This window comes from Corythoichthys intestinalis, chromosome 12, assembly GCF_030265065.1.
Source record: "Corythoichthys intestinalis isolate RoL2023-P3 chromosome 12, ASM3026506v1, whole genome shotgun sequence".
NCBI classification, from domain to species: Eukaryota; Metazoa; Chordata; class Actinopteri; order Syngnathiformes; family Syngnathidae; genus Corythoichthys; species Corythoichthys intestinalis.
This window is the reverse complement of record NC_080406.1, coordinates 18,947,538-19,090,961: the sequence shown is the minus strand read 5'-3', so window position 1 is coordinate 19,090,961 and position 143,424 is coordinate 18,947,538. Positions and strand designations below refer to the sequence as shown.

At 39.6% G+C, this 143,424-nt stretch overlaps 8 protein-coding genes across 13 annotated transcripts; 4 read left to right on the top strand and 4 right to left on the bottom strand.

Annotated features, from left to right (window-relative positions):
- Window positions 1–39,458: 39,458 nt before the first annotated feature.
- wdr3 (WD repeat domain 3) lies at window positions 39,459–56,810 on the bottom strand. The gene is made up of 27 exons (XM_057852446.1): window positions 56,647–56,810; window positions 55,518–55,705; window positions 55,248–55,457; window positions 54,540–54,658; window positions 54,243–54,321; window positions 53,430–53,525; window positions 53,239–53,340; window positions 53,063–53,164; window positions 52,878–52,978; window positions 52,665–52,766; window positions 52,342–52,575; window positions 50,716–50,809; window positions 50,539–50,640; window positions 50,246–50,328; window positions 48,212–48,350; window positions 48,062–48,118; window positions 46,804–46,904; window positions 46,619–46,730; window positions 44,229–44,363; window positions 44,100–44,150; window positions 43,872–43,937; window positions 43,699–43,791; window positions 41,073–41,123; window positions 40,405–40,448; window positions 40,191–40,319; window positions 39,990–40,083; window positions 39,459–39,915 (listed from the first exon to the last, which is right to left on the bottom strand). The coding sequence occupies exons 2-27, from the start codon at window positions 55,689–55,691 to the stop codon at window positions 39,760–39,762; spliced, it is 2,826 nt and encodes a 941-aa protein (XP_057708429.1). The 5' UTR covers window positions 55,692–55,705; window positions 56,647–56,810; the 3' UTR covers window positions 39,459–39,759.
- A 129-nt stretch (window positions 56,811–56,939) lies between these two features.
- On the top strand, window positions 56,940–58,270 carry LOC130927012 (ASNSD1 upstream open reading frame protein-like). Its single transcript, XM_057852454.1, has 4 exons — window positions 56,940–57,138; window positions 57,578–57,631; window positions 57,713–57,788; window positions 58,122–58,270. Exons 1-4 carry the CDS (start codon window positions 57,061–57,063, stop codon window positions 58,160–58,162), a joined length of 249 nt encoding a protein of 82 aa, XP_057708437.1. The 5' UTR covers window positions 56,940–57,060; the 3' UTR covers window positions 58,163–58,270.
- zgc:136439 (uncharacterized protein LOC678627 homolog) lies at window positions 56,957–66,781 on the bottom strand. Of its 4 annotated transcripts, none has more exons than XM_057852450.1 (8): window positions 66,724–66,781; window positions 66,422–66,636; window positions 65,126–65,215; window positions 64,415–64,494; window positions 64,230–64,345; window positions 64,052–64,149; window positions 62,258–62,456; window positions 56,957–62,090 (listed from the first exon to the last, which is right to left on the bottom strand). In XM_057852450.1, exons 2-8 carry the CDS (start codon window positions 66,611–66,613, stop codon window positions 62,026–62,028), a joined length of 840 nt encoding a protein of 279 aa, XP_057708433.1. In that variant the 5' UTR covers window positions 66,614–66,636; window positions 66,724–66,781; the 3' UTR covers window positions 56,957–62,025. The 4 variants fall into 4 exon arrangements, with proteins under 4 accessions (XP_057708433.1, XP_057708434.1, XP_057708432.1 ...); XM_057852451.1 differs by having other exon boundaries at window positions 62,258–62,316; window positions 62,388–62,456; window positions 66,422–66,768; XM_057852449.1 differs by having other exon boundaries at window positions 66,422–66,768.
- Window positions 58,183–63,744, top strand: asnsd1 (asparagine synthetase domain containing 1). The gene is made up of 3 exons (XM_057852447.1): window positions 58,183–59,559; window positions 59,689–59,870; window positions 61,636–63,744. Exons 1-3 carry the CDS (start codon window positions 58,183–58,185, stop codon window positions 61,880–61,882), a joined length of 1,806 nt encoding a protein of 601 aa, XP_057708430.1. The 3' UTR covers window positions 61,883–63,744.
- An 8,549-nt stretch (window positions 66,782–75,330) lies between the features above and the next one.
- sympk (symplekin) lies at window positions 75,331–88,522 on the bottom strand. Of its 2 annotated transcripts, none has more exons than XM_057853173.1 (26): window positions 88,498–88,522; window positions 87,487–87,601; window positions 87,347–87,412; window positions 87,186–87,239; window positions 87,034–87,107; window positions 86,837–86,963; window positions 85,604–85,853; window positions 85,354–85,524; window positions 85,038–85,277; window positions 83,649–83,800; window positions 83,423–83,573; window positions 83,071–83,269; window positions 82,848–82,998; window positions 82,044–82,279; window positions 81,688–81,769; window positions 81,501–81,614; window positions 79,454–79,601; window positions 79,221–79,381; window positions 78,865–78,973; window positions 78,655–78,755; window positions 77,341–77,431; window positions 77,071–77,172; window positions 76,755–76,942; window positions 76,410–76,586; window positions 75,987–76,268; window positions 75,331–75,815 (listed from the first exon to the last, which is right to left on the bottom strand). In XM_057853173.1, the coding sequence occupies exons 2-26, from the start codon at window positions 87,547–87,549 to the stop codon at window positions 75,480–75,482; spliced, it is 3,825 nt and encodes a 1,274-aa protein (XP_057709156.1). In that variant the 5' UTR covers window positions 87,550–87,601; window positions 88,498–88,522; the 3' UTR covers window positions 75,331–75,479. The 2 variants fall into 2 exon arrangements, with proteins under 2 accessions (XP_057709156.1, XP_057709155.1); XM_057853172.1 differs by lacking the exon at window positions 88,498–88,522 and adding an exon at window positions 87,830–87,951.
- Window positions 88,523–88,722: 200 nt separating this feature from the next.
- LOC130927380 (solute carrier family 35 member F5-like) lies at window positions 88,723–106,068 on the top strand. Of its 2 annotated transcripts, none has more exons than XM_057853174.1 (15): window positions 88,723–89,439; window positions 89,723–89,867; window positions 90,103–90,252; window positions 90,401–90,490; window positions 93,983–94,067; window positions 94,152–94,345; window positions 94,433–94,514; window positions 94,593–94,680; window positions 97,203–97,267; window positions 97,349–97,453; window positions 97,521–97,680; window positions 97,763–97,853; window positions 99,571–99,725; window positions 102,073–102,165; window positions 104,247–106,068. In XM_057853174.1, exons 2-14 carry the CDS (start codon window positions 89,730–89,732, stop codon window positions 102,152–102,154), a joined length of 1,485 nt encoding a protein of 494 aa, XP_057709157.1. In that variant the 5' UTR covers window positions 88,723–89,439; window positions 89,723–89,729; the 3' UTR covers window positions 102,155–102,165; window positions 104,247–106,068. The 2 variants fall into 2 exon arrangements, with proteins under 2 accessions (XP_057709157.1, XP_057709158.1); XM_057853175.1 differs by having other exon boundaries at window positions 88,724–89,439; window positions 90,428–90,490.
- A 551-nt stretch (window positions 106,069–106,619) lies between these two features.
- On the top strand, window positions 106,620–111,797 carry gpr39 (G protein-coupled receptor 39). Its single transcript, XM_057853401.1, has 2 exons — window positions 106,620–108,242; window positions 110,735–111,797. Exons 1-2 carry the CDS (start codon window positions 107,462–107,464, stop codon window positions 111,196–111,198), a joined length of 1,245 nt encoding a protein of 414 aa, XP_057709384.1. The 5' UTR covers window positions 106,620–107,461; the 3' UTR covers window positions 111,199–111,797.
- On the bottom strand, window positions 110,549–131,657 carry LOC130927513 (ly6/PLAUR domain-containing protein 1-like). The gene is made up of 3 exons (XM_057853402.1): window positions 131,531–131,657; window positions 128,490–128,621; window positions 110,549–114,735 (listed from the first exon to the last, which is right to left on the bottom strand). The coding sequence occupies exons 1-3, from the start codon at window positions 131,580–131,582 to the stop codon at window positions 114,485–114,487; spliced, it is 435 nt and encodes a 144-aa protein (XP_057709385.1). The 5' UTR covers window positions 131,583–131,657; the 3' UTR covers window positions 110,549–114,484.
- Between the last annotated feature and the right edge of the window lie 11,767 nt (window positions 131,658–143,424).

Genomic DNA, 143,424 nt, shown 5'->3' with positions numbered 1-143,424 from the left:
TTAGTCTTATATTCAGAGTTTATATGGATTGTTACACATATACAGAGTTTTCACTGACTCTCAGCCATGTAGGCAATCTTGAAATGTTTCTCATTTGGAGCGCAGAAAAAAAACAAGCATTCTCAGGCTTATCCCCTCATCCCCTATTTAATTTTTTAATGACTGTTGTCAAGCTCACCTCTTCCCTAAAAGCCGCGTTTAAGCAAGGCGCTAATGCTAATGCACAGCTTCATCGCTAACGTAGTGCCCTGTCTCACTCTTTGCTGACGCAATTGCTGCATGAATTCCGATTCGGGGGACTTGACAGTTCAGACTGCAGTCACATTCTAGAAAATGTGCCCTAGATCGGATTTTAAACCCATACAAAAGTGACCTACAGCAGATCGGATTTAAAACAGTCCATTTTATGCGACCTGTTCCGTTTGGACCGTCGAGTTAATGCCTGACTCGAGTTGGAAAAACATGAAAAAATCGGATTTATGCATTAAGACTAAAAACTGAAGTCGCAAACCAACCAACCAACCAACCAACCAACCAACCAACCAACCAACCAACCAACATAAGACACCTAACAAAACGACACACCAACTAACAAAGTGGTACACCCATTAGAGGTGGGAGTCTTGGGGCACCTAACGATTCGATTACGATTATGATTCAGAGGCTACGATTCGATTATAAATCTATTATTGATGCAACCCCCCGCTTTACCTGGTATAATTAAATAATCAGAATTTGGATGTTTGTGACTCGTTCTCGAATCTTCCTCGGCCGAATCGCGAATAATCTAAGAATCGGAAATTTCTCATGCCTCTAACACCTACTTAACCAAACAACCAATTAGAGTAACACACCTATTGACCAAAGAATAAACTAACAGAGCAACCAAATTTACAAATCAACCAGCCAAAATGTCAAATCCTCCAAAGTAACAGACAAACCATTGAAGCAAAGTATCACACAACCAAAAAATTCAGCCAACCCGTATAACAGACCTAACAACCAAAGTAACACACCAAACAATGAATGTAACATGTTAACCACCATAATACTTAAACAAACCCACCCACCAACCAAAGTAATAAAGCAAGCAATTTAACACATCACCAATGAACGACACGACCAACAAAGGTAAGAAACTAATCAAAATAAGAAACCAGCAAACTAACGTAACAAACCAACCACCCTTGCTACTTCCAGCAGCTGTTCCCATGACGACAGCGACTGATTCATAATCGTTTCCCTGCTCTAAATTATACTGTACAAAAAGGAAACGAGCTGCCAGACGGGAAATGAGGACTGAAAAAATTGTCCAAGGTCAATGACTCACTGGACGCCACTCAGGAGAGCCGGAGGGCCCTCTTTACAGGCCTGACTTGCAGCTTGACACGCGGACCGGGCCCGTTGCCGTTGCCCCCCAACAAAGCCAGATGTCCGGCAAGGGTGACGGGAGCCTTTCCATTTGGGAAAGCCATCAAGAGCACTTTACACATCTGACCTTCACTTGTCCGACTGCAGTAAATAAAAAGTCTTCCTGGTCTCTGGATGAGTATCGGAATGCCGCGGGGACGAGGGTGAGATGGCAAAAGACTCCCAGGGAAGAACATCTGGAGGCCAACACATGCCTAATCTGTAATATTCTTAGTACAGTAGAGATTTACAGAGCTCGCCGGTCAAACAAACATTGTCTGGTAGCCCAATAATAATTCAAAGGGTCTTGACATCATCCATATATTGGTATAAAGCCAATCTCAGGGAAATTGCATGGAGCACTCCCCAATAACCTAACCCGTCAGCAGTGTGAAATTAAAACTAAGTGATGAACCAACCAACCAAAGTAAGAAACCAAAGAACTCTACACAACAAAATGTGCATAATAGCGAGAGAACCAATATAACCAACCAAAGTAACACAATACCAAACCAATTATATATTCACTAACGAAGTAAGGAACTAACAACTCACTGACCAACGAAACAAACACACTAATCATCCAACAACTACTAAGAAACTAATAAGCAAGCTAAAACCAAACAAGGGCCCACCAGCTACAATAGAGTAACACATCAACCAACCCGAAAAATAACAAAGGTAAAAGACCAAAACTGAAGTAACAAACCACTTTAATCAATCAATCTCAGTAATGGTGTATTTAGTCATGTTTCAATTTAATCCTCTCCAGGCTGGTTTTTGTCTGTGCCAAATTTAGTTGGACTATTTCGGGTATTGCCTTCAATCCATTCATTACCTCCCCTAAGCATGTGGAACACACTCAACCCACATCCCAGCCTCTCTGGCCTTGTCTGCCTTTGTCAAGGACGACGTGTTGATCCTCCTGAGCCGTGAACAATGTCGTTAATTTTTCCTAGATTTTTCCTTTATTGTTTTCTGTTAAATACAGAACACTGATTCCAACTAGCAACAATGTGACGTGAACAATCCAGCGGTCCATCTACGTAACAGACCTAAAAATGGTAGATGAGCGAGAATAAGGATGTGCGGTGTAACGGGGGGTCTCATCTTGGAGGTCCCCTTCTGCAAAAGAGAGCAGCTTGTTCTGATCCAGGAGCAGCTGTGGAAACACGGCTGATCAGGATTTCCCTCCAAACAGCTGGACAAACAACACACATGCAAAACTAAAGGCACAGAAGCACACAAGTGACGACATTTGCACAACATGGTACAATAGACACTGTGTATGTGTGTGATATATATGAGTGCATCTGAAGTGTGCCTATGTGACAGATGACCACTCATCAGCTATCATTCACACTCTAAGCAGTTCATCGCCGAGTCCATTTCAACCAACCGAAGGACGAGACCGATCGGCTAACCAAAGGCCAACCAGTATTAAAAACTAAATGACCATTTGAACAAAACCAACAAATTGAAGTAAAATAAATAAACAAACAAACTAAATAAAACATGCAATGGCTTGAAGTAACCCAAAAAAATAATAATAATCAAACCGGTTATTGACATATGGTACATGTTGGTACATCTTATATACAGTGGTATGAAAAAGTATATGAACCTTTTGGAATTTCTCACATTTCTGCATTAAATCATCATCAAATGTGAACTGATCTTTGTCAAAACCACCCAGATGAAAAAACAGTGTCTGCTTTAACTAAAACCACCCAAACATTTATAGGTTTTCATTTTTAATGAGGATAGTATGCAAACAATGACAGAAGGGGGAAAATAGGTAAGTGACCCATCACATTCAATATTTTGTGGGCCCCCCTTTGGCAGATCAGTCTGGCACATCGATCAGGACTAATCTTGGCCCATTCTTCTCGACAAAAGTGCTGTAGTTCAGTCAGATTCCTGGGATGTCTGGAATGAATCGCTCTCTTTAGGTCATGCCACAGCATCTCAATGGGGTTCAAGTCTGGACTTTGAATTGGCCATTCCAGAACGTGTATTTTGTTCTTCTGAAGTTGACTTACTTCTGTGTTATGGATCATTGTCTTGTTGCAGTATCCACCCTCTTTTTAGCTTCAACTGCCTGACAGACAGCATCAGATTTTCCTGCAAATCATCCTGATAAACCTTTGAATTCATTTTTCCATAACTGATTGCAAGTTGTCCAGGATCTGAGGCAGCAAAACAGACCCAAATCATGATGCCCTCTGCGGTTAATGTTCCAATTCGAGTAACAAAGCAATACACTCACCAACCAAAAGTAACAAACCAATCAATTAAAGTATAGTTGAGTTGTAGTAGTCTTTGGTTATAAACAAGGAAACAAACCAGTCCACCAAAGTAACAACCCAAAGTAGAACACCAACCATCCAACCAAATTGACAAACCGACCATGAAAGTTTTACAGCCAAGGGCGTAAGTTTGGTCTCAACATTGGAAGGGATGATATAATAACATAACCGGCATGTACACTTTTTGCTGGGGACGGGACATTAATAAGACCAAACAGATCGGGTGAATGGAGGTCAGGGCTACATTTCTCACAAATATAAAGCTTATTAATTGATAGGCTAAATAATCAATGCAAAATACATCTGTATGGACTTATACTATCTTTCATATGTATTGGTTCAGGTGATACACTGTTTCGTTCAAACCTTTGTTTTCAAAAAGTACTAAAGAAACAGTTTGAAAACTTAGACCAGAATAAATGTATGGATGTAATTAGCAAATTTATATTTCAATATTTGAACATAACTCAATATATATTAAAATACACATAAATAAAAACTTGTTAATAATCTCTTAACTATCCAGGAATGCAAAAAAATAAACATTTGTCTTAAGACCACTCAACATTGTTGAGAAATTAATATAACATATATATAATACTAGAGATGTCCCGATCGATCGGGATGCATCGGGTCTGATCACGTCATTTTCAAAGTATCGGAATCGGCAAAAAAATATCGGACATGCCTTTAAAAAAAATTTTTTTAAATTTTTTTTATTAAATTGTTTTCTAATTGTATTTAATGTTACAGACATAATGTGTTACACTCTTCCAGAGTCATTAGTTTAAGCTTAAGGTAGGGTTATCAAATTTATCGCGTTAACGGCGAGAATTAATATTTTTTACATTTATCACGTCACAATATTTAACGCAATTAACGCATGCGCTGCACGACCCACTCACGCATTGTCGCGTTCAATCTATAATGGCACCGTTTTACCCATACACTATATAGAGCTAAAAGGCAGTGTAAAATGAGTAGAGGGAATTTTGACAGCCATTGGAGCCTTTTTTTAAATGGCTAAGGCCTTACAATCCCTCTCCCAATGATTAGAATAATCGTGGGAAGCAATGTGGGGAAGAAAAGGTAGTAGGTGATCTTTTTCTTAACACCCTATGTTGTTTCCCAACGCAGAGAAGATATATCAATTGGTACCACGACGAACAGTCATGGTTGCACTTCCCATCATGCATTTGGGCAGAAGTTAAATGGCTACAGTATCATTTACTGAAAGCTCAACAAATACACTAGATTGCAATATTTAGTCACAATATACAAAGTCACATTTATCCTTTAAGAATTACAAGTCTTTTTATCCGTGGATCCCTCTCACAGAAAGAATGTTAATAATGTAAATGCCATCTTGAGGATTTACTGTCATAATAAACAAATACAGTACTTATGTACTGTATGTTGAATGTATATATTCGTCCGAGTTTTATTCATTTTTTTCTTAATGCATTGCCAAAATGTATATGATCGGGAAAAATTATCGGGAATGATTGGAATTGAATCGGGAGCAAAAAAAAAGCAATCGGATCGGGAAATATCGGGATCGGCAGACACTCAAACTAAAACGATCGGGATCGGATCAGGAGCAAAAAAACATGATCGGAACAGCCCTATATAACACAAATATATAAATTAAATATAACTGAAAAAAAAAAAACTCTTAGTCCGGGAATAACAAAAATAAATAAAAATTCAGCCATCCATCGGGTAAGACACTACTGCTTTTGTCCACAAACACAGCCAAACTCAACAAAAAAATGAAAGCTTCTTTAGGCTGCTTTAAAACCACATAAATAAAATAAAAATGAAAATTGGGGAGAAAGCGATAAACCTCAGTTCACTACATTTCTCACAGTTTAAGTAACGTTAACAGTAAAAAAAATACATACAGGAGGACACTTCTCTCTAAGCAGTTAAATTTTACTTAAATATTGCAGGTTAGCAAACTCACACAGTTTAATGTTATGCTAACGCTGATACAGGTCAGACTTTCAGTAGCAAAATTAGTGGTGTGGTCCCCATATCCATAAGATTAACGTCTTTTAGATTAAACACAGTGGCTGCAGCTGGCTGAAAAAAAACCTTCTAATATCCCTCCTCTTCGAAGGGGGCGGAGGAGGCGGCATGGGGCTGGGGCTGTGAGTGCGTGTTTGTGTGTGTGTGTGTGTGGGGGGGGGGGGGGGGTCCAAGTCATCACCCAATTAAACGTGCATTTGAGGGGAAAAATGGACTGGCACACTCAGCATTGAAAAAGGATAAATGTAAGTCTGAACATAATGAAAATAATTCACTTAATAATAGTAGGGTCATTTCTATCCTTACAACACATAGGGAGACAATCTAAATTACCTTTATAACTGAAGTCATTATATAATGCAAATAAGGTTGCTCAAAAGTTGCTGGGGACAATTTGAGCATCCTGAAAAGTTGGTTAGGTCATGTCCCTACCCTCCCTATGCAAACCTACGCCCTTGATTACACCGACCAAAATAACACACCAAACAATAAATTAAATTCCCAAATAAGCAAAGTGTGGCAACAGCTACAAGCAATACAGTAGACTGTGACACGTGATTTGCTCCATAATGTTTTGGAAGTCACCAATCACAAATGGGGAGCCAACAGTTTCATTTAAGCCGCCCAGAGTGCGGTATTACAGACAATTGCCAATTAGAAATCCAGTCGATTTTGACACACGGTCTTTCCGCAATGTCGTGTGTGCGCGCGAGACCGCAGATCAGCAAGGTGCTGAAAACTCTCGGCTTCACACACTCGCACCGAAACACAAAGCCTGTTGTAATGAACACATTAGCATGCATCAGCTATGCCTCACTGGCTATTTATAGGCCTCTTTCATGTGTGTGTGTGTCTGTCAGTGTGCGAGTTGCATATTTGGCGTGCATGACCACAACTAAAACCACACGCTCGTCTTACAAGGTACGACAAGGTTGGTGAGCTTTTGGGAAGAATTACGTACTCACTCATCTAAGGGGAAAAAATGTGGGTGTGTGTTTGTGTGGCCTAAATGGTCACCAAGAGAACAGATGCCAGTTCCCCAGCACACAACAATTAATCAATTTCTGACTGATTGCTAAAAAAAAAAAAAAAAAAAAAAAAAAAAAAAAAAAAAAAAAAAAAAAAAAAACATGTATTATTAGATATATATTATTTTAATAATTAATTAAATTCAATAGATAAATGTACAGAAAAATATGTGCATGGATAAAGCAGTAAAATAACTACAATTGAATTTTTATGAAAGAAAATAAAAATAACACATCATCATCACATTACTCAATTTTAAGTGGCGATATAATAGAGGTGCTCATATGTTATGATATTTTAATTCAATATCTACTAAGTATAATTATATACAATAAGAAAAACGATGATTGGGATATTAGTACATTAATGTACAATACGTTAGTACATAAATATACAATACTAGACTCATAACTACAACAGTTTAAAACCAAATCTAATTTTACTAAATCCAATTTATGTAATTGTGCAAAAAAGAATTATTTTAATGCACACAATAATTTAGTTGTAATAATGAAAGGTATTGTCAAAGCACCCCAGTAATTTTGAGTTACTCTAATTATTTTTGTTCATGCTTTATTGTTCAATAGAAATAGTAAACATTAAAGTTAGAATAGTTACTAAATAATGTTTTTTTGCTTTTGGTGCATTTATTAAAAAATAATAATTCATTCATTTTAGCCAGTAGTATGATTTTTATTTTTTCTTTAGATGTGTTTTCTATTAAAATGTTGAAGACCTGTAAGTTTATTAAAATATTTAAAAGTACACCAATATTTAAAGTATTTAAAAAATATTCATTGGTTAAAAAATATTGTCAAGTTAGATTTTTTTTTTTTTTTTTTTTTTTTTAAATAGACATTTTTTTTTCTTTTTTATGATTTTGTCAGCAAGAAACTCCCAGGAGTTGGACACTTAAAATCATGAGAGCAAACATCCGTTCTAACAAATTTTGAACTAACAATCAGAATAGTGGCTTGCTGTCCTAGATTACAGGGAGAGAGAAAAAGTATAATCAGGTCATCTGTCGTCAACATTTGCGGTAATCCTTGGTCTTGTTTCTCTCCGAGTGAGCAACTTTGCGGATTCAAGCTCAGCTGGTCGCTCATGTCTGTCAATGCAGCTTTTACCATCCAACTCCCCCACCAGCCCCCATCCTGCGCGTGTGTATGTGCGCGACCTTGAAACTAATGCTTGAACATTACACCCAACACCTTGCCACATGCACAAACGTTAGCCTGAAGCTAATGACCCTTTTGCGGTTGTACAGCAGGCCTCTGTTGCCATAGCAACATTCTACACAGCACGTATGTAAGTTGTGTATTTTTAAATTGCAATTGCATAGCAAGCCTTGCTAAGTATTTATAGCCCTTGATTTATACAAGGTTATTGCGGTGTATAGCAGTGATTGCCTTAGTGTGGCTCGAGTACCACCAGTGGCTCCCTCTAGTGGTACGTGACAATTCCGGAAATGGACAGTTTTGTGGCTCACATCTTCTCCTTATGCTACTCACTCAAATTGGGCAATTGAAAGAAAGAATGTGTGCATGGAAAAAAGAGAAACTATAAAACTAAACTTTTTGTCTTTGTCTCTTTGTTTTGTACTCTTCTAAATGGTATATTACTTTTAAATGTTAGTGCAATGCAAAATGCAAAATGGCCGTAATAAATGCACATATACTTATGCTTTTGATTTTTGTCCACTCCTCTGTATTGTTGTAAGGTTTTTAGACGACAATAGCTAAGTATATACAGGATGACCCCAAAAAATTTTTAAAATTGAATAAGCGTCATTTTGTTGTTGTTGTTGTTTTAGAAAAAGACTGTAGCTATCACTACTGTATTTTGTTTTCTTTTTCATAACATCAAACATCATATTATAAATATACTAGTTTTAGTTGCAATCAGTTTTTATTCTGGGGGGGGAAAAATAAATCAAGAAATGTTGCCTATCCATATTTCAGTTTTGATATATTTGTGTGTGTTTGTGTTTCATGTATCTGGGCAGCGATGCTATTGCCAAGAGTAGCGCTACTAATTTCACCAATGAGACGTCACAACAATAATCACATGACCCCATTACACCAATTAGTCGCAAGCTTGCTGTTCTATGATCACGCAAGCTTGTTCAATCACGCGTCTTTAATTAAAGCACGGTAACAAATGAAGGATTTGACATAGAGCGCTGCCCTCAATATGAATCAAAAGCGTGGATTTAAAACTCTCCCAGTTTTTGTTTGGTACCGAAGGACCACGGAAAACCAGAGATATGATCCTTTTTAATTTCATAATAGTCACAATGAAGGAACTATTCAAACTAGGTACTATTATATCCACTAGAGGGCAGGACACTCATCCTCTTTGAACGAATAATGCTTCATTACTGTTTTTTCCCCTTACTTAAATGTTTTATTTTGTTGTTTTTTTCCCCTTTGGCTTAATGTAATTATGTAATAGGTTATTGTACAATATTATTATAACAACAGTTCATATAGATAACTTTGTGCTGAGAGGAAAAAAAATACTATTCTTTAAAAAAAAATCAAACAAAAATAAGCAGTTACTCAAAATGTTATTCATTACTCTAGTATTCATTTCATTGGATACTTTTTTACTTGTACAGTGGTACCTCTACATACGATCGCTTCGACACACGAACTTTTCGACATCCGACGTAAAATTTGACTCGCCATTTGTTTCTACATCCGACGACATGCTCGAAATACGACGACAATGGCAGCACCGCAGACGAATGCATGGCGGATTTTCTTGTGTGACAAATCAACACAGGTTTCAGAAAAGGTTGGTACAGGTGGTGAAACAAGGAAAAAGTTGACGCTTACCTTCTAAATGAAGATGCAAATGACAGAAAAATATGAGCGTGGGGTGAAATGGCTCAACAATACATCTCCACGGTCCTCCTCCGACCATCGTTCGCCAGTCTTTATAAGTTAAGCTGACAATTCTTATTGTGGTAACATCTCCAGAGAAATCGCCAGCTTCGCCACGTTTTCATCATTTCTTTCACAACTTATTCAACACAAAACGCCTGCTGTCTGCCGCAATTGACGATGTTCTCAAGAAAGCATTGAAAGCGAAAGTAAACTTTCACCCGCTCCCCTCCCTCTTTGTCACGTCAGCGCCGCGGTGCCTTCAGGTACAGAAAAAAACGTCCGCCTTATTAGAACCCGTTTCGTTACACTATTACAGGAATTATTATTATTATTATATTATTAATCCGATTTTTATTTATTATTTATTTGTTTTGCTATATGTAATTGCCATTTTAATAGTACCAGCAGTATTTTTTAAGGATTTAGTGCAGGTTTTTGGGCTGTGGAACGAATTAATGGAATTATAATGTATTCCTATGGGAAAATCCTGCTCGACATACGACCATTTCGACTTACAAACAAGCTCCTGGAACGGATTAACTTCGTATGTAGAGGTACCACTGTACTTGAGTACATTTTTTGGATGACTACTCTTACTTGAGTAATATTATTTTGAAGTAACGCTACTCTTACGTGAGTAAAATTTTTGGCTACTCTACCAACCTCTGTATCTAGGTCACCATTATTCACAAACTAAATAGACTTAATTTTCCAGTTTTACTAATGGGAAGGTCATGTTTTTTGTTGCATCTTCAAAACCGAATGTTCCCAGTTTTCTCCAGCCCACCGTCATCAAAATTAACGGACAAAGATCCTGAACGGCTTTGTTTTTTTCCTCTAAGCGCAGAGCTGAAGTGTCACAGTGCTAAAGCGGCTAGGACAATGCGCTAATGCTACAATGGCTCGCTAACGAGAGAGAGCGCCGCGCTAATTACCCTCTAGAACAAAAGGGACAGCAGGTGTGTGTGAGACACTTTTACTGAAAAAGAATGCGCTAACTCAAAATGCTACTGTGTGCATAGCTGGCATGTAGCGCTTTGGCGTGTGTAAGTGTTGAAAATGTTGTGTATGACTTTGTGCGGCTGTGTGTTTGTGTTGTAGGATTCACGGTGGGCCCACCCGTTGGGGGGGTCACGGATACGACAGCTTGAGCGACAGGCCGCCCACTGCTCCACCGTCCTGATGAGCTTGAGCTGTCACCGTCAGGTAGGTTGAATGTAGGAAGGTTAATGGGTCAGTAGATTGTCAGAGCATAGGTAGGTAGGACTGTAGAAAGTTGATTAATAGTAGATTGCAGGGAGTTAATAAGGAAAGTAGAATGTGGTACAGTTATTTGTCAGGGAATTTTTGGATTGTAGGTAAATAGTAGTAGGAAGGTTAATGGATAGATAGATTATCGGATGGGTGGAGAGATGGTCAGTTTGTTGTGAGTAAGATTGTGCAACATTAATGACTTTACATGTAGGTAGTTTGATCATATACAGTAGAGGTCAACAGGTTTGTACATTCCAGGTATGTGGGGATTGAAGACCTGTAAAATGGTAAATAGTAGGGGTGTAACGGTACACAAAAATCTCGGTTCGGTACGTACCTCGGTTTTGAGGTCACGGTTCGGTTCATTTTCGGTACAGTAAGAAAACGAAATGCAAAATATAAATGTGTTAGTTTATTACACACTTTTGTGCTTTCAACAATAGGAACAGTAGCCTATACAAAGCTAGAATTCTGCTCGAAAAGTAGCGGGTATTTAAAGATAATAATCCAACAACAATTTACCTTTCAGACCCCGCGTACTGGTCAGCTTTCTTTCTGAAAGAAAGAAGAAAAATGAAGTCCTGTGCTAAAGAGAAAAGCAATCCCAATGACAAAGATTTTAACATGTATTTTACAAATGAAATGCCTCAATGATTTTTTTTTTCTTATGAACGGTTTTCAAAAGCTTTATTGGTGGATTCTCTCAAGTTAAAGCGCCACACAGAAATTAATACATTTAATTGTGTAACCAGGATCTGTGTATTATTCATATTATTTAATTACAGGTGTTTTAGCTCATTTCAATTTATTTTATTTAAATGGGCTATTATTTATTTTATTATGTGTTTGTATTTTACAAATGTGATGTAGTATTCATTTATATTGTATATTTTATGTTGTAAAACTTTAGTTCCTATGTGAAAATTAGTTTCTACTTGTTTTGTTGTGGTAGGAGGGTTTTGTATTGAACACGGGGCCGTGTTGGTTATTATTATAGCAGAGAAGACAACTGTAAATCAACAAAGACAAGTCAACTGTGCCCCGATCTACCACTCAAGAGATCTGATGGACTCAAAAAGTGGGTTACGATTGCATATTAGTTTGAAAATCAACCGGATCCACCGTTTTTTTTACACGAGTGACTTCCGGTGTGCCCGATCCTAGCTCGTAGTATTGACGCAGGAGGGCCGCGTCTCGTGTCAAATAATAAACTCTGCCGTTCTTTTCGCGTGCATCGCGTTGAGCCGCATCTAGGACGTGTCTAACACGCGGCCGCACTGCAACTGGTGTGCATTGGCTGATTGACTTTAATGGCCGCGTTTCACTGCGTTCTCCCGGCGGCCACGTTGTCGCGTCGTTGACGTTTCTTACTGTCCTACCGTGTTTGTCCTCATTATAGTAGAGAAGACTGAGTAAACATAATCTACACAAAGAAACTGTAACCTGATCGACTCATAGCCTCGAAAAGTAAGGGTTACATTACGTCAGAAACTCGTTCGGTACGCGTCCGTTCCGACCGAGCACCAAGTAACGAAACGGTTCAATACGAATACATGTACCGTTACACCCTTAGTAAATAGGTAAATAGGAAATAAGATCGTAGGAAGGCAGATTGCTGGCTTGTAATGCCACAGTTTTACTTTCAGTTTGTAGGGAGATGGCATTATTGGAGGAAGTATAGTAGGTTGGTAGTTGAATCAAAATTTGCCGGATTTGAGGTGCGTTAGTACAAGATAAACTTGTTGGTACTGTCTAAGGAAAGAGTCTTGGTTCTAATACACTCCTCTCAACAGAGGCATCCAGGTTTCAAGTGACTCCTCTAACGTTCCCCGAGACAAATGCTAATGATTGACACCAAGGATCCTTATTCCCTCGGCGAGCGTTTGTAAGAAGGCAAAGGCGGAGGACGCTGACAAGCCTGACAGTTTGGAGCTCATCTCCGGGGGGTAAATTTAAAGTGTGAGGATTGGGCGCGCTGACCTCGGGAGTTTTCCTCGTCCCCCTTGCAGCTGCCATCGGGAAAACCAGGTCGTAGGAGGTTCCTCTACCTGTTAGCCATGAGTACCCCGCCGTGGTTCTGGAATAGCAATCTAATGTAAAGACGCACCCGTGTGATGTTCAGGGTCAACTTCAGAGGGTCACTTGTCACACAAACGCTGATTTCAGAGTTTACTTAGAACTGGTCCCTCTAGGTTTGGGAGTTTCAGCGGTCATTTTTAGGTTGGGGGGGCTTGAGCTGTTTTGCACATTGACATTAAAGGCATTGTTAACCCTCAAGTTCTACTTCATTTTGCAAAACCTTTTGCTCAGGTTCTTCCGCAGACCAAGCTTTGCGTGGAACACAAAATGTATGTATCTAAACAAGGTGTATGTAAGGTTCAACAGCATAGCAGTAAATTTATAGGCAGGTAGGTCTACACTGTATGTAGACGGTAGTTTTATAGGTTGATGGAGTGTAGAAAGATAAATGGATTTATGTCAGTCATCTTGTTTTTCTGTAAATTGAATGATCAGCGCATTAGTCACGTACGTATCTGTGCTGGTTCAAGTGTCCCTGCAACAGTCACATGGTGAGCGGACAGCAAATTGATTTTCAAGTGAAGTTCAAGTGAACGCTATAGTTTTCACACGGCTCGTATCAAGTGACCGTGATGTGCCGAACTCCAGATTATCCCCCAGCTGTCCCTCGCAACTTCGTCTTCTACACGGGGTAACCTTTCCGTCCCAAAGGAGTTAGGGGGGGTCCGGAGGTCCACCCGACACCGGATCAGCCCTCCCTTCGGTGGAATTCCCGAAATGGCGCGGCCTGTCCGACGGGTTGATGTCGTCTTTGAATGGCGTTTATTTGTTGGCACTCGCCGATGAAAAGCTTCCTATCAACTGCATGTTAATCTTGTCTTTTAATTGTTGTCGCTTTCTTTTTTGCCGTCACTACTGCGTAACTCATCTTTTTGTAGCACCCCCAACACATTCCTGCCACTCCACTCTTGGCAGCTGCCACAGGGCCTAAACACACACACATAAACACGTATACCGATGTCCAATCATAGTTTCTAAAAGCTACAACCATTCAATAAACTTACTTGCAACGTATCGACAGGTTCCTACATTGTATATACCATATCATGCATTCCTACATACAAAACCTATGAACCAATAATCCTTCACTGTACATACAGAACATTATTACATTGTTATATTGTAATTAACAACAATTATTCAATCAACATACAGATCTAGCAGTAAGTCAGCAATGTACCCACCTACTTACAGTAGAACATACTTAAATACCTTTCTACCTATAATATAGTTAGCTACCTGAGTTTCTAGCCACCCTTATTAAATTCTGTATCTACCAAACAAAATCATTCCATCTCTCAACAAGCAATTTACCGACAAAATCTGCCTTAGTTGCAGGAATCCATGCCCAAATCTACCAACAATATACCTGACTACCTGAGATTCCCCCTACCTGCTCTAAAATTTAGCCAAAAATCATTCAATCTGTATACATTCCCACTAGTCTCATCTCTTATTATATTATATAACCAGTATTTTATTCCATGATCGAGGAACATACTTCCTACGTAGTCCTTTGCAAATGTGCATTTCCGAAGAAGTCTCCGATGAAATACGCAGTATTTGCATCAACTCGGATGTTTTTTACGACACGCGTGATGAACAGTGGATTTATGCTGCGGTGTAAAATATTTATTTTCTATTTTCGGACACGGTCATTTGAGATTATGACATAAAATGCACTGCCAACGCAGTGAAATTGAGCCGTGGGATTCGGAGAAAGGAGGGGTGGGGGGGTTGAGGCACTAAGATTTATAGCCTGAACATTAGAGTGTTAGCCAGCGAAAACATCATTTGAGAGAAGTCGAGGATACAACAATGTGGCTTACACCAATGGCGTTAGAATTGGGGGGGCGGGGGGGTACCATTAATGGAGGATAAAGAAAATATACCACCAGGGGTAGATGGAAAAAAAAAAAAAAACATATACCATATTGGCCCGAATATAAGACGGCCCTGATTATAAGACGACCCCCTCTTTTTCAAGACTCAAGTTTGAAAAAAGACTTTTTGAACACCAAATTAATTTTTAGACAGAAAATAATTACAGTACATCTGAAACAAATAATTATAACAATTTATATATATATGATGAAACAACAAAATTGCAATAACTGCATTAACTATCAAAGTGAAGTCTAACTGTAACTAGTCTTGAAACAAATCTGAATAAGGAAAAACATTGCAATAAAATAATGCAAACTGGTTAAACTAGTAGCTGACATTATAGACGCCCTCGCATACAATCCATGTTATTTTTCTGTTTGTTTCTCCGGTAATCTTCCAAAAAAGAACATGCTAATCCAACACAGCTGTTATGGAACTTGTAAAAACGACTCTAGACATTACGACATATGTAGGATGTTTTCTTTATACGTTTCCCAAAACCAAAAATGACAATGAATGCCCTGAAAAAAATTAAAATGGTATCTGACTGCCACTGTTACATTTTCTGTTGTAAAAACAACTTTAGTACGGAGGGAAGTGTTAATAAATTATAGAATTAAGATTTGTTATCAATGAAAAAATTAAAAGTGTTCATTAGCTGTCACTGAGTAGCATTTGCGATCGATACACAAAAAAAGCAATGTAAATAGCCCCCAAGAACGGTCAGAGACGTAAGACAACCAGAGGCTATAATATATAAGACAGACAGGGTATCTGGTTTTAAAGGATAGATTGTTGAAGCAGGAGAATGTCATTGTCAGTGGCATAAGTCAATGCACACAAGAAAAAGGTGTCGATAAAAAAGCGAACTCTGGATCAGGTCGGCTCTTTTTCTCGTCTTTTTCAGCCCTCGACACTCAAGCCATCTCTTTGACTGAACATTTGTATGTTCTTCCACATCTTTACCAGTGAATTTGGCACCAGGGACATCATTTTCAGACAGAATTGGTAGGTGTAGCTCAGTAAACATCTCGTTCAGACACCATTTCCATTCATTTACAAATAGGGACAAACAGGAGGCTGACCCGCCTAGCCACAATTGCTAACGTCATGAATATTAATGAGCAAAAGTGACGTGTTGCTTGCGGTATGCCATTGAAAACGCACAATAAACAGTTCGAATAGTGTTATATACAAGTGTTGGCTCTGTGGATACTTCACAAGCAACAAATGTGCACGCAGGCTTGCAGCCCTTTTGTCTCTCACTCAGGTACATGACTTTTTCATGGGAGCAAATGGCTCTTCCTCGTATGTGCATGTGCGCTCGTCTTTGTGTGCGCAAATGAATCTGGCCTGCCAGGTCAACGAGGGGAGAGAAAATCCATATTTTATCGCGCGTTAAAAAAATTAATGGTGTCCAGGGGGGGTTGCGTTAATGCTGTTATTAACGCATTTAACTGACAGCATCAAAAGGTATACAACAGTAATATATATCGACACATAGCACATTTTTAAAAAACCTAAAAACTATGTTCCAATACTTTCATTTTTTTTTTCATTGATTTACATTCCTCAGAGCAATGTATATGGTCCATTCAATTTTTATGAAGATTTATACTTAACTAATTTGCTCCCAAAAACTTATAAATACGTTCTATTTTTAAGTTTCAGTGTCCCAAAAACGTATTTATACGTCTTTTACGTTTTTTTTTTTTTTTTTTTTTTTTTTTTACAAGAGGCATCTCTAGGTTCTGTTGCACCTAAACTGCAATGCACAATGCTCAAAACTCATTTTGAAGCAATAAAACTGGCCACTGGAGGGCAGTAGCGGATTTTGTAAGAACTCATCTCGTGCTAAGAAAGGAAGTGAAGAAAAATAGTCAGGAAACGGAAGTTGGAGGGATCTTGTGAAGAAGCATGAGAATTTGAGAAAAATGTGGAGAACGATCGGCAAAAAAAGGGAAACGACACTGGAGGAGTGTTTTGAAAAGAAAACGAAACCATCGTCAAAGAAAGATAAAAAAAAATCTATCTTGATGAGAAACAAAGTGACGGCCACAACAGCGTCAGGTTCCACACGCGTTCTGTGGAGCTCACGTTGCGTTACTCCTGAGACCGAGGTTGAAACCAACGATGAAGATGATGAAAAAAGTGAGACCGATCTTGATCCGCACTCATCAGATTACTGGGAGCCACCTCATTCAACCGGGAGCAGCCGAGAGCCTTCCCCGTTGTTATGTGCGCAAATAGTTCAACAGTTCAATAGTTTAGTTATGTGTAAATACATTGTTACTTTGCGATCAAAAGCTCTATTTGTCCTGTTGTTTATGTTATTTTGTAGAACGAAAACATTATTCAGATGTTTGCAATGTCACAAAAATGAAAAATAGCTGTGTTAAAGTCAGTTATGTTTGAAATGTATGCTTTTACAAAAAGCTCAATTTCTTTTTTTTTCATTAGAAATTGGAAAATTGCTCAAACTAAGCTATTTTCTAATGCTGAACTTTTTTTTCTGCTGAAAGAAAAAGAGTCTAATCTTTCTTTTGGTGGGTCCCATGATTATAACGCAATAGGACAGAATTTTCTGTGGGCCTTGCAAAATCAGTCAATATCCAGTAAAACGGCCCGGGCGCGAAGGGCCTTGCTCCGGTGAAAATGGCTGGGAGTGAATGAGTTAAGTGGCATTCTTCAGCATATTTGTTTTTAAAAATGTATTAAAATGCATTTATTTTCTTTTAAGATTTAAAAATTCTTGCTGTTAGTCATGGTAATTAAGACCATTTTCTATGATGATTTAACTTGCTGAAATAACCTTGATTCAGACCTTCAACTCAACTCGATTTATAAAGCACTTTGAAAACAACAACAGCCGAACACAAAGTGTTTTACATTCATTCATTCATTCGAGCCAGATTGTTAAAGGCGATTAAAAAAACAACAACCTGATTTTACATGATTATTTTGACAGCAGCGAGGTGGAACTTTATGTCCTCTAGGCAAAAAACCTGAACCAGGAGGTCCGAAAGCAGGTAAAAGGAAAAGAAAACAAAATAGTAGACAAGACTGAGGCAAACCTTGTAGCCCGTGGACTATGAGATGGCAGAAAAAGACTTCAATTGAGTTATTGCACTTGGGAGCTAAGAGAGGTGAACAGAACGCTCCTAACTCGATTAAATCTTAATGGGAAGCAGTCATTCCCTTCGCATTTCTTCACTTCTTCTTCATTGTGTTTTTTTAACGATGTTGTGCTGTCTAGTTGTTTTTTTCTTCAATTGATGACGTTTTTAAAACACAAAATCTACTCAGATTAGTCACATGACCGCAGTGTGGACCAGGTCAGCAGGTCATGTTTGGACTGATGTTGGTTGTACGTGTGTAGCACAGGTTGAAGGCTTATAATGAGGCCCGATCTCAAGACTCTGTGCTGACAGACAACTTTGCCCTGGAGACACACGCTCACACACTTTGTGTTTATGCACGTGTACATGTGTGCGTGTGTTTATGATGGCCACTTGAAAGCACCTCACTAATTGAATTAGCTCACGTTAAAGTGTCTGAGGAGACTAAATTGATGCCATGAGACACACGTGTCTCATCTGTTTGATCAAAACCAAAGAAAAAGATGTGAAAATGATGGTAAATAATTAAAAAAAACATTATATAAAATCAAAATTAGAATTAGCAGTCAAAGGAACGGTTAAAAAAAAGCCTAACGCAAAGTAAAACACGAATGTTTGTTCTCCTGAGTGACATGATTGACAGCTCATGTCCTTCTTGGGTGGTCTGGTGTGTGTTTTTATAATAGCCTTTCAGCTAGTTTTCAACTTCTCAATAACCGTAAAGAAATATACCAGAATATATCGCCGTTGTTAGGTGGGAATCTTCCAAGTCTAAATATGATCACTTTTATATATATATATATATTTTTTTTCATTTTTAACCAATTTAGCTTGAGAACACATCTATAAACACTGTTGAAATGTAGTGTCTTCTTCCCTTGCTCAACGGGAGATGGGCATTATTGTGTCATCTCAAGACTGAACGTCAGTATGTTTGTTTTAGATAAAAAGTAGGGATAATAGGAATAGGGAAAAAAAAACAATTTACACAAGGGCATGTTAAGGTGCCCACGACAGGATAAAAAAAAAGTCTTAAATGTGAAATAGAATCATATTTTGAGACGATTCGACTATATACAACAATTTGGCAAAGCGCAGATGATGAGAAATTAAGTCTTTTAATCTGCCGTTTAGCCACGCCTACCATTATAGTGCTCTAGCGTCCCCAACAGGAGGATGACGTCAGCAGGGTCATGGTATCATCTGATTTAGAATTCAGCCCATTCAGGGGGAATTATTCAGAATGAGGAAAATGCTCAAATCCAATATTTTTACAGGATATTCTTTTTATCTCAGTATTTTTCCCCCAATTGCTAAATAAACGGTATGGTCATGACAAATAACAGTCTTGTGCTAAATGGAATATGAAATATTAAAAATGCATTTATTCAGTACGACATGGCAAAATTATTCCATAATGGTCAAAACTATCCACTTCTTGCACCTCCCAAACTATATTTTATGCCACCGGCGTTAGTCCGGCTTTTGTCATTTCCCTGCCCCGACTTCGCAGAGCGTAAACAAACCAGGAGGCGTGACAGCTAGCAGACATGCTAACTCGAACCGAGTGATGTTTCAAAGTCTATTCTCGGCTTTTGAAGCGAAAAATCACTCAAAACTACCCGGGAATATGTCATACGGCGGCGGGGTTGTTGATTGTCTTTGCCGATTGGCAACCTGCCCATCGGCGAGCAAGTTACAGCTCGTCGGACTCGTTCCCCTGCTGTGGGCAGGAGAGCTTGTTTGCCTGGGAAGCAGCAGGAAAATTACCCCCGGACAAACCGACCGACATCGGAGGAGCACGTAGCTGCCACATGGTCAAGACGAATATGCTGTAAATTAATACTTAAAAACACGGCGAAGACGTAAGGAGTGAGAGAGCGGAGTGCAGTTGTTGTGTGCAGCTAATAAGGCAGGATGTTCCTAAGGAGAACATTTCTACATGTCCATCCATGATCAAACGTGAGTAAATATTACTTTATTTAAAGAAAGTTTGTAGTGTTTACTTTGTAATCGCTGTATTCACGGCCATTTTTAACACAAAGTTACAATTTCTAATGGGGTGGAAAATTTGACAGACCACCGGAAACACGAAGAGGGCAATAAGCCGAGTATAGCACTCTCCCGGCGGGGTGGTGCCAAGCTGCCAGTCGTCGGGCCGAGTGGCATTCTTGGTGGACAAGGAGCATGTCAGCCACAAAATGCAAGCCACCTCCGTATTAAAACGTGTGCCATGATCCCAGTATTTGACGTAATACAAAAAACGGTGTTTACTCACGTTCTCGTAAGTTCAATGGTCCCACAGTTGTCGCACACTTGTTTTGGCCGATCTCGGGGTGAATGGGAACTTTCTGAAACCCAAAAAGGCTCATACCCCTCTCCCTGGTGCAGCTACAAAAGCCTGCAGCCGTTTGGCTGGCGTGATGCGAAAGATAAACAAATTAATCCGCAAAATCGGCTGAATCCGCAGTCTATCTGCATTGTATAAAGCAATGCTGTATTGTGAGATGCTGACCCGGGTGACGTCACATTTGCATTCTTCCTAAACCCGAGACTCAAGCCGGAAGTCATTTTCATGGCGCGGGATTCAAAAATTGAATACATAAAACAATCGCTTCCACACTTTTCCAAGCGGTCCATTACATTCAGGAGCATAAAACACCACGTGAAATATGAAATAAACATGCTTTTTGGTGTCATACGCACTTTAAAACTAATTGAAATGGTATTGTTTCGGCTGCTCGTTGAAGCTGCTCATCAAAGACATTGTTGGGAATTTTGTGGGGTTTGGCAACTACTTTAGACAAAAATGTCTTCAGCTAAAAATCCCTAACACTTTACACTTCAATGGCATTTTGTGAGTAAAACAGGAATTTATTCAATGAGCAGAGATGCATTGGTGTGAAAGAATGAATGCATTTTGTGTGAATCTTTGTTTTTGGCAGCCCTTTCAATTTTCGTCTCAATCTTTTGGACGAAAATACTTATGTTACTAAATGTTTTCGTCTGTTGTAGTCCAAAAATAAATAAACACTTCCAACAATTTTGAATGAACATTCACAGACGAGCACATATTGTAGCTTATACAAGGACAATGCTAACTTCATAATGATAATACAGTATGTTAAAAAAAATTTGCTTGAGAGTTTAAGAGGACGCTCGCCAGGCTAAATGCTAAAGCTAAGGTGAACGCGAATGCTATGCTAATGCTATGAGTTACATTCAGAGTGCGATGACCCTCAGCACAGACCTTCAAAGGCTAATACGTCTTCCCAAGATAAGAAAATGACTCTTACCATGTGTTTCAAAATAAGCAAGATTGAGCGCAGCCTAGCTTGACGCACATCCTAACACCGTTGATGATTCGGGGGGGGGCACATCCCACATGAGTGCATCACATGATGGCTATGATGTAATGATGCAGGCTGACATACTCCACGTACAAGATGAAAATGTCACGTATTTGAACAAATGACAGAAACTGTCACATTTTCTTCTCGTTGTCATCTCATCAGGTGGAAACTGGCATTCATCTCATTATGTTTTCAGTTTCCCAAAACATTTGTAGCTCGTCATTGTCACGTCATCGTCATGAAAAATTTGTCGACTAAATGTTTTCGATATCGTCATTGTTGATGAAACCAAGGCTTTTTATCAGTAAAAGTGGGAAACAATGAATAACAAAATACAATAATAAACCCACTTATGCTGGGAGAAATGGGTCACAGAAGACATTATAAATTTATAGGGGAAAAAATTTAATTAATGGGGGAAAATGGATTAGCAAAGTTGATTTTGTGAGTGAAAACAGTACCCAACGGTAACAATTAACAAGCAGACTTCCTTGTCCCCCCAAAAGGACAAGTGACATGATCCATTGACTTGACACGTGTCAGCGTTCATCCAGAACTTTTTGCAAGTTGACCACTAAAGACACATGACAGGCATTCTTGAGCATGTTTCTCATTATTTGCGATTATTCCCGCTTTCCTGTGCTGACACCTTGATCCAATAGGACAGACTAAACAGTGGTGCTAGTACTCGCACTACTGACTGCATAGCCTGCAGCATGTTTGGCTCTCAACAGGGCCCCTCAATGCCATCATTAGTGCCAAGTTTTGGTTCCTTCTACAGCCCAGGAAGAAGGCTCCTCATACTGTATATATGCGATTTCGACTTTACAACACATGCGTCTCATTGTTTTTTTTTTTTTATGTTGACTTTTGTTTTGTGATGCATGCTTTAATTTTGGCGCAGGAAGCGTAGAGCAGGATGTACTTTCGCACGTGAAAGCATTTACACATCCACCCACCCCATACATGGCAGTGACGGCACACACGCACATGTGAAAGCAACCGAGTGAAGCGGTGACGGCATGCGCGCACTTTTGTTGCTTGTGAAGCATCCAGAGGCGACTGCTGTGTATTGCCCCTTTTGTACGGTTTATTGTGCGTTTTCAATTGCGGTCGAATACCTGGGGCGAGTTGATGTGATTTTGATGAAGTGCGGACGCTAACTGATACATGCTAATCGTTTGTTATTGCTGTATCAGCAGCTACTTGTAAACACTCATTTGAATTGCTGTTATTGAAGATGAGACTGATTTAATTTTAATTTAATTTTATTTCGTTTCATTCTGCAAGTGTTGATGTCATGAGCAGCTGAATAAAGTCAGCAAACCACAGGGACATCTGAAATTGTCATTTTGGAGCTTAGCTAGCTCTAGGTCTAGCTAAGACTTAGCTCCAACATCTTGGCGAGGACAGTACAATGACATATAATACATGTGTTTGGATAGTTTATTTCTTTTTTTTTCTTCTTTTTTTTTTTTTAATTTAGAGGGCGTTTTGAAATATTTCAAGGGTTAATTCCGACTTACGCTGAAATCCGGGTTACATCGCCAGCGCAGGAATGGAACTCGTTCGTAAACTGGTAACAACATGTATTCATTTTACACTTTAATAAGAGTTGCTGGTTAGTTTTAGCCAATAGAACAAACTTAACTTTCAAATGCTGTGATAAAAAAAAAAAAATTTAAAAAGCCATTTTGTTTTCTTCGTTTATACCAAACCACTACCATGACCCTCGTACCGATTTACATACCAAACAGTGACTTGCGTGTTCAGTTGCACCCCTATTTCATACCATTCATTTTTTTCCTCAAATGCTTCTATTACATTCACATATGACAGGGGTCTCAAACTTGTGGCCCAGGAGTCAATTGCGGCCCATGGAACAATATTTGCCATCCAATTGTAGTTTTGGTGTTGCTCGCACATATTTTGCAATGGGCAATAGAAAAAAATATATTTATACACTAGTATATACTATGCATATAGAAATGATTAATAAAATTACTTGACTGAAGGATCCAATCAATCAATCAATTTTATTGAAAATAAATAATAAAAAATTAATTGACTGAAGGATCCAGGCGGCATGGTGGCTGAGTGGTTAGCACGTCTGCCTCACAGTTCTGAGATCAAGGGTTCAATCCTGGGCTTCGGCCTTCCTGTGTGGAGTTTGCATGTTCTCCCCGTGCCTGTGTGGGTTTTCTCCGGGAACTCCGGTTTCCTCCCACATGCCAAAAAAATGCACGGTAGGCTGATTGAACACTCTAAATTGACCGTAGGTATGAGTGTGTGCATGAATGGTTGTATGTCTCCTTGTGCCCTGCGATTGGCTGGCAACCAGTTCAGGGTGTACCCTGCCCACTGCCCGTAGTTAGCTGGGATAGGCTCCAGCACCTCCGTGACCCTCGTGAGGAAAAGCGGCATGGAAAATGAATGAATGACTGAAGGATCCATTTTGGGGGGAAAAAAAAAATTAAATAATAATAAATGTAATGATAAATGAAACATAATAAAAATGCCACTAACAAAAATAGAAATACTTCTAAATTAAAAAATGACTTAAAAAGTGAAAAAAGAAGACTAGAAACATTGAATAAGTGTGGTCTGTATGTATTTTTGCTCTGGAAATTTTATTTATTTTTTGGGTTTTGTTTCATAATCGATTCAAGCCCCTCCCAGTTGAAATGGATTAGCCATCTATTGTTTCAAAATCAATTTCCCTCATTTGCTAACTACCACAACACATACTCTGTGACCTGGGCTGGCAGTGAATGAGTTAAGATAATGCTAAATTTTTTTTTTTAAATAAAAAATGTTTATGCTTTTAGAAACTCAAGGACTCCGCCCAACTTAGGTGATTATGCAATAACTATTTTGACACTCAAATATGGATGAAGCATGACCATGCTGTGCAAATCCTTTACAAGCCCTGAAATTAGGTCGAAATGAATGCTTTTAAACAAACTAGCCAACTTACGATCAACTTTCCAGCATGGCTCCTTCAGAACTTTTTTGTGCATCCTGTCATGATGGATATATCCACCCAATTAAATGTAAATCGGCGGAACTGGTGTGTGGGGCTGATTTGTCTAAATATTTTTTTTTTCATTCAAATTTCCCAATTTTTTTAAGTTCGTGGTCTGGTCACAGCTAACAAACAAGAACAATCATTTGCTTTCTCCTGTGGGAACGAAATCATTAAGTGCAATTTTCATTGCAATTTAAGGTTCATCTATGCGGATTCAGAAATATACCATCTTGTTCTGCTGTTGGATTTGTGTTTAGTTTGAAAATGACTGGCTTGTTCAGGGAGACCATGTGTTTTAAAGTGTGTGTATTATTTATGAGGTGTGCCTCTGTGTACTAGAAAAAAAACAACAGCAAGGTTTTATGGATTTTGCCGGTAAAAAACGGGAAAATTTATATTTTTCGTTTGGGAAAATATCCAGCGAGTGACGTGCGTTGGTCTGACATTTTCTTTCAGTGCTTATGACTTTCATATTTGTACGACTTTTTCTTCTTCCTTTTTTTAGTGTTTCCCGCTTCGTATGGATTGAGTGAGTGCTTTCTCGCACAGGAAATTGCAAGTCTGTCAAGGGGATTGTGGCGCACAGTCGACCTCGTAAATCAAGACTATAACGGCAACCACCTTACAACGAGTGACTCCTCACAGATTCAAACTCAGACATTTTTTAGGGAAGTATTCTCAGAGTGAGAGTTAGCGATTCAGGCTTATTTTAGTGATTGGGGTTTCGAGGTAGGGTTTCTTTTAGAGTGTAGGGTTCATATTCCAAGACACGTTGAGATGTTACCCACCTGAGGAGACTGTCCTCCTATGTTTGAGCAGGCAACTTCTTGTCAATCCAGCAGCTGCTTTTCAGGCTGGGCTACCGCCACCCTCGTAAAAAGTGTTTTTGCAGCAAACGCGGGCCAGAACGCTCCATTTTGCTGTTTATTTTTGTGCTTTTAATGGGCCAAATGAACGGTATTGTGGGCCGGCAGCACATAGTGGCATTATTGTTTGGGGGAGAATAAACACAGAAGGCTTACGGTGTGCGACTATAAAAGCGCAGAATAAACAGCCCAACCTCTGAGGCGAGTATTGAATGTCTGTTTACGACTTGTCATGTGAAGTGCTGGGCTTTAAAAATCACTAATTACATCAGCTATCTGCAACCTAGTGTGCAGGGGTGGCAAGTAACCAAATATAACTACTTTATTACTGTACTTCAGTAGATTTTTTTCAGGTGTCCGTAAAATAACTTGGGTATTAATTTCTTTCTAACTTCATAAAAAAGGAATCAAACCAAAATTGGCACATAGTTGTCCAGTTTCGGTCTCATGGGTCCTTGACTCTTTTTGATGCGTCCCGATATGAGTGACCTGTCTTGACAGTCTACTCAATTTTGTGTCAATTTTTGAAACTGGTGTTCTCAACTGACGTTTCAAATTTCCTAAACAGATTTGTCCTACATGACTGCTTCATTCCAAACTGGCCAATGTATTGATGTTCAGTGTTTTTGGTCTGTCATGTTATGGTACACTTCTACTTTGCGTCAATCCATGAAACTGGTGTCTGCCTCCTTTGAACCAATAATGGCTGACTTTTTGTCGATTTCTGGCTTTTTTTTTTTTTTTTTTTGGGTCGAACCTGGGATAAGAAATTAGTTTACTAAATTTCATGTTGATTAGTGAAACTGGTGCAAAATTTCTGTGGATATAGTTATGACATGTTATGGAAAAAATGTACTCTTCTTATTACTTTTGTATAAAATTACTATAGTTAAATCAGTACTTGTATTTTTGCCACAGCCTTATTCTTTATTGAAGCCAGTAATTTTGTCACCTTTAGTAGAGTACCTGCGTGTGCACGCGCATGTGTTGACCTCATTACAGGCCAGGAATGGGGAAAATGGTTTCCTCCACTGTGATCTGGGTCAACTGTGGTTATTAAAACATGTTTCCCTCTTCCGCTCACATGAGAGGAGGTGTGATCACCCCTAACCCCCTGCCTCGGCACCCCCCCAATCACTTCCCCAAGACCCCAACATGTGTTGTGCACTGACCAGTTTTTCAACAAGACAGTCACTTATTTCTAGACGGGAAAATGTTTTGATTTGGATATCCTTAAACAGGCCTGGATGAAAACAAGTTAAAAATGAACTATGACAGCTTGGCTCAGTCTTTAAACATATCATCAGCCTAGAGACATGAAAAACACAACCGAACAGCGCGAATGTCTTTTACTGGCTAACTCTGAACCTAAAGGCAACAATAAGTATACAGTTAGATCCTAAAACAGGGGTCGGGAACCTTTTTGGCTGAAAGAGCCATGAACACCACATATTTTTTTATATGTAATTCCGTGAGAGCCATACAGTATGTTTAAAACTAAAAATACAAGTAATGTGTGCATTTTGTGTAATTTCAATACTTTTAAAGTACAATAAGTCTTTGAATTATTTTTAACAACATAGTTATGCTGTTGCTAATCAATGATGAGTATTTCTTACCATTAATGTGACTTCTGGTGCTGCATGGTTTTGCTGATGGCTTTGTAGTCTGGTTGACACTTGGTGGGGTTAAGCTTCATGCAGGCGTTGAGAAACTTATGCACGGAGCACCATCAATGCACACCGAAACAAGTTTATCCATCGGTAGATTTTTTTCTTTACCGAACTCAGTGAAAGACTTGAATAAATCCTCCCCTCTTATTGTCCCTTTCATAGTCAAAACCTTGCAATCACGCTGAACTGCAATAAATAGCTTACGTCTGTTGACTCATTCAAAGCAAGAGAAAAAACGGTGCCGCATTTATGTCCTGGTGAAAAGTACGTTACTCGTCTTTTTTTCTTATTGCCATCTTCTCAAAAGGGTTTCTAAAATTAGATGACAACGCGAAAAACAAAACTGCAAACGAGGAAAGTTTATTTCCTGATCTCATGCACACACGCACATTGGCTGCTATTTTCGATAGCAAAGTACGGCAACCCCCCTTGAACGGTGTCTCTGCCTCATCTGCGTTGCCTATGCGATTGATAGATAGATGATAGATAGACAAAAGGACATGTATGTTTGCCACTTTCCCACTAAAATTACTGCGAACCGGCTTTCTAGTCACCGGTTGTAGTATATGGACTACGTGTCCCATGAGCTCACACGGCCAATGACATGGGACTTGGGGGGGATCTAACGTAGCACATCTGGTTGCTATTTGATGATATCTAGTGTGAAGTGCAGGAGTGTTGTCGGGGCATTAAAAAAGTTAACATACACCGCAAAAGTCATGTCGGCTCATTACTGCACAACACCAGCGTGTGACCGTCGCCATTTTGCGCAATTTGCAAAGGCCTATAACAAAACTTTTTTTTTTTTTTAATAATTAAGGATTTGTCTGCGTGCCAGATGCAGCCGTCAAAAGAGCCAGATCTGGCTCGCGAGCCATAGGTTCCTGACCCCTGCCCTAGAATATACCTAGTAAACCGTAGGATATACCTACTAAATTTCCTGGCAGGCAAATCTTAACCTATAGGCAACAATAATTCCACTGATCCATGCTACATAGCTAATTAGTTTCAAGATGATGCTTTTATGATAACGGATGGAGGGAAGAAAGAGGACTCGATGATGGCTTTCCCCACTTTACTGTGGCAGCAATAAAATAAATATCAAAATGATAGCTGGCTGCCGCAGCATGCGACCGCTAACTTTCGGTTTCTCCCATTCTTTCAACTCGCTTTCCGCTACGTCACCGCTCCCCAGTCTGGTTGCCTCTTGAAGGACGCGAGGTTAGTTACGGACATTACAGTATGATCAACATTTGTTGTTCAATGTGTGAGCTGAATATCCACATTCAAGCATTCCATCAACGCTGGCATATTATGTAACCGAAAGAAAACTAAAGGAAGTCGACAAGAGTCCCCCCAAACCGTACAAACACAACGCCACACCCCTTTAGTGGCTTGACGGTGAATTACATAGCAACGCGTTCCCTTCCCGCAGAACTTTTGAATGCTCATTGACGCCGTAGTAGCTTCGCCGTCATTGCAACGCAGAAGCATAACTCAGATTTAATTCCGCACTGCCCTCTACTGGAAAAATCAAAACATACAGAAAGCTGCCTTCTACCGGTCAACAATCATTTTGCAATTAATTAATCAGCCCTCATAAAAAAATAAAATAATTTAATTAAAAATTGGGATCCGAGGATTGATAGATACTGGTAAATGCTACATAGCTACCAAGTTGCAAGATGATCGGTTCATGAATGAAAGCAGTGTAGGATTTCAAAGTTGGTGTCCACAAGAAGAACAACAAACTGAGTGGCGACTTAATATGCCTTCGGCCTGTAAAGTGAAATGAAATAAGAGGAAAAAGCAGAAGAAAGTGAGTGAGAACTCTAGGCCTCCCTCTGGGCGGTCTAATAAAGAATGAATATGAATCTATTTTCAACCTGTCCGATAAAATGTAGATTGTTTTTGCTAAAATCTGGAGAGTATGATGCTCTTCCATGAAGATATGGCGTCAATTTCTCTCTTTGGAAATCCTGCCCGGTGAGAGCATCTCCTTAGGCATAATTGTAAAAATGTGTCTATAGGCCGGCAAATCAACAAGGTGCTAGGTGTGATTGAGGAAAGTCCTGGGTCGTGATCGCGAAAAAAGGAAATGTTAAGGGTTGAGTCGGGTTCACGCGCTCTTGACTAGACGCTTTCTGCCGGCCTGGGCCCCCGTCACCTCATCACTCAAGACGCCGCCATGATGGAATTGGCCGCCGTGCTACAAAATGAGCTGCCACCTCATATCTCAAAACTCTTATAGACGCGTGCAGCACCAGATGTTCTTAAGAGGTATTCTTTCCTCCGACTCGCAAATGTCCTGAGGGTAGGTCAGCAGCAGCGCCATTGACGGCGATGGACGTCCAACCCATTTGAACTGGGAGCGCTAACAGCGATCATTCGGCAATTAGTTAGAAGTCATCGAGTAATAGAAGACTTTCTTTCCTGTCATTGCAACAGGTAAGAAATTGCAGCCTGGAGAAAAGGAGGAGGGAGTCAACAACACAGGCAGCAGTCAGAGGAGGATCGAGGAGGTCAAAGTCCATTTATAGCCGCACGCCGCACTATACATATCGTCGTCACGCGGACGACACCGCTACAAACTTGATCTTAGGAAACAGCACCCGCCGTCAATCAAAATGGCACCCGAGCGCCTGACCGCCGACGGCCAAGACAGAGCGAGAAGGAAAAACACCCTGTGAGTGACAGGTGAAAATTGAATTGAGCCAGAATGCTGCTCTGGCGAAGCGGAACGATCTTATCTTTCCAGCCCACTGAGATATTAAGGAAGAGGTTGGAAAAGTGCCAACAAATGTGATTTATCATTACATCCGGAATTCCACCGAATACTTGTGATAAAATTACAGACCTTTCACATTTTTATTAAAGTTGTGCTAGTAATGAGGCCAAAGAGTACTAGTACATACGTAACTCTTAAGATGACTATCAATGATAAGTTTGAGCATGCCATTTAGTCCATGTCCTTGATTTTCAGTTTAACCCTTCATACGGCACTCAATTGTTACTATGATTGCTGCCAGCTCCTTCCAGTAAGCGCCGTCAATGGGTGGTTTTAATATACATTTAATTCTCATTTTACAAACTACCAAAACACACACGCTGAATATTTTACATGCTGTATTCCTGTGTTGGTAGGGAGTTGATTGTAAATATTCTCTTATTTATGATTATTTTAAAATGTTTTCATTTAATTTAGTTTTGCAAAGTTTGAAAGCATAAAAAATGGAGGAATAATAAGAAACTGTGAATATTCTTTTTAAAATGATTAAATAACAGACAAAAAAGAAAAATCAACAGTACTGTAAATCAGTGGTCCCCAACCTATTTTGCACCGCGGACCGGTGTGATTTGACCTTTTTTTCCACAGACTGGCAATTTGTAACAGAAAATTACGGTAAATCTAACTTAACACGATTAGGCTAAAAATAAACAAGTGCAGGGAAAACGTAACTCATCATACGCTGAATCAACCTTTTTTAACAGCGACCCGTCCTAAAACTTGACGGCAAATATCCTTGGTCGCAGGCATAATGAGTTCTTCTGCAATTGTGAAAGATTTCCTGGCTTGAGCAACACTGTTCGACACGAGGTATGCTTTTTTGTGCCTCGTTTGCCAGCTTTTAGCCAATATTATGGAGATTGACTTGGTTGTAGGCTCCCCTTCTGGCTCAGCAGGTGGCATTTTCCTAGTACAAAAGCCGTCCAACAACGTGACCGCAGCACACAGCCAACAGCAGCTAACATTACTGTTTGCATTGCCTGACGCTGGGCTGCTACAGGTGTGCAAACACCACATTGATGGCAGCCAACCACCAGAAGGCGACGTACACAAATCTCTACTCGGATTAGGCAATAGAGTAGACAGGCATATTGATGTGTCAAGAGGCACAGGCCAGATTGCGGTTGTTAACAAATCATTTATTATTTTATCTGCAGTACTGGTTCCTGGTGGTTGGGGATCACTGCAGTAAATGGCTATGTAATAGCGTAAAAACATGAGCATTCACTGCCATTCACTTAAATTACTATTTCTAAACGAGCTCTGGCCTCCACATGCAGTGTGCAATTAGGGGTGTGACAAAATATCTAAATGGTGACATATCGTGATACTTTGTATCCCAAAAGGTTATCGATATGCTCCTGCCAAGAATCGAGATATCGTTTTAAAAAGGTGTCAATGTCTAAAATAAAAATGAACAAACAAGTTGCTACCAAACCATTCCATAATAGTGTTTCAGTTAACTCTAAGCCTGCATTGACGGTGCTCGACGCCCAATCCATTTAGACAGGGAACGTTCATTCATTCGAAACCAGAGCATTCACAGTCATTCTGTCCGATTTTCAGAGCATTTACAGGTCATTTGCTATTCATTTTAGGGCAATCACAGGTCATTTTCTGTTGAGTTTGAGTCACTACCTTTTCATTTGGGTGATTCCCAGATCACTTCCTGTTCTGTAACTCAAAATAAACTGAAGGAGACCCATAAAATACCCCCAAATCAACAGGAAGTAACTGAAATTCAACAGGAAAATGACCTTAAATGGCCCAAAATGACCTCATTGCTTGGCATTGGCTGCCACTGACAGCCATAGACGTTCAATCCGTTTGAAGTGGGAGGGATGACAGCGAATGATCGCTGCCACCCTCCCAGTTCAAATTGATTTGACGTCTACAAATGATAAACTCATTCCAATTCACAGCAGAAGCTTGTTTTTCTGTTTATTAGTTGTTTGTAGAATATCCTGGAATGATTTCCTGACCAATGTATCAATAATTGTTGTATCGGCATATCGTCAGACCATCGTTATCGTGAGCTTTGCATCGCAAATCGTGTCGTATCGTGAGGTACCAAGAGGTTCCCACTCCTATATGCAATATTAACATTTGGTATACAACTGTGGTCTACATGAGCCAAAATGTGATGCCCATGTACAGTGGTATGAAAAAGTATCTGAACCTTTTGGAATTTCTCAAATTTCTGCATAAAATCAACATCAAATGTGATCTGATTGTTGTCAAAATCACACAGATGAAACTACAGTGTCTGCTTTAAGTAAAAACCACCCAACATTTACAGGTTTTCATATTTTAATGAGGACAGCATGCAAACAATGACAGAAGGGGGGAAATAAGTAAGTAAACCCTCTGCCTAAGCAGACTTAAAGTGCAAATGAAACCAATTTTTACCAAGTCAGGTGTGTGCCTAACAGTGTTGTTAATAACGCCGTTACAATATAACGGCGTTACTAACGGCGTTATTTTTTTCAGTAGTGGGTAATCTAATTAATTACTTTTCTCATCGTGGCAACGCCGTTACCGTTACTGAGGACGGAAAAGCATGCGTTACTATGCGTTACTATATTGGTCGAAAAGTCTGAGGGAGACGGACTCACCGAGACGACAGAGCAGAGCAGGAGTTGGGAGGAGGCAAGAAAGTTGTGACGCCGAGCAAACGCGATGCTAGGTAGCTCCAATAATACATGTTGTAGCCAATAGCCTACAAACTACGCCCGCATGTTATGGTAGATATGGTAGACATGGTAGATATCACATGTACTGTATATAGATATAACTAGATGCAAAATGACAGACATGGCACTAAATGCGTTAGTAGACAGCCGCCATCTTGAAGCAGTAGACGTTTTAGGACGGCTCTGTTGTAGAGAACCTTCCTAGCGAACCTAAGTAACTTTTTATATAAAATACTTCTAAATTGGCAAAATCTTGACTTGAGTCTATCTTTAAATGATGAAACAGTTTTAAAACTTTCATATGTCGAAAGTAGAGAGAAGGGAACTAATGCAATAATGGGAGCAATTCTAACAACTTTTAACAGTTGATTCAGGGTAAAGGGTAAATTAGGGTAAAGAATTGGGCTCGGGCCAATTGTACCAAAAAATTTCACATAGTGTGGCCAATGTTTTTTTTTTTTTTTTTTTTTGAGGGGGAAAAAAAAAAAAAAAAGTTATTATCACCAATTACTTTGCCAAGTAACTAATTACTCTTACATTCAGGTAATTGAGTTACTAACGCAATTACTTTTTGGGAGAAGTAATTTGTAACTATAATTAATTACTTTTTTTCAGTAAGATTAACAACACTGGTGCCTAATCACTGATGAGTGGTTTAAAGCTGTCCTGCCTACTATAAAACACACACCTGGTAAGAAATGTCTTGATGAGAAGCATTCTCTGATGTGCATCATGGCTCGGTCAAAAGAGCTGTCTGAAGACCTGCGATCAAGGATTGTTGATTTGTATAAAGCTGGGAAAGGATACAAAACCATCTCTAAAAGTCTGGATGTTCATCAATCGACAGTCAGAGAAGTTGTCTACAAATGGAGAGTGTTTGGTACTGTTGCTTCTCTCCCAAGGAGTTTCTGTCTACCAAAGATGACGCCAAGTGTTCAGCGCAAAATACTCAGAGAGGTAAAAAAAAAAAAAAAAAAATACCCACGAGTGTCTGCTAAAGACTTACACAAATCACTGGCACAGTCCAATATCTCTGTGCATACATCAACTATCTGTAAAACTATGGCCAAGAACGGTGTTCATGGGAGGACTCCATGGAGGAAGGCACTGCTGTCGGAGAAAGGCACTGCTGTCTAAAAAAAACATTGTTGCTCGTTTAATGTTACCAAAAAGGCAGTTGGACACTCACAGAGGTTTTGGCAAAATAATTTTGTGGACTGATGAGACCAAAGTTGAATTGTTTAGGAGTAACACACAATGTCATGTGTGGAGGAAAAATGGAACAGCTCACCAACATCAACACCTCATTCCCACCGTAAAGCATGTTGGAGGAAGCATAATGATTTGGGGCGGTTTTCCTGCCTCAGGACCTGGACAACTTGCAATCATTAATGGAAGAATGAATTCAAAAGTTTATCAGGACGTTTTGCAGGAAATCCTGAGGCCGTCTGTCAGACAGTTGAAGTTAAAAAGAGGATGGATGCTGCAACAAGGCAATGATCCAAAACACAGAAGTAAATCAACTTCAGAATAGTTTCAGAAGAACAAAATACACGTTCTGGAGTGGCCAAGTCAAAGTCCAGACTTGAACCCCATTGAGATGCTGTGGCATGACCTAAAGACAGCAATTCATGCCAGACATCCCAGGAATCTGACTGAAGTACATCATTTTTGAGGAGAAGAATGGATCAAGATTAGTCCTGATCGAGGTGCCAGACTGATCTGCAGCTACAGAAACCGTCTGGTTGAAGTTATTGCTGTCAAGGGAGGGCCACAAAATATTAAATGTGATGGGTAACTTACTTATTTTTCCCCCTCTCTGACATTGTTTGCATGCTACCCTCATTAAAATATTCATTCATTCATTCATTTTCCATGCCGCTTAAATATGAAACCCGATAAGTGTTTGGGTGGTTTTAGCTAAAGCAGACACTGTTCATATGTGTGATTTTGACAGATCACATTTGATGGTGATTTTATGCAGAAATGCATCAGATACCTTGTCATACAACTGTATGTGTATGCCAGGTGTTTATAGGGTGAGTTTTTTTCTTCTTTTTTTTTTTCTCTTTAAATTACAAAACAGTCACTTCCCCCATAAAGGATTGAGTATGTTATGATATTTCAAAGGTAGGGCACATGTAAAAATGCCATCATTCCTTTGCGTATGAGCTTTGAGGGCAAATGTACAGAACAAGTGAAAGCCTAGACTGACATCTAGTGTTCATGCATGAATTGCATAAAATCCACCAGCTTTGATGGACTGGATGATAAATGGATTGGACGTCCATCGCAGTCTATGGCAGGCAAAGGCAGACAAAATGGTGACTTAAGTAATAGTGCTTAGAAAAAGTACGTACTTGGCGATTGACTTCACCGTCTATTTTCAGTAAGAGCAGATAAAAAAAAAAAAAGCATTGAACCCAATTTGACAAAGAGAAGTTACAGATATCTGGTTTTGTTGGGTTAAAAGTAAAAATATGTCATTACGTATTTTCTTAATTACTTAGGTTGCAATAATATAACACAGTACATTATATTGCAATTGTCTTTAAAGCAAGTGTAAGATTCAGAGGAAACAAGCGTGAGCCTTAATTTTTTTTTTTTTCTAAATAATAATAAAAAAATAAAATTAAAAAATTACGCCCTTATCCTTCAAAATGGGGACACCCTTTTTCCCAACATTTGACGACGTGTGCTGCCCGTTTCAATTCAAGTTGAGCTCATTTTGGCTTTTCTTCAAAAGCGTTTTTTCATCCAGGTAGGTGAGACTTTTACAACCCCCTAGTCCAAATGTCATCTTTAAAAGTGCTGCTTTCCCTGTTTAACTGCTCTATAAATATACTTCATCACATTTTTGGGGTGTTTTAAAGGATCGTTTCAATGCTTGTAATATTCAAGGCAAAGCGAAAACAGGACAAGCTGCAGAACAGTTCCTTCCTTGCAAGTTAAAAGCCTGTAAAATCTCACTTTCACTGCTGGGAGTACATTGGAGGTGTCGAAAGGTAGGCGCTGACCCGGGACCACAAGCTCAAACGGGTCAACATCGCCCCCTTTATGCCGTTTTCTCGTCTGGAATTTTGTCCAACTGGTCCTTGGACCCACAGGTATCCTAATTTTTTAAACGCCAAAATCTGAAAAATGGATGCAAATTTGACATTCATCGAATTAATCAAAGTAAAAATACTAAAACCAATCCATCAGTTTAAAGTTATGCAAAGCCATTACTGTGGACACTTGAGATATGGCCAGTCTTTGATATATAGTCTGAAGTCAGCCCACATGTTGTTGTGGGGGGGGGGTGTACACTATAATTTTTCCTTATTCATTGATAGACCACAATAAAATTTGTTTGGTATATTCTAAGGATATACAGGGTGATTAAAAAGGAGCTGGAACTTTTTAACAATCCAATAAAACCAAGAGTGATGGAAGAAAAAATATTTATTTAGTAATTGAAACCTTAAAACATGTCATTTAAGAAAAAATGATGGATTTTAAAAATTTTTTTTAATGACATTCTTTAAATTACGGGTTACGCCGTACTCGACTTACGCGATTTCGACTTTACGACGTCGGAGTCTTGTCCCATTTTGTCTCCAGTCTTTTTTTTTTTTGTCGCACAAATAGTACCTGCTGGGACCTCATAGTATCTTATTTTTTTACTTTACTTTATTAACACTTGTTCTGTCCTCACTAAACGTGAAGTTGTTCCGCTTGACAGAAAACAGACAAAGCAATTGTGCTTTTTGAAGCTTTTTACTTCCTTCACTTTTGACAATTTGTAACGCTGTAACACATATGTACACGTCTGTTCAAAACGCATTTTAACAATAAAACACTCGACACAAAACGATTGGTGTTCAAACGTTCATCTAGTCTGATCGATATGTAAATTTAGTAGAATAAATTAGCCTAATTAGCCTCACAAAAGTCCGCCATCTTAAATGCTACGAATGCTAACATGTGTGCAGTCCTCATAGCAAATTGCTCACACCACGTAACTCCAAACTTAATTACAAACGTATACACAAACATATATAGCTGAAGCAACATCCAGATCTTCCAGATAGCAGACAGACGTTGAATCAACATTCCGCTGTCAATCATATATCGTTGAATCAACGTTGACACCCGATGTTGATTTGTCATCACTGTCGAAACCCCCCCCCGGCTAAATGTTGTTCCAACGTAGAAAACATAAATGTCATTTCGATTATTAATAATATCGGATCAACGCTAAATCAATGTTATGTTTTCCTTCATTTCATTCAGTAAATCTGAAAAATACAAACAAAACGGCATGCACAGTTAATTCATATCTAGGGTTTCAATTCGAGCAGGTATCATGGGTTAGTTTAACATTCTTCAGTATTTTGTGGTAAAGTGAGTTTCTCAACCAATCCCAAAACAAATTAGGGCTACATATAGGAACGGAGCTAGCTAGTTAACTAGCGACGATGGAAAAATGACCACACTCACTGTCTTGGTGTTAAATAAATTAATTTAGACAAGGCTCGATTGTGTCATACCTAGGGATTTTAGCGCTTTAATTGCAAAAAGAATTACGTTTGCCTGATGTAAGTTCTACTTGGCTAAATTCAGGCTAAGTGGGTCTTCACTTGTAAGCCAATCACAGGAAATGCACTGTTTCTTACAATTTCGGCAACTTTGTCACGTTGTGTCAGGCAAACCGTTTTATATACAACCGTAAGACAACACTGCTGATAAAGGCTCTGAAGAAAAGCAACAGGCTTACCTTTAAATATGGCTATCCTTAAATGAGCCGTTTCCAGTGGAGTTCATTTGCGGTGATACGTTGTCTTCCCGCTCAACCACGAACACAACTATTTTTTGACTGTAACTCCCGCTCATCCATAATTCCATGACTTTTCAATCATATTTCCCGGTCAATCAAAAATAAATTATTTGTCAACATTATTTCATCAACTATAAAACAATGTTATCCCAACCATGGCCTGACACACCATAGAACAATGTTGTTTCACCGTTACTGTCAGATGTCATCGGTTTTCGCAATGTTGATCAACATTGATTATTGTCGAAAATTTCAATGTCAACCATACTTATGATTTTGATGGAAAATCAACGTTTATTCAACGTTGGTCTGCTATCTGGGTTATGTGGGCCAAACCAGAGCGCAGCTATCCCGAGATGTCTGAGTACTCCTGTATGGAAGCATTATTGAACAACAGTCCAGCCAGATCCAATGCTGCCACCAGAGGACAGTGTATTCTCCACATTAAACAAAATGCAATACTTTTTGACTATTTTGATAGTTATTTTGTAACTTTTAAGGGTTCATTGCCTCGAAAAGACGAAATCGCGCAAGTACATCGTAACCACCCAGTCACCGCGCTAAATGCTAATGCTAACGCTATGCTAACACTACAAGTTAGTGTAGTGTGTGATGCAGCACAGACCCTTAAAGGCTAAAGAAACATGGCATATCTTGCCAAGATGAGAAAGTAAAACTTACCAAGCAGCACCCGACACACGTTTCACAAAATGAGCCTGGAATAGGCACAGGCTTACTGACCAGAGCGTGTGTGTGTGTTATTGGGGTGGAGGCGCAGCACGTCACATGAGTGACACGGCCAAACACTACTAAATGCGTTAAAAAACACATATACAATAAGAAAATATCACACATTGTGAATTTATGAAGGAAACAATGGCAAATTTTCATCTCGTTCAAGTGTCGTCAGATGACAACTATGTTATAGTCTACCAAGACACGTTTTCAGGGCGTCATCGTGACGTCATCGTCATGAAGAAATTGTTCGTTGAAGAAATATTTTTGTTATCGTTGACGAAAACAACACTGCTTTGTGTATCTTTAAACTGATGGATTGGTTTTAGTATCTTTAATTAGTTTGAAGCGATGAATGTCAAAGTTGTCATTTTTTGGGGGTCACCCTGTATAGCCTATGCATTGATCCTCGGAGTACGGTTATTGATTTTTTGTATCATGGCTCATCGACTTCATTACCTAGTGATGATGTCTATGCAGGGCTGATTATAGACTTCGTAATGGTATTGACGGGTCAGATCGGTCATGCACTGCACCTCACTTTCAAGTAGGGGGCCGCCCACATCAAGAGGAGCTATTCACAAACACGCACGCAGCGATCTAACGCTGGATTTCTGTTGAAAAAGTGCAAAAGTTGTACCGCATACAAACGGGAAGGATTGTCTCAGGAGTGATTTGTTCGAGGATTCAAGGTAATTATATTTTTCGTACCATGCATGCATTTTGAAACATTGTGAAAAAATTCAATGGGAGAAATTAATCGCTACTGCATTGGCATCATAGTTCGCAATATTTACATAACACAAATGCTAACTGCAAATTTTTTTTTATTTTTTTTTTGCTTTTAACCAAGAATCGAGACTGTTACGTCCATATCTATAAAGAATTCTGGGATTTAGGCATTCATTCACAAGACTTTTCACAGGAAACGCTCTATTTACATAAGGCGGCCGCTAGCTACATTCACAAACAGACTAGCATTATAGACATATTTACGTAAAACAAATGCTAATTTAATGTTTTGTTTTTGCTTTTAACCAAGAATCGAGACTGTTTCACGTCCATATCTATAAACAATTCGGAGATTTAAACATTTACAAGAATTTTCACCAGAAAAGCTCTGTTTACATAAGGCGGCCGCTAGCTACATTCACTAACAGACTAGCATTGTAATTCGACATATTTACGTAAAATAAATGCTAACTGCACCTTTTTTTTTTTTCTTTTAACCAAGAATTGAGACTGTTTTACGTCCATATCTATAAAAAAAATTTGGGGATTTAGGCATTTATAGCCAAGAATTTTCAACTGAAAAGCTCTGTTCACATAATCCGTCCGCTAGCTACATTCACTAAAAGACAAGCATTGTACTTTGACATATTTACGTAAAATAAATGCTAACTGCACCTTTTTTTAAAACCAAGAATCTAGACTGTTTTACTTCCATATCTATAAAGAATTCAGGGATGTAAGCATTTATTCACAAGAATTTTCGTCACAGCCTTCAGCCTGTTGTAGGACACTAGTCATTTTTTTTGCATTGACATATAAGCACAGCCTTGATTACTTAACTTACCTTGACTTAGGAGTATGATTTGTTCTGTTACAATACTTCTTAGGTGTGCAATAAGGCATTTATAAAATACCTGCTTATTTTGGGGGAAAATCCGATTTCAGGAGGAAGTAGTTTCAAAAGGAGACTCATTTGAATTGTGTAAAAATGAATACTATGCTTTATTGTCAATATTCAAAATAAGGGTAGGGGGGAAAAAACAAGTTTCCTTTGCGTGTGGCATTAAGCAATGGTGAGGATGACCCTTTCGCGCTTCCTCCGCCGCTTCTTTTTATCCGCCAGTCGTCCTGTGGCTTCGGCAAAGAACATCACTTCCTCCTTGCTCTCCACCTCGCGCTGGAGGAACTGCAGGGCAGCGCTGTTGAAGCCCATCAGGTCCTGAATAACAGAGGTGGAGGTGAAGGTGATGATAAAAAAAGAGGCGGTTCGAGTCGAGAATAAGGACATCTTACGTGAATGTCCTGCACTTTGGAGAGCGTGTTGGTGCGCAGATCGTCAATAATGGGAAGAAGCTTCTGGCTGCTGGAGATCTGACCAAAATGAATTCTGAAGACAGAAAAATGATGGAAGGATTTATAGATATTAAACTTCACGTAGAACTAGGAGGCACAATGCCGCATTAAAAAAAGAAGTGGCGTAAAGATCAGACTCACTTGAGCAGAAAGAAGAGGCATCGGCACACAAGTTCTACCTCCAGGCCTTGCTGGATGAAGCCGTTGAAAAGTTCCAAGAGGTCCGGAACATACGGGAATGGTAAAACCAGCAGAGACACTTCCAGCTCGCTGACACACCACAACAATAAAATGTAATCTTTCAAAACTGTTTGTTTTCAAACGTTCATTTTTCTTTGTCAGAGTTGCTTCTTACCTGGATCTGACTTTCTTGATGACGTCAAGAATGTAGCGTGACGGCTGGACACACAAGTAAAAATTATACAACGAAATTAAGTAAAGTGGGAAAACAATAAAAATAGAAAGTTTTTAAAAATGTATTTGTTATTCTCTGCCATTTTTTCCGTATTGGAAAAACAGGAAGATGGAATAAAAATAGGATAATAGGTGGGAAGTGGAAAAATGAAGAGGACAAAAAAATTGTAATAAGAAGGGAAAGGTGTGAACAAATGAAGGGAAAAAAAAGGAGTCAACATGGAGAAAACAACAGAAAATGTAATGGATCAAGTAGTGGGGGAAAAAATAAAAGAAAACCATGAAAAATCGAGTGATGGCTATTAACGAAAAAAACAAATTAAATCTCAAAATAAAAACAAGAAAATGGGAATTACAAAGCCAGAAATACAAAAACAAGTTGTTGTTTTTTTTATTAATAATACACTTCTAAATTAATTAATAAAAACATGGGGAAAGGCAGAAAATGGATTTAGAAAGAATAATTAATATTAATTTAGGAATGTTTCCAAAACATTGCCGCAACAATTAATACTAAATATTACGATTCCCACTGTGCAAAACATCCGTAGGCTACATCTCTTTCCATCATTTATTGTTAGTTATAAGTTCTGAATCTTATGTACTCACAGAAATGTTTCCAAAGGCCACAAGAATGGGATTCGGTTTGGGGAGTGCCAACTGTAAGTGAAACAATGAAGTATCAACAATTCTGTCTTAACAAAATAACACTCACTTATGATGAGAGGCATGCGAAATTTCCGATTGTTAGATTATTCGCAATTCAGCCGTGGAAGATTGGAGAACGATTCACAAACATCCAAATTCCGATTATTTAATTATACCAAGTAAAGCGGAACTAAAACACAATCAGTGTGTTTTCGTCTTCGGGACGCAATAAGGAAGAAATATCATGTTCAACTCATGCCGCTAGATAAAAAAAACATAATACCTAACTGCGACCAACAGCATATACAATGCCTTGCAAAAGTATTCGGCCCCCTTGAATCTTGCAACCTTTCACCACATTTCAGGCTTCAAACATAAAGATATGAAATCTAATTTTTTTGTCAAGAATCAACAACAAGTGGGACACAATCGTGAAGTGGAACAACATTTATTGGATAATTTAAACTTTTTTAACAAATAAAAAACTGAAAAGTGGGGCGTGCAATATTATTCGGCCCCTTTACTTTCAGTGCAGCAAACTCACTCCAGAAGTTCAGTGAGGATCTCTGAATGATCCAATGTTGTCCTAAATGACCGATGATGATAAATAGAATCCACCTGTGTGTAATCAAGTCTCCGTATAAATGCACCTGCTCTGTGATAGTCTCAGGGTTCTGTTTAAAGTGCAGAGAGCATTATGAAAACCGTGGAACACACCAGGCAGGTCCGAGATACTGTTGTGGAGAAGTTTAAAGCCGGATTTGGATACAAAAAGATTTCCCAAGCTTTAAACATCTCAAGGAGTACTGTGCAAGCCATCATATTGAAATGGAAGGAGCATCAGACCACTGCAAATCTACCAAGACCCAGCCGTCCTTCCAAACTTTCTTCTCAAACAAGGAGAAAACTGATCAGAGATGCAGCCAAGAGGCCCATGATCACTCCGGATGAACTGCAGAGATCTACAGCTGAGGTGGGAGAGTCTGTCCATAGGACAACAATCAGTCGTACACTGCACAAAGCTGGCCTTTATGGAAGAGTGGCAAGAAGAAAGCCATTTCTCAAAGATATCCATAAAAAGTCTCGTTTAAAGTTTGCCACAAGCCACCTGGGAGACACACCAAACATGTGGAAGAAGGTGCTCTGGTCAGAAGAAAACCAAAATTGAACTTTTTGGCCACAATGCAAAATGATATGTTTGGCGTAAAAGCAACACAGCTCATCACCCTGAACACACCATCCCCACTGTCAAACGTGGTGGCAGCATAATGTTTTGGGCCTGCTTTTCTTCAGCAGGGACAGGGAAGATGGTTATAATTGACGGGAAGATGGATGCAGCCAAATACATTCTGGAAGAAAACCTGTTGGTATCTGCACAAGACCTGAGACTGGGACGGAGATTTATCTTCCAACAGGACAATGATCCAAAACATAAAGCCAAATCTACAATGGAATGGTTAAAAAATAAACATATCCAGGTGTTAGAATGGCCAAGTCAAAGTCCAGACCTGAATCCAATCGAGAATCTGTGGAAAGAGCTGAAGACTGCTGTTCACAAACACTCTCCATCCAACCTCACTGAGCTCGAGCTGTTTTGCAAGGAAGAATGGGCAAGAATGTCAGTCTCTCGATGTGCAAAACTGAAACATACCCCAAGCGACTTGCAGCTGTAATTGGAGCATAAGGTGGCGCTACAAAGTATTAACGCAAAGGGGCCGAATAATATTGCACGCCCCACTTTTCAGTTTTTTATTTGTTAAAAAAGTTTAAATTATCCAATAAATTTTGTTCCACTTCACGATTGTGTCCCACTTGTTGTTGATTCTTGACAAAAAATTGAAATGTTATATCTTTATGTTTGAAGCCTGAAATCTGGCGAAAGGTTGCAAGGTTCAAGGGGGCCGAATACTTTTGCAAGGCACTGTACAAACAACGCCCAGTTGCTAGTTGCTACAAACATACGGCCATATAATGCTACGGTAGATATCACATATATTTAGATCTAGATGCGAAATGACAGACTTACCGGCGTTAGTAAACAGCCGCCATCTTAAAGCAGCAGACTTCTTTGGAAGTCTCTGTTGTCGCGAACCTACGGTAATTAACTTTTTATCTAAAATACTCCTAAATCGGCAAAATCTTGACTTGAATCTATCTTTAAATGATTGAAAAGTTTTTAAACTTTCACAAGTCAAAAGTGGACAAGGGAGATTATGGAATAACGAGAGCAATTTTAACAACTTTAATGATTGATTCACAACATTAAATTAATTGAATGAAGTTTAAAGCTGCTGATCCAGATTGGTGACTTGAGTATTTTATTTACTGTTTTTAAATGTTAACTTGATACTGAAATAGTAGTTTGGTTTAGCCTGAGAGGATTTTTTAACAATTCTGAAACTAATGTACGAAACATTAAAAGCAGGGAGGTGCATCAATAATAGATTCAAAATCGAATCGGAGCCTCTGAACTGTAACCGAATCGTTAGATGCCCCAAGATTCCCACCTCTACTTATGATTGGATCTAACAAGATCTCACTGTGCCTACTCAATATTACAACCCTGAAACGCTCTGAAAATTCTCACCTCTTTTCCTGCTCGCTCACATGCGTATTTATGTTCTTCCATCTTTCTGTTCTCCCCGCGGAGGAGCTCCAAAGCCTCCATGATGCGTTCGGCCTGGTTGCCAAAAGCAAACACGCACTAAAATCAACATTGCTATTCATAAAACCTGTAGCAACAACTCAAAACCAACTCACAGCTTTGACAGTCTCCACCGTTTTCTTGCCGGCTGGCGCGGCTTCGCCTTGTGTCTCTCCGGGCACCTGCCACGGAAATGTGATTGGTTACAGCCTAAGAGGTTGAAGAGTTGATAATAATTTTCTAACATAGTATAGCATAGCATAGCGAAATACAATAATTTACTACAGCAATCACGGAAGTGATGATTTTAAGCCATACTACTCCTTTATTGGATAGCAGCTTACCACGGGAGCGTCACCTTTGCCTAGGCTCTCCTCAAACTCTGCCTCTCTCTCCTGTCAAAAAGCAACAAATTTAATGTCAAGAATAGATGCTTAAAACAGAAATCATTCCTCTTGATTCTTGCTGCTCACCATCTCCCGTTCCTCCTCCAAAATGATGGGTTCCCTGGTCCTCTCCCATAGTCGCAAAGACTTGTCGTGTGATGCCGACACCAGATGGTCGCCGTTGGGGCTGATGCTCAGACACCACACCTCGCGATGGTGGCCCTTGAATAACGATGATCAGTGAACATCAGGAATAATTTTAATTTAGCAAAGCAGAAAAGAAAGCTTGTTTTGAAAAGCTTGCTACTGATCGGGTTTTTGCACTGATTTATAACTGTTATTATCAGGTGTATATTTTGCTCTGCACTTTAGCACTGACATGACTTTATGCTGCTGTTGAATCTTTGTTGTACTTATGTCCAATACTGTCTCAATGTTTACACTTGGTACAAGGGTATTTATTATATGGGTTTTGCACTTTATCAACTTAGCTGTATGGATGCTCCAAACAAAGTTTCGTTTTACTTTTGTAACAATGACAATAAATATTCTGAATATACAATACAGTATATATACTGTATATACATATATATATATATGTATACTGTATATATACTGTATATACATATGTATATATGTATATACAGTATATATATACAGTATATATATACAGTACTGTGCAAAAGGTTTAGGCAGGACACCTGCCTAAAACTTTTGCACAGTACTGTATATACACATATTGTAGCTTCTACAGTACTGTATATACACATATTGTAGCTTCTACAAGGACAACGCCAACTTGGTAATGATAATGCACAGTCAGCAGGAAAACAGTACATTCTTTTCAATTAATTGTACCCACCTGGACGGTTGCCCGAGGGTTTGAGATGATGCGCGCCACACTAAATGCTAATGCTAATGAGATCGCGAATGCAATGCAAACCTTACGAGCCACCTAGCCAATCATCATCGTGTTTTCAATGGCGTCACCACCCCTGGGAAAACTAATTAATAGGGGTGCACGATATCCATTTTTTTGGAACCGATACCGATATCGATAACTTTCTGCTCCTCAAAGCCGATACCGATATCAATAACCGATAATAAATATATATGTATAACCTGAGGTTTTGAACACCTGGAGGTTTCCAAAAAAAAAAAAAAAATAGTGGTGGATTCAATATAGATTTGCCTTTGATCTCAACAGATTTTTCATAATGACATGAACAAAACAGCGCGTTTCACTTCTGCACTGCCCGACAGCCATCTAAAAATGAATGCACTTCCATAAACCCCAAGGCTTGGTCTTTTCTTGCTTTTATGGGAAGACCCTCGTCTTAATATTGTGAAAGTACAACAGAAAAATACACATACTCAATATACAACAAACTGCACAATACACTTATATACACAACTATTATATGTATAGTATAGCACACTAGCTTAAGCTACTAAAGCATTGGCTGGCTTCTATAACACAACAACTTATTAAGTTCTGTACATATGACCCTTCACCACAGAAGTAAACATATGTTGCACATCCATATGTTATAGTAAACATAAAATAATTACAGACTTATATTTCCGAGGCGGAAACGTAACAGAAAGCATTCACGATTGTCAATGCTACTGCTAGACACCGCAATGTGTATGTGAATGAGCTCGTAATGTGAACCAAACTACTGTAACAAAAAATAGATGCAGCCAATTATTCTGACCAGCAGGTGGGAGCAATGCCCCGCAAATGGTCAAATGCTTTCCCATGCTAGTGTGCCAGCACAGTACATATTATTGGTCCTATTAATAATGTTATTGGATTTATCGGGATGCCGTCATAATTCCTATTATCGGACTGTTAATTATCGAACCGATAATTATCGTGCACCAGTACTAATTAATTAAATTACGCACTACTGAAAAAAAACGCCGTTATACTCTCATGCTGTTGTTAACAACACTGGTCACGAGCGAATCAACCAGACACTGCTACGATGAAGGCTAACTATACATAAAATGTCACACATTCTGAACATGTGACGGAAACTATTGTGAATTTTCGTCTCGTCAGACAAAAACTGGCATTAGTCTTGTGATGTTTTAGTCTCCCAAACACATTTTTAGCTTGTTATCGTCTCGTTATTGTCATGAAAAAAAGTGTTCGTTGACGAAATATTTTCGTTGTCGTCATCGTTGACGAAAACAACACTGCTTTTAATGTTATTCTCAAAGAGTTGGAATTCTATACAAATTGCGACTGTTTTGGAATCCTGTTTGTACAAACAGTTTGGGCTGAAGTAACTGACTAAGGCATCAAAATTAAACAAGTGTACAGATTCTGAAGCCTATGTAGTCAACATACAGGTAACGTGTCATATAACTGCTGACCACCACTCATCATTTTCAACAACGACATCAACCATTTAATACCACGTTATCACCACGTGAGAGGAGCAATTCATTTCGGCGAAGAGACTGACCTCCAAAGTCTGGATGTGTTCGAACTTGTCGGCATCCCACTGCTTAATCTTCTTGTCCTTTCCCGCCGTGAAGAACAAATGCGTCTTGGGAACAAACTGCAAAAACATGACGCTACGAGCACAGGAAATGACTTTTTAACGCCCGCGTCAGATTGGAAAGCGTGTAATCTCGGCGTGTTGCCAACCTGTCGTCGTGCGCAAACATTGACCGGTGACAGTCGCCGAAGTCTAGCCCCCATATCTTGACGTTGCGATCTGCAGAGCCTGTGGCGATCAGTGTGCTGTCCTGGGGAATTCAGAAGGAATGTACCGATATCAAAATTCTTAGCCAAAACCGCAAACTGAATATTGGAAACACTTTGCCAAAAAACGAAAACTAAAAGTCTGCACAATACACATGTAAACAATTTAATTAAAAGAATACCATATTTTTCGGACTATAAATCACAGTTTTTTTTTTATAGTTTGGCAGCGGGTGAGTTTTATACGCTGGAGCGACTTATGTGTGATTATTTACGGTCGTGTCGGGCCAACGTCTCTCTCGCTAACTTTTTTAAAAATAAATATATATTCATATATTTATACTAAAATGATGTATGGATGTTAAATAAAATAAATAGTTTGGATAAAACAGAGAAGGCGCTTTGCATGCCTGCGCACGTGAACGCAGTGGCCTCGCTCCTTTTTCAATCTTCCCCTCCCGCGCGCATCCTGGTATTTCCTTTGTGGAGCAGCTATAGGAGTGAAAAAAACTAAAGACAGGGGAATTGAAAAGCAAACATTTCCCCCAAAAAATGTGACTTATACTCCGGTGTGACTTGTATAGGTTTTTTCCTTTTCATTGCGCATTTTTGGGCTGGTGAGACTTATACTCAGGTGCGACGTATAGTCCGAAAAATACGGTACATATTTTATTTCATTATTTCCCAATTAATTCCCTCTGCCGCTCTCAAAAGACTCAGCCACAGGAGTGTGTATGCTGAGAGTAACTTTTTATTTTCTTCATTTCTGTTAACTTTTTGTACTCGTCGTATTGTTCTTTGTGTTTGTAGGATATGTGGCTGATTAAACTAGAGGTGTAAAAATTCTTTCGCATTGAACCTCCCAAAGGACACTTCAGTGAAACAGATTTTACAGACAGCTATTCGTGCATCTTTCTTGATACCTCAAAATAATTCCAAACAGTGGACATGTTGACTGTGAGCCAGGCGCATTTGCAAGACAGCATCAGCCAGCGTTTCGCTTCTCGCTGTGTTTAATTACATTGTAACAAGAGGACTAAGGTTCTTCGTAAAAAGTAAAAGTACTTAGTTACTGTTCTTAAGTGCATTTGTTGTGTATCTGTACTTTGAGTAAAAAAAGTAAGTACTTCATCCAACACTGGGCACGTCAACTGAAACAGCCATATTCGAATGTAAGCATTTCAACATTGCTATTACTCACGTGTGTGATGTCCAGACAAAGAACAGGCAGCTTGTGTCCATACAGCGACAGGAAGAACTGCAGAGAAAAGACGACAGGAAACAAGAATTTCAGTGCAGTGAGTGCTCGGCCAGAATATGTGGGTCATCTCCACATCCAGTGAGCGTTAACCTTGAGCGTGTCTGTGTAGAAGATTTTGACAGTGCAGTCCAGCAGGGAGACAGCCAACAGACGGTGATTGGGAGAGAACTTGACACACAGGACATCTTCCTCAAGCTGTAATGTACGTGTATGCTTTAACGTCAACCTCCTGTAAGACAAATATGGGAAATCTCTTTAAAAGAGGAAAAAAGGAACAAAATGGGCAAAAAAAAAAGTTATCTAAATAAAAGAAAAAGAAACATACTGAGAAAAGGGGATAGAGGGAAAAAAGGAGGAAATTAATAGGACAAAAATTAAAGGGAAAATGCAGTCAAAGAAAAAAATTGAAGGGTCAAAAAAGGAAAAAATACATTGTTTTGTTATGTTCTTTTTTACGATGAGGCATAAAATAAAATATGGTAGTAGGCAAACCTCTTCCAAAATGTTCAACGACCCCAGAGGCTCATTAAATTTAGTTTCAAAGTTGCAGATTCTGAAAGGCCCTGTGGGGGTGCGTTCCGTTGGCAGTGAGCGTTTTGTGGCAAACGCTGAACATGTCCTAGAGTATAGCAGAGGTGCTGGCAGTGGCTTGATTAAAAAAAAAAAAAAAATTAATAACATGGTCACCACCTGACACCTTGCTTACTACCGGGTCACGTTGAATAAGGCGCTATTGGAAAAGTTAGCTGTTTGCATAGGAGGCGTTAACCTGGCGCAAAAACAAATTAGCGATTTTTTTTCTTTACAAAAACAGCTAAATTCTCAAAAACTCCATTCGAGGTTGAAAAAGAAGATGATTATGATAGTTTTATCTACCTTTGGTGTCTTCAAATAGGTAAGACATGCTTGCATTGTAGCCATATTATTGTTTGTTGTTGCTGTTGAGCTGCCGACTTGCAGAGAGCTGTTCGATATTTGTGTGCAATTTAGTGTTGTGAAAAGGGGGTGTTAAACTGAGGCTTATTATACCTTTTAGTTTTCCAATGTGTCATTGCGCCATCTAGTTGCACTGATTTGTGTTATGATAAACGGACACTTTTTATTTCCAATACAAAAAATCCCAACACACACTGTAGGTGAAATAGAATGCCATCTTTGTAGTAGCCTTGTAGTAGCACGTAAACTATCCAGCATGCGTGTGTACTGCCATTGTGCACGCCTTGCACGGAGAAAACGTGCGAGCATAAAAAATTTGGACCGAAACGGCTGTTTTTGGATGGGAAAACTGAAGATCTTCAGCACCCCCTGCTTTGAGTGACTTCCAGCAGCCCTGGGTGCTGGCATAGTGATAGCATGCTGCTCGGTGGATGGAGACAAGTCACGGCTGAGGAAACCTTGGTAAATGCAGTGTGGGACACTCAAAAAATGGTTCTCACACCTCTAATTGCTACGATAAATGGCATCTCAATATTTGTGTGGAACTGTAGTTCACAACAAAACAAAACTTACGTTCTCAACAAAAATAGTAAAGCTCTTTACAAGGCTATTATTACTCTCTCTCCAACTCATTAAAATAAGTATTTTTTTGTGCAACAAGAAGAGTCAATCAGGAGCCAATTGAGTAGGCCGAGCCCTAGTGGCGACGAAGTGGCTCCCATCCGGATTAAATGGCAACTGGCTGAGGAGGTGTGGAGGTCGCCCAAAAGAAGAAAAAAAAGTGAGGAAAAGAGGAATTGGTCGTGCAATAAGAGTATTGTACTAAGTAAGAGTATTGTACTAAACTACAGCAAATGCACGTGTGCATTTAACTACTGCTGTTTTGTATACTGTAGTCTATGTTTGATTAAACTCCAAACTATTCACGCACAGACTCAAATGCACTGTACTCATTGGAGCCACAATGTGACGCGGAACATCAAGGGAAAGCAACTTCAGAACAGGTGTGAAGCACCGATGAAGCAAATTAATTTTATTTTACTTCATCTAGTAATTTATATTTTTTAAACTGGGTGCTTAGAAATAGCGTGTGCCTAACACTTCCAAGCATTTATATGTATCTAGGTCAATTGTTGGTACACAAACAAACTTGCCCACCCACATCTTATCTTAAATTTTGAAACTTACTTATGTCCACTGGCTTCGTCTTTCACCAGCTCAAAGTCCCACAACTTGACCGTCTTGTCTGCACCTCCTGTCACAATCCCCCGCTACACACATCACAAACACAACAACACATTGCTAAATGTCATACACGTCCTTCTTATTTTAACACATAAACAAAGATATTCAGTCACTATTATTACCATACTAGTAGTAGTAGTTGTACTAGTATAGAAACAGTTCACGCATACATTGTGTAAGTAATGGCATGAAAGAAAAAAATGCTGTAAAATGAGTTGTTGGTGTAGCGGGTATACCTGGTCAGGTGCGGGACACATGGACCACAAGGCTCCATCATGGCCATTGAGTGTCTCTAGGAGGCTTCCCGAGGCCAACTCAAAAATCTGCAGATTACCAGACTGCCACAGGCAAGGAAACAAAAATAATTTTCACTAAGATTTAGATCAAGATGGGTACAAAAGTGTGGCAGATACCTTGGTCCCCAGGATGATCTGTCTGTCCCCAGGCACAAAGAGGGAACAGAGGGCATATTCACACGCCATGGTGCGCACAACCTGCAGCGTCGACCTCAAATAGGAATAAACAAAACAAAATTAAGTTTATTTTAGTAGCATAATTTCGGCTTTAAGAAAAACATCTCAGCACAACATCAAATCCCAAACATAGATGTCAAGTGCATCAAAGCATAAGGAAACCAAAGCAATTCATTCACTGCTTCATTCATTCAAAACTGGGGGGGGGGGGGGGGCGTCAGTAACTTTGAATTTCACAGTATTATATGGAATGTCTTCTATTTAAATATTTTTGTATTATTATTCTTGCATTCTTTACTTGGAAATTTAATATTTCCATTATTATTTTTTAATCATTTGATATTATATGAATGATCTATTAATTCTTAAAAATATGTTGTTTATAATATCTTGTTTTGAAATATGTGATGATGTTTTTATGCATTATATATAAAATATATTATTATACTTAAAAACGTTGTTTTGTAATATCAAGCATATATACAAATATGTTTAGTATTCGGAGAGGAAAGCAGTGCACCACTAACACTATGCATAGTGGAGATGGGGTACTGCTGACTTCAGCTCGGGACGTCGTGAGTAGTTGGGGAGAATACTTCGAAGACATCCTCAATTCCACAGATACGCCTTCCTTTAAGGAAGCAGTCCGTGGGCTCCGAGGTGGGCTCTCCTATCTCTGGGGTTGAAGTCACTGAGGTGGTTGGAAAGCTCCTCAGGCTCAGCTCCCCATGACCCACGACATGCTGGAGAGACTATGTCTCTCAGCCGGCTTACGAACGCCTTGGGATCCCGCCAGAAGAGTTGGTTGAAGTGGCTGGGGAGAGGGAAGTCTGGGCTTCCCTGCTAAATCCGCTGCCCCCGCGACCCAACCCAATTAAGCGGTAGATAAAGAATGAATGAATAGGTGGTTGACATCTGTCTCAATATGGGTACTGCTACTGCATTATCTGGGTACTACATATGCAATATTTGCACAGTTACATTATAACATCCTTGCAGTTACATCAATATCTATGCACTAACTGTCATATCAAGTCGGCGACTGTATGCCTCCTAATCTGAGTACTGTAAAGTGTTATATATGCACTGTTATATTACCACCACATCACCACTTGCTGCTAGTCACTTATTCACTTTATTCCCAAACTGTGTACAATGTAACCGGTTTTTTATTAGCTTTATTATACTTTTGCTTGTGTTATGTGGTGCACATTATTGCAAAGCTATAAATGTCTGTACAATGACAATAAAGGTTTTATATTCTATTCTACGTGTTTGGCACTTTACAAAACAACAATTACTTACTTTTCATGTATTAACATTAAAGTATTTGAAAAACTGATTTATTACATTTAATTACTATGATGTGTACATGGTAAATATCCTCCAATAATTAAAAAAATATATATTTGTCAAATTTCAAGTGACTCACACTTTATGAACAATCACATAACAATTGCCAAACAGCACATAAAATAGATGCATTTAAAATCAGACTGTAAACCACAGAAAGAAAATACACAGGAAAAACAAAAATATGAATAAAAATAGTGTTTTTATCCTAACCTGTTCCACACTTTGACGGTGTCCCCGGACGCCGACAGCAGGGCCAGGTTGTCCGAGCTGAAGGCCAGTGTGCGCACATCGCTGCGATGTCCACCCAACGTGAGGCGTGCTGTTTTGTTGGCGGCTGCCGTAGCCTTGTCTCGCGTCTTCAGGCTGTACGTCTCCAACGTGTTGTTCTGCAACAGCAGCGCCACCTTCAGCTCACCGCCAGCGCATGACAGACAGTCGGCCCACCTGAGATGATGAAATGGGCACATTTTGACTCACGCCTGACTGGGGTCAAGTCACGTGACAAAGGTTGCCCGCCTCAACTGAGACGCCACCTGATTTTGGAGGAGGCTTTGATGTTGCTTAGTCGGATGATCTCGTCCTTCAGAGTCTTTTCCACAACCGGCTCCTCTGCCTCATTGTCATCTTCAGTGTTTCTGAAAGAGGAGATCACTCATCGTTATAATCATAAGAAACAAGTCATTACACGACACACATATGCAGTTATGTTCTTGTAATGATCTGAATGGAAAAAGGGAGGTCCTTACTTGGCCGCCTTCTTCTTGGCTTTCTTCAGCTTCTTGGCCATCTTCCTACGCACTTCATCCTCTGACAGCACAGTGAAGACCTCCAGGATCATGCTGTTGCCCTGATGAGTCACATGCAAAATCACATCTTGCATTGTTAAACATGAACCTGTAGTGTATTTTCCTTGAAGCCATGTTGTACTTACATGACATGCCATGATTCTGGCCTTGCTGTCAGTGGTCAAAGACACAACTCTGTCTCTGGCCTCACGGAGGATGGACCCTGCTTTTGTGCACGTCAAAATACGCTAAAAGACCAACAAAATGGTTAAAAGTCAGTGATGTGCTCTGATCGTAAAGACGTTCTTTATGTTCTCTTTACATCTTCAGGACTCTCATCCGCATCTTCTTCTTTCCCGTCACCTTCGTCGTCCTCTAGCACACTTTTGCCCTTCTTTATTTTAGGCTCACCCTCAGCCTGCTCCTAGATGTCATTGCAGACACACTGTCATCAGTCACAAGCTAACGGGAGTCTATACTTCTCATCTACAAACTTTTCGGGTCTCGGCTCACCTCCTGCAGGTAGTTAATGTCCCACGCTCGAAGCTCACTGTCGGCTGAGCCAGTCAGCAGCCGTTGCTCCTCATTGAGAAAAGTCATGGCCCAAACCTGATGATGTCACAAAAATTCCAATAATGTCCTCAATGCTGCAATAATGTGCAATTTAATGATGTATAAAAATTGAATGCATACTTTCTCTTAGCAATTTACTTTATATGTATTATAGTCTTGGGACAACGAAAATACAATGTTTTATAGCCGTAAAAAGTTTTATTTTCGATTTCTGTAAAATAGTTCTGTACATGTCATCACAAAACGTCTTGATTTGATAGCGTGTCTTATAAGCAAAGGCTGCGTACACTAACTTTGACAGCCATTGTATAATGCCTCTCGCTGTTTGTGCCTTGGAAAAGCATTGCTTGTAAGTATATTCTGCCTTTTTTTCATGTAACATGAGTTTTATGTAGCATATTTTTGGTATATTTCGTTTCCATTTATAGTTAAGAGGCATTTAAATTGCAAGTTGTGTTCTGCTCTTCAAATTAACACTTTGTAATTGACATTTGAAATCAGATGAAATCCAAACAACACCCGACCCTAATCATAACGCTTTCAGGAATACAGATCAACAACATTCATTGCTTATTTAAAAAAAAAAAAAAGTAAATATTCTTTGTTACGTGAAGAGGAAGACAGTTGATTCGTGTAGCCATTTTTGTTTCTTTCACATGATTTCAAACTCGGTGTTGGTTTTCTTTGGTACAATGTTCTTCAGCATGAAACTGTCTAAAAATTAAATCAAGCTGTTATCACAAAAACACTCACCTCACTGCGGTGGCCCACCATGGTCTTAAAGCAGTGCTGCGTGTCTAAGTCCCACCACTTGACAAAACTGTCCTTGGAGCTACCAATGACACACATTAAATGAACTACAGTCTCTCACACACTTTTATAAGCACATAGCAAATGTGTGCACAAACTCCGAACTGAATCAAACGTGCAAGTCAAATGGAAGTCAGCACACACACCGGTCACCATTAAAAAAAAAATAAAAATAAATAAATAAAGCTTCTCATTTAAAAGTAAATAAATAAAAGAAGAACAGTTCCTTTGAGACGATACCTGGTCACTAAGAGGTTCTTGTCTTTGAGGAAGAGTGCTTGCGTGACCTCATCTTTGTGTCCTCGCAGTCGGTAAAGGCCACACTCATTGATCACGTCCCACACGATGACGTCTGTGTCCTACAAACAAAAATAACTCGTTTTACTTGTCAGAAAACTCTTAACTGTTACCTTTAAACAAATAACTATTAAATTTTTGTTTTATTATCATGGTGGTATTATTGTGTATTGTTATCTTGCAGTTTTATGTATATTTCATTATGCTAATATAAATAGTATTTTGTATTTGATTACAATTTTTTAAAATATCTTTTTAATACATTTCAGTTGTGATTTTTTTCTACTTTTCTTGTATTTGTATTTCAGGCATCTATTACTTTATTTTTGTGCTATTGTTCATACATATTTGTATCACTATTATTTTGTATTGAATGTTTTAAACATACAGTGTTAAATTTTTTGTACCGAGTATGTTTTTATTTAAAGCATTCATTGTTTAGTTCTGAATGTTTTTGCATGTAGTATATTTCATTTACAATATTTTTTAAATAAAACTATGTTTATGCCTGATTTTATTTTTCCCTATATTTATCATTTAAGTATTCTATTTTCATTCCGTAATTTAAGTTATCGATATATAGAGTTTTTTTATTAATTGGATGTATTGTATTTGTGTGCATGACTTTTGCTAGCAGGTCACAAGACTTACTTTAGAGCCGGTGACGAGTCTGGCTCCCAGTGCATCGTAGCGTATTGACATGACGGCTGACTTGTGACCGTTGAAGCAGACATTGCTCTCCCCGTTGAGTAGGCTGAATATCCGCACAGCGCCATCCTCATATCCCACAGCCAAGTGGATGCTGTCAGGCGATGGCTGCAGGAAGGTCACCTCGTGTTTTTGGCCTGAGAGGATCATCACCTGGAGAAGGAGAAGAAATATCTGAGCAAAAAGTATCAAAAAGCGCACTCTTTTCCTTACCTTCTCAGCTTTACGGGTGTCCCAGATAAAGACATGTTCACACGCCGCCACAGCCACATGGCGGCCCTGCTCACCACCGCGTAGCGTGACGTAGCAAATGTTCGCTCTCTGGCTGCCAATCACACCAAACACGGGGCCGGGCACATAGCGTAGGTATTGTTTGGTCAAGCCCATGATGAGCCAGATCCCTGAGACAGACCACAGGAAAACTATTTGCCGCCAAGTTTTGAAGTTTTATGTAAGCAAATACAACCTTTCGTGGAATGTGGACCAAATGATTTTGTGATTTTGATCTTTTGTGAACACCTTTTCATAGACATTTTTTGGGGTTAACAAATGGTATTTTAATGACTGTATATTGGAATCTTTGTGGGAAATCACCACTTTCCTAGCCAAAATCTGTGACATTTTGCACCCAAAAAAATGTTTCTTTCAGAAAATGGGTTGCTGTTATTACTCCCATTTTTCTATTCCTAATCTTTTCAATGACAAAGACCAAATATCATGTTTTAAGTTCGTTCATCTTCCGTTATATGGCAAATCATGTTTTGTGGTCAACTATTGTAATTTTTGTTAAATTACAACCTTACATTACAACATAAATTACAACCTTATTTTAGTACAACTTGAGTTTGAATTGCTAAGTAATTTCATTTTGAAGGTAGACTACTTCTTACATGGCCAAATATTTTATTTATCGTCAGTTACGAATACAACATCACAGAGTCTCATTGTAAACAATTTATAATTCATAATTAGGTGGAGAACCCTATTGTTACGTATATAATCAACAGGTCATCAGATTAAAAAGTAATTTTCATACTGTATCAACATTTTACAGCACTGAGGTTGCATGGGATAAGCTAGGCTACCTTGGACTCACTGTTTACTTGTACAAGACCTCCCAAGCGGGCGGGGTCAACGTATATAGTAAAAGAAAAGCCCCATTTACGTTTTCAACCCCGTCCGCCCGGCTACCACTGTGCCACAAATCGCTTGACTACGAAATGCCAGAACACACGTGTTCGCACTCACATTGACCATAAATGTTTGTCTGTAACTGTGGAGCAACTTAAGCTCATGTGTTTCAATTGATGCCCAGTAAATGTAGAATATTTTGTTATCTTACCCCTGAAACGCTGTAGCAAGCTTGTTCCTTCCGATGCTCGTGTGTTGGAAATGGAATCGCTACAAACTGGACTACTAAGGTGTACTCAATCGATCACAGATTCACATCGGTAACGCTGCTGAGGCATAAGTTTTTTTGTATAAATATATATATGATGCACAGATATACGTTTATATTTCTCAATGATATTTAACATGAATTTAATTTATTTGAAAAGTTTTTTTTTTTTGTATCTTGTCAATTTCGTTCTTTTGCTTTTGTCTGAAATCCATGAATGATTTTTTTGTCACTAATTACGTCACACAGAATCCGGAAGTAGTTTTTCCCATAGCAACTCGTGGTGTAGCTTCGCGTCGGCTACTTAGAGCTTTCGTTTGTTATTGTTTATAATTTAACTTGTTTTTTTAACCAATTATGTCTTCAAAAGAAAACAATAATGTCCAGGATTTACACAGACATTCTGTTGAACGCAAAGAGGAGCTAAACAAACAGGTATTGTAGCCTGAATGTTAAGCACCAGCTAATATTGACAAAGTAAATAAAACGTATCGAGATTTAATTCCACATTTTTGGCAATGTATTTTATATAATGTACTGCTCTATACGAACACCAACCACAAGATTTATTTCGTGTTAGTTTCTCTCAAATCTAATTTGCAATTTGAAAGTAAGTGAAAGATGGATCACAAAACCTTACCCAAAATATTGCAAAAGATGACATTTAGAAAGTAATAGCAAAGTTGTAGTTTCACACACAAGTACAATTCAGACAAAATAGCAGACTAGATTTGCTCGCAAAATGCTGCATGTGTCCGCATTTGGACTCAAGAAGTTCAAATTGGGCACCACCCTGATTATTTGGCCATTAATATGGTATTTTCACCACATTGTTAAATCACGAAAATGCACCCATGTATATGTTACCATGTAGATCACGGAGCAAAAGGTGGCAGTTGACGAGCTGTCTAATTTGAAGAAGGACAGGGTGAGTCTTACTGGAGGTATTGATTTTTTTTTTTCTCATTTTCAATTTTATATTTTAGTAAATTTGATATTTTGTTTTTAGAAAGTGTATGTCCAACAGAGGAACAGCAACATATTATTCTTGGCTGACAGAGGACAAACCTTGAGTTCATGCAAGAGTAAGTTTATCCTTTGTTATATTTTGCATTTTTGACAATTAAAAACTGATTTCAAGGTCCAGGTCCACAGAAGTTAGACCAGCACGTGCTGGAATGGCCAGGTCCACAGGACTCCAGCATTGGCCAGTCGTACCAATCCAGCTATTTGTAGACCTGCCCAATTTAACAATGGTCAGTCAGTCCAACTTTTGTGGACCTGGTCATTCCAAATCTTTGTCCACAAGCTAGGACTCTATAAGGTCTACTGACTCTGAGTCAAAATATGTCTTATGTAGATGTTTCTTGTCAATTAAGTGTTTGCAATGTACACAGTTTTATCTATTTTCTCCACAGAGAAGCTGGATAGCCTGACAAAGGAGTTACAGGACATGTAAAGCTGAGTCTTCCTGCAACCATGTGTGGCATCTTTTGCATTGTGTGTCCAGAGTTTGGTTCCTTAACGAGGGACAACGCAGTGTGTGAACATTTGAAAAGAAGAGGGCCAGACTCAAGCGTTGATTTAATCCTCTCAGGCTCCAATCGTCCATATTGCTGTTTGTTCTTAGCCCATGTTCTCCACATGAGAGGTCTCCTCACCCCACAGCCAGTCCAAGACCATGCCGGAAACCTCCTGCTCTGGAACGGGGAGGTATTCGGAGGTCTAGAAGTTCGTCCAGCTGAGAATGACACATCCGTTGTCCTGAGGCATTTGTCTTCTTGCAGCGAACAGTCTGACATTTTGTCTGTCCTGTCCACCATAAGAGGTCCCTGGGGTTTTGTGTATTACCAGAAGAGCCAAGACTGCCTCTGGTTTGGTAGAGATTACTTTGGGAGAAGAAGTTTGCTGTGGAAGTATGACCAACAACTAAAGGCCTTGACACTCAGCTCTGTAGGAACCAGCCCTTGTGGACCTGGTCAATTTGACTGTAGTTCTTCTGAACCTGGTTCATGTGCATGGCATGAGGTCCCAGCCATCGGCGTGTACAGAATTGACCTCAAGTCAGTTGTAGAATCCGAATCACCAACAATAGAACTTTATCCATGGTCTCATGTTGGAGATAATATAGTCTCTACCACCGTGGAGACTACCCAGCATACAGGCCCGGGCAGCTGCATCATACTGAAAAAGCCCGTAGACCTGCTCAGATCACCTGTTTGTCCTCTGAATACGACACTGTATGAGCCCCAATCGAATCCAGAATTTGGCATTGATGATCTGGAAGAGCTTCTGGACAAAATGAAAAATGAAGCGGTGAACGGTCTAATCGATGTCCTCAGTGAGGCTGTCAGGAGACGTGTCCAGTCTTTACCTGTTAAACCACAGGCCTGTAATCAATCGAGTGTCGCCATCCTCTTCTCAGGCGGAATTGATTCCATGATTCTGGCTGTATTGGCTCACAGACACATTCCCAGTTGTCAATCGATAGACCTTCTCAATGTGGCTTTTCAATGCAAGGAGACTCTGAAAGAGACATCCAAAAGACAAAAACCCAGTCAGAGTAAGTCTGAACCTGGAACTTATAACAAATTTGATGTGCCAGACAGAATCACCGGCAAATCTGGCCTTAAGGAACTACGAGGCTTAGCTCCAGAGAGGAAATGGAACTTTGTAGAAGTGGATGTAACACGAGAGGAGCTCCAACAAATGAGGCATGAACGCATCAGTCACTTAGTACATCCACTAAACACTGTATTGGACGACAGTATTGGGTGCGCAGTGTGGTTCGCAGCCAGGGCCAAAGGGTTCCTAGCCCAGGACCAGAACCAGAGCAGCTTCACGTCTTCAGCCAAGGTACTGAGTTGTGTCTGACGACACCTCCGCATGCGTCGAGATCATTGGACGAATCCTAATGTTGCTGCTGGTTAATTGAATTGTCAAATTGTGCTATGAAGGAAGCATTCATTTTTACCCTCCTTTCAGGTTATTCTAACTGGTATCGGAGCAGATGAGCAGCTAGCGGGCTACGCAAGACATAGAGTGAGGTTCAAGACATCTGGACATGAGGGACTGGTCCAGGAAATAGCCATGGAGCTTGGCAGGATCTCCTCCAGGAACTTGGGCAGAGATGACAGGGTGATTGCAGACCACGGGAAAGAGGCCAGGTTAGAGGTTTAAGAAAATTGCTGTGTTTTTATTTTTTGTTTGACAATGTAAAACGGTTACTTGTGAAGTTTGTCAAACGCTGAATTGACAAAAAATGCCCACCACCGGTCCATAAGGACTGAACTTTTAAGGAACTGGTCCAAGTGCACTAATAAAAAGGAAAACATCAGATCGGATTCTCACTCGTAAAGGCTGCAATTATTTGCTTTTATTTAACTGGGTCATTCCCACTGAGACACAAGGATCTCTTTTCCAAAGAAAGCTTGGCCAATACAGCAGCTTAAACCACAAAGTTTCAACAAGAGTGACAGTGATTCCAAATAATCTTTTTGGTGCTTAAAAATTACAGATTTTCACCGAACTCAACGTCCAAATCTTAGGCAGAGAAACACATTTTTAAAGGCTAGTAGTAATAAAATTGACATGGAATATTAATTTCACACAAAAGTAAGTGGACAGTAGGGATGTCCCAATCCGATCACGTGATCGGAAATTGGGCCGATCACGCCATTTTTTCCAGAGGATCAGAATCAGGTGAAAAGGCTCGGGTTTTAAATTTTCAAAAATGTTTTTTGCTACATGCTCGTACAGCCTCTCATCTTCCCTCCTGCTGCTTTTCTTGGTCACCAGTGGAGATGGCATTTGGTACTTAAAGTTAACGATGATTGACAGGTTTGTAGCTTTGATCTGGCGAGAGAAAGCTCGGTAGCTCTACGATCAAAGGCAAAAACGTGTTAATCATCGCTTAGTCAATCTCAGTTCTCGAGAGGCTACTCTCGGGAGCGTGACCGTCAAAGCGTGAGTGAATTTGAATGGACTCACTCAATGAAGCATTTAATAAAGACAAGCATTTTTCCACATTATTCTTATTTAAAAATCACATTATGAAGGCGGCATGGTGAGATAGTGGTTAAAACGTCCACATCACAGTTCCGGGATCACAAGTTCAATCCTAGCATGTTCTACCCGTGCCTGCATGGATTTTCTCCAATTCCCTGTCACAACCCGAAAAACCGTGCATGGTATGCTGATTGAGCATTCCAAATTGTTTGTAGGTGTGTGTGCGTGAATGGTTGCGTGTCTGGAGTTAGCTGTGATGGGCTCCGGCACCCCCGCGACCCTCATGAGGATAAGCAGTTCAGAAGATGAATGAATTATATGAATTTTATGTAGAGTGATTAAAAGTATGGCGTTAAAGGTGATATAATGGGAAAATGTGGGTGCGCCTACATTTTGTGCTGGTGCACCTTAAGAAAAAAGTTACGCGGACCTCTGCAACCAATGCTAAGTGTGGAGCTTTGGCGATATGTATCGCAGTGTTAATTTTTTCCCATATCGTTCAGGCCAAAACATTTTTTTTTTTACTTTTTAAGGGCTAAAACGTAGCAAAATAATCCAGAAATACGACGGCATTGCCAAAAGATACAAAAATATGTTTTGTATTCCCCAACACTCCCGGAAAAAGCAGAAAATGAAGTACTGTCAAATGTACTTTATTAGAACATGTTTGGAACTTTTGTTCAAATAAAAACAAAACAAATTTTGGGAGGTATCGGATCGGGACTCTGTATCGGCAGATTCTCAAAATCAAGTGACTCTCATTCAGGTTCTAAAAATGTGATCGGGACATCCCTAGAGTACAGGCAAAATAATCACTTCCCAAGTAGAGTTCAGTTGTATTTGACTTTAGTAATACTAGTTATAAGGGGGTATTTGGTGAAAAAAAATTGGAGAAGCAAACTTTATTAAAATCTCTTTCCTCAGGTTCCCATACTTGGATGAGAGCGTGGTGAGCTACCTGAACTCTTTGCCCATGTGCGACAAGGCTGACCTGACGCTCCCGCGGGGCGTTGGCGAGAAACTGCTGCTGAGGCTGGCCGCCCGCCACCTGGGCCTTGGGGCATCCGCCGTCCTGCCCAAGAGGGCCATGCAGTTTGGTTCGCGCATCGCCAAGATGGAGAATGGCCGCGAGAAGGCGTCGGACCAGTGCGGGAGGCTACTTGGCATGTAGGAGAAAAGAATCCCCGTTTATAATTCTTTAATTGTCTTTTGATTACATTATTCAATTAAATAAAGAATTATGCGCCTTTTGCTTCCTCTACACCATGTACGAGTTCATGTCTTGGAGTTTTTCTTTAAAATACTGGTCACAGTCTATGTAAGACTGCAAGTTTCCCACGTCGAAACGGCCGCCAATCTCGTACACATACACAGGTTGTCTGTAATGAAAATGTCAATATATTGTCAATATCATCTGAAAGCAATATTATTCATCGAAATAAAACATTTAATTTCTATTGTAGGTACCATATTAAATCTACAAAATGCCCCTGTAGAAGGTAGTGTGGAAATCAAAGCAATTGTGTTGATACATTTGTTGTTTTACCGTGGAATGAGCCAAGACACAAAGTTTCCAGGGGCGTCTTTTTCCTGCATAGGAGCATCCTGGCGTGGTTGAAATATTGATTCAAATGATACAGTATTGTTGAAAGAGCAGTGCAGATGATTACCATTACTTTTTTGTCTTGGAGGAAGTTGTCCAATTGAGGGAGACTTTTCTTGGACAACACGTAGAAACAAGGACACTGAAGGGGGGGCAAAAAAAAAAATTCAAAACAAGTGGTGCAATTTACGGAGTCCGTAACCGGACATGGGAAAAAAAGGAAAAAATGGAGAGGGGAAAAAACAAACAAAAAAACAGGTGCCCTGGGGGTTAAGACACGGAAGTAAAAAAAAAAGTTTGCATCAAAGCAAAAAAAGGAACAACATTAGACTAATCAAAGAAGAGATTTGTGTACGACGCCCTCTAGTGGTTGCTCGGATTAGTCCTTTTATAAATCTGAAATTTGGGTGCAAAAACTGAGGCATGGAGTATTTAGAATCCCGCATTTGAGCAGATTTGGACTAACGCAGGTTTGCACCAAAAAAAGAAAATGTTATAATGAAAGCCATATGATGTTCAACATTTTTACTTGAGTGCTAAATGAGGTTGCAGGAATAAAGTCATATAAATGTACTCATGTCGATTTTGATTGTTTTTTTTCTTAAGTGATACTGTATTCAAATATCGCAATAATCGTCTCCAATTGTAGTATTGGGATTAATCGGGATCTAATCACATCGTGACCTGTGAATCGTGATACGACTCGTATCGCCAGATGTGAGGCAATACACACACCTGGTTGCCATTGTTTATTTGAGCTGCAACTACACAAGGCACATTTAATACCGTATTGGCCCGAATATAAGACGGTGTTTTTTTGCATTGAAATAAGACTGAAAAAGTGAGACTCGTCTTATATTCGGGGTCCAGACATTACACCCATTCACGACGCTAGATGGCGCCAGATATCATTGAAGCGAATGCTGAACTTAAGGATTAATGTTCTTGTCATGACAGATCTCAGCTACTCTTAAGTTTAACCAGTTTGCATTATTTTATTGCAATGTTTTTCCTTATTCAGATTTGTTTCAAGACTACAGTTACAGTTAGAGCTCACTTTGATAGTTAATGCAGTTATTGCAATTTTGTTGTTTTATCACAATAGATTGGTTTATTTACATTTCTAAAAACCAGAAGCCATTTATTTACGAATGTGATTGCACTTTAGTTTACGTATTTAAATGTTCAGATATTAAGATTTGAATGAGGCAAAATAACATGCTTTTTCTCTCAAATATATTGTTATAATCATTTGTTTCAGATGTAATTATTTTCTGTATAAAAATTAATTTGGTGTTCAAAAATGTTTTTTTACCAAACTTGAGTTTTGAAAAAGAGGGGGTCGTCTTACAATCAGGGGGGTCTTATATTCGGGCCAATACGGTAATAGTCTGTCTTCTTTTTCTTCTTCCATGTCCCCTTAGGATCCCAGTAAATAAACAACTCTCAACCAATTTTTTAATTGCCATTGTTTTCTTAATCTGCATTTTTAATTGTCCGCTTTTTCTTCTTCCATGTCCCCTTAGGGGCCCAGTAAATTAACAAGTAGCATCAAATTTTTGATTTAAAGATTTTTATCCAGTACGACCAAGATTGAACCATGTTGTGGACTGTTTCCCCCATACATTATTTCACCCCCAATTTAATAATAAAAAAAAACTTGATGTTTTACATTGCCAATTTACATGAGAGCAAGGTTAAAGTCTACAGTTTAAAAATGATTTAGGCAGCACTAACCGCTCTTCTTGACTTGGTCTCAGTGGGCAGCGGTTTCTCCTTCATGTTCAAAGCCCGAAGCTTACCATCAACTTCTACAATTCCGTATTTGTGAGTTTCTGCATAATAATGGAGCCAAAAAAGTTAGGTCTCAAGAAAAGGAGTAGTCAGTTCCCAAAAAAAGCAAAACTCCAGTTACCATCGTCTCTGCACTGGTAGGACAGCAGCACACTGTTGTCCTCACATTCCACTTGGAGCTCAAAAAACCTGGACTGGAGCTTAGCGAGGCTGAAATCCTCTTGGAAGAGCGTATCACTATTTGGGACGGCCAAAAAAATCGAACCCATTAACATTTGTTGTGAGCTTTCAAATTTATGAGCTCACCCTCCAATCACAAAGACATGGTCTTCAATCTGAAAGTGCTTCACAGCCAGCTGGAGACAGGCCACCGCACCAAGACGCGCCTAGAGATTAAAAACAAAACTGAAATATAAGCCCCGGAGAATAAAAGTGGCCTAAATACATTTTTTAATTCATGGGATAATGTAATTTGTTTCTGAACTCAGTATTGTTTCAAGTAAATCATTAATTTAGTTTCCAAAATGTGAGGACAACGACTATTTGTTAAAACAACGACTGGTATACAGTCATTTTTTGTTTCAGATCAAAAATGTAAAGCAACACTAGGTAACTTTTACTTTCGGTCGATTTTAATGATGCCGCTGGACAAAATCGGAAGTGTTTTGCCTTAAGGAAGACTGCATTTCCCATGAGGACCAGCGCACACCCGCACAGTGTCGTAAAATTATGATCTCCCGGTCGCCTGCAGATTGATTAGACGACATTTCTGTTTCCAGTAGCTGTGTGAAGGATACATTTTTTCCCTCCTCGGACAAAACTTTTTGTCTCTTTGTAGTTTTTAGGTAATTAGTGCCAGTGACAGCGATACAGACCCCCTCAAGATATAAAAGAGGCATCATTCAACTAGTTGTAAGTCGAGGTATCATCTCAAATGGTATGGAAATATTTTTGTAAAGGTTGAAAAGTTACCTAGTGTTGCTTTGAAAGTACCTAAAATACTGCTCTCTCACTTACATCATTGCTTCTGGTCTGGTCACTGACAATGCTGACATTTGGAAAGTTTGCAGCCCATTCTTCAAAAGCAGGCAGGTAAAGTGCGTTGGTCTGGGGAAAGAGAGGACAAAGTTCGTCGACTTTTTAGCATCCATTTAAAAAATACATACCTGTCAACCCGAGGCCGTTGGCAATCTTACAAATAGTGACGTATGCCCTTAAAAACTGCTGCCTAATCTTACAATGTTTTAAATAGCGTGCAATTTGAAACAAACTGACTGCATCTGTATGACCAGTGTTGTTAATCTTACTTTAAAAAAGTAATTAATTACAGTTACAAATGACTTCTCCCAAAAAGTAATTGAGTTAGTAACTCGGTTACCTGAATGTAAGAGTAATTAGTTACTTGGCACTGGCATTACCTGTCATGTTTTTGTTGTTGTTTTTTTAAAGAAAAAAAATTTGTAAACTTTGCTATGTTTGGAAGTCATTTAATGTGAATCAACCGTTAAAGTCGTTTTTGCAGTAGTTCCCTTCTGTCTACTTTCGACATGTGAAAGTTTTAAAACTCATCATTTAAAGATAGATTCAAGTCAAGATTTTGCCAATTTAGGAGTATTTTAGATAAAAAGTTTCTTAGGTTCGCTACGAAGGTTCACTACAACATAGCTTTTCTGAGAAGTCTACTGCTTTAAGATGGCGACTGTTTACTAACGCCGCTGAGTCTGTCATTTCGCATCTAGTTCTACATGCATGTGATATCTAGTTTAGCATCAAGTGGGCGTAGATTGTAGGCTGTCGGCTACAGTCAGGAAATATTGGAGCCGCTCTTTTCTCTCCGTGTCTCTGACTTTTCTCGCGTCAGTCAACCAACTTAGTAACGCACATTGTCTCGTTGCCGAAACGGTGACAAAATTCAGACGGAGAAGAAAAAAAAACGTAATGCGCGGAAAACGTACAGATTTTGAACGTACGGCGTCCACATTTAAAAATCTGTGCTCACTTGTACAAATTACGCCGAACCCGTACAACTTGACAAGTTTGAAATATGCATGGAATTCTGTGTAATATAGTAGTAGGAAAAACGTCAGAGGGAACAATTGCCTATAAGTAGACAAAAGCCACCCTTTTCGTTAGAAACAATAACTTTGGGCTCTATTCCAAACTTTTTATAACGAAGAAACAAATCTGAGGCAGACACCAATTTTAGCAAATTACACTAAATTGGCTGGAGAGGGCAAGTCTAACATTTGTGAGAGCGAAGTCCATTCCCTCGCATATAATGAACTAGAACCATATCTCGCACAAACAACTCACCACTACATAAATGCCGTCCACCACGTTCGAGGCAGTCAGTGCTTGGACCCAGTGACTGAGGAGAGCGCGGTTCCCTACCGGCAGAAGCGGCTTGGCGATGCCGACCAGGTGAGCGAAGCGCCCGCTGCGGTCGGCTGCGACGTCCCGCTGGAGCCTGGTTCCGTAGCCAGCAGCAAGAATTACCGCCTTCATGGATACTCAACGAAGCGCGATAACTACTTGTGATTAAAGTAACAGCAATGATGTTATATCGGTTGAAAAGTCATAGAGTTCACCGTTTTAAGGCAAGGAAATGGATCAACCTAGAGTTGACAGCGCTGGACTTGGAACACTTCCGGTATGATTACGTAGAGTTGTGACGTTAACGAACGAACAGAATCTTTTGGGCGCTTTTTTATTCCAGTGCCAGTGTTAGGACAGTGGGGAAAAATTCCACCACGCTAGTTTTTGCACTAGCAAAACCAGTGGGCCAACAAAAAAAAAACAACAAATCCATCAAGGTTCTGCTTGATATGTGTCTTGGTACTGGTTTTGCTGGTATCCAACAAAAAACAGTAAGGATATCAATAATGTAGCGTTTTTTCCATCCAAATTATTGGGATGACAATAGGGGTGTGACAAAATATCGAAATGGTGATATATCGTGATACTTTGTATCCCAAAAGGTTATCGATATGCTCCTGCCAAGAATCGTGATATCGTTTTAAAAAGGTGTCAATGTCTAAAAAAAAATTTTTTTTAAAGGATTCAACAAGTTGCTACCAAAATCTTCCACCATAATAGTGTCTCAGTTAACTCTAAGGCTGCACTGACGGTGCTCGATACCCAATCCGTTTAGACTGAGAACGTTCATTTATTCAAAACCAGAGCATTCACAGTCATTCTGTCCAATTTTCAGGGCATTTACTGGCATAAGCAGAGTTTAGGGGGGGGGCAGCCCCCCCGTCCCCCCGTAGGCCGAAAGGTGTCATTGCATGTAACTGACTTTCCTATAGACCCTACTCACCTACGTCACAAAATGACGTGTCGCCAGGGGCGGACTGGTAATCTGTGGGTTCTGGAGGATCACAGAACGGCCGGTGCCCTGGACGGCCGGCGGCCGCCATTCATTATACATCACTGTTTTTGTCCCCCCTTGCCTCTGATTATCTACAGTTCGCATCCAATCCAACAGGTGGCAGCAATGCGCCTGGCTGTTCATCGCCAGTCTGATAGAAGAACGAAAGAAGCACAAAGTTGCCTTCATTGGTTCCTTGTGGAAGCAAAATGGCGACGAGCGTTAATGCACAATATGGATGGTGGTGGCAAAAAAAGAAAAGAGAAGGGTGGCGCGAAGAAGGTTAGGAAGAAAAAAATTAAAGAAACTGGAGAGCGAAGCATCAAAATGTCATAAGTTGACAAATATTTTCGCAAGCAGCAGTCTGGCTGCAACGGCCACGTCGGGTAACAGCAGCCCACTCCCGGCGTGAGAGGGGGAGCGGCAGCCGCTCTGACGCGCAGCCGGTTCAGGGAGAGAGAAAAAAAGAGGGAGGGGGTAATGATAAACTGGTGGAAGTTCGAGAGGGAAGTTCCCCAGACAAGCGCAGAGCAAGTAAAAATGGATGAAGAGGGTCACTTGTTCGGTATACTGGCAATTGTTATCCACCAGGTAGGTACATTTTAAATGAAATAAATGACAATTAAAGGGTTAGTGCCAGCTAATCGATGTACCCGTTGGCAATCGTGTCAAGTTACAATATGCTAGTCCTACTATCACTCTCCTAAGAAAAAATATTTTAGCTGTAAAACAACGTATGCACACGCAGCAGCAATATTAATTCAGAAGAAATATAACAAAATATTAATAAAATGAATGGTTTTACTTTACAGTTTAGGTAGTTAAATTGATATATATTTTTAATCATTTATATATCGTTTTGTTTTCTGGTTAATACTTTCCAATGAAGGTTATGTATACAGGATTTGTCTTGAAATGCTTATTGTATTTTCATTGAAATTTATTATTTGTATGGCAAGATTAATTATGGCAGGGGTCTCCAAACCGGTCCTCAAGGGCCACTGTGGGGCCTGGTTTTTCTTTCAACCGATCGAGTACCGACAGTTTAACCAATGAAGTTTCTGCTAAAACAAGCAGCACCTGACTGCAATCAACTGATTACACTTGTAAGACACCAGATTGGTGCATAGGTGTTGTCTTGTTTTGTTGGAATGAAATCCTGTGCCCGCTGCGGCCCTATGTGGAATAGTTTGGAGACCACTGAATTATGGCATAAACAATGAAATTGTTTTATAGACAGAGATATATAGAGATATATTATAATCAATCGGATACATGAATGAATGAATTTATTGTCATTGTCATCATCATCATAATCATTGACAGTTTCAGAATGTGGAATTTGCCCGAATACTTAAAACTTGCTTTGAAAAATACATTCTTTCATTTGTTTATTTAGGTCTATTATAGAGCTAGTACAGAAAATGAACCCAACTCCAGTTCAGCCTTGCAGTACTTTGAGCGCCCCAAGTCAGACAGTGACATTCATTCATTCATTTTCCATGCCGCTTTTCCTCACGAGGGTCACGGAGGTGCTGGAGCCTATCCCAGCCAACTACAGGCAGTAGGCAGGGGACACCCTGAACTGGTTGCCAGCCAATCACAGGGCACAAGGAGACATACAACCATTCACGCACACACTCATACCTACGGACAATTTAGAGTGTTCAATCAGCCTACCATGCATGTTTTTGGGATGTGGGAGGAAACCGGAGTTCCCGGAGGAAACCCACGCAGGCACGGGGAGAACATGCAAACTCCACACAGGAAGGCCGAAGCCCGGGATTGAACCCTTGATCTCAGAACTGTGAGGCAGATGTGCTAACCACTAAGCCACCGTGCCACCCAGACAGTGACAGTCTAGACATATTTTCTTCATTTTCTCTTAAAGTGCAAGAAATTGATGCATTTTGCAATAAAATGTAAAAAAAAAAAAAAAAATTCTCCCCGGGGTTGGGGGGTTGGGCGGTATGCCCCCGGACACCCCTAGGGGGTCTGTTTCCCTTCGTAAAGCGATTCTTGTGGGCTGGGCTGAGTCAAAGTCCAGGGCTGCTTTTTAGTCCCAGTCCGCCCCTGCGTGTCGCTGTATCCGGCCGCCATATTGTCCGTATTTTTTAGACCTATTCTCATTGTTTTCAATTAGCCGTGCAAGTTACAGAGCAATTCATGGAAGCCCCGGTGTTATCTGACGCTGTAAACTCATTGGATGCGTTGCATAAAAGGCGTTATGTGGAAAAGGTTCAGTTTATCCATTCGCCAGATCCATATTTGATGCCAAAATCGATGTTTTTCGACCCGCTGTCTTCGCCGTCTCTGCCTGACATCTGCTACCCTGATATTTACAACTATCATGTCCACACAAAATCAGCCTATTCTCACGAAAGTTTGAAAAACTTTAAGAGCTTGGAGGCTTATAAATACTTTAAATACTTCGTTGCTGGTTGGGTGAAACACGTCCTCGTCCACGAAAAGTCGGCAGGAATCTATCTTGTGCTCGGGAAGGTGAGTTATGAAATTTTCAATTCAAAATCTTTTGTTCTTGCTAACATCCACTGTCAAGTTTAATGTATTTCATGTCATTTGTCAATGGAGCTAGGGCTTTTAATGTTTATATGGTTTAGCGATAGCACTCTCACTACATACATTTATAATATGTAGTAAATATTAAGTGCGATAGCACTACTCCAGATTGTCCCTAGTTAAATTTATTTTTTGGCTTTTGACCTCAATAGTGAAATTGTAAATTAATTGTATGACAACTGTCTTATTATCCCCTTATTATTATATATTTTCTGGTAGTTCATTCACAACGTCTGAGTGTATGTTGTCGGCGATTAGCCTAGCAATGATCTTAATTGTGGTTGTCAGCCCAAAACCCTCTAAATATATATTAAATGCATTTTACCAGATATAAAATGACTACTACATAATCTGTGGTAATCGTTTGGAGCCCAGTTTTCTCGTCGAATTGCAGCAGTCCATCTCGCTCTCCTCTCCGGGTCTCTCGGAATATGGTAGAACTTCAAGTCTCTCTGTCTATCTTCTCTGTTATTGCAACCGACCGCCACACACGCCTTCACCATTTTGATCATTAATGTTAACGAGCAGAAAAACACGCCATAATAGGAGGAATTTACGAAGCGGTAATGCGTTAACATGACGAGTAGACGGACAACATGGCGCGGGGGCGTGGCTGTGACGTCACGTGAGTAGGGTCTATATATATATAAAAGTTGTAAAGCAAACAACGAAAATGAATAAAATGAACAAAAAAGCCATTTTTATAATGGGTCAAAATTATTTTTCGAACAGATCATGTGACTAGCACCTGAGACGGTCATTTGCTTTGCATATTACTGTTTTTTAAAAATTAGGGGAGGGCAATTTTATTTTTCAAATTATTTTTTTTCTTTGTTTGAAAATATATATATATTTTTTTGATTGAAGCAATTTTTTTGGATTGAATAATTAAGACACAAATGTCTTACCCATAATATGGCCCAAACACAAAAAGGATTGCTAAAATCAACTTTTTAATTAAAAATTAAGTGTTCAAATGCAAATATTTGAGTCTCAAATATTTTTTCTCATTCAAAAACTTCTTTTCTATGATTGAAGTTTTCTTTTGATTGAAGTGATTTTTCATTTGAAAATATATATTTTTTGTTTGAAGCAACTTATTTTTTGATTGAATAATATTAAGACACAAATGCCCTAGCCAAAAGGTGGCCCAAACACAAAACAACATTACTTCAATAAAATTTTTTTTAAAAAATAAAACATTTCGCTTCAATCAAAAGAAAAAAAAAGTCATAGAAAAATAGCTTTCAAATGCATTTTTTTGAATTTCAAATTCATCTTTGCATTCAAACACATTTTTTGATTGAAAAAGACACAAATCTACCTCCATATGGCTCCGCCCAGGGGATACAATTTTTGACCGGGGTAACTACACTGGCCCGACACCGGCGGGCATACCATATTCAATGGATGACGATATTAGCGAAAAGTATAGCTGTCCTAAGCAGCCTGATTTAGAATTCCCTCAAGAATAATGGGAAACAAAAAAAACAACCTCATTTTGAACTTATTATTATAAATATTCTTGTAAATTTATTGCTGACACTGCGTTTTGGGGTCATCAACATGTTGTGCCCCCCCGGCCCAAAAGTCAAACTCCGCCTATGTTTACAGGTCACTTGCTGTTCATTTTAGGTCATTTGCACGGTCATTTCCTGTTGAGTTTGAGTCACTGTCTATTCATTGGGGTGATTGCCAGGTCACTTCCTGTTCTGTAACTCAAAATAAACAGGAAGTCACCCAAAAAATACCCCAAAATCAACAGGAAGTAACTGAAAATCAACAGGTAAATGATCTTAAATGGCCCAAAATTACCTCATTGCTTGGCGTTGGCTGCCACTGACGGCCATAGACGTTCAATCCGTTTGAACTGGGAGGGATGGCAGCGAATGAACGAATGTTCATTCGCTGCCACCCTCCCAGTTCAAACGGATTGAACGTCGACTAATGATAAACTCATTCCAACTCACAGCAGAAGCTTCTTTTTGTTTATTAGTTAGGCTATTTGTAGAATATCCTAGAATGATTTTCTGAGCCATGTATCGATAATCGTTGTATTGCAATATCGTCAGATCACCGTTATCGTGAGCTATGTATCGCAAATCGTATCGTATCGTGAGGTACCAAGAGGTTCCCACTCCTAGATGACACACTTCAGACATCTGGTTTGGACTGTAAATCCAACATTGTAGTGGTCAAATCAGTACCACTGTACTCAAGGGCGTAGGTTTGCATAGGGACGGTATGGGCACAACATACCAACTTTTCAGGATGCTCACATTGTCCCCACAAACTTTTAAGCAACCTTATTTGCATTATACAATGAGTTCAGTTATATAAGTAATTTAGATTGTCTTTTTATATGTTGTAAGGATATAATAGACATTACCATTATTAAGTGAATTATTTTTATTAAGTTCAGACTTACATTTATCCCTTTTCACTTGCTGAACATGCCGGTTCATTTTTTTGTCCAACAAACACACGTTTGATTGGCTGATGACTTTCCTCCTACCCCCTTCCCGCCACACAGACACACTCACACAGCCCCGAAAGATTCATGTCGACAACATGCCGCCTCCTCGAAGATGAGTGATATTAGAAGTTTTTTTCAGCCAGCAGCAGCAGCCACTGTAAGTAATGTAAAAAGACGCCAATGTTGTTCAGGTGGGGGAAACACCATTAATTTTGCTACTGAAAGTCTTACCTACATCAGAGCATAACATTAAACTGGGTGAACTTGCTAACCTGCAAAACTACTGAGGTCAGGCCAGCCTTCACAATGAATAACTAAGTCAAGCTAGCCGTCCCAAATTTGGATCATTGTTTGCGTTATGTGAATGCAACGTGGTGGCTTCAGAGTGCAAATGGGGAGCAGTGTTGTCAGTAACGCGTTACTGTAATCTGATTACTTTCTTCAGTAACGAGTAATCTAACGCGTTCATTTTTCCAAGCCAGTAATCAGATTAAAGTTAGTTTCCCTAGTGCCTGTGCGTTACTATTTTGTTTTTGCCTCAGAATGTATGTAGAATGAAGAATACTGTAGTCATGTACGAAGAGCATTTCTCATCGGGGGGAAAAAAACGGGTCACGTGTATTACGGTGCTGTCTGAGGCTGAGCGCTGTCTGCCACGGCGGTCAACAACACAGCATTCTGACGAGGCAGCGAGGCTAACTGTGAAAGGCAGGATATATACCGCAAATGGATTCCTTTGCTCACTGGAAATACAGCCATTACTTCACATTTCTGCCCCTTAAAGAGGACAAAAATATCTCCGTGCGTTGCAAACTTTACGCTGGCTGAAAATGACTGTCGGTCGCTAAAAACTACATCCAATTCAACAAAGAAGCACTTGGAATAACAGTACAACACGACAAAACTCGAAACAGCCTACAGGTAACAAAGACAGCCAGCACTTCTACAGTTTGTAACCAGCCTTTATGCACATTTTATTGTCAGTGTTTGTAACCATAGGAGGAGTTTTACTTTTGTGGGGCTGGGGTAAAGCATGTTGATGACAAAAGTCAAAAGTTTGGACACACCTAAACATTTTTACGTTTTATATATTTTCACTACTATTGTAAATCCTCTCTGAATACATCAAAACTATGAACAAACATGTGGAATGGCCAAAAAAAGTGAAATAACTGAAAACAGGTTTTATATTCTACATTCTTCAAAGTATCCACCTTTGAGGTGTCGCCAAACTTTTGGCCAATACTGTATATATACATATACATAAAACTGTTCAAGCTCAATTGTTGTTGGTTGCGTTTGAAAGCTTAGGTTTACAGAAATTCTAAATATCCATCTTGCCTCCACAGGTGTAGCAAAAGCAAAAGCTAGTGTCTGAGGTGCTAGTCAAATGATCTGCTCGAAAAATGATTTTGACCCATTATGAAATACGTTGTAGGATTCTTGTTCATTTCATTAATTTTTGTTTTATTGCTTTACAACTTTTATAGACAATATTTTAACAGCTAGGTCTTTATTTTAAAGGGGAAGTTCAGAATTTTTTACATTAGGCTTTATCTTGGAGTTAGCGGGGGTTTATGTAGTCGTTGGAGTTGATTTGAACAGGGCTCTGGGGTGGCTAAGTTAGCGCGAGTCAATGGTGGTTGAAATCAACTCCATCGACTAATTAAACCCCCGCTAACTCAAAGATTAAGCCTTATGTGAAAAATTCAATTATATGTGATGACATTTTTTTGTTGTCATTTTTATGTTGAGGCAGCAAAAGGAGAAAAATTGGTAAAAAGTAACTGATAAGTTACTTTTAAAGTAACTTAGTTACTTTGATAATAAAGTAATCGGTAAAGTAACTAGATTACTTTTTTGAGGTGTAATCAGTAATTAAATTACTTTTTTAAGTAATCTGTGACAACACTGATGGGAAGTTATCCAAGAATGGGTGCACTTCAGGGGGATCCTGACATGAACATGAACTAACATGAAAAAAAAATCTGTGGAATGAAATCACACATCAGAATTTCATGATAGCACTTTGGTTCGACTCTTGGGGTAGTCTAGTATGCCTCAGATCTAGATCGATCCTTGAATATCTCAGATTTTTTTACATTATTTTTTTTCCCAAATCACATTTACATTACAATACTTAGTTTGAATCAAGGGGTGCTTCAGTGCCCCCCAGAAGTGGACCCATTCTTGGAAAGCTGTTTTTTTTTTGTTTTTTTTTTTTAAATAACCTCAAAATGTTTCTTTGTAGTTTTTGAAAATAAAGGTTTGAATCGAACGTTGAATTCACCTGAACCAATAAACATGAACGTTAGTATAAGTTTACATGCAATTTATGCTGTTATATCGTCCCTACCAATGTTGAAACCAAACCTACGCCCTTGACTGCACCAACATTCATCCATCGTGCCAGTTTTGGGCTATAGCAGTAACTTGATAAATTATCTTGGTTTAGCCAATATTTACTGGCAAAAAAATAAGTAGGCCTAAACTGTTGTAGATAATAGGTTTGAAAACAACAGACCTAAGGTGTTCCCTACTGTTGAAAGGATGTAGCACTGGCTCGATGAAGTACTGTAGTTTTGGCTAACCAATTTCCTGGGGGGGACAAAAGTAAAACAAGTGTCATCGAGTAGTTTTGAACCTACTTGAAATCAAATTGACTTCTCAAATCCACTCAGTAAATGGACTCGACAAGTACATTAAAACGAGCAATTACTCAAACTAATTAGGTTTTAAATAAGTTTATGTTGACACAATTCAATAGTGTAGAAGAAATCCAGAAAATGAAGCAGATTTGACAATTATGTGACATGTTTGTGATGATTTATTCACTACAAAGGAATGCAGTATATGCAAACAGATTCTCTTTAAGTAGAAAAAGAGGGAACATCAAAATCTACTGACAGAGTGGAGAAATTTTTTTTTCTATTTTTGAGTGCATTTTATTCCGCTTCTTCACAGTTACCCCCAACGTCCTGAGCCAAGTTTTCATTCTCGTCGTTTTGATGCGTTTCTTGGGTTTGTGACGGTTCCAATTCAGCCGTCTCCATTGGCTCTTCAGTTGGTTCGGGTTCCAATTCGGCACCTGTTTCAGGTTGTTGTTCATGATCAAGCTCGGGTTCAGTTTCAGCAAGATGTTCGGGTTGAAGATCTTCTTGAAGCACAGGTAAAGTTTTAGGTTCGGGTTCAGGCTCAGGCTCAGCCTCGGGTTCTGCCTCAGGTTCAGGTTCCGCCTCAGGTTCAGGTGTTGGTGTTCCATCAGATCTTGCCAACTCCACCTAATGGGATTTAAAATAAAGTTTAAACATTATGTGTGTCCATGATCTAGTTAAAGAATTACAGTCAAAAAGGTATTTTTTCACACGGATGATGAGATTACTGCATTTGCTGTTTTCTCATAGTTTTGGGTCATTACGCTCATCCCTTTGCTAAAAAAAACCTCCTATTACCTCTGACGGGGTATTGACAATCTCCTGGTGTCTCACTGGATCTGCTTGTTCCTGCTCCATAGGCTCATCCTTCTCTTCTTTATCATTAATTGTGACAGTATCTGGTTCTTGATCCCGTGCTTGTGGTTGAGGTTGTGGCTCTTCTTCCACTATGACAGGCTTTGCCAGGACAGGAAGTTTCTCAATTTGAGGTATCTCTTTCTTCACGGGCTCGACCGGTTTGGCTTCAACTTTTTTAGTGGCTTCCAGGACAGCCATGATGGACGCTGGGATGTGAGCTTGCTATTGTATACAAAAACAGAGAAATAAAAGACAGCTTGTTGGTGTGGGTTGTTTTAAGGGTGATTATTAGGAGTGATCATGTAGAGGTTAAACGACTTTTCAAGATGTTTTTGTGTGGTAACTTCTGAGGGCAGTTCTTGCCTGGTGTGGTGTGAAGGATCGGACATGGTGCAGCAGGGGTTCCCTCATCTCCGGGCAGCGTTCAAAGACACTGGATAGCTGGCTGTGAGGCAGCTGCAGTAGGACACTGTATGACTGAGGTTTGGTCCTCTGACAGCATTTGACGAAGCCTTCCCACACCTTGGGGTATCGCCACACCTTCAAGGAGAGAAAATATCACTAAATATTAAGTCACAGCTTTTAGCATATTAAGGAAAGTGAACACCCTCAGTCATGAATTAAAAAAAAAAAAAAAAAAAAAGACTTTTGCTAAACATAGTATAATAGTTAATGATGAAAATATTGCCATTGGTCAGGCACGTTCACCTGTTTGATGATGAGCCTGGAGAGGATGTTCATGACGAAGCCGCAGAGTCGCGGGTACATAGTGAGCGACTGGATGACGGTCCTCATGAGGAGCATGGGGAGAGGGTTCAGCTCCATCAGCTGCTGCATCACCACCGCCAGAACCTCGGATGTGTACACGTTCTTCTCGCCAAAGCACAAGTTGGTTGCTGAAGATGCACAAATTTTAAACAAGTATAAATTAGACATTGAACGAAGAGGCACTTTTAACATTATGACATTTTTCTTGTCACCAACTTAAGCGTCTCAGTAGTGTCTGTCCATATACTTAACTAACCTTTAATGATGGACTTCATATCACATTTGGTGGAGTCGATGTTGTGCAAAGCTATCAGCAGATCTCCTGGCGTCAGAGGGGATACCGAAGAGCTTCCCTCACCTGTAGAACAACATGTGCAATCAAAGAGCATTGATACAATACAAGTCTTTTGTATACAATAATCACGCCCCACTACTACAATACTACTAGTGAGTGAATGTTATGACGTATTAACTCAAAGTCAAATTAAACACTGTACTATGAATATCTATTGGCAAAATGACTTACTGTGCTGGGTTCCCAAGAGTCGATTGAACACCTCCTTGACAACAATGGGGTTGAGTTTGATCAGCTTTGGAAGAGCCTGGATGACTTCAGCCTTTAACATCAAGAGAATAAAGAGTTAGCACTTACAATGTTTAACTGGAGTCATTTTGAACGACCTAAATTTGTGTCTAAAAATATATTTTGATATATTACAATTAATTATTATACTGTATTGTAGAAATTCTTTTTTTTTTTTAAACTATTAGGGGTGTGACAATATAGCAAAATGTTGATATATCACAATACAGTGGTACCTCTACATACGATCGCTTCGACACACGAACTTTTCGACAGCCGACGTAAAATTTGACTCGCCATTTGTTTCTACATCCGACGACATGCTCGAAATACGACGACAATGGCAGCACCGCAGACGAATGCACGGCGGATTTTCTTGTGTGACAAATCAACACAGGTTTCAGAAAAGGTTGGTACAGGTGGTGAAACAAGGAAAAAGTTGACGCTTACCTTCTAAATGAAGATGCAAATGACAGAAAAATATGAGCGTGGGGTGAAATGGCTCAACAATACATCTCCACGGTCCTCCTCCGACCATCGTTCGCCAGTCTTTATAAGTTAAGCTGACAATTCTTATTGTGGTAACATCTCCAGAGAAATCGCCAGCTTCGCCACGTTTTCATCATTTCTTTCACAACTTATTCAACACAAAACGCCTGCTGTCTGCCGCAACTGACGATGTTCTCAAGAAAGCATTAAAAAGCGAAAGTAAACTCTCACCCGCTCCCCTCCCTCTTTGTCACGTCAGCCCCGCGGTGCCTTCAGGTACAGAAAAAAAAAGTCCGCCTTATTAGAACCCGTTTCGTTACACTATTACAGGAATTATTATTATTATTATATTATTAATCCGATTTTTATTTATTATTTATTTGTTTTGCTATATGTAATTGCCATTTGTAATAGTACCAGCAGTATTTTTTAAGGATTTAGTGCAGGTTTTTGGGCTGTGGAACGAATTAATGGAATTATAATGTATTCCTATGGGAAAATCCTGCTCGACATACGACCATTTCGACTTACAAACAAGGCCCTGGAACGGATTAACTTTGTATCCCAAAAGGTAGGGTATCGTGAAAAATTTCCTGACCAATGTATCGATAATTGTTGTATTGTCGTATCATGAGGTAATCAGCATTATGAACCTTGTATCACAAAATGTATCGTATCGTGAGGCACCCAGAGGTTCCCACCCTATACACATACAGTATGTGTGTATTGTCACCGCTGACATGCATTTGAAAAACTGCATGCCATTACCTTTTCTAGCCCATTGATGACTGGGATGAGGAAGCGAACATCCGGCACGCGTTTATGGTAGAGGTCTCGGACCCTCTCTACCAGCTCTGGAGAAGGAGGCACTATGCACATGAGGAGGGGACACATGCTATTATGTAACTGCTAACCACATTACTTATTTCCATTGAATATAAATGATTATTAATGCTACAGTCTAATACTTTGAATTACCTTTATCTGTCAAAATGTGAAGACACCGGGTAACGAGTGTCTCCGCACCCTTTGGGCAGTTTTCAACCAGAAGCAAAAGCTCAGGAGAGTTCATGCCCATTCCACGGATCTTTAATGAGGAAACATATTAAACATTATTTATTACTATTGTCAAACTGCCTCATAGATCAAGAATTTTCAGTTTCATTGGAGTGCATCTGTGCATGCGGCAATATGGATCAATAAGCAACAATTTGACACAATAGGCTGCTCACAAGTCTTGTATTGAAATGAACCAACTCTTTGTACACAGGCCATTTACAAGTATTTTTGCCTTATGATGTCTACTTTGCAAACACCTCGGAATCATGACTCACAGGGAGTTCTATAGCTCGGAGCACGCTGCGCTTGATGTCTGCGATGGCCTCAGTGTAGACGGATGCCAACTCGTGCACCAGCTTGTGGTTCAAGGGCAACAAAGACAAGTAGAGGAACAGACACTGACGCACAGTCTCTTCGGTCCAAGGTGACGCAACCTCTGTCACCGCAAACATGAGTTAGTGAGTTTAGAAGCACTAAGTTACTTAGAGGTTTAACACCCTGTTCACACCTGTATCTTTGTCGGCACCAAAGAGAAGAGACGGGGGGTTGGGGTGGACCAGAAGTTGCATGTAGTTCAAAGCAAACCTCTCAATGTAGTCGCGGAGGTGGTCTTTGTCGTACATGCGCTTCAGAAAAGCCAGGGCGGTTGATCGTACCTAAAAAGCAGTCAATAGTAGTAGAATTATACTGTAGAAGTGACTACAAAAAAATCCCTCAGTATATTTTGTAGAGGAGTTCCAAAAAATGGATTATTACATGCATCGCGATTCGACTGACGATTCGATTACGATTTATAAAGGTTCAAAAACGATGATTTTCCCTCATAACTTTATGGCAGCCGCTCATAGCAGAACGAAATTCAAGGCACGTCTGCCGCCCGGGCACCGTTAACGGGCGCACGCACGTTAAGATGGATGCTGCCGCTTACTGAGAGAGAGATTTACTCCTTTTTAAAAGACTGGAAAATAAATTTGTGTATGAGACGGGCAGGGACAGAAGGGCGACTGTGCGCAAGTTATTTCTTAGAGCATGAGGGGAAGAGAGAGAACTCGTTGCTCCTTGTCTTCTAGATGTCCAGCAGTAGCTTTAAGGCATTTCAATTGAAAAATGTCCTTAGTGTGTTTCTAAGACCCATGTGCATCTATAAGAGGTGAGTACACAAACCCTCTTGTACTGTTTAGCCTTTATTGTTGTTGTCTTTGAGATGTTAATAGTTAGTGCCGAGCGCTAAGCTAATTAGCTAATTCGCTAAAGTGTATTTCATATGCAGAACGTGTAAAACCATGATTAGGTACAGCGGTATCACTACAAACATGAGAAATAGTACAGGTATATTGGTTAAAAGAAGTCTTATTTCTAAAGACAATTTGTTTCCAGAAAATGTGGAATTCATTCCACCAGTGTAAATTTTATTGTGTTTTTGCGAGAAATAAGTACTTCCCTTAAAATGGTCAATGTTTTTGCTAGGGCTGTCAAACGATTAAAATTTTTAATCGAGTTAATCACAGCTTAAAAATTAATTAATCGTAATTAATCGCAATTCAAACCATCTATAAAATATGCCATATTTTTCTGTAAATTATTGTTAGAATGGAAAGACAAGACACAAGACGGGTATATACATGCAACATACTGTACATAAGTACTGTATGTGTTTTTTAAGACAATAAATCAACAAGATGGCATAAACAGCGATCCATGGATAGAAAGACTTGTATTTCTTAAAAGATGAATGTTAGTACAAGTTATAGAAATTTTATATTAAAACCCCTCTTAATGTTTTTGTTTTAATTTGTAAAATTTTCAATCAAAAAATAAACTAGTAGCTCACCATTGTTGATGTCAATAAGTACACAATGCTCATGGTGCTGAAACCCATAAAATCAGCCACACCCAAGCACCAGCAGAGGGCGACAAAACACCAAAAAACCCAAGTAACAAGCGGACATGACACTGTTTGAGTGGGGCACGGGCGTTAAATGCGTCAAATATTTTAACGTGATTAATTTTAAAAATTAATTACCGCCCGTTAAAGCGATAATTTTGACAGCCCTAGTTTTTGCACTTTCTTGTAAAAAAATAAATAAATAAAAAAGCAGCTAAAGGGCAGGTTTTTGTTGTATGGGCATGTTTCCATCGTTCCTGTTGAATCATTAGGATATTTTAAATCAACAATGAACATAAATTTGTTTGGCTACTGTATTAATTAGTAATGTACGATGTGTCGATAATCGTGATAACCGCGATCATCGTCAATACCGTGATCATCGTTCAATAATGGAATCGTAGCTCCCTGAATCGTAATCGAATCGAATCGTGGGGTGCCTAAGATGGCACACTCCTAATATTTGGTTCTGTTAAATTTGCACGGTCAATTATTGTCTTTTTGTGAGTAAAGTTATGAGAGTTACATGTAGAGTGTGGTCACGGAACTATTTAAGCGCAAAATATTTAAAGGCGCCTCTATTGAGATTTGAATGACTAATGGGTGAATTTGACTGAGAAAACAACAGAAGATTATTAATCAGGTAAAATTGTAACAGCAATGTCCTCACCTTCTCTTTTTCATGAGAGCTGAGATCCAAGAGCACGTGAAGGTACTGGAATTGCCTAGAAGGCCTTTTGATGATGAGCTCCTTCAGCGTAGTCATGCCTAAGTACACACGCGACTGCAACATTGGCAGAAAAACACATTTTAGTGGATATGTTCAAATTTGCAGTGTCTTCATCTTGCTGATATACCTCATCCTCACAGTAACGTCGGATTACTTCCAATGCTGACTCTGTGATGATGGGAGCCTCCAGTACCAGTTTGGTGAAGAGTCTAGCAGACAACAAAAAATGTTACACAGTAGGACACATTGGAATTCAGTGAAAATTCAGCCCGGGAAGTCAATTTAACACCAAATTTTGTCAGCGTCTATCTTGAGTAGACCCCCCCCCCCCCCCCCCCCCCCCCCAAAAAAAAAAAAAATTCTTCTATTTTGGCTTCAAGCAGGCATTTTGTGTAAATAAAAAAGTTGATTGGATATTGGGTGGTAGGTTTAAGGACTATCAGTTATTTTCAGGCAATCTTGAAAACTCTTTTTGGTCCTCACCCATCTTTCTGCTCAGGCCTCTCCTGCAGACCGGACAGCAGCGTGTACAAACACTGGTCGTAGCTGTCCAGCAGTCCTGATGGAAGCTGGCTGAGGTAGGTGTTGTACTCTTGATAGAGGAGCGAAAAGGCCAGCTCGCTCCTAGTTCGGATGTCTTCCAAAATGAAATGCAGCACGTCCTCCTTCATGATGCCCTCGAACTGCGTGACTAGCTTAGAGAGGAGCTTAATTCGGACCTAACAAAGGACAATTGGTGTGTTAGAAAATATGACAACATTAGCAGAGAACATCTTTAATTTTGAATTGTCATTATTTCCTATTCAATTAAAAGATGAAATTATTATATTATTTCCCGCATGAACTTACATAAGCAATATAAGCAAATGCAGGATTTCCCAGAAGTAGAAGAAATAACCGTTGTTGGTCATTTTTAAATGCCAGGACTTTTTTAACAAATCCAATGCTGATGCCTCAAACTGTCCAGCCTACCTTTCACGCATTGGCTACCCACTGTAGTATGTGCAGCTATTGGAGAAACAAGCTTTAATAGACCCATGAAGTGAAGTGGAATTTGTCTGAGTCTCAGATGGAGAAAGGAGAAGGACAGATTGAACAGGTACAGAAATGATAAATAGTGTGTGTCTATTTCCTTAGCTACTTTTGACCTGTTTCAAGTGTATCAGCGTAAAACAATGTTTTTTTTAAGTCGGCACAGTTTTGATATACCCTGGGCTTACCGTACTTGTCATACAGAATGTTAAAAAAATAATAAAGTCATGACATCGAAAAGTTGATGAAGCTTACATGGGACAAGCCACTTTGAGTGATTGTCTTCTCAGAGTGAAGGATGCGTTTGATGGTCTTGGAGGTTAACTGCTCTATCTGTGTGTCTGATAAAGGCTGGACTACATCTGACAGTCTGAAGATTTTCTTTCTCCCGGTCGACCCTGCCAATCTGTTCAAAAAAGACAAATAAGTACTGACAATACATCTTCTGCCATTTTTCACTGTTATTACCAGAACTCACTTGGTTTGCACCGATGGAATGATAGGCTCGGGAAGCCTCTTGATAGTAGTGCGAGGCTTCTCTTTTTCAGAGTAACCCAACACGGAGATGGCCTGGCCCACCATAACGGGTACTTTACGCTTGATGAACTGGTTGGACCCTGCGTCGTAATCAAATGCGTCCTCACTGGCCACCTCTTTTGCTTTGCACTGCTCTAGTCCTGTACGCCGTGCAACAAAGAAACAGTCAAATTTCATGGGATTGAATCGCACTTCGGAAATGATGTACCGTACTTTGAGAAACACTAATATAGAACACAGTGTAAGTTGCTTAACACATTTTTACATGAGTTTTATAAGTCTGCTGGACCAACCTGGACCGATGCCAGCAGCAGTCATTTGCGTGGCCATCAACCTCGCCAAATGTTTGATCTGGGCATCGGTGCCTGCCGACTCCACTGGTGTGTATGTGGCTTGGAAGGATGCCGGCATGGTGTCGGGCAGATACACCATGCTGATTAACACCTGGACAATGAGACAGTTTTCAGGTTTACGATGCGTCAAAGGAAAATGTGAAATTAAGCTCCATTGAGCACGCACCAGATTGGCGACATTGTCAGCATTGAGCAGTGGGCGCAAGAAGTCGGCGGTGAGGTCAATAGCAGACTGTGCAACTGGAACTGGAGCTGGCTTGGGAGCCGAAATAGGGGCAGGCTCTTCCTTGTCCTCGTCGTCTTCAATCAGTGTTGGCTCTGAACACAAGACAGAACCAAAGACATGGGTACAAGGTCATTTGTTACTTGCGGCCAGTGTTGGGAATAACGCCATTATAAATAACGCCGTTACTGCGTTATTTTTTTCAGTTACGGGGTAATCTAACCAATTATTTTTACCGCCATTACAACGCAGTTACCGTTACCGACGGTCAAAAGCGGTGCATTACTTACTCTGAATAAATTGAAGAAACTACCAGCCGTAGCGAGTCTACTCTGCTCTGTTTATTTGTCTTCCAAGACTTGGGGTGCGTTCAGGTTCGAAAATAGCGCACTTACTTCTTATGACTCCAGGCTGTTTGTCCCTGCTCATTCAATTAGACAATGCTTGCCAAAGCTTGCTAACGTTTCTGTGTTTGCTACACCTGAATGCTAGCCTCGTTCCCATCCCCCACTGTCAGCCAGCAAGAATGAGGACGGCAGACGCTTTGAGAGTGACGGGAGGAGTAGGGGGATGAGGCTACCTGAATGCACCCCCTGAATAGATGCGATGGAAGTGATTGTGATTGGCTGAAGGTTACAGTCATGTGTATGGTAAGCCAATCAGAGCCGGTGTTTTCACACACAAACCGGAACAGCGCGTGCGGCAAACACACACACGCAAAACAGATGCAGAGGGATATGATGGCAGAGCATTCAGAGGAAATTTTGTCCTTTACGAGGTGGAGATATAAACACTATTTCAAGTTGGTCGAAATTAAAGGAAAGAACGTCATGTAAAGTGTAATTTATGTCCCGGGGCAAAGCTTTTGTCGACATCTGTGGTAAGCACTTCAAATCTGCTGAAGCACGTAACAACTACACCCGCTACCACAAAGCTAGTGGCGAAAAATCTTTCAGTTTATTTTTGTTGCACTTCAAGTGTAGGATAAATCTGTTGCTGGTGAGGTGCAATAAATATTACAAGGTTCTATAACACAACTACCTGTCTGTTCTTCTCTATTCAACTGACTCGGATACTGCTCAGAAAATTTCAAATTCTTTGACATACAACAACTTCTTTTCAAAGTAACGGAAATAGTTACTTTCTCTGGTAACTAGTTACTTTTACTATAGAGTAATTCAGTTACTTTTTGGAAGAAGTAGTGAGTAACTGTAACTATAATTACTTTTTTAAAGTAACGTGCCCAACACTGCTTGCGGCTGCTAATTATGTATTTTCGTGAAGACACGATGGCTATGCATGATACAAATTTACTATCCAACTAGCACTCACCCATCTTGACCTTTTTCCCTTCCGTGTACTGCTCGTGGCGCGGCCTCTTGCGCTGCTCCCTCAGTGCCGGCGTGGAGCGTGTGATCTCGCTCTGGGGCATTCCCAAATCCAGCAGCAATGTGCTGATCTGGCCCTGGAACTCCAGACTGCATGGATGCTTGAGCACAGCCACCAGGTGGAGCTTGAGGTTCTTTCGCACACTGCTCACCTGGGACTTGGCCAAGGTGGGTGGAAGATTGGCTATAGAAAAAAAAAGTGGGATTTTATGGTCATTAAAGTGAATTGGATGGTAAAGTTGACCCGTTTCTTTACTTACCATGTAAAGTCTCATATGCCTGTACCACCTTGGACATAAACATGGGCCTCTGGCGGGCAATGGTGGCTAACGAGCCCAGTGCAGTGGTCAGATTAATGCTGGAAATGGCAGGATGGACCATAAACTTCAGCAGCTTGTCCAGCGCCAACTTTCCCTCCTCACACAGAACACCTGCAGAGGAATGTGTTAATCTTAGAGTCACAGGTCTGCATCTGGTGTATGAATCAAAACAACCACAGAGTAGTAATACCGTAGCGGATGTACGGGTGGTCTTGAGGTACTTTGTCCAGGGTGATGTCGCTCTCCTGCCTCTTGGGTACGTCCGAGTCAGCTACACGGGGTGACAGGGTGACGATGAGTGACTCAGTGAATTTGATGGCGTGAGTACGGACGCCGTCATTCTCGGAGTCCAGTAGCGCCAGGACGTCGCCTTTCATCTGCGTCACCATCTCCCAGCAGGCCTCTTGCATGTCCGACACAGTTTTGGCTCTCACCAGCCACTGCCGTGTAGAAGAGGCGGAGAATTTAAACAGGTTAGTTCGTATCCAGTTTGTGACAAACTTATTTTGAAATGTGCTTTTGATTCATCGAAATGATCAACGAAAATAGCTTTTTTGCGTGCAATGGCATTTAAAGGAAATCTGAAGCTGCTACAGACCAAAATGGTTGTCTTATCTTAGGATCGATAGTCCATACAATTTCGTATTGATTGGTGAAATAGATCAGGGATCCCTTTTTTAATTTAATTAATTACTGGGCTGGGCACCGGTACCGATCCATGGCACATCTGCTACTGGGCCGCAGAGAAATAACAAATAATTTGTTCACGACCGCAATCTGGCATGTGCCTCTTGACTAATCCAAGTAGAGGTTTGTGTACGTCGCCCTCTAGTGGTCGACCGCCATAAATGGGGTGTTTGCACACCTATAGCAGCCCAGCATCAGTCAATGTAAACAGTAACATTAGCTGCTGTTGGAGGTGTGCTGCGGGTAGCGACGTCTTTAGACAGCTTTTTTACGGGGAAAAGGTCACCTGCTGAGCCAGAAGAGGAGCCTACAACCAAGTCAATTCTGCCTAATATGTGGCTACAAGCTAGCAAACGAGGCAACAAAAGCGAATGCACAGAGAGCGAACTGTTTTGCTAAAGCCAAGAAACCTTTCACATTTAGAAAAGAACTCACTATGCCTGTGACCAAGGATATTTGCCGTCGTGTTATTTTGTTATTTACTGTAATTTTCTGCCATCCATTGCAGGTTCCTGAAATACAGGCCCACATCACACCGGTCCGTGGGGCAAAAAATGTTGGGGATGACTGAAATAGATGACCATGATTAGTGTTTTGCTTAAAGTAAATTTTCTAATATTCTATGGGAGAGCGCAACCCCTTGACCTGATACATTTTCACCAGGTTACACACATGATGTAACCAATATGAAACCGGAGAGATGTCTGATGGTGAAAAACAAGCCACATAGAATTACCTGTAGAGTAATTTTGTACATTTGGGTGAGGGTGAGAATAGCTTTCTTCACCACGTTGACACTTTCATCCTTGAGCAACATGTTCAAGTTTGCGATTAGCCGGAGGAGTAACTCATTGTCTCGTTTACTGGAGAGATAAAATAAAACGTGACTTAACTGCACAACAATTCATGTTCGATAACAATACAAGCACCCACCATGCTTCCTCGATAAAGCCGATGACGAACTTTTTCACTTCGATTGATTTGTCTGTCTGAAAGGCAATCATCTCCTACAGGGTGAGGAATGAAAAAAATGTATTATTTCACATTAAACTGGCAATATGAAGCACGCTCGCACGGATCCTTACGTCTAGAAAATTGTCAAGGAGAGAAGGATCTTTGTTGATGATAAGCTCCTGTACCTGAAAAAAAGGAAATTCAGGTATTGTGAATAAACTTGGAGAATTGGAAGTGATTGACGAAAGTTTGGACATTCTATACTTAGTGCCCTTTTCAGGAGAGTGCATACCTGTTTAAGTACTGCCAGCTTTTCATCTGTGGGTATCAAGGCAGCCTGGTTCAAAAGATCCACCACCTGAAAGAAGAAATGTATTCCATTAAATGTCCAGGTTACATGATTTTATTATTAATGCATAGATTAATGTTTACCCTTTCACTGGTGGTCATGTCTATGACATGGGTTGCCTCTCCGACTTCTCCGGAGAACTCCATGTTGCCGTCCTTCTTCTTTTACTATGTGTATAACATGATCATATCCTTGATTCTGAAAACATATTCATACAACCAGTGTTAGAAACCAATTCTCAAGTAGCAAGTGACAATGTAGGTGAGTTCATATTTACTGCTAACGTGCTAGCTAGCACCATGCTAACCCCAGAGCCCTCCTTAAGATAAAGTTAGTCAGAATAGTGTGACACCAATGTGCCCCTAAATAAGAGGTTTGCTATCTGAAGGCGACGCATATAAAATGTTAAAAATAATTATTAAATACCTGAAATCCAAAGACAAAATCTTTTGCTATTCGTAAATGAATCCGCCACAACTCGATTGCGGCGGTTCTTCTTCGTGTGTTGAAATCCTAACATTGTGTAGCTTCACTGCCTCCATACGAGGCCGTTTGTGTATGGTATGGAGGTAGTTTTGTGTCTTTTTTATTCAATAAAAAAAGTTACATCAATGAAAAAAAAGTCGCTTCAATCAAAATGTATATTTTCAATAAAGTAACTTAAATAAAAAAATGTGTTTGAATGCATAAATAAATTTGAAACTAAAAAAAAATGCATTTGAAAACTGTCTGATTTTTTGTTATTGTTGCTGGTTGAAGTCAAGTAAGAGGAAAACGTTTTGAACTACCCTTTTTCGATTGGAGAAAAACTTACAAAACTTTTTCCTCTTCAATCGAAAACAAAGGTAGTTCGAAACGTTTTTCTCGTACTTGACTTCAAAAAATAAAATTAAAAAAAAAAAAAAAATCAGGAAAAAAAAAGTTTTCAAATGCATTTTTTTTTTAGTTTCAAATTTATTTATGCATTCAAAAACTTTTTTTTTTTTTTTTTTATTGAAGTGGCTTTTTTTTATTGATGTAACTTTTTTTGATTGAATAAAAAAGACACAAATCTACCTCCATAATAATCGCGCCGCGTTTTTTTTTATTGTGACCTTCTGGTCTTTGTCGGGGCGGATAGTATGGTATGGACACTTGTTCTGTCGGAAGCGCAACAGCCGCAAGAAGCAGAAAAAAACCGAGTAGGCGTTCTGCAGGGGAATGGGAAATTGGGAATGAGCAATGAGGCAAAACATAGGTGTTCGGCCATTCCTTACTACGCGGCGAAACGTGCTACACAATGCTCAGGGCGCTTGCGCATGCATCCACACGCATGCGCACATCGGTTAGAAGCGGCGAGTACTCACTATTTTTGTTTTTATTTAGTTATTTAGAACCTTTTCACTGCCTCAAAGATACTTTTTGCATGTATTACCCTCTCATACTTTTAACCATTGTGTTTTTTTGTGTTAGCTATGAACCAGTTGACCACATTAGTCACGTAGCGTATTTAAACCGTAATTATTTGATATAACTACATTTAAGTATTTTCTGCAGGCATTTTTTTAGTACGTTATTCCTGTATGCATCTAAACAAAACAAGTTTAGAGTGCACGGTAGTACTTTAGGTGTCAAATTCGACCAATGTAGACGTTTTGCCGATGTAGATATTTTGGCAGAACACCGGAAGTCTCCCTTCGTGAGTTTTCATTCCAGCAACATGTTCATATCGTTGACTGTAACCTCAATTTGTTATGGAAGGTCGTTGCTATAGAATGATACAGCAACTCCGCGCTGATAAAATATGTCAAACGGCTCCCTTTTCCCAAATTTTAATTTTCCTTTATCTTGAAAGGTTATCCTGGAAGCCTTCTCATGGAACTTTTGGTTGACGGACAAAACTCGTAAAAAATGGCGGCGATAATCACCCAAGGAAGGAATGCTGAAAGCTCCAAACATAAGTTTTAATAAATCAAGCGGACGAGGACAAAAACATTCTCTGAAACCATTTTTTTTGCTTTCCCATTGTGTCTGAAAAGGAGAAAGCGTCGTTGAACGTGAGCTACACCAGAATTAAGTTTTTTTTCCTCCTTGCATGTAGCTGTTGTCAACAGCTGTGTGTTCAACCGTAGAAACAGTTTTTCTTGATACAACACGACTGTTCTGCTAACTTGTTGTCAGATTATATTCTTTATGCATTAATTGCACGCTGACAGTTCTTCGTTGTTTGCTGTCAATGGCACGGTTTGAAGTGAACGCATCTGTAGCAGAATAGGAACAAATGTAGTTGCTCCAATATCGTTTCTAATACCGTTCATATTTTAAATGTTGTCTACACAGTGTCGCGATGGAGTGCATGTTCATCATGAATCGGATGGGCTCTCCGGGTAGCTCGGTTGCAGCCCAACGGAGGCGTATGGCCCTGGGGGTGGTCATACTCCTGCTTGTAGACGTCATCTGGGTGGCCTCGTCTGAGCTGACATCAGTAAGGACCACATTTACAACACTATGAAAGCTTGATTTCCCCGTTATACATATAGTACTATTATGTTTGACATAGTTTGATACTCCGTTTTGATCAGATTAATTCGAAGTGGTCAATTTTCCATGGCATACATGATGACCTCTTCCAACAAACGCCTAACACACTTTTAGGAAATCACACACTGTGATAAATGAACCTATTAGTGAATTTGTGTTCTTTCCATCCCCCATTGCAGTACATTTTCAGGAGACAGGAGTACAACAAGCCCTTCTTTAGCACCTTCACCAAGACGTCCATGTTTGTGCTGTACTTACTCGGCTTCCTCTTGTGGCGACCCTGGAGGCAGCAGTGTAGCGGTTCGCTTAAGCGTCGACACGCTTCACTTGTAAGTACAGTGAACTTTCGAGGAAATGTGAAAAATCTGCGAATAATTTTCAATACACATATAGATGCAACATAAATGCCTTGAGACACATCAAGGCATTTATGTGCAATATGGTTAAAATACTTATTTACTTGTTTATCTATTCAAGGTGCATTTGAATGGTATCTGTCCACAGTTTGCTGATGCAGAAGCCTACTTTGCTCCCTGCACCAATGACAGCACTGTAAACAACTGCTTGGTAGGTATTCAATGGAACATTGTTAGGCATCTTCCAAGGTCAGGTTTCAGGTGCACAGGAATGTGAAAGTGCAATGAGTGTCCTTTTTATTTGACCCTCCTGTGACAGTGTTTTCTTTTTAGTACACAAAGAAAATATGCCAATGTAACTTGTTGTTATAATTATTAAAGTTGCACCGATACCAGTATCGGCAGGGGGCGCCGATCCGGCCCGAATTGGTGGTATCGGTATCGACGAGTACCAACATTTAGGCCGCCGATACCATCTACTGGCATCACTTTAGCGCAAATGAACTGTCCTCCCCACGTGAGCCAACTTCCCAAATCCCGATGCATGACATCTGTATGTCTTTGTCTCGAAAGTACCAAACGAAAATAACCACTTCGTCTTCAATATTAAAGATGTTCACTACGACGCACATCTGTGATGTTACGCTGCTTTCCTTACATGACATTCACAAATGATTAGCATGCTTAAGTTAACACTTGCTGTAGTAGCGCCGATGAGATGAGAATGGTTAAGACAGTGAGAGACTAAGCAAACTCATGGTTTCATGATGAACAATGAGTGGCAAATTAAGAGCGTCGTACTTCAAACTCGTCCTGTTTATGAAAGTCGATTGTCATATTATGCTGGTGTTGTGCAGTAATGAGCAGAAGTGACTTCTGTGGCCAGAAAACACTCAAGCGGCACAGCGCACACACTAGATATCATCAGATAGCAACCTAGATGTCCTATGTTAGATCCCATGCCAACTCTCGCGCGTATACACTAGATATCATCAAATAGCAACCTAAATGTGCTATATTAGATCCCATGCCATTAGCTGCGTGAGCCCAGAGCGACGCGTAGTCCATATACTACATTGATGAATTAGAAACCGCCATGACTGAATGGAAGTTAAGCAGGCCAAATCAATCCATACCAGTGACTATAGATAATGCTGCAAATACTGTTAATTCAGCACGTTACAGATGGACTCGGACCACAAATAGGATGTTTTGCTTATATGATAAATATAGCTGCTAAGAGAGCTGCAGCAATCAACAGTGTGCCCCACTTTACAAACGGTAAAGATTGTTCTCAGCACTTACAGTATATACAAAATTTCTTCAGATCAGTAAGAAGTAAGCACATAAATATTATGCACTAAAATGCTTGTTTATATGATGGCACTGTTATTTTTGCTTGTTAGCAAAAAAATAAAATAAATAATAATAATAATAATAACAGTTGTATTTTCTGTTTCAGAGCATTAAATGTATTGAATTGTATCGAAAATCGTACCGAACCGAGACTTAACTGTATCGTTGCATCCCTTATACGTGTGTATATATATATTATATATGTTTTTTTTTTTTTTTTTTTTTTTTGGTATCGGTATCGGCCGATACTGCACAGCCAGGTATCTGTATCGGTATCGGGCCCAAAAAATGGTATCGGTGCAACACTAATAATTATTCGGCTCCTTGCAATTAAAACGAATTTGGATGGAGCTACACTTGTAACTCCACCTTCAAGACGCTCAAAGCGCTCTGACCAGTGTTGTTTTCAACAGCGATAACTATAACGAAAATATTTCGTCAACGAACATTTTTTCATGACGATGATGAGATGATAACGGGCTAAAAACATGTTCTGGGAGACTAAAACATAACGAGACGAATGCCAGTTTTCGTCTGACGTGACGAAAATGCGCCATAGTTTCCGTCACATGTTCACAATGTGTGACATTTTATATGTAGTTAGCCTGCATTGTAGCAGTGTCTGGTTGTGTCACTCGTGACGTGCTGCGTCCCCCTTTTCCGACTCACCAGTCTGTCGTCTCCATCCGGCTTGCACACACGGTAAGATTTGTTTTTTTGGGCCGTTGAGAATATGCAGTGTTAATTTAGCCTTAAAAGGTCTGTGCTGAGTGATTATCTCACAACTCATAAGGTTAGCATGGCATTCACGTTAGGTTAATGCAGTGCTTCTCAATTATTTTCTGCTACGGCCTCCTCAGGAAGACACAAACGTTTCACGCCCCCCCAAACTCTCCTGCCACTTTAAATGGGCTTTGTGTATATAAAAAATTTAAAAGTAAAAAAATTATAAGTACACCCCTGCATAACACTGTCCTTGTTCACATAAAAAAATAATACATATTAACTTACAATAAAGGTATTGTTTAACATTTTTGTTTGTAACGCCAAATACGCTTTGTCATATTTCCTTGTCTTAGCTCTTCAAATTAGCTCTTGCTGTTTGCCATGTGCTCTGGTTTGGTTAAAAAATACTGCGCACACTCTGAAAATGAGAGCGCCACTGCCATCCACTGAGTGGATGTGCAATTTCACTTCATTCTAGTACGGCAAAAAGTATGTTTCCCGAGGTCACGTGCACCCCCCCCGGCATCGCTCTGCGCCCCGCCCCACTATTTGACAAGGACTGAGTTAATGTTAACGATGAGTGTTTTCCTTTTCTCAGACTAAAAGAGTCATTTTTAGTAAATGTCGACTAAAATTAGTGTAAGTAGTCTTGAGTTTTTGTCATCAAAAACTGGACGCAGACAAACACATTTTGAGATGACATAAATATGACTAAGACTAATAAGTGTTCTCGTCCAAAAGACTAAGACAAAAAAATTAAAAGTGCTGCCAAAAACAGCACTGGCTTTGACACTCGATCCTCTTTTGTACACTGATGACTAGAGGTGGGAATCTTGGGGCACCTCACGATTCGATTGCATTTACGATTCAGATGCTACGATTCGATTATAAATTGATTATTGATTATTGGGCGCAATATTAAAATGTCTACGGAATGCACTTTGCGTGGCGACGATTGAGCGACTGCTTGAAAAAAATGCCTTGACAGCAAAAGAGCGTTCCATCTTCGTCCACTCCATGATGCTCACTGGTGTTCCTGAAAAATTAACACAAAATAAATAACGAACGTTAAGAACCTAACTTTAAGCCCCACCCGCTCAAATAAGTCCATCCCTACCATCCTCAGAGCAACCATCGCTTCAGGGCGCCACATTTAAATAAGCAAGTTGCTCTTCCCCACCCTGTATAAAGTATATATACATATATATACTGTATGTATTTTGTAGAAAAATTGCAGGCTTCTCCCAGAACACATTTTGCTGAGGGTTAATGTAAACATTTTTTAAATGCTTGAGCTAATACTAATGTTTTTTACATTGCATACGACTTTTTAAGTTTAATTTACATAAATTTAAGTTTGGCAATGATGATAAACGATTATTTTCAAAATTTGAGGTAAATTTGGTAATTGCTCTAATTAGCTGTTGATTAATCGATTTAATTGATGCACTTTTAGTCTGAAAATAAACTCCATTTGGATTGCCAATATATCCAAATGATGGCTTGTATTATGAAAACCTCTTCAGTCAGATCACTGGTATGTCAAGGTAGCGGTGTATTGTATTTCTCGCAAGTACTGGAGAATGCACTGTTGTAACCGACCATGCCTCTCTTCATGCAGAGTGAACCACTGTACGTGCCCGTCAAATTTCAGGAGGTACCTACTGATCTCTCAAACTGTTTAATCGACACAGACTGTCATTCTTGTGAGTGGATTTCTTTAGTCTTTCACTCATATAGCTTCTGGGTAGAAATTCACTCCCGTTCTATTTTCCTGACATTTGTCCTAGCGGCTTCTAAAAAGCAGCGGGTGCGTTTTAGCAACATCATGGAGGTGCGACAGCTGCCCTCCACGCAAGCCCTGGAGGCCAAACTGTCCCGCATGTCATACCCGGCTGCCAAGGACCACGAGGCCATGTTACGCACGGTGGGCAAGCTAACCATCACTGATGTGGCAAAAATCAGCTTCTTTTTCTGTTTCGTGGTGAGTCCGTAATGTCATATTGGAGGTTTTGTTGCTTTTTGGTGTTTTAAGCAAGTGTGAAATCAAACAATTAAATTCTCTGAGCAGTGGTTCCTGGCCAACCTGTCCTATCAGGAAGCGCTCTCTGACACACAAGTGGCCATTGTCAACATTTTGTCATCCACGTCAGGTGACTCACAGTCAACAAAATGACTGTCGTTCTTTCACACACTTGTTTAAACTTTTATTTAACTCTGACTATGCACAGGCCTGTTCACACTCATCTTGGCTGGTATTTTTCCCAGTAACAGCAGCGACCGCTTCACCTTGTCCAAGTTGCTAGCAGTGGCCCTGAGGTAAGACATGTGAGAAACTGGTTTGAGGAGATTAAAAACATTTGCAAATAGAACTTACTTCACTTAACCGTTTATAGAGGAAGTGACGATTTTAGGTAATTAAACAAAAAAAAATTAACACCATAAAGAGTGTCAATGCATTGACATGAAGGTCACACTTGTATACCACATGGTAATACTGTGGCCCACATGACCGAAAATAATATGATGGATGGATGGATAGCCATTTCGGAGTCCATAAAACATGAACGTATAGACAACCACACAGACAAACTTGCCTTTATTGAGATAAGATATTCAGCCGAAATGAATACCTAAGTAATTTTCCGAAAAATTGTAAAGAAAATTTGAAATCCAGCGTCTTGTTGTGGAGTACTCAAGGCTGCGACGTATCATCACAACACATTTAAATTTGCACATGAGACCATAAGGTCTGAACTGCGACATTGCAATCGCAAGAGACGCGTCTGTTGTCCAAAAGATAGCGCCTCCACAATCAGGTATTTTCTATGCTAATGTTTGGAGGTTTGAATTAAATTTCCGCCCTAAATGGAGGCTTACAGAGATCAAACCCATCTAAAAACACTCCCAGAAACATAAAATACAACTGTAAAATTTCGTCAAAATCCGCCCAGCTGTTTCGGAGTCCATAGGGAATGAACACATACACACACAGTTTCATTTAGATATATATATATATACACTCTGCTCAAAAAATTAGAAGAATTCTTGGAAAACACATCATATCTAAATCGGGGGGTTGTGATCTTGAATATCTTTCCTGATGATTAGTGGGTTACAAAATGATGCCACAAAATTTAATTTGAAATGAAAATTATGACCCTATAGAGTAGAGATCGACTGATGTTTTTTTCCGGACTGATACCGATTAATAGTAGTTAGAGGGGCTGATATTCATTTGCAGTAAAAGTGTAAAATTGGCGTAAAAATTTCAATAATGCAAACACTTCATTGAAATGCCTAAAGCATGTTTATTGAGTCACACAAATATAAAATAATAGCTCCAGAAGTTCGTGAATTTCATAGACTCAGAAACATCTTACAATGTTGCATAAAAAGTTAAATAAATAGCTTTCTGAAAATTTTCCGCAGAAAATACAATATGACAAAAATACAGGCAGTTCTCAGGCTTAGCAGCACTTCTTGTAATGTTAAATAAAAACTTGGATAATAGAGTAGTCGTTCCCCAACCCAGTGGTTGTGGATTCGATTCTCTGCCTTGATGACCTCGTCTAAGTATCCTTGAGCAAGATACTAAACCCCACGTTGCTCCTGGTCCTGCTTCACCAGTAGGTAGATGGTGTGAAGCGCTTTGAGGGCCTTAAAAAGGTGGAAAGGCGCAATACAAGTGTAACTCCATTTACTGTATCATTATCATTTAACCAATCAGAGGATTGGGTGAATACTAGTGCAAGAGCTGGTAGGAGAGAGAGGCGCGGATAAAGAGAAACCTGGGGCACTTTCACATTAAACCAATAGGACCAGTGTCCGGTTGGAGAGCTACCTCGCAACAACACTTGCAAATGACTTGTTGGAAAGGTTCAGTATTCACACGCAGTAACCGAACTTTCCGAGTAGCATCACGTGGACAAAAGGCACACTCATTGATTGGACAAATTTAGAAGAGGAAATACCTCTTTGGTGCTGTGACACTGCACGTAATGTAGAATAAGTGCACTCTGCTCCGTTTGCATTCACAAGTGAAGCAGGGTGTACGATTTTTGAAGAACTCTGGTCCGTTTAAAAAGGACCAAACAGTGCTATTGCGAAAGCGCCCTAAATCGTCCAAGTATAAAGAAAACATTTTTCCAAAAACATGAAATTTTGATCTTTGATTGACATATTTTACACAATGAATGTGGAATTTTGCCAAAATTAAGATAAGGTTTATAACACATCTTTTATGAGTTCAAAGGTCACAGAGGTTCCATTTCCTCCCTGCTGAGTCCCAGATGGCAGTGCTGAAATACAACCATAGTTACATTTGTAACTTATTTGTTTGTATGTAAATTAACACAATATCAATAAAAAATATAATGAATGCAGTGGTGCCTCAAGATACGAAATTAATTTGTTCCAGAGTGTTTTTTTTATCATGAAATTTTCATATAATGAATCGCGTTTTACATGTAAATTACCTAATTCGTATTAAGCTATATTAAAACACCATGTTAAATTCATATTAAATGACTAAAGTTGGAAATACACTGCGGTTATTACGCCTCCAATCAAACTCTATTTTTTTAATTTAATTTTATATCGTTTCACACATTGCCTGCCATTGACAACGATAGATGTTCAAGTCATTTAACTTAGGAAGACTGGCAGTGAATGCTCAAGTTTCAGTGCCTTTGACAGCTCTCGACGTTCAATCCATTTTGACTGGCAGGGCTCGCAGGGATCATTCGATGCCAACCTATCCAGGTCAAAATGGATTGAACGTCCGTGTAGTGCCGTCTAAAGCAGCCAATAAGCTAAATGCTTAATAATCTTTGCTGTAGTATGGGAGGAGTTGTCCTGGTGAGCCTCTCTGCAATGGACCGCCCGGATGAGAAAGCCACAATTGGTAAACATGAAGATTGCAGCACTACCTTTATAAAAATAAGAAATAAGTGGATTTATAATGTACTATTCATTTTTTGTGCAGGTTCCTTGTGGGCCTTGGCTGGTGCCTTTTTGTATGCCATCTACATTGTGATGATCAAAAGAAGAGTGGATCGGGAGGATAAACTGGACATTCCCATGTTCTTTGGTAAGGTCCAAATCATTAATTGATGACCCAAGTCCACTCCTGAGATGTTTGTTTTTGTGTTTGTCAGGGTTTGTAGGTCTGTTCAACCTGCTGCTGCTGTGGCCAGGCTTCCTCCTGCTTCACTACACAGGCTTCGAGGCGTTTGAGCTTCCTACCCAGTTGGTGTGGAGCTACATCTTCATCAATGGCCTCATCGGGACCGTTCTCTCCGAGTTCCTGTGGCTATGGTGGGGGCTTTCCCAAATGCCTGGTGTTTCAAAAGTTTCAGGTTTTTAAAATTTTTAATCGTACTTATTTTTGCCGCGTCAGGGGCTGCTTCCTCACGTCATCACTCATCGGGACCCTGGCCCTCAGCCTCACCATACCGCTGTCCATTTTGGCTGATATTTTCTTGCAGAAGGTCAGTTTTATTTGTTCTTGCGTATCTTCGAAAGGCTATTAAGTGACCATTGTCTCATTTGAACATGATAACCTTTGCGGAATTTAAGGGGAATTTATGTTAGTCCTATTATAAGATGGGCAAATTTTAGGAGATTTTCAATTAGGTGTGGTCGTGTGGGTTGTGAAGGTAAACCCTGCACGACTAGTAGGATTTATTATGTTTTCAAGGGAGTTGCAATTTTAACTCATTCACTGCTATTGACAGTAGCGGCGAATGAATGTTTGCTCATTCACCCCTCTCAGTTCAAATGGATTGGACGTATACTCGTAACAAACTCATCTCACAGCAGGTGGGTGATAAGAGCTGTTTTTTCTATTTGCATTGTAGAATATCGTAGAATTATTTCCTGACCGGTGTATTGATAATTGTTGTATCGCCATAACGTGAGATAATAGTTATCATGAGCCTTGTATCGCAATTGGTATCCTATCGTGAGCTACCCAGAGCTTTCCATCCCTAATTGGCAGTGACAGACATCAAATCCTTTTCAACTTGGATGGCTGGCATTGACTGATCTTGTTTACTGCCAGGGCAGTAATTGACTTCTGAAGGAATCTGACCTTCCAGCCAGATTGCCAGAATCACGCCAGCTGAACCACTGGACCTGCCCTGGCGCAGCTCCAACGACCCAGTCCGACGAGATCCGGCCAAAAGGCCAAACCGTAGTCTTAACCCCTTGTACTGACTCCATTTTGAAAGGTTTAAAGAAGGCTCACCGAGAACAAGTTGACAATTTATTCAGGTCGACAGCGATCAAACAGCAAGCCGAAACAGATACAAACTCAGGCAAGGAGGCAGACTTGTTCCAAGGTCACCATATCACAAGTCAACAAAAGGTTCCCGAGAATATGACAATGATTAGTTAAACATTGTCTTTTTGAAGTCTCTCGCGGGGCAGGCTGTGGGCAGAAGAAGGGTGTGCTTGGGCATTGTTTAGGATTATTGTCTGTCTGTGGATTGGACAGGAGGATTCGGGAGTTACTGTCGCTAGGGCAACAAGGGTTGTGGATTTTGCCATCTCAGCGTCAAAGTGGCTCTTGGAGTCTTATCAGTCGTGTTATCAGTTGGTTGTCGGGTGTTCTTCGGTGTTCCTTGTAGTGGGACAGGATGTCCCGCCATTTGTTCTGGACTGTCCGGGAGAAGTGATTGTGGGAGTTGGTGGTACAGACGTGGGCTTGTAGATGTCTTGCCTCGTCAGCATCAATCTTGCTCAGTCAGTTACATGACGCACACATTGGGCTTCCGTGATAAGAAGGCGTCATGTATCTCTTATGCCCTATGGCCAATATATTCTGCTTTTTATCCTTAAACTATGGTAATACAAACAGTCGATTGGTAAATACGAGAAAAGATACTATTCCCTGATTGATAATATTACGTGTGTTACAGTAATGCAAACAATCGATCGGTAAATACGAGAAAAGATATTATTCCCTTCACGTCCAATCCAATTTGACTGGGAGACTGGCAGCAGTCATTTGAACGCTGCCAACCCTCCCAGTCAAAATGTATTGACGTCTATAGCGTCAATGGCAGCACATGTTGATGTGGGGAACGTAACAACAGTCTTTTATTGGATTTACTGTGTTGGCTGAGCAATTTACTGAAAGACGATGGCCACTAATACACTCACGAGATGATGTATTTTTTTGTTTGTCTCCTTGTTTATATGCAGGTACGTTTCTCGTGGCTGTTTTTTGCTGGAGCAGTACCCGTCTTCCTCTCGTTCTTTATTGCAACACTTTTATGTCACTACAACAACTGGGACCCTGTCATGGTGGGGCTGAGGAGACTGTATGCCTTTGTTTTTAGAAGACATCGTATTCATAGGTAAGGTCAGGAGCTGTTGTTTTAATGTTGAGTACAATTTGATCTTGAGCGCATTGTTAACGTTCATATTCTGATTGCTTCTTGAGAAGAGCAATCCATTCAACCCTGGTTTGATAATCCAAACCTGTCAGGAAGCGATAAGAAAAAAGTATCACATTAAATGTTTTTTTGGGGTTTTTTTTTCCAATTAAAAATTGCTTGTTGAAACTTTTTTGTTCATATATGTGAAATGGGCCATTGGTGATTACATTTATAATGTAACTAGAAGAAGTTGCATAGCGAAAAACCACTGTGAACTCTTTAAAACAAATTTCAATTTGAGCATGCCCACATTTGGTAGTTGAATTAAAACAGTGCTATTACTGTCAATAATTTTTTGGGAGGAAAACACAAATACTGAAATATACTGTACATTTCACAATTGATTGGTGATTGATTGAATTAATTAATTTTCAACATTTCACAAGTTTAAAAAATGCACCGTGCCGTTGAGGTATGTGATTACTCAAACACAAGCTGGACGTGACTCATCGATCAAGTTGTTGATTGCCAGCAGCGCAACAAGCCAATTTGCTGTTGTGAGTAAGAGATAAAAAGCTTTTCGCAGTGAGGTAGAACCACAAGCTATGGTGAATGTACCGCTCACCACTAAAATCTACACTGACATTTTGCAGGACCAATTATTCTTATGTGAGCTTTTTAAAATTGATTCCTTGTTTGCTTGGATTAAAGTTCACCTTCATAGTGACGGAAATCCGTTAGCAGGGGATGAAGGTGGGTGATAATGAGTGAGGAAATAAAGGCCTATGAGAAATTTTATAAGCATTAATTATTGTTGTAACTGTTTTTGAATCCTGTCTTGTCATGTTTCTGGATATTAGGTTGGTTGTGCTGTTGCAGCCCCTTGCTCGGTTTTAGCTTCTAATATTTCTTATATAATTCGGCTCTATTTTTACAAACCCACAAGGTTAAGCTATTCAATAGCGTGCCGCACGCTACCCGTCACTTCCACTCATTAATATTCATGACGTTAGCAACTGTTGCTAAGGGCGGATACGCTCCCATTTGTTTACTGAGATGTTTACTGAGCTAAACCTACCAATTCTGTCTGAAAATGATGTCCCTAGTGTCAAATTCACTGGTAAAGATGTGGAAGAACATACAAATGTTCAGTTAAAGAGATGGCTTGGGTGTCGAGGGCTGAAAAAGAGCCGACCTGATCCATACCTTTTTCCTTACGCCACTGACAATGACGTTCTCCTGTTTCAACAAGCTATCCTTTACCACCGTGTGCCCTGTCTTTCTTATATATTATATCCTTTATTTGTCTTACGTCTCTGACCGTTCTTAAGGGCAATTTAAGGGCTATTTTTGTGTAGCGATCGCAAATGCTATTCAGTTACAGCCAACGAACAATTTTATTTTTTTCATTAATAACAAATCTTAAATCTATAATTTTTTTACACTTCCCCCTTACTAAAGTTTTTTTTTTTTTTTTTTTTTTTTTTACAACAAAAAAGGTAATAGGGGCAGTCAGATACAATGTAAAATTTTCTCAGGTCATTAATTGTCAGGCACAAGTAGCATGGCAAAACACCACACTAAAAAATATGTGAAAAACTCAAAATGACTTACCGCTTCGTCCTCTGAAGGACCATGGCCCCCAACAAAATGTGAACTGCATATGAAATGTGAATGGCTTCACCTTGCTGGTGTTAAACTGGTCTTTTGGACGTTTTTGCAAGTTGAGTTTTTGGTTTGGGGAAACGTATAAAGAAAACATCCTTCATATGTCGTAATGTCTAGAGTTGTTTCTACAAGTTCCATAGCAGCAGCGTTTGATTGGCATGTTCGTTTTTGTAAGATTACCGACGAAAACAAGCAGAATAACATGGTTTGTATGCGAAGGCGTGTCAATAATGTCCCACTTCCGCGTTACGATGGCGACGTCACGGTCTAAAAATAGCATTCGTGCGGTACGCTATTGTAAAGAATTCAGCATGTACCTGCGGTTTGCCCACTCCAGTGCTTATTTTTGTCATTGGTCTTTGAGATAGATAGGGCTAGATTATAGCTTACTTTATAAATTTTTGTTTGTTACTGTTATTGTAGTATTGTATTGTTATTGAAATGCATTTACACTGAAAATGTCAGTATAAATGCCCAACTCATGATAACAGATTTTTCTTAGATTCTAGATGTACCTTAACTGAATTAAGTACCTCGAACACCACCTTAACAATATTGTCCCCCTCCACACCCCAATCTCGGGAAAATCAGTCAAATGAATTTTTTTTTTTGTATTTTAATCCTGTGTTTGTTGACTAACAACACTTCTCCTCCTAAGACTCCCTGAGGACAACGAGCTGTGTGAAAGCCTTATACCTTTACACACCGTCTCCCTAAACCAAGGAAGCCTGTGCTCATGATTTACAGTCAAGTAAGTGTTTCTCGCTCACTTCCTGACTCATATGCAAACATCCCCCCGCAAAAAAAGGATTAATAATAAATATTTCCAAAAGCTATCTATCTAGTGAACAGGATGATCATCATCTGTCCTCCTTACTCACCACCACTCATCCAAACACGCAACTCTCTGACGAGACACATGAGCGTTTGTTCAAAGGGAAAACTGATAACAGCTCAACTAACATCCTCAGCAGCAGAACAATCATTGCTTAAATATTTAAAGAGATTGGACTGGAAAGCACTCCAGACCGCTTGTCGATGAAATGATTTGGGTTGTTTTAATCAGGGCGCTCGGCTCTGGTGGGAAAGTCCGTTTGTCTTTAACGTTCGTTCACTTATGCGTAAATGAAGAGGAAACAAAAAGCAATTAAAAAGTCTAGATGAGCACTCTCAGACAGCAGACCTTTCTGTCTAAGCAGCCAAATTAAAAGCATAGCCATATTTTTAAGTCTATTGTGATAAGCAAAAAGTCTATTATTCCCATGGTAAATAACAAAAAAAGAGGTCGCATGTACTGTGTACACTCGGATCACGTGCATGTTAATGCGTCGCCCGTTGATTGCAGATGAGGCTCCATTTCCTTTCACGGATGTTTATATGTCATCAATAGAGGTGGGAAGCTTGGGGCACCAAACGATTCGATTACGATTACAATTCAGAGGCTACGATTCAATTATAAATCAATTATTGATGCAAAGCTATTAGCTACTTTTAATGTTTTGTACATTAGTTACAAAATTGTACAAAAAATCCTCTCAGGCTTAAATAAACTACTATTTCAGTATCAAGTTAACAGTTAAAAACAGTAAATGAAATACTTAATTCCCCATTCTGCATCAGCCGCTTTAAACTATATTCAATTAATGTAATGTTGTGAACCGTTAAAGTTGTTAAAATTGCTCCCCTTATTCCATAATTTCCCTTCTGTCAACTTTCAACATGTGAAAATTTTAAAACTGTTTCGTAATTTAAAGATAGATTCAAGTCAAGATTTTCCCGATTTAGGAGTATTTTAGATAAAAAGTTAATTAGGTTCGCTACAACAGAGCCTTCCAGAGGAGTCTACTGCTTTAAGATAGCGGCTGTTTACTAAGGCCAGCAAGTCTGTCATTTAGCATCTAGTTCTATATACATGTTCTAACGTTGCCGTCGTCTGTGATTTCGCATCTAGTTCTATATAGATGTGATCTCTACTGTAGCATTATGTGGCCGTATGTTTGTAGCAACTAGCAACTGGGCGTTGTTTGTAGCGGCTGTAGGCTCAGTCAGGTATTACTGTTTTTTTATCTAGCGGCATGAGTTGAACATTATATTTACTCTCGTTCCGTTTCTAATTGTGTCCCGAAAACCGCGCTGACAGTGTTTTAGTTCCGCTTTACCGGGTAAAAATAAATAATCGGAATTTGGATGTTAGTGAATCGTTCTCGAATCTTCTGGCCGAATCCCGAATAATCCAAGAATCGGAAATTTTGCACGCCTCTAGTCATCAACACAAGTTAGACCTAAAGTTCAGACATAGAAAATAGGAACACTGTATATGCATTAGTATTTGATACATTGAGGCAAATTGCGAAGGGCAATGTCACCACTTTAGCCTGCAATCAACCAATGGCAGTCTTCTCCACAACGCAACCTTTGTGGTAAAAAGGTGATATTTACAACTTAAACTCACAGGTTTACAGCATTTGCAAACAATGCAAAAAATGAAAAATTGTACGGCTGACACCACATGCATGAGGAAAATACAAAACAAGTAAAGCTTACGGTTAGCGGCTTATAGCACACGCACTTCCAGTGAACATTTCAAAATAAAAGCACATATTCAACATGGAACTGCAGATGTCTGCAGTTATTGTCACATATTTCAGACTTTTAATTTTTCAGATTTTTAAACATCAAAATTACCGTACTAATAAATTCTGTTAGAAATTAAACGCTTTGTTCATTCTTGAGTTATCTTGAACACAAAAATGTCGACGGACACGTAACCTCTGCCTTCCGTAGGTTTCACCTGCTGGCAGAGTTAAAAATGACCTTGTGTTGTTTTCCTAGGTGGCAAACATCTGGTAGCAGCCAGAGACTATGATTGAGCCAGTGCCTACCATTTGAATGCTCAAATTGCTTCAGTGTGCTGGAGTTAAGTCCTTTTTTTCCTGAAATCATGCAGCTAAAAACTTGAAGCAACTCAAGGTACAGGACATCACAGATCATTGTTACAGTAATGACGACGTCACAAGATGGAACGAAGAGGTACGTTTAAATCGATCAGCGCACCAACGGCGGAAATCACCAGGAGTCATTGTGCATTCTTAACCATTTTGCACTTATTCACTTTTTGCCTTTCATTTTACTGCCTTTTCCCAACGAGATTGCTGACAGACTGTTTGAAAATATTATAATAATTTTATCTAAGAACCTTTTGGTTAAAATGTATGTTGCAACACTATTTAAAACCTCTGGTTACTTTGCGGTCATATTGACCCATTTTAAAGTTTAAACATATGCTCTTCAATTTGAAGTTAGCTTAATCAATGTATTCAACATATACCAAACTTAGAATTTAAAACACGTTTGGATCATTAATCAGGCCCACAGGTCAAATTGACCCATTGTCTACTTCATAATTTCACGTTTCAGGATGAACCATGTGCTAAGCTTCATTAGAGTAGGTAATTAAGATCATACGTTTTTGATAATAATAATAGCATGTAATTTAACTTTATTGCCATCTTTCATTTCTTGTACTTTTGGATAATTTAATACGATACGAGTCGTACTGACCTAATTTAGAGTTCGATTTTTTGTGTGTGTATATTTTGTGTTTGATGTTTTGTTGTATGTAGGAACATCATTGCTGTTCCATGGAAATATACATATTGTAACAGAAGGGTAAATCTTAACCCTTAAAAAAAAGGATCCAGGATCAGCAAAACGACCATTGCTTCTCAAGCACTTCAATGGTCATGGGTCAGTTTGACAAAAAAGTATTAGAAATGAAACATCTCAATACCCTAGTATTTTTTTCTCAACTTCGTTAATTTCTAACAATCAAGAACTTCATTTCCTCTCACCAGATTAAGACAAGTTAATTTTCCAATTCTTCTGTTATTTTATTGTTGATTATTCAGTTTGACCCGGGGCATGTATAATGATTTAAAAGACTAAAGTATGAAATAAAAGTTTCAAAGACTCTTACACCCCAAAAAATACTTTAAACTTGTATTGCCATTTCAACTTTTAAATGAGTCAACGTGACCGGCAATCAAACGAGAAAGTTAAGACTATGAACTGTTCATACCGCTTACATTATAAGCTATGAAGCCTGTTTTTGGAACAGGCATAAAACGTGAAGTATTTTTGATGGCGTCCAGCCGACCACTACGCTTTTCCTGTTGTTATATTTTCTATGTCGCTGTAATTTATAACTTTCACATTGAGCCAAATCATCTTTTGTCTTGCGCGTTTTTGTGTGTGAATCCAGATAAGGAGAAGATAAAAAAAACATTTTAGAGTGTTGGTTTTTGTTCTCATTGTGCTCACTAACTGGAGAAATTAAGAACTTGCCAATCTTGGCAAATGAACAGGTTCAGCACTTTAAAGGCAAGCATGTCCATTCTTGTTTTATACATGTGCTGTCTGCATATTGTTGTGTGTTTTCATTGGTCTGATGAAAACATGATGAAACAAAGAAAATACTTTATTATTGTTTTTCAAATGTTTATTCGCTTTCCTTCTGTCTCAGGTACTGTCTTGATTGTTTGAAAAATAGTGTGTGGCTTTTAAATGTCAATCAGTTACTTTTGTATAGAATATCCTTGTCCATGAAGCTCTTTTTTTGATTTGACAGATTCTATTTCCTGGGTTCAATACACTATTAAAGACATATCTTTTTAAGTTGGTGTCAATTTCATTTTCTCATGGTCGTGCAGTACTTTAAATAATGATAATAATGTGTGCAAAATAGTTTTCTTTCGATGAATACAAAAGTTAAACATGTTAAAATGTGAAACTATCGCTTTTAGAGGTAAATTGATCACATTTTATGTGAAGTAAATAGCTTAACGTGAAACTTATCTTGAACGTGTGTCAAAATTTGAGTTGGTGACATCAAATTGTTATGGTTTGGGGGGCTGGAACAGAATTCAAATCCTTTCAGTGGGGATTTAGTGTATTTACTTGCAAATTTTGAATTAACTTGAATGTTGTGAATAATTCCTGGCTGCACTGCATGCATACTGTATCAACTTGTAAAGCCAAGCCCATTAGTGCTAATGATAAGAAAGGAGAGCAAACCTCTGTCATTGTGTTTAATGTTTAACCGTCCTGCCTTTGTGGGAGGGAGGAGGACGTTCGTCTGAGTGCAGCCCCCCTGTTAAACGTTTCGTTTTTTATGGACTGATGTTAGTACCCGACTTTGGAGACCAAGGTGTTGAGGACTCCTTTTTTTTAAGGCTCCCTGAAGACTAAATGAAATCTCCGGTGTTAGTGTTTTGCTTACAAACCTAGTTTTGATCATAGCAACTGCGCCTAGGAGTTGATAAGCTGCAATCAATATGAGCAAAATCCAAACCAGCATAGAAAATGAGATAGCGGTTGAAAAAGACTGGATGCAACTGGAACTCAAATCACGACATCAAGATCTTTTTTGGCAGTCTTGGATGAAACCTTCACTGAGTGGGACCTTCTGATAGTCACGCATTGAAAACCTTTGTTTCACTGTGCTACTGTATAAAATATCCATGGTCTTGGGTGAGTTGGAGCCTATCCATGCAAAAAGGTTTACCTTGGACTTATATCTGGTCTGGCCAGTCTCTGGACATACAAGCATTTGTTTTCTTAACATGCATAACTATATGGACAATTTATGGAACTTTGAAGCTGATCACACTTGGGACTGACAAGTATTACTGTTACGACGAAGAAGAAAAAACAAGACTTTGTGAGTCGAGACAGAACACAAGATTGAGTTTTTCGGGAGTCAAGTCCGTGACCAGAGCTTCAAAATGTGGTTTTGAACCAAGATCGTTCTTAAATGTACAACACTAGCACTTTTACAATCAAACAGTCATCCTTCCGAGTGAACCACCTCGCTTACCCATGCTGATTTTTGTTTAGCAGCCAATTACAAAGATTTAAGAAGACTTCTTAAGGACTCCCATTTGAATTCCAACGAGACAGTATTTAGTCTCTTTGACCAAGCAGTAACTCTCCTACAACCATTTGGTCTTGGCCTTAAACGGATAAAAGACTCAAACCGTCCAATCGACATGGAACAGGAGATGCCGGAGGAGAAAGATTGGAGGCAGTTGGAACCAAACTATGGCGTTAAAATCCTGCTGACCATCTTGTATAGTCTCATTCTGGTAACTGGTATCGTGGGCAACTCCGCCACCATCCGGGCCACGCAGGTCCTCAGGCGTAACGGCTACCTTCAGCGTAATGTGACGGACCACATGGTGAGCCTGGCATGTTCGGACCTTCTGGTTTTGCTGGTGGGGATGCCTGTGGAACTCTACAGTGCCATCTGGTTTCCATTCACCTCAGCGTCCGGGGGCGACGCAGCCTGCAAGGTTTACAACTTCATCTTCGAGGCGTGCAGCTATGCCACAATTCTTAACGTAGCCACACTCAGCTTCGAGCGCTATGTGGCCATATGCCACCCTTTCCGATTCAGAAGTTTAAGCGGCCGGCGCACATCAGGATTGGTTGCCTTGGCCTGGCTAGTTTCAGTTCTGGTGGCACTGCCACTACTGGTAGCTACTGGGACGCAGGGCCACATACCCGTCTTGGCGGACGAGCCGGTCCAGAATCTAACCTTTTGCACGAATCTGAGGGAGCGCTGGCTGATGTATCGAGTCAGCATCTTTTTGGCCTTCTTGGTCTACCTGCTGGTTTTGGCTGGCGTGGCTTTCATGTGTCGGGCCATGATCCTGGTCCTAAGGAAGTCTGGGGGATCTTCAGGGAGAGCCGGCGAAAGAAATCACAAAACAGTCAAGCACGAAAGTACAAAGATGAAGATGGCCAGGAAGCAGACAATCATTTTCTTAGGTAGGGTTTTTGCATGAAATGTTTTTCTTTTATAGGGTTTAAATCTGGAGATTGGCCATTTATTCTGGATTAGTTGTTTTGTCAGTGTCAGTTTATTTGTAAGCCACCATGGTGTCATGTACTGTATTTGTAGGCATTTTCCTATTTAAAAAAAAAAATAAAAAATTTTTTTAAAAAAGGGCGGGGGAGGAATTTTGGTGAACCAGTAACATTGTAAATGTAGAAAAACCAACTAGTTTGACACCAGTGGGAATTCTAGGATTTTTCTGAAACGGGCCTCGAAGGGACCACATGTAACCCATGTGGCCCCTTCGAGGCGTTAAAAACCATCTTTGCTCGACACTGTCAACCACTTCAGTGGCTATTCAAATTACAATTTTTGTGTGAAACTATCTGCAGTTGAGCATGGGCATTAAATTAGTATAAAAGTGGCATTTTGATTTGCTGATATCTGTAGAAACCCTGTAACAAGATTTATAACTGTTTTCCCACACTTCAATATGTGAAATATGGGCGCACCGCATCAAGGTATGTTTTCACTTAGCCTATTGGAGATTTTGGTTTTAATGTATCTGAAATGGACTTTCCATGATAATTTACCATCTACAATAACTCCTAAAGAAATATTTCATTCACATCATTATCTGTAATTCTGAGTTATATTTAAGGTTACTAAACATTATTACTTTTGTCCTATTTAAGTTAAATGATAATTTATTAATATCCATCCACTTCATTAATTCCTCATTTAAAGTAGTTACAAGTTCATTTTGTTCTTTATTACTATAGAATGTTTGTGTCATCTGCAAAAAGTATACATTTCAGAAATTGAGATACATTATATATATCTTTAGCGTAAATATTAAATAATTTTGGTCCCAAGCCAGACCCCTGAGGGACCCCAGGAAGGATACTAAGATATTCCGGTGACCATTTTCTCATTTTTACATATTGTACCCTTCCTATTAGCTCATTTCTCAGCCACTCCCCGGGAACCCCCCCCCCCCCTCCCCCAGCTTGTAATTTGTTGAGTGAAATAAAACTTGTTGTTGAAAAGGAATTTTAGTTGCCGACTATAGAGATAAAAGTGGGTTAAAAATCATTTGTAGTTGGAGAAAAATTAAGTTGTAACAAAATTAACTTGTAGCTGTAGAGATAAATGCAAAAGTAACTTGAACGTGTAGTTATAGATTTATATTAGGTGCAAAAGAAGCTTATAGTCCTGAAAAAGTCATTTGTATCTGTGTAAAATAAAAGTTTGGCTGCCAGAAGTCGCAGGGTCTGTATATTCTCTCTACAAGACAAAGTGACTTTTGCACCATATGTTGGTCTTTAAGCAGAGCAAAGTGATTTAGCACTGTAATTGTAAGTTTAAGGTGGGTGGCCCAATCAATTTGAGCCTTTGTTTGACTCAAACCTCAACCTTATTGGTTTATTTAGACACCGCCAGTGACGGCTTTAGGAGTGGGGCCACATGGGGCACTGGCCCCACCTCAAATTTGAATGGCCCCTGAAGTGTCCAGACATATTTGTTTTTGTTTTTTTACTCTAATAAGGCTCTTTCAACATTTTGGGTTGCCGACCCCTGCCCTATTCCATTATAATAATCATTTTCAAATTTAAATAGTTCAGCAGAACACTGCAAAGTGGAGACCAACTTTTTCATATAACTGAGGGGGTTTCGGAGGCTCAAAATGGCGCCTACTGGCTATATATGCTTTCTTAAATATTGGACTGCAACCTGAATAAATAATTTATTGTGGAGTTTGAATTTGAAATGGATTGTGATTGCGTCCACCAGATGAGAAGATTGTACATGAATGAATCTCACAGAACTGAAGTGACCTCACAATATTGTCAGAGCTTCTTTATTTATTTATTTTTGGGAGTCTGTGTGACTGGAGAGTCATTAAAAAAGTCATTGGATTGCCTTGCAGACATTTGCAGAACACAAGGTTAATTACTTGTAATTGTTTTCATCTGCGTTTGTGGAATGAATATTAATTCTGTTTGGGTCCCTTTGGCTGGCAATAATTATTTTTTTTCATTGGTTGTCATTTAGATTGCAAATGTGATATTTAAAATCAAATCACTTTTACAAAAGTATAAACTATTTGGTTGAGGACATAATTGTGATGAGTAAAATAATCAATAGGTTTATTCGTGTGGAATTTAATTAAGCGTACAGATGAGCATTGCATATGTAATATTCTTTCCAAACAGATGTTTGTTTTTTTTCTTTTCAAATGTGAAGTCAAGGCTTCCGTAGCTCACCTGACAAGATTTTTTTTTTTTTTTTTGCACCGACAACTGGCTGTAAACAGGTGCTCATGATCTAACCCTTGTAGTACCTTAAAAATTAACATGTTAAAGCCCCAGTATAGTGAAATCAGAGAGTTCTTAAATAAATTGAAAATGAAGGCAACAATAAGCAGGGTTGTTAACAACACTTTTAGTCTGCCAAATTTACAAGAAATTTCTTTTCACTTTAGGCCTCATCGTGGGCTCCTTGTTCGTGTGTTGGTTCCCCAATCAGATCCGCCGTCTCATGATGGCCGGCGCACCCAAGTCCCGCTGGACCACGGCGTATTTCCGCAGCTACGTCACCCTCCACCCGGTGGCCGACACCTTCTTTTACCTCAGCTCGGCCCTTAACCCCTTCCTGTACAACGTGTCTTCCCGCCAGTTCCGCCAGGTTTTCATCCAAGTGCTGCGCTGTCGCCTTGCCGTCCAGCACGTCAACAAGCGAACCGTGCCGAGTTCCCGCGATCAATCTGCTCGTTCTCTGCAGCCCCTGCTGTTCAAATCCCTGCGGCGAAGTAAGGGTGTCGATTTCGGCGTGGCCGAAGAGGCAAAATCCCAAAAGCAAAGTGACGCAGAAGTTAATGCAGGACCTACAAAGGAAGCGTTAGACCCGACAACTCAGACGGATGTACAATCAGGAATGGAGCCATAATATGGCAAAAGTCTGCAGTAATTGCTTTATTCACGCAAACTATTAAGCGGTAGTGTCACGTTGACTGTCCAATACAGTTTACAGGTCACCAATGATTCCCAACCATTGGCGTGTTCTGAGAAATTTGTTTTGTACAAAAAAAACAATTAACAACAAATCATCTAATTATGCAAGGGATGTATAGTGACATGCAGAACAATTAAATGCTCTTCCACTAGATGGCAGATGGGTCAATCATTCTGCCTGTTGCAATTCACAATTTATGTTCAATTTAGAGGCCCACATTGAGAGACAGCGAGAACCAAAAGTGGTATTTGCCACGTGGCAAAAATGTTTTGCCATGTGGCATTTTTTTTGCCATGTTGCAAAAAAATTTTTCCATGTGGAATTTTTTTTTTTTTTTTGCCATGTGGCAAAATTTTTTGCCATGTGGCATTTTTGTTGTTGTTGCCATGTGGCATTTTTTTTTGTTGCCATGTGGCAAAATGGATTTTGCCATGTGCCATTTTTTTTTTGTTGCCATGTGGCAATTTTTTTTGCCATGTGGCAAAATGGATTTTGCCATGTGGCATTTTTTTTTCGCCATGTGGCATTTTTTGGGGTTTGTGGCAAAATGCATTTTGGTTTGTGGGGGGGGGGGGATGTATGGACTTTTTTGGGGTATATGGCTGTTTTGCAGGCCATACAAGTCCATGCCATTGGCGGCTCTGCATGTCCAAATTTTACTTTCATTTTAAATAGCAGAAAAACGTGTGGTTGTGATTTTTGACCACACACTTTACATTAGAGCTTATCGACATTCAACTGGCACCCAAGTAAGGCTCTGCCATTGATGGTTATGCACGTCCAAATTTTATTTTCATTTTAAATGGCAGAAAAATGTGTGTGGCTGTGATTTTTGACCATACACTTTACATTAGAGCTTATTGACGTTCAACTGGCACCCAAGTAAGGCTGTGCCATTGACGTCTACGCGCGTCCAAATTTTATTTTGATTTTAAATGGCAGAAAAACGTGTGGCTGTTATTTTTTACCATACACTTAAAATTAGTGCGCATTGACATTCAACTGGCGCCCAAATAAGGCTCTGCCATTGACGGCTATGCACGTCCAAATTTTACTTTCATTTTAAATGGCAGAAAAACATGTGCGGCTGTGATTTTTGACCATACACTTTACATTAGAGAAACTGAAAACCACACCTTTTTCTTCTATTTAAAATGAAAGTACAATTTGGACGTGCAGAGCCGTCAATGGCATGGACTTGTATGGCCTATAAAACAGCCATATACCCAAAAAAATGCCATATACCCTCCCACAAACCAAACTGCATTTAGCCACATACCAAAAAAATGCCACATGGCGAAAAAAAATGCCACATGGCAAAATCCATTTTGCCACATGGCAAAAAAAAAATTGCCACATGGCAAAAAAAATGCCACATGGCAAAAAAAAATTTGCCACATGGCAAAAAAAATGCCACATGGCAAAAACATTTTTCCACGTGGCAAAAATGCCACATGGCAAAAATATTTTGCCACATGGCATAAAAAATGCCACATGGCAAAAAAATTTTGCCACATGGCGCAAAACATTTTTTCCGCATGGCAAAAAAAATGCCACATGGCAAAACATTTTCGCTACATGGCAAAAATTTGTTGCCATGTGGCAAAACATGGCAACAAATTTTTGCCACATGGCAAAAAGAAATGCCACATGGCAAAAACATTTTGCCACATGGCATAAAAAATGCCACATGGCAAAAAATATTTGCCACATGGCGCAAAACATTTTTTCCGCTTGGCAAAAAAAATGCCACATGGCAAAACATTTTCGCTACATGGCAAAAAAAATTTGCCACACGGCAAAAAACACCTTTGGTTTTTGGCCCTGCTGATTTCACTGAGTGCAAATTGGTTTGAGATTATTTAAATTGATATTATTTTATGATGTTTTCTATTGGTAGCGTGCCATGACATTTTTTTTTTTTGGTAAAATAATTCCCTTGGCTCAATAAACTTTGGGAAACAATCAAACTTTCTTATGCTTCACAGTGATCCCTCGCTGCATCGCGCTGCAAACGTCGAGCCTTCAGTCCATCGCTGATTTGTTTTCAATTAAAGAATAAATAAATGCATTGGTTTTTAGAGCTGTCCTGATGCGATCAACTAGTCTCTCACTCTCACTCCTGCTGCTTGTCTTGGTCAGATAGTGCACTGGAGTTGCTTATTAAAATTAACGATCATTGACAGACGTTAAGGTTTGATCTTGCCAGAGATGCTTGGAAGCCGAAACTTTGTCAATCAAATATGTCAATCATCGTTTAAATTGTTAAACAGTCTCTGTGGCAACTCATTGTGTTTAAGTGTCAAGTGAGCAGCTTGAGTGAACTCACTCAATGAAGCATTTAATAAAGAAAAGCATTTTTCCACTTGTTTAAAAATAATTCGGTGGGACAGTAACATGTTTAAAACCCATAATTTGGGGGGAAAAAAGTGAAAAACCATTTCTGTATGTATCTCATTCCAATGCTAAATCCAAATAAATACACTGAACACACAAACAACAAACAAAAAATTGGGGGTGCGGGGGTGCTACTTCGCGGTTTTTCACTTATCGCGGCAGGTTTTGTTCCCCATTAACCGCGAAAATGAGGGATTACTGTTTATCCAAATTCAAAAATATACATTTCATAGTACTGCCCGCCTGGTCTAGACATTCATAGATTTCTGATTTTAGAGGCCACAAATAAATACTTAATTTAAAAAATACGTGTGATTTAATAATTCAGTACCGGCATTTTAAATAAATTAAAACTGTAGGAGGTAAGCGTATATACAGGATTAAGGCACTTTGTGTACCAGCTTTACTCCTACATCAGCACCCAGTCTCAGCGATTTTTTTAGCAGCTAAAATGGATACTCTATAGAGTTTAAGTCTGGGGATTGATTTGAGCCGCCTAAAACTTTCTACATTTTGTTCATGGTTTGCAGTTAAATATGGTAGGTTCTTAAAGTTTACTCAGCATGTCAAAAACTATCCACTTCTTTGCTGAGTTGTGTTAATGATCACGCTTTTTTGCCTGTCTTGTCTTTTGTTCATTTCATGTTTTTCACTCTCCAGTTTAGCGTGCTCTTTTAGATTCAAGTCAGGAATTCTGTGATAAACAGTTGGGGAATTATTTGTTTCAGTTATTTTGTATAAAATCTAATGTTTGAACTCAACCTCTGACAAAAGCTACACATATTTACATTAATACATTAGCCACAGACGAGTATTTAACTTGTTAAAACATTTCACTGATGATGTTGGATGAAGACAGCAGGACCAAGAATCCAAAAACACCTAAACGTGGCACAGTCAGCCTAACAGAAGTCGAAGCTTGTGTCCTCTTCTTGTGGCGTTGCCCGTTGCACAGTGGTGTGTTACAGCAGGTGATGCACACAGAGTTCATCTTGCCTGTGCAGAACTGCTGGTAACCAGAAGAAGCGATAAGACAGGCTCCTGAGGACGCACAGGACTTGCGGTAGTGTATTCCTGAAAGGAGGATAAAATGCAGTCATCAACATGAGGCGATTCTGGATTGATTTCCGATGATTAAGTGTTTTTTCCTTCTTTACGCAAATGCCAATGCATTATCAAAAATGCTGATTCAACAGAACACAGAATTAGAACGAAAGTACATGAGTCAATATAGTAACAAGCACGATTGTGTGATGACCACCTAAGGGCCTGTAGAGCAGGGGTGTCCAAACTTTTTGCAAAGGGGGCCAGATTTGGTGTGGTAAAAATGTAGGGGGTCGTCCTTGGCTGACGTCCTTTACATAGAACAGTATATTTAAGCAAATTTTAGAAAGCCATTCTGTGTGTCACATTTGCTTTATTCATTTATTTTTTTAAATTAATAATTTCAACAATCTCGCAACTAGCCTTTGTGGCGTTCTCTTTCGACTCTCGGGATCTTGCGAAATACTGCTGCTGTGAAATTAAACTAGCTTCAAGTTGCTTCAATTTCTCGCTGCGTATCTTCCCTGTGATCTTGTCGTACATGTCAGCGTGTCTTGTTTGGTAATATCGCCTCACATTGAACTCTTTAAAAACAGCGACTGTCTCTTTGCAAATGAGGCAGACACAATTGTTGCGTATTTTAGTGAAGAAGTAGTCCAATTTCCACCTATCCTTGAAGCGTCGGCCGTCGCAGTCAACTTTTTTGTTGTTGATTGTTACCATTTTAGAAAATTGAAATGAAACTCATTTCGGCCGCTTGTATCTGGGATCTTGTTCTTTTGGTCACGACCCACAGCTCGTGACCCTAGGTAAGGGTAGGAACGTAGATCGACTGGTAAATCGAGAGCTTTGCCTTTTGGCTCAGCTCCTTCTTCACCACTACGGACCGGTGCAGAGTCCGCATCACTGCAGACGCTGCACCGATCCGCCTGTCAATCTCCCGCTCCCACCCTCACTCGTGAACAAGACCCCAAGATACTTGAACTCCTCCACTTGGGGCAGGATCTCATCCCCGACCTGGAGAGGGCATGCCACCCTTTCCCAGCTGAGGACCATGGTCTCGGATTTGTAGGTGCTGATCTTCATCCCAACCGCTTCACACTTGGCTGCGACCGCCCCAGTGAGAGTTGGAGGTCATGGCTTGATGAAGCCAACAGCACCACATCATCTGCAAAAAGCAGAGATGCAATGCTGAGGCCACCAAACCGGACATCCTCAATGCTTCGGCTGCGCCTAGAAATTCTGAACATTAAAATTATGAACAGAATCGGTGACAAAGGGCAGCCTTGGCGGGGTCCAATCCTCACTGGGAAAGAATTCGACTTACCGCCAGCAATGCGGACCAGACTTTGACACCACTCGTAGAGGGACCGAACAGCCCTTACCAAGGGGCTCGGTACCCCGTACTCCCGGAGCACCCTCCACAGGACTCCCCAAGGCACACGGTCGAACGCCTTCTCCGAATCCACAAAACACATGTAGACTTGTTGAGCAAGCTCCCATGCCCCCTCGAGGATCCTGCCAAGGGTGTAGAGCTAGTCCACTGTTCCACGGCCGGGACGAAAACCATACTGCTCCTCCTGAATCCGAGATTCGACTTCCTGACGGACGCTCCTCTCCAGCACTCCTGAATAGACTTTACCGGGGAGGCTGAGGAGTGTGATCCCTCTATAATTGGAACACACCCTCCGGTCCCCCTTCTTCACATTCACATTCATTCGGTCCTATTTTCAGGGCATTTACAGGTCACTTGCTTTTCATTTAGGGCATTTACAGGTCATTTCCTGTTGAGTTTGAGTCACTGCCTATTCATTTGGGTGATTCCCAGGTCACTTCCTGTTCTGTAACGCAAAATAAACAACAATAAGTAACCCATTAAATACCCCAAAATCAAAAGGAAGTAACTGAAAATCAACAGGTAAATGACCTTAAATGGCCCAAAATTACTCATTGCCTGGCATTGGCTGCCACTGACAGCCATAGACGTTCAATCCATTTGAAGGGGGAGGGTGGCAGCGAGTGAACATTCGTTCATTCGCTGCCACCCTCCCAGTTCAAATGGATTGGACGTCTACTAGTGATAAAACTCATTCCACTTCACAGCTGAAGCTTGTTTTTTTGTTTATTAATTTTTGTAGAATATCCTAGAATGAGTTCCCGACAAATGAATCGAAAATCGTTGTAGCGCTATATCGTCAGGTCATCGTTATCGTGAGCTTTGTATCGCAAATCGTATTGTATCGTGAGGTACCAAGAGGTTCCCACTCCTAGTCACCAATGACAGTAACAGCTACAAAACCAGAACAACATAAACGTGGACTTGACAGGCTTTTAGTTTGTAAAAACTTCAACTAACTTCAATTTGTTGATATAGTAATTATTGTGACAGGCCCCCTAAGAATTATGCCAGACAGAAAAACTGAGCACCAGATGTGTGTAGAGCAGCTCAAAATTTTACTCAAGTAAGATTAGCGTTACATCAAAATAATATCGCTAATGTAAAAGTATTCATCCAATTAAAATTACTGTACTTAGGTACTAGTAAAATAAAAATTAGGTGGAAAAAAAACCTCAAGTAACGAGTAACTGCTTACAATGTTTAATTTGTCTTTAAACAATGCAACGTCATCTCCTGTATACGAACTGTTATTATCATTTATACTATAACCTATGACATGACCATAATATGCTGAAAAAATACACAAAACTCTTTGAATTCCAACTGGAAAAATCAACAGAAATGAAACGTCAGCCATCAAAAGGCAGGGTTTCTACAAGTATCAGCAAATCTCATTTAATGCTTTTTAATTCCATGTTTAGTATCACTTTAAACTCATTTAATACCCACACACACAAATTGTAAGTAGAGTTGTCCGATAATGACTTTTTTAAAACCGATATCCCGATATTATCCAACTCCAAAAATCCGATACTGATATCAAACTGATACAGATATATGCGGTCGTGGACTTAACATATTATGGCTCATTGTATAGTGATGCCCCACTCGATACTTTAGCAATGATAAATGTAACAACTTCAATGTCTTCCAATAAACATTACGTGAAAAATAAGAGCACAGCTTCAACTGAAGTGATGGGAAAAAGTGCCTGTATTGCACCACTATATTGTTGAAATCCAAATCGTGCGAGCATCAGGTTTTTTGGATCAAGTGCAAGTGCAAAATAGTACCAATAAGGCACTGCCATATCACATTTGGTTCACACAGTGCTTTTGGCTCAAAATAACAACAAAGGCACACAGCTTCAGTACAGTGAATGAGGTATGTAATGAGTTTATAATAAATTATTTTTTAATCATTTATTGTTTATTTATTTTTTGCACCATGAATTCAAAGGTCTACTCACATAACAAATCCCAAACATCTTAATTTGGAGACATCTAATGGTCAATAAACATAACTGCCGTGTTAAGCTGTGACCAGCCCTTGTACAAAAGCAGAAGGCTTCTACAAACACATTGAAAGCAACATGCAAATTGGCCCAAAACTACTAATGAAAAACCAATGAAGATATTATTTGATATCTTTTAAGCCGATAATATCGGACAACTCTAATAAATTATGTATAAAAAAAGCTTTTTTTAACTGGCAAGCTTATATAATTTTTAATACCTAGAACATTTGGTTTAATGCTTTTTAAGGCCTGAATTTTGATAAAATCCATTTAATGCTTTTTAATGACCTGCATAAACCCTGAAAGAGCATGAGTGCCTGCTAGTGGAAAAAACATTTCTCACCTTTTCATACTCCTCTTCTTTCCCTTTAAAATTCAAACAATCATATCTCTGGAGGTCAAGTAATGTTGATTCATTCATCCTTTCAGTCATTTAATTACCAAGCCGCTTATCCTCACGAGAGTGGCAGGGGTGCTGGAGCCAATCCCAGACAGCTATGGGCAGTAGGCAGGGTACACCCTGAATCGGTCGCAAGCTGATCGCAGGGCACAAGGAGACAAACAACCATCCGCACACACACTCATAACTAGGGACCATTTAGAGTGTTCGATCAGCCTATTATGCATGTTTTTGGGATGTGGGAGGAAACCAGAGTACCCGGAGAAAACCCACGCAAACTCCACACAGTAAGGCCAGAGCCTGGGATTGAACCCTTGATCTCAGAACTGTGAGGTGGACAACCTAACCACTCCCACTGTGCCACCTCGTAATGTTGACTCTATGTTAAAGTTGTTGTTTTTTAATGGTGCTTTAAAGTTGCCACGTGATTGAACAAGCCGGCGCAATCATAGGATTTCCCACTGCAAGCTTGTGTGTGGTCATGTGACTGTATTGTTACGTCCAATTGGTCAACTTTTATTATTATTATTATTATATAAACAATTACATGACCTTATTAGGCCCAAAATACATCAAAATAATCAAATTCTGACGAGATATATTTGAAATTAAATGCCACCCGTCCAAAGAGCATGAGGGCCTTCTAGTGGAGAAAACATATTTCCTACGATGAAATTCAAACAATCATATCTTTGGTTTTTTGTAGTCTATTGGTTCCAAATAAAAACTGGGAGAGAAGTTGAAATCTACGCTTTCGAGTCATTTTGATGCCATACTTTATTTCTTTTTACGGTGCTTTAAGGCCACCATGTGAATGAACAGGCTAGCGTAATCATAGGACTTCTGACTGCAAGCTAGTGTGTAGTCATTAGACTGTATTGTTATATCTGTGTTGTGATCCTGCCTTTCATTCTGCTTGCAAAGCATTGATGCCTTTCTACCTCCCTCTGCAGGCTGCACAGGTACGAGAGGGACCGGTCTCCTCAGGAGTGAGGCTAATCAGGAACACCTGTGGCTCATTAATTGAGCCTTTTTAAGCCCAGGCCAAACATACACCAGTTGCCAGATGATTTCCAGCACTAGCACTGTTTCATTGTTAGTAGCCGCGCTCCTGAGAAAACCACACTTTCCTGAGTACAGTTTATCCCTTGCATACCCTTCGCACCCTCAGTCCATCGCAGATTTTTTTTTTTTTCAATTAGGAAAAAATAAAATAAATAAATGTAGTCTTTTATAGAGCCGTTCCGATCCGATCACGCACGTAGTCTCTCACTCTCGCTCCTGCCACTTTTCTTGATCAGGCAGAGCACTGGAGTTGCTCATTGAAGTTAACAATGATTGACAGACGTTAAGGTTTGATCTTGCCAGAGACGCTTGAAAGCCGCAACTTCAAAGCACCACATGCGTCAATCATTGTTTAAATTTTTAAACAGTTGCTGTGGCAACTCATTGTATGGAAGGCAGCAGCTTGAGTGGATTTGAGTGGACTCACTCATTTAATAAAGACAAGCATTTTTATACTTTATTCCTGTTTAAAAATAATTCAATGTGACAGTAAAATGTTTAAAACTTATCATAATTATTACATGTGACGTGCTTAAAAACCATTTATTAATATATATATATATATATATACATACACATACACACACATAAAAGTTGTTGTTTTTTTAAATAATACTTTCGGAAAAAAAGTGAAAAGGCATGTCTTATATGTATCACGTTCCAATTCAAAATCGGAATAAATACATTGAACACGCAATTTTTTATTATTTTTTTCCCCCGCTACTTAGAGGTTTTTCACTCATCGTAGTGGGTTCTGGTCCCCATTAACCACAAAAAAGGAGGGAGCACTGTACTCGATTAGCAACTGGTCAGTGAGTTTGTTGTTCTGGTCACATTTTACTTTTCCAGAAAGTGCATTGTTCCTCATTATGGCAATTTTGTGTTTGAGCAAAAATTAAGTCAGATACAATGTAGAACAAAGAAGAAAAATGCAACGACTCTAATGTAACCCAAAGTAGTGAAGTAGCGTGTTTTCTTCACAAATCTATTCAAGTAAAGATATAATGCATGACATGGTAAAACTATTCTCAGAAGTAAATTTTTGTCAAAAACTTACTCGAGTAAATGTAATGCGTTACCATACCTGTCAACCCGAGGCCGTTGGCAATCTTACAATTAGTGACGTATGCCCTTACAAATTGGTGACTAATCTTATGTTTTATATAGCGTGCAATATGAAACAAAAACTCAATTTTTAAAATAATAGGAATTTATTGGTAATATTGTCACATATAACCTGGTGCAATCAAAGAACAATATCTTCAGCCACATCATGACTACTAAAATTTAACAGTGACTTTTGGTATAATTGTATGTAGCCCTTTTGGCAATTTCTATCATGTCGTTTTAATGGCTGCACTTCAGCTCGCAATTCAGTTTGACTTAAAGGTAGTTCGTTGGTGTGTCCAATTATAAATTCACAAGGTCAATTGATAAAATTAACGAACTGATGCAATCTTTGAGTCAGGGAACATTTCTTTTGCTGATTCTGAGAAGTGATCAGCAATAGACAAATTGTGTTCGGCAACAAATTGGCAGAATAAAATCTCCGCTTTTGTCACTTCATTCTGCAGACTGCATCTTTATGACCAGTGTTGTTAATCTTACTTTAAAAAATTAATTACAGTTACAAATTACTTCTCCTAAAATGTAATTGAGTTAGTAACTCAGTTACCTGAATGTAAGAGTAATTAGTAACTTGTCAAAGTAACTGGTGTTACCTTTCATGTTTTTTTTTTCTTTTTTCATTTAAAAAAAAAAAAAAAACCCATAGTAACTAGGGTTGTTCCAATCATGTTTTCTTTGCTCCCGATCCGATCTGATCGTTTTAGTTTGAGTATCTGCCCATCCCGATATTTCTTGATCCGATTGCTTTTTTTTGGCTCCCGATTCAATTCCAACCATTCCCGATAATTTTTCCCGATCATATACATTTTGGCAATGCATTAAGAAAAAAATAAAACTCGGACGAATATATCCATTCAACATACAGTATGTGAGTACTGTATTTGTTTATTATGACAATAAATCCACAAGATGGCATTTACATTATTAACATTCTTTCTGTGAGAGGCATCTACGGATAGAAAGACTTGTAATTCTTAAAGGATAAATGTGACTTTGTATATTGTGACTAAATATTGCCATCTAGTGTATTTGTTGAGCTTTCAGTAAATGATACTGTAGCCATTTAACTGTTCTGCCCAAATGCATGATGGGAAGTGCAACCATGACTGTGCGTAGTGGCACCAATTGATATATCTTCTCTGCGTTGGGAAATAACATAGGGTGTTAAGAAAAAGATCAACTACTACCTTTCTTCCCCACATTGCTGCGCATGATATTTCTAATTATTGAGAAAGGGATTTTAAGGCTTCAGCCATTTTAAAAAAGGCTCCAAAGACTGCTAAATTTCACTCTACTCATTTTATGCTGCCTTTTAGCTCTATATATAGGTAAAACTGCGCCATTATAGATTGGACGTGACAATGCGTGAGTGGGTCGTGCAGCGCATGCATTAATTGCGTTAAATATTTTAACGTGATTAATTAAAAAAAAAAAACTAATTACCGCCGTTAACGCGATAAATTTGATAGCCCTACTTTAAGCCAAAACTAAATATACTGGATGAGTGTAAGACATTTTGTCTGTAACGTTAAATACAATTAGAAAACGATTTAATTTAAAAAAAAATATATATATATATATATATATATATATATATATATATATTTAAAAAAGGCATGTCCGATATTTTTTTGACGATTCCGATACTTTGATAATGACGTGATCGGACCCGATCGATAATAGTAACCTTTGCTATGTTTGGAAGTCATTTAATGTCTTGAATCAACTGTTAAAATACTTAAAATTGCTCCCGTTTTTGCATTAGTTCCCCTCTGTCTACTTTCGACATGTGAAAGTTTAAAACTGTTTCATCATTTAAAGATAGATTCAAGTCAAGATTTTGCCGATTTAGGAGTATTTTAGATAAAAAGTTACTAAGGTTTGCAAGGAAGGTACACTACAACAGAGCCTAACTGAGAAGTCTACTGCTTTAAGATGGCGGCTGTTTACTAACGTAGCCGAGTCTGTCATTTTGCATCTAGTTTTATATGCATGTGATATCTAGTTTAGCATCAAGTGGGCGTATATTGTAGGCTGTCGGCTACAGTCAGGAAATATTGGAGCCACCTAGCCTATGATCGCGTTTGCAACAGCGTCACAACACTCTTCCATCCTTCCCACTACTGCTCTTCTCTCGCCGTCTCTCTGACTTTTCTCGCGTCATTCTACCAACGCAGTAACGCATAGTAACGCACTTGTCTCGTTGCCGAAACAGTGACAAAATCCGAACGGAGAAAAAAAACAAAATGCACGAAAAACGTACAGATTTTGAACGTACGGCGTACACATTAAAAAATCAGTGATCCCTTATACAAATTACGCTGAAACCGTACGACTTGACAGGTATGCGTTACTACCTCTCTCTGCTGAGCACCAAATATTAACCCTGAAGTCTTCAAGAAAATGATAATCTGGCTATTTAGGAAAAAAAAAAAAAAGGAAATCCTTCATCTTGCAGCTAGACACTAAACATGAAGGCTATATTACAGCAAAACATGAAAGAGTTAATTTGGGCCAAGAAGTGGTAGAATCTAACTTCAGACTTAAACCCTACTGATCAAGCATATTACCATGCAAACAGAAAGATAACTCAACCAAAACGACAGCAAAAATGTACTAATCAATCACCAGAACTAACCCCATAGACTGCCATTTTTATCTGGCAAAGAGAAGACCAGAGGTATCTACAGAGGTAATCTTGTTTCACATGAGAAAGCATAAAAAATTGCCCAGAATTTTGTGTGCGTCATTCCACTAATGCGGTTGCTGGGAGAATGCCAATTTCACATGCGTGTACACACATAAAGCTCAGTGGCAGAGAATTACCCTGCCTCCTAAGTGCGTGTAAGAGCATTTCTTGTCAAATTAAGAGCACAGGTCACTACGATAAATGACAGACATAGAATGATGAGGGCAGCGATGACTAAAATAGCGAGAAAGAAAAAAAAAAAAAAACAGGTTGGTTTTAAGGACAAACAGCCTTCATTAACGAGAAATATCACAGTGTACTTTTTTCTCTGCTGGAAGAGCAAGAACAAATCGTGACTGAGTATAATAAATAGTAAATGACTAATAATCATGCGCAAGTCATATACTCATGCGCAGAGTTGGGTAGTAACGCGTTACATGTACTCCGTTGAGAAAAATGTACTTCTAAGAGTAGTTTATTAAGCCATATTTTTCTTTTTTTACTTCTTAAAAGAGTTGTTACGTTTTTCCTCTGTATTCTACATACTAGATTTTTTAAAATTTATTTATTGCTAGCGACACCAAGAGTAGCTCCAATTTCACCAATGAGACATCGCAACAATAATCACATGACTCCATTATACCAATCAGACGCAAGCTTGCCGTTCTATGATCACGCCAGCTTGTTCATTCACGTGACGTCTTTAAAGTGCCTATGACAGCAAAAAGCATGTTTATTTCAAATTTCACGCAGTATTTCATCCTCCTGAATGAAATGGACCGCTTTGATGTGTGTGGAAGTGATCGATTTATATAATCAATTTTTTGAATCCCGCGCCGTGACTTCCTGGATTGAGGAGGAATGTGAATGCGACGTCACCCGGGTCAGCATCTCACATACAGCATTGCTTTATAGCATGCAAATGGACTGCGGATTCAGCTGATTTTGCGGATTCATTTATTTATTTGACGCATCATGCCAGCCAAATGTGCTGCAGGGTTTTGTTGTTGCACCAGAGAGAGGCGTGTGAGCCTTTGTGGGTTTCAAAAAGTTGTCGTTCACCGAAGAGATTGGCCAAAACAAGTCCGACAACTGTGGGAGCATTGGATGTATGAGGAAATGAGTAAATATCGTGTTTTATATTATGTCAAATACTGGGATCATGGCACATGTCTTAATAAGGAGGTAGCTTGCATTTTGTGGCTGAGAATGCTCCTTGTCCACAGAGAACGCCACTTGGCCGACGATCAGCAGCCTGTCGCACACCCCCCTTCGGTCCTCTCCGTGCGCTATACTCGGCTTATGCTCGTGCAGCCCCCCACTCTCGTCTGCAGTTCTCCATATCGTCCAGACTTCCAGCCCCCTCTGCGCTATTCATATGACAATAGACCACTATCCTCGGGTTGTGCTCGGGCAGCTACACGCTCCTCCGACATCGGCCAGTTTGTCCGGCGGTCATTCTCCAGCTGCTTCCCCGGCAACAAGCACTCCTGCCCGCAGCAGGGGAACGACAAGCTGTAACTTGCTCGCTGCCGGGGAGGTTGCCGATCGGTGAAGATAATCGACAACCCCGCCGCCGAGTGACATGATCCAGGGTAGTTTTGTGTGATTTTTCATTTTCGAAAGGTGAGAATAAGACTTGGAAACGCCGCTCAGTTTGGGTTAGCATGTTGGCTAGCTGTTACGCTTCCTGGTTTGGTTACGCTCTCCGAAGCCAGGGCAGGGAAATGACAAAAGCCGGACTAACTCCGGTGGCATAAAATATCGTTCGGGAAGTGCAAGAAGTCAACAGTTTTGACCATTATGGAGTAATTTTGCCCTGTCATACTGAAGAAATGCATTTTTAATATTTCATATTCCGTTTAGCGCAAGATTGTAAATTATCATGACCACACCATTGATTAAGCAATTGGGGAACAAAACTTCGATAAAAAGAATATTCTGTAATAATATTGGAGTAGATCATGACATTTTGATGCTGACTGTCGCATTTTCCTCGTTCTGAATAATTCCCCCTCAATGGGCTGAATTCTAAATCAGATGAAATCATGACCCTGACAACATCATCCTCCAGCTGGGGACGCTAAAGCGCTACAACGACAGGTTGGGATAAACACCAGATTAAAAGACTAATTTCTCGTCATATGCACTTTGCCAAATTATTGTATATAGTCGAATCGTCTCAAAATATGATTCTAATTCACATAATTCGGAACCCTCCTCCTGTCTCCCGCCCTCATCTCTGATTGACTGTATCACTGAAATAACAATCTGGTTTACCCACAATTTCCTAAAACGTAACAATAATAAAACTGAGGTGCTCCTCGTTGGCTCTAAATTCACCATCTCAAAAAACCATAACATATCCCTTACCATTGACAACTCCACTGTTTCACCCTCCCCCCCAAGTCAAGAGCCTAGGAGTAATCCTGGACAACACTTTCCATTCAATCGCACATCAATAACATTACCCGGATTGCCCATTTTTACCTACGCCCTTCCCTCACCCCACATTCTGCTGCAATTCTGGTTCAGAGCCTTGTCACTTCCCGCCTGGACTACTGCAACTCTTCGGCCTCCTTCATAAAACTATCCATAAACTCCAACTGGTCCAGAATTCAGCTGCCTGCATCATAACCCGTACCCCGTTCATCCACCACATCGCTCCATTCCTCCAACATCTTCACTGGCTCCCGGTCCACTTTCGAATACAGTTCAAAGTTCTCCTCCTCACATTCCAGGCCACCCGTAACCTTGCCCCTCCATACCTGTCCGATGTCATTCATGTTACTACTCCCTCCTGTGCCCTTAGATCCTCCCCCTCCATACAACTGTCTGTCCCCCCCGCTCGCCTCACCACCATGGGGAGCCGAGCATTCAGCCGCTCGGCTCCCTGGCTTTGGAATTTACTCCCACTCGACCTCAGGAACACAGATTCCCTCCCTCTTTTTCAATCAAAACTCAAAACTCACCTGTTTAGACTAGCCTATCCACAATAATCACTACATTCTGATTCTGTCTTTATATTTCTTTTAGTATTTTATATTTCCTTACACGTTATATACTTTCATTTCTCAACTTTTAATATGTTTAAATTAGGGTTTTTCCGATCATGTTTTTTTGCTCCCGATCCGATCCCGATCGTTTTAGTTTGAGTATCTGCCGATCCCGATATTTCCCGATTTTGATTGCTTTTTTTTTGCTCCCGATTCAATTCCAATCATTCCCGATAATTTTTCCCGATCATATACATTTTGGCAATGCATTAAGATAAAAATGAATAAAACTTGGACGAATATATACATTCAACATACAGTACATAAGTACTGTATTTGTTTATTATGACAATAAATCCTCAAGATGGCATTTACATTATTAACATTCTTTCTGTGAGAGGGATCCAAGGATAAAAAGACTTGTAATTCTTAAAGGATAAATGTGACTTTGTATATTGTGACTAAATATTGCAATCTAGTGTATTTGTTGAGCTTTCAGTAAATGATACTGTAGCCATGCCCAAATGCATGATGGGAAGTGCAACCATGACTGTGCGTAGTGCTACCAATTGATATATCTTCTCTGCGTTGGGAAATAACATAGGGTGTTAAGAAAAACATCAATTACTACCTTGCTTCCCCACATTGCTTCCCACAATAATTCTAATCGTAGGGAGAGGGGATTGTAATGCTTGAGCCAATTAAAAAAAAGGCTCCAAAGGCTGCCAAAATTCACTCTACTCATGTTACGCTGCCTTTTAGCTCTCTATGTAGGTAAAACGACGCCATTACAAATTGTGCGCGACAATGCGTGAGTGGGTCGTGCAGCGCATGCATTAAATGCATTAAATATTTTAACGTGATACATTAAAAAAAAAAATTTAATTACCGCCGTTATCGGGATAAATTTGATAACCCTACCTTACGCCTAAACTAAAGACTCAGGATGAGTGTAACATATTATGTCTGTAACATTAAATACAATTAGAAAACGATTTAATTAAAAAAAAATATATATATATATTAACAAAAAAAAGGCATGTCCGATATTTTTTTGCCAATTCCGATACTTTGAAAATGACGTGATCGATCGGGACATTTCTAGTTTAAATGTTTTAAATGATTGTACGACGACCTTGAGTGCCAGAAAGGCGCCTTCAAATAAAATATTTTATTATTATAATAATGCTATTTAAGATTTTTTTATGCTACAGGTACTTTAAAGCACCGTAAAAAAATAGTATTAGAATATAAGTATTTCATATAGTGCGCCGCCCTTAACATGACTCGAAAGCACGGATTTGAACCTCTTTCCCAGTTTTTATTTGGCACCGATTTCCCTGGAAAGTGGCGATATGATCCTTTTAATTTCATAATAAGAACTATGAAGGAACTATTCACTATTCAAAACAGAAACTATATTCTCCACTTGAGGGCACTCATGATCTTTGGATGAATATTGCTTCGTTTCTGTTTTTTTTTCTCTCTCTCTTTCTCGCCGGAATTCAATTGTTATTTATTTATTTATTGTATTTCTTTGGCTTAATGTTGTTATCTAATGTTATCTAATGGGTTATTGTACAGTATCATTATAACAAAAGTTCTTATAGATAACTTTGCACTTCGAAAAAAATAACATTGTTTTAAAAACAAAAATCAAATAAAAATGTAAGCAGTTACTCACAACATTATTACATTATTCATTACTTGAGTATTCTTTTCACCAAGTACTTTTTTACTTGTATTTGAATGCATTTTTTGGATGATTACTTATACTTTTACTTGAGTAATATTATTTTGAAGTAACGCTACTCTTGAGTATAATTTTGGGCTACTCTACCCACCTCTGTTCATGCCCAAGTCATATACAAAGGTGAAAATACATTATTACATTATTTTTTTCACAGTGAATGGATTCCGTCACTGATCCTTACTACTAAATCTATATGTACATCAAAATAACCAATTCCTTAAGTATTTTTCAACTTTTTTTGAGCTATCCCCTCACATTACAACAAGTGCAATGTAGATTGTTTGTAAAAACAACAACAACAACAAAACCAAAAGTGGTTTCTACATGTTCAACGTACCGTCTTCCTTCACGAGTACCTCATTCTGACACGTGTCTTGCACATTGATGGTGCAGTTGACCACAAATTCAGGCGTGGTGCAGTCGTGTGTGACCTCCTCGCACTGGTAGCACTGAATCTGTAGAGCCAGTCCTGAATGACAAACCAATACAATTTGGGCGAATTCAGGCCTTGTACTTTATTACAAATTTTAGGGAAAACAATCAGCCATCAGTGTCAAATTGGATAGACACGTGTATCGTATTGAGAGGTAGGAAAAAGGCTCAAGGATTCCTGCCTCAAATTTAACAGGAAATCATACATTTTGGTTTAAAGTACAAATTTGGGCCATATTAATTCAGTTAGAATGTCAGAGAGAAAAAAATCAGCGCCCAACCCAATTTTCAACAATCAAAAGGTCTCAAGGACCCATGCATCTAAATTAAACAGAAAATTGTGCATTTTGGTTTATAAACATTTTATGCAAATTCAAGGATTTTCACTGTGTTACAGTGTTAAAAAAAAATCAGCCCCAGTTGAGTTGAGAGACTGAGTGAACATGAATTTTGATGGCTACGTCTATTATAACATGACACTCAAAAAACTCAAGGATTTATGCCTGAATAGGAAGCTGGTAATATAGGTTTAAAGACATTCAAGGGATTGTAGGAACGTTTGCAGACTAAAATAAGCCCCTAAACACTCGTCACACAATTGGGTGGACATTTTAATCGTGAAAGGATGCACCAAAAAGTCTTAAAGACCCGTACCACGAAGAAATCTTGAAATAGCATGTTGACCATTTTGTAACCAAAACATAGTCCAGGTAAGGGCGTAGTTTGCATAGGGACGGTAGGGACAAAACACGACCAACTTTTCAGGATGCTTAAATTGTCCCCACCAAATTTTAAGCAACCTTATTTGCATTGTGTAATGTGTTTAGTTAGATAGGTCATTTAGATTGTCTTCCCATACGGTGTAACGATAGAAGTGACCACCACCATTATCAAGTGAATTATTTTCATTATTTCAGAGTTACATTTACCCCTTTTTCACTTGCTGAATGAGCCAGTCCATGTTTTTTTCCTTAAACGCAGGTTTGATTGGCTGATGACTAGACCCCCCCCACACACTCTCAGTCTCTCAAAGTACAGAATTACGTTACATGTCGACATGCTACCTGCTCCGCCCGCTTCGAAGAGGAGAGACATTAGAAGTTTTTTTTTCGGCCAGCAGCAGCTGAAAGTAGTGTGAAAAGGCATTGTTGTGAAGGTGGGAAACGCAATTTTGCTACTGAAAGTCCGACCTACATCACAGTTTAGCATTACCATTACATTAAACTGTGAACTTGCTAACCTGAGTAGGAAGCTGCTGCAGGAGAAGTGTCCTCCTGTATGTGTATTCTACTATGCTAACGTTAATTAAACTGAGAAATATAGTGAACTCTGCACAGCTGTAAGAAATGTAGTGAACCAAGGTTTACCCCCTTCTTCCCACTTTTCATTTTGTATTTTGCTTATGTGGTCTTAAAGTAGCCCAAAGGAGCTTTCATTTTTTGTTGAGTTTGGCTGTGCTTGTGGACTGAAGCAGTTGTGTTTTTCCAGAAGGAAGACTCCATTTTAATTGTTTTTGTTAATCCCTGACAAAGAAGTTTTTTTTTTTGTCATATTCACTTTATTTAGACAGACCATTTTGAGTGGTATTAAGACAAATGTTTTTTTTTTTTTTTTGCATTCCTGGATAGTTAAGAGATGATTAAAAATTTTGAATTTCTTTGTATGTTATACACAAATTTCTGTTCAAATATTGCAAGTTAAATTTTTCTAATAAAATCCAGACATTTATTCTGGAAGTTTTCAAAATTTTTGTTTAGTAGTTTTTGAAAACAAAGGTTTAAATCAAACGGTGTATTACGTGAACCTATACATATGCACTGCAAAATCCCATCTCCTTAAAACTGAAAAAACAGAAAAACTTAAATTCCCTTGTTTTCAGTGTAAATCTAGTATAAGTGAAATTATCTGCCAGTGCTTCAAGTAAATTTTTCTCAGATTTCTTGAAATAAAAATATCTAGCTGAAAATAAGCTTAACAGACTTATTTTAAGCAAAAAGCTATATCTTAAACAAATTGTAAGAAATGTTCTTAATTCAAGAAAAGATATTGTTCAAAACATTTGAAAGCATTTTGTTCTTGATTTAGATGAAAAATGACCGACACTTTAGATTTTTGGGCTTCATAAGAACAAATGGTAGTATTTATTAAAAGTAAGTGGAAGGATCTGACACATTAATCTGTTAACTAGCCTTTAAAACTCAAAACAAGATGAAGAAAATTATTCGACTAAATTTAAGAAAAACATCAGATTAAGACGTTATACTGTAGATTTGCACTTTGAAAAATAGCATAAGTCAATACAGACTTATTTTGCATTAATCATTTAGCCTATCAATTAATTAGGTTCTTATTGGTGAGAAATGTAGCCCTGACTGCCGTTCACCCAGTCTTTTTTGTCTTATTAATGTCCCGTCCCCAGCAAAAAGTGTACATGCAGGTTGTGCTGTTATATCATCCCTACCAATATTGAGACCAAACCTACGCCCTTGAGTCCAGGTCTCCTACTTTTTTGTAAAATAGGGAAAAAAACAAAATCAGCCAATAAATACATGAAAAATGCACCAAAAAGCAGGTTGAATTCCAGGTCTGATGAACTACTGCAGAGGATTTTGTCCAAAAGAGCTGAATCACAAGCAGATCTGCAAATGTGGTGCTATATTTGTGAAGTATTTCTTCCAACGTCACCTAGTGCTCCAAGAGCATTTCTGCATTATTGGCATGAGAAACAGACTTAACAGTTTAATCGTAAACTCTAAATTGTCAATTTGTTTTAATGACAAACTAACTGAAACTGTAACTGAAACAACTATACAAAGCAACACGTAAAATTTTCCAATGTGATTCATTGATTGAGATGACGTTTAAAGTCAATATTGACATAATAGAGATGTATGAAATGAGGAAATGAATAAATTCAGCATACACAAAGAAATCTCTTGTCCATACCTGACTTAAAGGCAAAAAACTGGAGAAAAGTAAGAACGGTGAAGATCCACATGTTCTATTTGGACTGGAGTACTGCAACCCAAGGAGAGGAAGACGCTCATTTGAGGACATACTGTAGTGTTGTGCGTCTGACACCTACTGGCACTCGAAACCTCTCTCTTATCCTCTACTATGACATCAGCGCACACACACTCTCTCTCTCCTTCTTCCTTTTCTCTTTTTACTGACTGGAGAAGAACCTTAAAAGGGGAGATGATGTTTCATGAAAACAACATCTTTTAATAGTGCGTATACCAAGGATGGACAAAATGTGCCCCCCAAGATATATATTTTTTCACAAGCTCTGCAATTTCTTTCTTTATTTAGCGGTTTTACTTCTTAAAATTGATTAAAAGGTGATTTTCTCAGTTGATATTTATTCATCAACCTCATTTAATAGCACAGTTAACTCATTTTTCACTAATTGCCTAAAAGAGGACCAGAACATTTATTGCAATAATTTAGTCATCACATAGACTTCATAATGATATCTACGGGTCAGATTCGACCTTCAGTGAGCTACACTTTCAAGTAGGGGGCCATCCCACAATCCTCTTCAGTTACTTGCAGTTGGTCGCAGCGACACATCCAGCGATCCAACGCCGGATTTATGTTGAAAAAGTACGAAAGCTGTACCGCATATAAACAGGAAGGATTGTCTCAGGAGTGATTTGTTCGAGGATTCAAGGTAATTATTATATTTTTTGTACCATGCATGCCTTTTGAAATGTTGTGAAAAAAATCAATGGGAGAAATTAGCTGCTACAACATTGGCATTATACTTCGCAATGTTTACGTAAATTAAATGCCACCTGCATGTTTTATTTTTGCTTTTAACCAAGAATCTAGACTGTTTTATGTCCATATCCATAAAGAATTTAGGGATTTAAGCATTTATTCACAAGAATTTTCACCGGAAAAGCTCTGTTTTACATATGGTGGCCGCCACATTGACTGACAGACTAGCATTGTACTTCGACATATTTACGTAAAATAAATGCTAACTGCACTTTTTTTTTTTGCTTTTAACCAAGAATCGAGACTGTTTTACGTCCATACCAGGGGTCGCGTTAACCGAATATTTTCCGTCGTTGACCGATTGTTTAAAACGGTGACGGAAAAAACTGAAGTCCACCTGTCATTTTGACAGGTTGCAATTCACACCCCAGACCACAGGGTGGCGAGTGAGCATATTAATTAGCTATTGTCTCTCTTGATGCATGACGTCGTTGGCCTTACTCGGAAAAATGTCAAGGCAACTGAGTGTCCGAAGTTTCTTCAAAAAGCCCCAAAACGATGATGGTGTTGATAAAAGAGGTGAAAAAACAGGGACTGCACAAGCGGGCACGCAATTCAAGTCCATGTGCACCAGGAGGAAGGTGTAAGACTCCATTCAGGCCACAGCTGTTAACTGTTAATTTCATTGTTCCATAATGTAGCCTACCTACTGGGGCCACAGTCAGCTGTTTTTGTCACTACGGAGAAAAAGTTACATATTCATCTGCTTGATGTGTGATGGCACGGTGTGGATTCTCTGTTAAGCTTGTTCGGACAGAATATTAATTTAAAATGAATGAAAACTAAATACTATTGAATATGTTGAAGCGGTATGCAATGTTAGGAGTCTTGTTAGCTTGAATTGCTGTGTAGCTCTGCTGCTCTCTGTGAACTCTCTATTCAAGCCAGTGTAGGCGCACTATCCTATTCCCCTCACTATCCACTGGCGGGGGCCTGCGCTTGTCAGTGACGTTCCTTATTCTCGCTATATGATTATACAACTTTAACATTTGTTAATAATACGCTCTGTGTGTAGTATCATCCATCACTTTTCCTTTTTAAATGGGCACTTTTAAGCGAAGACAAGAAGTAACAACGGGAACATTTTTAAACAGGCATTTCACGGGAGAGCATTTTGACTCTTCGGCCAATCATATAGCGAGAGCGAGTGGATAGTGAGGGGAAGAGGATAGTGAAGCTACACCGGAACGTGCGCGCCTCTTAAGTGTCTCTGTCACGTGACTGTGTCGTAGCCGCTAACGCGCTCGGCCAAATGGACACACAAGTACGGAAGGTGAATTATGCCAAACAAAGGGTCACCACAATGTCATTATCATCATTTTAAAAATTTAAGTGACGGGTAAAAATAGATTATGACCGGATTTTTATGACCCTGTCAGTCATAATGACAGACAACGAAAAAGTCTAGCGCAACCTCTGGTCCATACCTATAAAGAATTCAGGGATTTAAGCATTTATTCACAAGAATCTTCACCGAAAAAAGCTCTTTGTCTGTGATTCCACTCGGTCAGCTTTGACGGCCACGCCAACAATGCAGGCCCCCTATTAATTGTCCCTGTGCTCCGTGTCCCGTCAATATCATTATGAAGTCTATGGTCATCATTAAAAATAACAATAGTAATAAATGCAACTACATACGCATTTAATGTAACACAGGTAGCGGTCGGAAACCTGACGAAAAAGAACGCCAAAGCAAGATTTTGGGTTTTAAAAATAAATAAATAACAGTTGTTCAAGGAGAGCAAGCTACAGTATCGAGAGAGAGCGAGAACCAAAAGTGGTATTTGCCATGTGGCATTTTTTTTGCTATGTAACTTTTTTTGCCATCTGGTAAAATTGATTTTGCCATGTGGCATTTTTTTTGCCATGTGGCATTTTTTTCCCATGTGGCAAACTTGATTTTGCCATGTGGCATTTTTTTGGTATGTGGCAAAATGGATTTTGGTATGTGGCTTTTTTTTTTTTTTTTGTATATGGCCTTTTTGCAGGCCATGCACGTCCATGCCATTGACGGCCATGCACGTCCAAATTTTCCATTCATTTTAAATGGCAGAAAAATGTGTGGCTGTGATTTTTGGCAATATCAATTTTGCCACATGGCAAAAAAAAAATGCCACATGGCAAAATCCATTTTCCCACATGGCAAAAAAAATGCCAAATGGCAAACAAATGCCACTTGGCAAAATCTATTTTGCCACATGGCAAAATCCATTTTGTCACATGGCAAAAACAAATGCCACATAGCAAGTCCATTTTGTCACATGGCAAAAACAAATGCCACATGGCAAAATCCATTTTGCCACATGGCGAAAAAAAAGAAATGCCACATGGCAAAATCCATTTTGAAACATACCAAATACCACTTGACGTTGTTGTCCCTGCTGCAAAAATCATCAAATTCAGACCAGAACAACACTATGAAACTACTCCTGTCCAAAGTGCATGAGGGCCCTCCAGTGGACAAAAATCATTGTTCCCTCTGATTAGTATAATGCAGTCATGTGGTTATTGTTGCGACGTCTCATTAGTGAAACTGAGTCAGCCACTGTCGGCATTTCTGGCAAAAATCAAGTCAATATGTAGAATAAAGACGAAAAGTGTAATGACCCTAGTGTAGCCCAAAGTAACGGGGTAAGTGTAGTGTTTCTACTTCACGAATATACTTAAGTAAAATTAAGAAGTATTGTGTGGCAAAACTACTCTAAGAAGTACGTTTTCTCAAAAAGTTACTCAAGTAAATGTAGTGGAGTAAATGTGACACGTTACTACCCACCTCTGCTTTTAGTACTAGTATTTCCTAGAGCTACATATAAAAAAAAAAAAAAGAAATAAAAAAAAAAGCACAAAGATAATTTGAATGCTAGATGAGCTATTTGAATGTAACCGTGGTCAAGAATAGACATAGCTACCAGTGCACTATAAAGCGACACTAGGTACCCTTTCAACTTTTATAAAATATTTTCATAACATTTGTGATAATATGTCGACTGACAACCAGTTGAATGACACCTCTTTTATATCTTGGGGGGGTCTGTATCGCTTTCACCGGTACAAATTAACTTTGAGGAGGGTGGCAGGAAGCCTGCCACAAAAAAAACACTACAAATGTGCTGACTGCTTTACGGCATACGTCACTTCCTCCTTTCCCCATTAATCATAAAGACGGAAGTCGATGTGAACGCTTTCGCGCGAATTCATCAAAGATGGCACAGCAACAAAAGAGACAAAAAGTTTTGTCTGAGGAGGATATACAGAATAAACATTGGCTTGGCTTTCACTCGCTTGCGTGAGCCCCCCCCAACCGAACTCGTCAGCGCTGACGAGTTCGGGTGGGGGGATTAGCCGCATGGTTGCTAACCTTCATATGCTATTGTTTAGCTACAACTGGTATCATTACCTTATTACCAGGGGTGCACATAATTTTTTTGCCCAGGTTCTCAGAGGAGGACCTGGAGATGTGACTTGGTCCTCATTGAGCTTGAGAGCCGACCCGCCTGATGCGATAAATTTATGACAAGCTTTACTTAGAGCCAATTAACTTTAATTAATTATATTAACAATTAATGCTTGATTAACATCAACTGGCACAACAAAATTGCCATTACTTTGAAGTGAAATGTAAAGAAATAAGAAACACCAATTCAAAATAAAGGGCATTATGCGGCTCCCACATTAACTCCAAGCCTTTTTAAAAGTGGGATATCCTCCTCATAAGACCTCATTGAACGTGCATGTTTAGCTTTGTAAAATGCGAGCAAAAACACGTTTGTCAGTGCATGTCGCTGTTCATTACCTTTATTCCGCCACTTGTTCATAGGGCGAGTGGGGTCCTGTTTGACATCGATAGTTTGCTTAATTGCCACATGCTCTCTGTTTTTTTCGTGCTTTTCAAAGTTTGGATGGCTGAAATTCTTTGACCCTACATAAAATGCGCTGCTCTTATCGGCGACATTGGGATTCTCACGGCACATTTTGTACCGCATTTCCGTGCGAGCATCATTTGCTTCTAGCCATGGTACCTCCTGTAGCCACTTTTCAGCAAAAGTCCTTTTTTTCGGTAGCTCCGGTGACGTCTCTGTCGTCTGTCTGTCTTTTGACGGGGGTGGGGGAACACGGAAGTAATTTAGTGATGGCCAAATGAAGCCTCATGAAGCAATGAAGCTTTGCAGCCAATTGGTTTGCACATGTAGCAAAGCTTCATGGTGGTTCATTTTCCCTATGGTGCCATCAAGTGGTCTAGAAGCCCAAGAGGTCAACATTGTTAAGAATTCAATGGCTATTTGCTTAAGACAAAGATATGAATGTGCTTGTGTTAGTAATTTAGTATGTGAACAAAATACAACAAGTGCTAAGGGTAATTTGTTATTCATTTTTATTTAGAAATAATAGCTTTCCCACAGTGGCTGGCTTTAAACGGTTTCTTTTTTTTTTTTGGAAAATATTTCACCAGCTTTAGAAAATATTCTTTCACAAGGCACAGATGAAGCTGGGGTTCAGAGAAATGTGAGTGCCAGTTTATATAAATTTGGGTAGGTATTCTTTTGTGCCTCCCAGTACACTAATGGTTTGTTCATTCTGTTGATGTTTGGTTCAGATAGGTACACACACACACTCACATTTATATTAAAGTAGTTTTTCTCCCTTACCTTATTGAAAGCAATCAAATCAAAATGTTCCCATACAGGGGAGGATCGCTCTTTTCGCGCAGGTTCCATCGCAAGCAAAGGACAAGGCTCGAAAAAAGATTGCACTGGTTGCACTGTTGCGCACAGATGTAACAAGTACAGGAGCCCGAAATCCACAAAATGTGAGATAACAGGCGATCGCCATTACGTTTTGCAACCAATTTATACCGTAGTCTGTCCTGTTTTTGCAATGTGCGCCAAACGTTGGATCACTTCCGAAGCACTCACGAGATTCAGCCGGCTGCCCACGTCATCATTTCCGGGTTTTGCCAAAATGAAGCGCGCCTCGCTACAAGCTTCGTGGAAACCCCCCTCCCATTACTCGACACAAGCTTCGGAACCTCGGCTCATTTCGTCCCATCACTAAAGTAATTACTCAGTGTGGCCTGCCTCTTCAAAATTTTGAGAAGTTATTTTCTCGTGTCCGCCGCAAATACAGTGGTCAGCCATCGGTACGCAAAAGCGTATGGAAGCCGTTGAGGGCCAGCGCATTTGTCTAAGTCCAGTACGCATGCGCGCATGCGGACCACTTATGTGCACCCCTGCTTATTACCATTCATCCTTCACACAGCCCCTGGAAACAGAAATGTTGTTTACTGTAATCCATCTGCAGGCGACCAGAAGATTGATTTTCATTGATGATTTTACGACACTTTGTGGAAACACAGCGCTGGTCCGCATGGGATACGCAGTCTTCCTTAAAGTGCATGTGACACGAAAAAGCATGTTTATTACATAATACACGCGGTATTTTATGCCCCTGAATGATATGGACCGCTTGGATGTGTGTGGAAGCGATCGCTATATTTATTTAGTTTTTTGAATCCCGCGCCATGAAAATGAGTGACTTCCGGCTTCGGTCTTGCATTGAGGAGGCGGGCGCTGTGACGTGTACGGTAGAAGACGTCCTCTTCACTATACAGCGTACTGTTGTGCATGAGGACGAAGGATTCTGCTGATTTTGCGGATTAATACGTTTATTTTTCGCATCACGCCAGCCAAACGGCTGCAGAAAAATCATTCTGTATGAGGGAGAGGCGTATGCGTCTTTTTAGAGTTTCAAAAGGTTCCCATTCACCGTGGATATTTACTGTGGGATCATTGGACTTACGAGGAAGTGAGTAAACATCTTGTTTTATATTATGTCAAATACGAATACAGCGATTACAAAGTAAACACTACAAACTTCCTTTAAATAAAGGACTACTTACGTTTGATTATTGATAGGCATGTAAAAAGCTCTCCTCATGCTCATTAGCAGCACGTTGGCTGCACAACAACTCTAGCCACCCTCCTCCGGGGAACGAACTGTAAATTGCTCTCCGCCGGGCGGTTTTCCGATCCACGAAGACAATCGGCAACCGGGTCGTCATGTCAAATAATCCAGGCTAGTTATGTGTGATTTTCCGCTTCGAAGACTTTGAAACATCACTCGGTTCGGGTTAGCATGTCGGCTAGCTGTCACGCCTTCTAGTTTGTTTACATTCTCCGAAGTCGGGGAAGGGAAATGACATATGTCCGATTTAGGTGTCATAAAATATCGTTCGGGAGGTGCGACAATAAAGGTGAAGTCGACAGTTTTGACCATTATGGAGTAATTTTGCCATGTCGCCCTGAATAAATGCATTTTTATTATTTCATATTCCATTCAGCACAAGACTGTTATTTGTCATGACCATGCCATTCATTTAGCAATTGGGGAAAATACTTGGATAAAAAGAATATCCTGTAAAATATTGAAGTAAAGAGACAGAAACAATGACATTTTGCCGCTCTCTTCGTCGCGTTTTCCTCGTTGTGAATAGTTCCCCCTCGACGGGCTAACTGGTCCTTCTCAAGCCATTTATATAGCTATTGGGGAAAAATACTTGGATAAAAAGAATATCCTGTATAAATATTGGAGTAGAGAGACTGAAACAATGACATTTTGCGGCTCTCTTCGTCGCGTTTTCCTCGTTCTGAATAATTCCTCCTCAATGGGCTGAATAGTAAAACCGATGAGCCCAGTCTACCGCTGACGTCATCCACCTGTTGGGGATGCTAAAGCCCTATAATGGTAGGCGTGGCTAATTGGCAGATTAAAAGACTAATTTCTCATCATCTGCGCTTTGCTAAATTGTTGTATATAGTCGAATCGTCTCAAAATATGATTCTAATTCACATAATAATGCCATTTAAGACTTTTTTTCTCCTGTCGTATGCTCTTTAAGGCAAAACACTACCGCTTTTGTCCACTGGAGTTGCTAAAATCGACTAAAACTGAAAAGTTACCAACTAAATAAATGTTATGGTCATGACAAATAACAGTCTTGTGCTAAATGGAATATGAAATAATAAAAATGGTCTTATTCAGTACAACATGGCAAAATTACTCCATAATGATCAAAACTGTCGACTTCACCTTTACTGTCGCACCTCCCAAACGATATTTTATGCCACCATAGTTAGTCCGCCTTTTGTCATTTCCCTGGCACGGCTTGGGAGAATGTAAACAAACCAAGAGGCGTGACAGCTCGCCGACATGCTAACCCGAACTGAGTGACGTCTCAAAATCTTATTTCCGCTTTTTGAAGCGAAAAATAACACAAAACTAGCCCGGATCATCTCACACTGCGGCGGGGTTGTCGATTGTCTTTGCCGATCGGCAACCTGTACAGTCAACACGAATATGGCGTAAACTAATGCTCAGTGCTGGGCACGTTCCTTTAAAAAAGTAATTAGTTATAGTTACTTACTACTTCTTCCAAAAAATAACTGAGTTAGTAACTGAATTACTCTATAGTAAAAGTAACTAGTTACCAGGGAAAGTAACTATTTCCGTTACTTTAAAAAGAAGTTGTTATACGTCAAAGAATTTGAAATTTTCTGAGCAGTATTCGAGTCAGTTGAATAGAAAAGAACAGACAGGTTGTTGTGTTATAGAACCTTGTAATATTTATTGCACCTCACCAGCAACAGATTTATCCTACACTTGAAGTGCAATAAAAATTAACAGATTTGAATTGCTTACCACAGATGTCAACAAAAGCTTTTTCCCGGGACATAAATTACACTTTACATGCACGTTCTTTCCTTTAATTTCGACCAACTTGAAATAATGTTCATATCTCCACCTCGTAAAGGACAAATTTTCCTCAGAATGCTCTGCCATCATATCCCTCTGCATCTGTTTTGCGTGTGTGGGTTTGCCGCACGCGCTGTTCCGGTTTGTGTGTTAAAACACCGGCTCTGAAGTACGTGCGCTATAAGGCTCGAGCGTTTACATCACAGAACGGGGGACCACGTGAGATTTGACAACAACGCCGCCATATTGGAAGCAGGTCTGACTCGCGGGACATTAAACTTTAACTTGCCAGTTCGATAAGAGACAAACTCGTTACTAAGGGGAAAAACAGATATGTGATCAAACTTAAGGATGTGAACAATGTTGACCCTGACGAGCAAGCTGAAGACGAATGGAGTAAAGATGTTGACGGGCTTCCACAATTACACGAAATGGACATTCTGCTGTATTTATTGTTTGGTGTATTTTACTAAACTCATCAGCGATTCCGAAATTACTAATCGCTACAAAGCTACGAACAGTTTTGCTGCGGATGGGTGCAGGACCTGCACATTATGACCGTATCAAACGGCAACTCCATCGTTCTTGCAAAGGTAGGCTATGTGTGTTTACTATTTATATTGCCATGAACCTGAACACACCCCAAGTCTTGGATGACAAATAAACAGAGCAGACTCGGTACGGCTGGTAGTTTTTTCAATTTATTCAAAGTAAGTAAGTAAGTACGCCACCCTTAACATGTAAGTACGCTTTTGACCGTCAGTAACGGTAATGGCGTTGTAACGGTGGAAAAAATAATTAGTTAGTTTACCCCGTTACTTAAAAAATAACGCCATTATATAACAGCGTTATTTATAACGGCGTTATTCGCAACACTGCTAATGCTTAACTATACGGCGAAGACACAGCGTGCAGTTGTTGTGCAGCTAACATGGCAGAATGTGTCTGCTGAGAACTTTTCTACAGGTTCGTCCATGATCAAACGTAAGTAAATAGTCCTTTATTTAAAGAAAGTTTTTAGTGTTTACTTTGTAATCGCTGTATTTGCAGCCATTTTTAACACAAAGTTGCATTTCTGATGGGGTGGAAAGTTTGACAGAACACTGGGCACACGAAGACGGCAATAAGCCGAGTATAGAGGGGGGTGTGCAAACAAGCTGCCGGTCGTCGGCCGGGTGGCATTCTTGGTGGACAATCAGCCACAAAATGCAAGCCACCTCCGTATTAAAACGTGTGCCATGATCCCAGTATTTGACATACAGTGCCTTGCAAAAGTATTCGGCTCCCTTGAATCTTGCAACCTTTCGCCACATTTCAGGCTTCAAACATAAAGATATAAAATTTTCATTTTTTGTCAAGAATCAACAACAAGTGGGACACATTCGTGAAGTGGAACAAAATTTATTGGCTAATTTAAACTTTTTTAACAAATAAAAAACTGAAAAGTGGGGCGTGCAATATTATTCGGCCCCCTTGTGTTAATACTTTGTAGCGCCACCTTTTGCTCCAATTACAGCTGCAAGGCGCTTGGGGTATGTTTCTATCAGTTTTGCACATCGAGAGACTGACATTCTTGCCCATTCTTCCTTGCAAAACAGCTCGAGCTCAGTGAGGTTGGATGGAGAGTGTTTGTGAACAGCAGTCTTCAGCTCTTTCCACAGATTCTCGATTGGATTCAGGTCTGGACTTTGACTTGGCCATTCTAACACCTGGATACGTTTATTTTTGAACCATTCCATTGTAGATTTGGCTTTATGTTTTGGATCATTGTCCTGTTGGAAGATAAATCTCCGTCCCAGTCTCAGGTCTTGTGCAGATACCAACAGGTTTTCTTCCAGAATGTTCCTGTATTTGGCTGCATCCATCTTCCCGTCAATTTTAACCATCTTCCCTGTCCCTGCTGAAGAAAAGCAGGCCCAAACCATGATGCTGCCACCACCATGTTTGACAGTGGGGATGGTGTGTTCAGGGTGATGAGCTGTGTTGCTTTTACGCCAAACATATCATTTTGCATTGTGGCCAAAAAGTTACATCTGACCAGAGCACCTTCTTCCACATGTTTGGTGTGTCTCCCAGGTGGCTTGTGGCAAACTTTAAACGAGACTTTTTATGGATATCTTTGAGAAATGTCTTTCTTCTTGCCACTCTTCCATAAAGGCCAGATTTGTGCAGTGTACGACTGATTGTTGTCCGATGGACAGACTCTCCCACCTCAGCTGTAGATCTCTGCAGTTCATCCAGAGTGATCATGGGCCTCTTGGCTGCATCTCTGATCAGTTTTCTCCTTGTTTGAGAAGAAAGTTTGGAAGGACGGCCGGGTCTTGGTAGATTTGCAGTGGTCTGATGCTCCTTCCATTTCAATATGATGGCTTGCACAGTGCTCCTTGAGATGTTTAGCGCTTGGGAAATCTTTTTGTATCCAAATCCGGCTTTAAACTTCTCCACAACAGTATCTCGGACCTGCCTGGTGTGTTCCTTGGTTTTCATAATGCTCTCTACACTTTAATCAGAACCCTGAGACTATCACAGAGCAGGTGCATTTATACGGAGACTTGATTACACACACGTGGATTCTATTTATCATCATCGGTCATTTAGGACAACATTGGATCATTCAGAGATCCTCACTGAACTTCTGGAGTGAGTTTGCTGCACTGAAAGTAAAGGGGCCGAATAATATTGCACGCCCCACTTTTCAATTTTTTATTTGTTAAAAAAGTTTAAATTATCCAATAAATGTTGTTCCACTTCACGATTGTTTCCCACTTGTTGTTGATTCTTGACAAAAAAATTAAATTTCATATCTTTATGTTTGAAGCCTGAAATGTGGCGAAAGGTTGCAAGATTCAAGGGGGCCGAATACTTTTGCAAGGCACTGTAATACAAAATACGATGTTTACTCACTTCTTCCTAAGTCCAATGGTCCCACAGTAGTAGGGCTTGTTTTGGCAAATATCCGGGGTGAACGGGAACCTTTTGAAACCCTAAAAGGCTCACACACCTCTTCCTGGTGCAGCAACAATTTTCTGCAGCCGTTTGGCAAAATCCGCAAAATCTGGCGAATCCGCAGATCATCTGCATGCGATAAAGCAATGCAATGAAATGCTGACCCGGGTGACTTCACATTCGCATTTGTCCTAAACCTGAGACTGAAGCCGGAAGTCACTCCTTTTCATGGCGCGGGATTCAAAAATTGAATATATAAAACGATCGCTTCCACACATCCAAGCGGTCCATTTCATTCAGAAGCATAAAACACTGCGTGAAATATGAAATAAACATGGTTTTTGGTGTCATACGCACTTTAA

Excerpts from the sequence above, each read along its gene's own strand:
- wdr3 (XM_057852446.1), bottom strand. The coding sequence starts at position 55,691 with ATGGGCTTGACCAAACAATACCTACGCTATGTGCCCGGCCCCGTGTTT. Across the intron at positions 48,119-48,211 it reads TCTACACAGACACGCTCAAG|TTCTTCCTGTCGCTGTATGG; the intron begins GTTAACGCTCAC and ends TTTTCTCTGCAG. Across the intron at positions 41,124-43,698 it reads GTGAGCGAGCAGGAAAAGAG|TTGGCACTCCCCAAACCGAA; the intron begins GTGAGAATTTTC and ends TTTCACTTACAG.
- LOC130927012 (XM_057852454.1), top strand. The coding sequence starts at position 57,061 with ATGTCTTCAAAAGAAAACAATAATGTCCAGGATTTACACAGACATTCT. Across the intron at positions 57,632-57,712 it reads CTAATTTGAAGAAGGACAGG|AAAGTGTATGTCCAACAGAG; the intron begins GTGAGTCTTACT and ends TTTTGTTTTTAG. Across the intron at positions 57,789-58,121 it reads AACCTTGAGTTCATGCAAGA|AGAAGCTGGATAGCCTGACA; the intron begins GTAAGTTTATCC and ends TTTTCTCCACAG.
- asnsd1 (XM_057852447.1), top strand. The coding sequence starts at position 58,183 with ATGTGTGGCATCTTTTGCATTGTGTGTCCAGAGTTTGGTTCCTTAACG. Across the intron at positions 59,560-59,688 it reads GCTTCACGTCTTCAGCCAAG|GTTATTCTAACTGGTATCGG; the intron begins GTACTGAGTTGT and ends CCCTCCTTTCAG. Across the intron at positions 59,871-61,635 it reads GACCACGGGAAAGAGGCCAG|GTTCCCATACTTGGATGAGA; the intron begins GTTAGAGGTTTA and ends CTCTTTCCTCAG.
- zgc:136439 (XM_057852450.1), bottom strand. The coding sequence starts at position 66,613 with ATGAAGGCGGTAATTCTTGCTGCTGGCTACGGAACCAGGCTCCAGCGG. Across the intron at positions 65,216-66,421 it reads TGGACGGCATTTATGTAGTG|ACCAACGCACTTTACCTGCC; the intron begins GTGAGTTGTTTG and ends CTCTTTCCCCAG. Across the intron at positions 62,091-62,257 it reads GTGTCTTGGCTCATTCCACG|ACAACCTGTGTATGTGTACG; the intron begins GTAAAACAACAA and ends TTTTCATTACAG.
- sympk (XM_057853173.1), bottom strand. The coding sequence starts at position 87,549 with ATGGAGTTCTCCGGAGAAGTCGGAGAGGCAACCCATGTCATAGACATG. Across the intron at positions 85,525-85,603 it reads CCACCCGTACATCCGCTACG|GTGTTCTGTGTGAGGAGGGA; the intron begins GTATTACTACTC and ends ATTCCTCTGCAG. Across the intron at positions 82,999-83,070 it reads ATTCCATCGGTGCAAACCAA|ATTGGCAGGGTCGACCGGGA; the intron begins GTGAGTTCTGGT and ends TTTTTTGAACAG.
- LOC130927380 (XM_057853174.1), top strand. The coding sequence starts at position 89,730 with ATGGAGTGCATGTTCATCATGAATCGGATGGGCTCTCCGGGTAGCTCG. Across the intron at positions 94,068-94,151 it reads CGACACAGACTGTCATTCTT|CGGCTTCTAAAAAGCAGCGG; the intron begins GTGAGTGGATTT and ends CATTTGTCCTAG. Across the intron at positions 94,681-97,202 it reads TTGCTAGCAGTGGCCCTGAG|TATGGGAGGAGTTGTCCTGG; the intron begins GTAAGACATGTG and ends TCTTTGCTGTAG.
- gpr39 (XM_057853401.1), top strand. The coding sequence starts at position 107,462 with ATGGAACAGGAGATGCCGGAGGAGAAAGATTGGAGGCAGTTGGAACCA. Across the intron at positions 108,243-110,734 it reads GCAGACAATCATTTTCTTAG|GCCTCATCGTGGGCTCCTTG; the intron begins GTAGGGTTTTTG and ends TTTTCACTTTAG.
- LOC130927513 (XM_057853402.1), bottom strand. The coding sequence starts at position 131,582 with ATGTGGATCTTCACCGTTCTTACTTTTCTCCAGTTTTTTGCCTTTAAG. Across the intron at positions 128,622-131,530 it reads GTTTTTTGCCTTTAAGTCAG|GACTGGCTCTACAGATTCAG; the intron begins GTATGGACAAGA and ends TTTGTCATTCAG. Across the intron at positions 114,736-128,489 it reads GGTACTCGTGAAGGAAGACG|GAATACACTACCGCAAGTCC; the intron begins GTACGTTGAACA and ends TCCTCCTTTCAG.